Raw genomic sequence first — 140980 nt, 5'->3', positions numbered from 1 at the left:
TTTTCAAAATCAAATGTCAGCTTGCCTTTAGTGACTGCTGGCATCTGGTTCTGCATCCATCCCTGGAACAAAGGAGGAGCTGAAGCTCAGCCAAAAACCCCCAAGGACCTGTGGGTTTGGTGTGTGACTTGTATCCAGGGGTAGATAGAAGGCAGGGAACAGAACAAAAATATCTTAATGCTGTTCTTCTTTCTACTTACTAGTGCACATTTTGGGACAAATCTGGGGGGTGTTGGAGTTTTCTGGTTTTGTCTCCAGATTTTACTGCCATGTACATTTTTCAAGAAGAAAAGAAGGAAGGAACAGAGAGGGAGAGGGAGCAGACAAGGGGAGGGAGCAGACAGCAAGCGGGGCATGTGCTGTTTTTTCAGGGTATTCACTTTTGATATGGGTAAATGGTGAAAACATTGGTCTTTTAATGTGTGCTTGCAAAGTATATTTCTAAAGGGAAAACAAGAATTATGGCAAAGAGTTAAGAAGGAGAAATAACTCTTCAGAATTTCTGAACCAGCCTTTTGTGACCGCTGACGTATGAAGTGCTGGGAGGGCACTGTCAGAGCTCTCAGAGGAGGAATTGCACACACTGCTTGCTTAGAGCAAATTCAGAGTATTCCCTGTGTCCTGAACTCTCACAGTTCTGTCAGTTGAGTTCTGGGTGTGCAGTATTTACTGCCTCATCAAGATTTCAGTCACCTGGGGGACCACAGAAGAATCCATCTGCTCCATAGAGGGTTTCCACCATTCTCCGTGTCCTCGCTGCTTGTTCTCCCTGAGCAGCCTTCTGTCCTCTGCCAATGCCAAGGTCATCATAGCTAGCAAGAGGGCAGATTATTGTTAATAACTGTGATTATTAACAAGAGAGTGTCTGGCTGGGAGTTACATTCACTGACAAGGCTCTGGTGCCAGACACAGCAATAGGGAGCCTAAATCCATTGCAGACACAAGGACTTCAAACCCTCCAATGCCTCAGTTGCTTTTAAGCATAGGATGTATGGAATTCACATAAATATTTTGGAATATTGAATATGTGACTTTACAACCAACATGTTCCTCAAATCCCCCAAACCAAGCTCAAATACCTTTTCTTCTTGGCATAGGGAGAAAGGGAAAGAGTCTTCTTGTAGCCTGTATGGCTCTCGATATTCCTCCACACAATGAGCTTCCTGCCAATGTCAGTGTCCCGTGGCTCAAAACCCTGCACCAAGGAAAAGGGCTTTGTCACAGCTCAGCTGTCCTTAGGCCTCCTCCAGCACATGGAAACTGTAGGAGACTATTACTGCATCTTGGAGAGACACACAAATTGAACTTTCCCTGGAAATACTGCATCCCAGAGATAAGAGAAAATATATGAACCTTTTCCCTTTCCCTTTCCCTTTCCCTTTCCCTTTCCCTTTCCCTTTCCCTTTCCCTTTCTCTTTCTCTTTCCCCTTCTCTTTCCCTTCCTGTCAACAATGCCTGCAATTATCTCTCCCTGATCTCCTAAGAATTTCTCCTCCTTTTTAAGCGTAGTGGTCCCTTACAGAAATGGCACCAATTCTCCTTTTTGTGGACAAACTCTAGTGTATTCTTATTTTCTCAAGATTCCTCCATGAGCCAGAGGCAGGGATGATTTTAGGGAATGTGGCATTCCTCATGGAAAACATTCCATAGTGCTCAGAACAGGGCATGCTCTCCAAAAGCCTCATGCACAGACTGTAGGAGCCAAAGCCAGCTCCTATATCCGGTCTCTGCCAAGCCTAGCTATTCACTGTGGGCAATCCCAGCCTTCCAGCCTTGGAAAGGGAGCAAAGGGAGCAATCCCAGTTTGTGTTGGCATTGTTTCCACACTGGAGTGAGGGCACTGGTGGGAGTGCACAGCGTGGCTCAGGGATGAGCACGGGCTGTGTTCTCCCTGTGTGTCAGGGGCAGCTGTGCAGGACTGGCACATTCTGCTCATCTTGAAGGGATGATTGATATCACTGGTTGGGCGTGGATTTTCCTTACATTCCTATAGATCCCTGAGCTGTAGGCACTTACCATTAGGGGCTCTGAAAAGTCAGGCAGGTTCCCAAGCAGCAGCCCAGCCGCAGTGCAGATCGCCGCCGCCACGGAGCACAGCACCAGCACGGCCAGCGGCCACTCCGCCATCAGCTGCGAGTAACTGCACACAGCAGGAGGAGAGAAAATGCAGCTGGTAAGATGCTTCTGCTCTGAGCACAAAACCTGCTCTTGAGCCAATGAGCTGTGAGTAACTGGAAGGAAAAAATCAGGCTCTCTGGTTTGCACAGTTATTTACTGTGAAGCTTGGAGGCTCTGGTGCAGCTATTAATGAACATATTACACCTCTAACTGGATATTTGCAGGCAGCTCTAATTAACTCGGGTAATTACATTTTGCCTCTCTGCGTTTTCCAGCTTTTTCAATCAGAAATAATAAAAACCAGACTCTTGAGTCCTCAAGCAAAATGAAGCTTTAAACATTTAAGTTCAAAGATTGCATTTAGAAAGAGCCTCTTAATTTCCCCCAGATTGTGCAATGTCAGCTGGTGGCTGCAACAGTTTAGGCTACAGATTTCCAAACTGGACCCTGAGAAATCTTTGGATAATTCTGAAGAGTCTTTGAAGGTAACTGATCCAAGCAAGCCCACTGTCATTGGTCTAAATTAGTGTATTTAGACACTGCTTTAAATTCATACATATTCACTAGAATGCATTCAATTTTAATGATGTATCACAAAATTTTGATGACATCAAAACCCTTCCAGGGAAGCAGCTTACTCTGGCCCAAGTATTGTTTGTCAGTTACTTTTGTTCTTAAGGAGCTTGTATAAATTTTTCTCTCCAAGGTCTGTTTTTCCTTTGGGACAAACTGTGTCACATATAGGATGATCTATGAAAGTTACTCTCCCACATTTTTTACCAGTGCAAGTTTTACTGTGTCAAGATTTTTGTCTTCCTCAGAAATATCAGTTGAGATGTAAGATAGCAGAATGGGTTCCTGCTCTGGTTTGGCAGGCTAGTTCTTTTGTGTTCTGATGTACTTCTGAAATATAAGAAATTCTTTGTTCAAAAATAGCTGACAAATATTTGTGAAGGCAAGTGGAATAGTTATGAACTTTATTTGAGATGGAATGTTTCTCCTTGCCTGCTCTTTTCCTCCTTTTGCCTGGGACTCCACCACAGCTATTTCATAATTAGAAGTCATCACAAGCACTTCAAGCAGCTTTTCACATGACTTGATTTTTTTGTTATTTTGCCTTTTTTTGTTTCAATTTACAATTGCCTTATCAAGTTTGTTTTCATAGATGAAGTCTTTACTATAAAAATGACCAAAACTGCTCTTCACTCATTAGAGTACCTAATTTCTGGAGGCTATTTTGGATATTTCCTTGTCCAATTACCAGAAAAAAGCACAAAAAAAAAAAATCAGCTGCAGTCACTGATGACAGGAGGTGCTTATCCAAACCATCCAGAAGCAATAGTTTACAAAAATCAGATTTTAAACAGAAGTAGAAGGCAATCAAATTATTTTAATTTTGATAAATGTATTTAAAATTTTCTGTCTTTTGAAAAGATGAGTTTATTTCATGGATGGGCTCTTTTCCTTATTGCTCCTCTGATAAGACAAGCTGGATTAATCTTACACACACACACACACACACACACACACACATATATATATACACACACTATACACACACACACACACACACATATAGAGAATTTTTATATATATATATATATATATATATATATATATATAGCTACTGTATGGGTTAGAGCCAGGCACCTGCCCAAGAACAGCTACTGAGACAGCGTTACTATTCATTAATGCAGGTTAAATTGATCTCACAAGCAAATGGAGATTTTTCCAAGCAGTGGAAAGCCCCAGGAGCGCTGACCTCGCCTCTGGAGCCGGGCCTGCTGGGATGTCACCAGCAGTAGCACTCTGCTTCTCCTAATAGCAGGACAGGAGAGCACTGATCAGAGGGTACAAGGACAAGAAGCTTTTGCTGTTAAACATACCTTTTTGGCATCCTGAAAGCTTTGTCATGTCTGCAGACAGAAAGGAAAAAAGATGTGTTCATTTATTATTTTCCTGAGAAGCCCAGTGCTGGGCTGATCCCTGAGCAGATTAACCCTTACAGCACTGTAAGCACCAAGGTGAGCCAGTGCTGACACAGTTCTGTCACTGTGTGAATTAGTTTAATGAATAATAGAGCCATTTCCTCTCCCATTTTAACCAAACAGGATGGGAAGCCATGTAGTCACTCCTTTAGTCCCTCTCAGAAAACCTTCCAGAGAGTACTGGACATTAGCAATGCAGGTCTATAGAAATTCATTAAAATCTGTCTGGTTTAAGTGCTTTTCCTGCACTTCCTAAAGTGTTTTTTGACAAAAGCAAACCTCTTTTTCAAGTCTCATGAGCTGGGCTAGCAACAACTATAGTTAGTTTTTATTTTCTCTTTAGCTCAGCTCACCAAAATGGTGACTCATTTGTTTCCTGGGTCCCTCCAAGGACTGTCTTTTCAGGCTATACGAGCAGAAAGCCAGTGGAGCTGCTAAAAATATTTGATTTGGATTTTCTTCACAGAGGAGCATTTGTTACTCCTACTTGAAGGGCTCTAAGAGGGGGAATAAAGAAGCCTTCCCCAGGGGATCCAAAGTTTGTTAATGAATCTCTGAGGACAAGCCTTCCACCAGCATTCTGGCAGAAAAGCTGCATCTTGTTGGGTCAGGTATCTCCAGGACCTTTTGTTCTGCTCTCTCTGCACTGAAATGTCCCCTTGAAACATGCCCCAGTCTGGCACGGCCTTGGCTTGGTCACAGCTTCCAGAGAACTGCTCCCACCTCCTTCCACAGCTGTGCCAGGCTCTGCTCAGCCAGTGCTCCCTCCTCCTCTCACCCTCCTACACTCCTGCTTAGCCTGGGAGAAGGTCCTGCTGCACTCCAATATCTGTGTTGGGCAGATGGTCCCCCCCTCCTTGCAGCAGCCAACCTCGAGGCAGCTCATCCTTCCTAGCCTTGTTATGAGTGGGAGAAATGGAGAAGCAGTGGAGGAGAGCTCCCCATGGCAGAGTCACTCCAGGTGGCTCATGTAATAAATGATTCTGTGTTTTGCTCGTCACGCTAATGCTCTGTAGATTCGGGACAGAGAGGAGCAGAGCAAAAGCCTCCCCAGATTATCAAAGCGAGGTCTCTCTCCAGCAGTACACTGCCCATCCTGTGCTAATTCCCTCACAATAGCTCTTCAAGCAGATTTGCTTGGATTAAAAACCTCATTCTGGCATTATTATGTTATCACTTTTCTGACTGCTGGTGCTGCACACTCTGCCAGGGATTTACAGTCCAGTTGTGCTTCCTGCTTAAATAACCTGTTACAGAGGATGTGGTTGGCAATTTTGTTGATAGCACATGAGTGAAAAAGGATCCAGGAAAAGGATCCAGGAAAACGATTCATAAAAAGGACTCAGGCTCCTTTGACTGCAGTTCCTCTACACAAACACAAGCAAATTAAATCCTGTGTAAATGGCTGGAAAATGAGACTCTAAAGGGCCTTTGTGCCTAACACTGCAATGCTGTACACAGGCAAGAAAGGAATCCTGTGCCATCTTTTATCAGGATTCAGTGGCTATGGCTACAGCAGTGAAGGGATCATGATCTCTTGTGCCAGGAGTGGACCCTAAAAGGCACACTCAGGAGGAAGGATGGTGCTGGCTGGAAGGAGCAGAGGTTGTAGCTCAGGCTCTTGTTACCCAGGCACTGCACACAAATGGATCCTGTCATGGACAACAAAGAATTCATACACGTTGCTGCCCAACCTGGAAAGCCAAATAATGTTCCCCCCTTTTGTATCTCTCACTGCTCAGCTGTAGCCAGCGCTTATTACCCTCTGCTGCCACTCCCTCCCAGCACTGGCAGCAGCTTTCTGTGGGGGCAGGAAAAGAACAAACTCTATTCCCACCACTGAGAACTCTGCCAAGATAAAGGACTGGCAGCTGGGTGGCTTGGAGTGCAAAGGGAGAAAATACAGAGGTAAAGGAAGATGGGCCTATTCACAGCTGCATGACCTAGGAGTGACTGAGTGACCTTGGCTTTAGCCAGCCACTCCCTTGAGAAGGAAATCCCACCTCTCCCTGGCATGGGAATGGCTGCTCTCTGTACACCCACACAGAGGTAGAGAGCCAACTGGATCCTTCCGTGTGTTTTGGAGCAGCTACTGCGCCAAGCTGAAGAGCAAACCCACGTTTCATCCATCACAGCTCAGACCCTGCTCATCCCTCCCACTTGCCCCCACCGAGTCTGGAAGATGCTCTCTTGAGCCGCCCTCCCTGTGCCTCTTACCTGACTGTGACAACGTGATGTTGCACCGGCCGCCGCTGCCCGGGGGACCACTGCTTCCAGGGCGTTTCCGAGGCCTCGGGGTGGGAGGCTGGCACAAGATCACCACTGGAGAGGTGGGAACACAGCACGGGCCTCTTGCCATGCCCAGGGAGCGAGGGCAGGCTGTAGCTGCCTCGGGACTCCTCCTGGCTGCAGGGGTGGTACGGGTGGTGCTGCTGTGAGTCCTGGCAGCTGGCTGGCACCTGGCCATTGGACTGGGTGGAGACTGGCCCAAGCGTGTGGCTGGAGGAGGGCAGGTTGTCTTCTCCCAGCCCAGGGGATGCAGGAATGGGGCAGTGATGGACTGGGCAGATTTTTTCCCAGGAAGTGCCACTGTAGCTGAGCTCAACATTCCCAATCTCTGGCATGGCAAGGCAGGTCTGGCAAGGTCCTGCATTTTGTTTTTCCCTATGAGAGAAATGAAGGGAAAGGTAAAATGGGAGAGGTTGAAAGGCTGCGCTGGGGAGTTGCATCCCAAAAACTGGAGATGCTTACAGACCTCCCACATAACACAAATGTCAAACCTCACCCACTGTATCCTCTACCAGGAGTCTGCCTAAGGGCTGAACTGGATTATGCTTTTTATAAAGACATCCATGACTCATTCAGGGATCCCAAGCGATGGAGAATTCTGTAATCCATCCTTTGCGTGTGTTGCTTCAAAAGTTTGAAAAATTGGGTAATATCCCACCCCAAAATTCTCTGGGATATTTCACTGTGCCAGGAGCATCCTAACTGAGGACCCAGAGAAATTACAGAAGTCTGGACAAACAGAAATTAAAGGAATCTGCATATGAAGAAGCCACTCAATTATCTGCACTCCTTGGGAGGATTAATTAGTGTGATTGCTCTGCAGGAGGACTGGCACTGCTCCATGTTGGGTCAGCAGGAGAGTGAGTCATCCCTGGCACTGACACAGCTGAGCAGTGAACCTGAGGGCTGTAACATCTAACAGGGCCTTCAGCCTCCAGCCTGGCACATTCCTTAATGGCTCCCATGTCTGCATGCTCCACTGGGCTCTTCAGGAACTTTTTAGACACACATCTCCCAAGGATGACAGCAACAAATTTTATTGGTCTTACCTTGTAGGAAGGGAATGGACTGGGATCTCTATAGATCCTTTGAAACTTGACTATCCTTTGGCTGCTGAATTTACTTAGACAAAACATTTGCAGACTCTAGTTCCCAAGTAATGAGGTTTCTGCAGGATACACTTTCTTCCCTCCAAGGAATGTAAAACATTATTTCATTCCTATAGCTCTTGATTTATGGAGCCTGAGAGGTTTTGCTAGCTTTGAGAAAGTTTGAATAATACTTTGAGGGATTGCTTAGTATGTGTGACACCAAAAACCCCTTCACACACCATAGACTGAGGTCCTTACGACCCCAAAAACGCTTTAGGAATTACTGTCCCAAGAGATGCAAACACCAGCAGTTTCTGGTCCTTGTTCAGAGCACGTGCCATGGTCTCTTACAGCTGAATGATGTGTCTTGCTGCAGTGCCTGGCGTCCAGGATTGAAAAGGACAAACAGTTCAGGCCAGCCAGAATCACAAAATGTCTCAAGTCATCAAAGAATTATGAGTGTTGGAACAAGACTGCAGTGAGATGAACTTTAGCCTAAGGCACCTGGTGTGATGTGGGAAAAAATGAAGGTAAAAAGTTGGGGAAAGGATATCTTTTATATTTTTCTTACAGCCTTGGAAAAGGGCAGAATTTTAGTGATTACATGTCTCTAGAATTGCACCCAAAGTTAACTGGCATGAGATTTTTAAAGACAAAAGAATCTGGAAAATACTATTAGCTCAGTATTGCTTGAAAATTGCTATTTTTTCCAGAAAGCAGGACATATTGGCCTTGGCAGTCTGTGCTGTGTACTTTCCAACATCAGCTGAGTTTATCAACATTGATAAACTATATTTCATGATTGTACCAAATGGGCTTATTTCATTAAAATCATTACAGCAGGCTCATGTTTGTGGTAGCAGCTACACCACTGCCAATGTGGACACTCATGGCACAGGCATCACACGTAGCTTCACTTGCACATTGTACAAGTCCAGGGAGCAGTAACAGAGAAATCTTGCCTGATTAACCACCATCCAATGCTACATGTAGTTTCTAAGCCTAATGAAAGCTGCAGCAGTTACAGACACAGATAGCACATTCCTGGGTCCTGACTTCAGAAGCCATAATTGATGTGGTGTCTGTGCTGAAGCAGGTGTCAGAAAACCAGCAGACAGGTGTGTGCACACACCTTATCTCACCTCAGTGAGATAAGGTTGGATAAGGTTGTCCCCACCAGTTTCAGTGCTCATTTGCCTCTAAGCTGCAATCAAGGTACTGAGCTGGTTCAAAACAGCAAGAGGGAGAGCAGCTGGCAAAGCAGAAGCTCCTGAACTGTGACAATGATATCCCAGTCACCCACAGAACTTGTCAAATGACATCAACAATAGGCTTGAAGTCCTTGCTGTCCTGTCCCAAGTGGATTAGTGACAGGATTACCTGGCCTTTCAAGCGTGTGATTTGTGTTAGAGCTCTGTGTAAAGGTAGTTGACAACAGGAGATTCCACACTTGTCATATATGAGATTACAAATGCAGAGCCAGCAAAGCTGCTCAGGAGATGCAATCTGAAATCTTGTTTGGGGTTCTTACAGCCCCATCAGAGCCTGGGGAGGGATTCAGGTGCAGCACGGGGCAGGAGCGCTGCAGACAGAGCAGGGAAAGATCAGAGTCTGTGACAGTCAACACATAAAATTACACCTTCAATTAGTCATTGCACTTCTCTACTAATTATAGTGGCAGCCTGAGGGGACGATGCTAAACCACCATGTCCCCTACAGTGCTGGTGAGCTGCAGGGGCAGAGGTTGTTTGGGACAGCTGACCCGGAGGGTCCCTTAAGCCACGCTCTCAAGCTTTAAGTGTAAATCATCCCACTCCTCCCATGTGTCCAGTGACTTTGCGGTTTGTAGTTTTGTACTGCAGAGAATTTTCATCAGAGCTGAGGTCATGGTAGTGTTATGCTTTGACAAGGTCTAGACCTTTTCTGACTGCCTTTTTGTTGCCTCTAAGTTCTTTTTCCTTGACCTTGATCCTGTTGTTTTCCCTAGCTGCACGCTTTATATAGGTGATGTTCTACAGTGCATAATAATTCATAAAGACACTGCTGCACTGACATCTTGTGTTTTGGTGTTCCTACACCTGTACTATATTTCAGATTTTTTTTTTCAAAGGAAAAGCAAAATTCTTATCCCTTTAAACTACTGTATCTGCACAGTAATCTGGGACCAGAGGCTTTTCATGACTTAATTAGCCTGTCTGCCTCATCTGAGGGTGAGTACGTGACACTGGACAGAACAAAAGGGCTTTTACAAAATACACTTTGAATGTGGTCAGGGAGAGGCAGGAGACCATGCAATGACAAATTCTTCCTCCACAAACCCCTTGGCTACAAAACCTCCTGGTGGGGAAAGCAGATGCCAAACTCTTGGATATTGCAGATTGCCTCCGGGTTTTCTGCACATACGTTGGTAACGTTGAGTCTAATATTTCACACAAAATCACACTCTCCTTGTTTACCATCTTTGCTGTGAAATGCTGTCAAGTTCTGCTCTTCTCCCACATGTCGTTTCCTAACTCAATCCCTGACCTGCTCAGTGACTTCAGATTCTGGAATAACTTTGGCAAGTTTGGATCATTCACTCGTGACTTCTCTCCATTATCTCTTTCTCAGACTAAACAATTACAGCTCTGTCAATCACCCTCTGGATATGAGTTCCCTTATGCTCACCCTTCTCCAACTCCATGACGATGTGACCTTGGCTATCCACAATCTCCAGGGAAACCTGGAGCTTGCAAATAATGATGGGTTTGGATAATCACTGCAGGCAGCTCGGCAGAGTTCGAGTCTCCACTTGCTGCTCTCCCAATTAGCTGCAGTGCTGGTGAGCTTAACCTTTGGTCTGCTGAGGTCTGCACCAGACACGTAGGCTGCTCCTTCTTTGCCTGAAACCATGTCACTATTACTTTTTTGGGCCCTCAGGACCCTGAACTATGTTAGAACAATGTTTCTGGGGATTTTTGATGTCTGTTTGCTGTCAGGCATGAGGAGAAAAGGGCAGAGCACCACACTGGACTCTGCTTGCCACACTGACACTGACAAAGACTTCTATTTTTAAGATTCATTCCCACTCTGGGCTGTGTCAGATATTTGATGTCTTTGGGATTAAACAGCCAGAAATGGTGTCTTGGCTGCAGAAAAGCCTACAGAAGCAGCTGACAGCCTCCATTTTCTTTTCCAGGCTCAGATGGATGCAACCAGAGAGATGCTGGGAAAGGAGAAAAGAAGGGGTATAAGGGAAAGGATGGACTAGGGTTAACTGCTCCTGTTACCCACACTAGTGAGCTGTCTTGCTCTCATTGTTTGCTTCCCTGCCTCTTGCCCTGAGATGTCTAGACAGAATAATAATCCAATTTGTGGACCTGCCCAAGCCACTCTGAGTGCAGCAGTGCTTCTCTGAGATGAGTACCAGAGCATAAACACCCCACATTATGTGGGGGACCCAGCAAAAGAACTGGAACTTCTTCCCACAAGGAAACAGGAAAGAGAAGGTCAGGATTTCTAAGGAGACAGTTTCTGCCATTCCAGGTCTGCAGGGATGTGGAGCAGTGGGGGGATACAGGGTTTGTGGCAGGAGCCAAGGGCTGTATGCTGTCAGTCCACCCCCCTGGCAGGGATTATGTCCCTCTTCCAGAGACCAGCATCCTTCTGCCCACAGAGAATGGCTGCAGGACCTGGATTTAGGCTTTAGCTGCTCACTCGGCCCTAGCAGGGTGCTTTACTGGAAACATGCCATGTTGGCTTCTTGCTCCCAGCACATTCCCCTCAGGATGGTTTCGTTCTGCAGCACACAGAGCCGAGCTGGGCTGGAGGAAGCTTTGCAGGCAGGGAAATAGTAGCATATGATCACCTTCCTTTTCCTAAGCAACTCCAGTTTTTGGGTCTCCCTGGTCTTGCTGTCCCCTCTAAGCCAGAGCAGCAGGAGAGGTTCTGAGAGGGTAATGGACCAAAAATATTCGGCCTTTTGCAGGAATGGCCCCTTTCTCTGCCTAATTCCACCCTCGTCACCAAACCCATTTCTATAAGCGCTGCTTTTTTTTAATAGATCATTTCCCCCTTTGCATACTAAAGAGAGGATCAAGAAAGAAGCACTTTGCATATGAAAGATGGGAAACACCTACCGAGTGAATGGAGCTGTCTGATGCCTGACTTAAACTACAACTTCTCCTGTTGCCAGAGGAATCTCAAGGGGGAATAAAAACAAGTAGAAAAATGGCAGAAGTCTGTGCCTTGCCTACAACCAGAGCCCTTTTTCATCAAGAACCTTTGCTCAATTAGACATTAAGTGCCACAAAATTTCATTCAGCAAAAAAAAAAAAAAAAAAAAAGCTAGTTTGTTTCTCTTTCCCCTTTTTTTCCTTCCTCTAGCGGAGTTTTGTTTGCATATCAGCTGTGCAAGTGTTCCCCAATGAAAAAGAAATATGAATTCTTTCTGGATTAAATCCATGTGCTATAGGTCAGCTTCCATCTAGACTAATAGCTTTTTCCTGGAGAGCTGTAAATGACTTTTTAAGAATGTGCTTTTATAATGGAATTTAAATTTCTCTTTGAACATACCACCAGCAAAACTGCAGTGGAGCTCTTGAGAAAAAGAGCTTTTTTCCTTGTATTTTCTAAGGAGATAAGAATGCCCTTTCTCTGGGATTAGGGAAGGGTTCATTGCCTTTCACTGTCACCTCGTTATCTAGCTCCCTGTCTCCCTGACAGGGAGAGACAGGCACTCCTGAGCAATCCATCTCCTCCTCTGGCTGCAGCAAATCCTTGTGCACTGAACAATTCCTGCAGAGTTCTTTTGTTTTGCTTTTTCAGTCTAGCAGCAGGATCGTGCGTACCCTTGAGAAGACCTACAGTTTTTTTGTTAGTGAGACTCCTGAGTATGTTAAATCATCATGAAAAATTAATGAGACTGCAAAACTCTGCTTCCCACGTAGTCTGCCAGGAAAAGTTTAGTTTTATAAACCTTTCAATTGACTCGTGCAAACAGCCTTACCTTTACGCCAGGCAGCTGCTGCTGCTGCTGTGGGTACAGGTGTTTGTGCTGGGATAGAGCCAGAGACAGAGGGCTCAAGGTTCCCACCCAGCCTTCAGTGCCAGAACAGCTCTGTCTGCACTGGGAAAATCATATTTGCTAAGCCTTGTTTTGAAGGAAAAAAAAGGAGTGAAATGGAAAGGGAAAGGAAAAGAAAATCCCCACCTTAGTGTCCCAGGCTGAAAGAGGCCAGGAGGAAAGTGGTGTTTTCTGACATCTGTGGTTTTTTGCTGATGCAGTGAGCATTGATGATGAAGAGCCACCTTGGCTAGGGCAGAAGATGGAGACCACAGAGCTAAGACTGAGTGAGCAGCATGGGTGAAATTTGAAATGCATCTGTGTCAGGTGGCTTAACTCTCTCTATCTTACCTCTTGCAGGCTGTACTGTTCATTTCAAGACCTGTCTGAATGGCCAAGGAGTACTCAGACAAGCAAAGGAAATGGCTCCAGTGACAGCTTTGCCCCCACTGAATGAGCAAGGTCTAAACCAGTGCTGGACTGTGTGAGAGTTGCAGGAGACTGAGACCCCCTGGCACGGCAGCCTCTGGCCGGGGACACCAGAGCTGTCTGATGAGCAGTGAGTGCCCTGCCAGTGCTCCTGGGCGGGTGGGGCTCCCTCAGCGTGAATATCCTGCACCAGGCAGAAATTGAACCCTTGGGCATTCAGAAAGGATTTGTGTGCTGCTGACTTCAGGGTGTGCTCTGTCAAGCAGAACCTGAAGAGCTTAGGTCTTCAGATTGCCCTGGTCTAACAAATGCCAATGTACTTGTGAATATGGGATGGCTCCTTGCCCATGATTATGGGCTTGTTGATGTTTCCAGAAAATGTTGATGATTGTGGCTGCTAATCTGGCTTATGACACCAGGTAAGGGAGCATATGGCACAGGGGGATGAGGGATGTGGGGGTTTATGGAGGAGATCTTTGGACTGAAACCCATGTTTGCCCACAGCTGATTGCAATAAGGCTCTGTCTGAAACATGCTGAGCTTCCCAACAATAGCTCTCCCGTTGCTGCAGAAGGGAGAGCACACCATGTTGCAGGATCGAAACCTGCCCGCGGGGCCAAACCAGGAAGCCCCCCTGGCATGAATAGCTATGCGTGGTCGTCCTGGCCCCAGGGCAGGAGCAACCAGGACCCGGGCTGGGCAGCACACGTCGCCAGAGCCCGAATCGCGGGTGGGCAGCTGGACAGGCTACGAGGGACTCTGTCCGCATCTCCGGTGGGACACACCTCGGCAAGACTGGGGGGCCCTGGTCCCAGAAAAACCCGGTGGCACCGACCACTTCCACACACAGAACCGGTGGTGGCGGCAGTTCCCACCCGCCGAGGCACCGGCTCTGCGCCCCTCTCCCGATCCCGCAGCTCCTACCTGGGCGAGGCGGGGTCGCGACCGCGGCGCGTCCCCTCGGGCCGCGGCTCCCGGGGCGGCGGGGCGGGCGCGGCCTCCATGGCCGGCGGCGGGCGCTGTCCGTGCCCGCGGTGCTGAACACTCCGGAGCGGTGGTGGCGGTAGCGCCCCGGCGCGTCCCGGCTCTGCCCGGCTCGGCTCGACTCGGTGCGGCGCGGCTCTGCCCGATTCGGCGCCGCTCTACCTGCCCCGCCTCGGCTCGGCGCGGCGCGGCTCGGCTCGGCTCGGCTCGGTCCGGCTTTGCCTGGCTGGGCTCTGCCCGGCTCGGCGCGGCGCTTGCGCGGCCGCGGAGGCGGAGGCGGGCCCGGCGCGGGGGCGCAGCCGCCGGCACCAGGAGAGCTGCGGGGGGAACTGTAACCCCCGGGCCAGCCTGGCTGTCGGGGATGGGGCTGAGCTTAAGGGCGCGGAACAGGAGCTCGGGGCACCAGGCATCCTTTGGACAAAAATATTCCCTCATCCCTGCAGTTAGTTGTGCTCCTGCTTGGCACGGGCTGGGAATGCTCCCAGAAGTGCTCCTGGCTCTGTGTGGCAGGTGCAGGGCAGCGTTTTGAATTGTTGGCTTTTAGAAGCATTAAATAGGATTAAATAGGTAAATGATCTTTTGACATAGATGGTAGGTTTGAAACAACTGAGTTGAAAGCATGGAGAATACAAGGAGGTCAGGCATGTCCACCTCCTTGCAGGATCCTTCAGTCCTTGTCTATCCATACTATGACATTGCTCTGAGCTGGGTGGTAGCCACACGTGTCTCCTTGTGCATGGGGACAACTTCCCACAGAGCTGGTGGAAAGTGGCTGCTCCTTCTGTAGCTGCTCTCATGCCAATAACCATGCCAATGACTCGTGTAGGAAGGGTTTGGGGCTTTCTCGTGGCTGTGTGTATGGCCATGGGAGTGACAGCGATCTTCTCTGCCTTGTCATCATCCTTTGTGTGGCTGTAGGGACGGCTGTGACCTTCTCCTTCCTCATAGCCATGGCTGTGGACCTCACAGTGGCAGTGACCTTCTTTCTTATGAGAGTAGCATCCTTTTTGCTTCACACATACAGAACAGCTGAAGCAAAAAGGGAAAGTATTAGAGTGGAGAGTATCCTATAACTTCCACTAATCCTCTAGCTGCTTAGAGTAAGCCCTTCCTGCCTTAATGACTTAAATGCCCGAGGCAGTTTAAAGAACAAAAAGCTTTTCCTAATGCCAGGGTGGGTGACTCTCCCACGGAAGGCTGACACTTCTCTGAACCCAGCAGGAGGGAGTTTTGAGGACAACCTTCGGGCAGTGCTGCTGGCCCAGCATGGTGCTCTTCTGGGCAGGGCCACAGGGGAAAAGCCTGCTGTTCTGAGCCTTAGCCACAGAAATGTCACTTGCCTGGTAGGACCAGATCCACTGCGAGGAGCAGCTCCAGAGCAGCTTGTATTGGTGTGGCCCAGCAGGAAAGACTGAAACCTGGTATCTGCTGAAAAGGTTAGCTAGCATTAAAGTGGTGACAAGGACATAGGTGATATTTCCTTTTCATTTTTCCCGATGCTAAATAAAAATTCTTGCAACAGTAATGATATTAATAGAGCCATGGGAGCCGCAAGGATGGTGGGAATCAGCTGGATTCCAAACATCCCACTGCTTCTGACAGACAGGCATATCTTACAGCTTTAGTTTGGCTCAGCCCGAGGTGCGAACTCCTTGTCTGGTAAGTGGGGGTGATCACGCTTCCTCACTCCCACAGCTTGGCAGGTTTCCTGTGTACTGCTGCAAGGTATTCAACACATGGACTAATTATTTTTCATTGCCCTTAGCCAGGGGCTACAGCAAGGCTTGTGCTCCCAGCTGGCTGCAAAGCACTGCCCCCCAGACAGCAGCAGTGTTGCCCACATCCCTCCTGGGGCTGCTGCAGCTGCACTGCCAGGGCTGGGGGGACTGGCTGTGGTGGCCAAATCCAGGAATCCAGGAGTCCCTTACTTCAAACCTGCTTGGCTCCTCCCCTGCAGTGCAGCAGAGGAGGAGCTCCCTCTCCCATCAGCCAGAAGCTGATGCTCTCCTTAATGTGTTGTGTCATTTGGAATATTGCCACTCTGTCACCTCCCTGTGCTTGGCCAGCCTGAGACTGGTGGGGCAGATCTCAGTGTCATTCTAGGGGAGGCATGTGCTGATCCCAAGATTTCCTCTCCTTACAGGAACAACCTAAGGGTGAGCAGGAAGGACATGTAAATGGGGGTCCCAAACTATTTTAGGAACTAGGAACATAAATGCTTCCCACAAGACAATTGCATCAAGATATGAACATCCTTCACCCAGAGGAACTCTTTCTTTCACAGTGCCTGGCAAACCATGATGGGTAGGTCAGCAGGATGGAGGCTAAGTGGTCCGGAGGAGTCTCTTTGGATTGGGATGCATCCCTGCCTCTTTTTCTGCAGGCAACGCTACTCCGAATCTCAGGGAAACCATGCTCAAAGCTGACAGCTTGAAGTGGTGACACCACGATGGTGTTTTGCACAGTGCAAAAACACTCATGTCATGAGTTTCATGGACACCCAAGCCCTTGAAGTCATCGTGACCAAAGCAAGGCTGGGGATCATTGCGCAGCTGCCTCGGATTGCAGCAGACTGCTGGTTTCCAGGCAATGTGCAATGGCTCATGGATCTGCAGCCAGCTTATGAACCCTGGTTTGTCACTGCTCACTGGAGCAATGAAATAGCCAGGGTATTTCTGCTGCTTGAAGCCAGTGACAGTGTGCCAGACACCTCCCGTGCTGGAAGATCTCCATGGGTACAGCAGCAGTTCTGGCTGTTCCTGCTGCATAAACCTCCCATTGTCTCAGCCACTGAAATTGCTTCCTTAGCCAGAGAACAGCTCTCTGGCGGGGGCAGCACTGCATTAGCCAACTGAGCCCCAGTCATTTCACTGTGCAGAGCTTATTTTACAGGTGAATGTACCTGCCCACCTCCTGAAACTTCAGGAGGGATTAATTTAGAGATATAAAGTACTTTAGTCATGGTTTCAGTGCCAGGACCTGAGACAGAGCTGTTTGACTTAACGTTTACATTTTACACCAAAGCCATTGGTGCTGGGTGCCTGAAGAGAAAGGCCCGGACGGATGCTGGGTCTCCTCTACAGAGCCAGTTTGATTTGCTGCTGTCCCAGCAGCACAGCACAAGCACTGTCATTGTGCACAGAAGGACATGTCTCTGTAGGTGTTTGCACTCCACAGAGCCCACCTTTTTCCTCCTTTCTACTGGTCCGTTATGGCCTTTTCCTTGTTCATAGGTGCAATAAAATTTTGAGTTCTTAGGAGTATAACTACCTAAAAGAATAAGATTTAGTGCCTATTTGTTCAGTGCTGTTTGTGACTACTCTGTACTGGGATGGGCTTGGAGGAACCATCACCTTCCAAAATCTGTGCAGTTGTCTGTGTTGATAAGAAGCATCTTCCCCAGTACACACCATTTTAAGGCATGAGGTTGAAAAGGGCTCAGGAATTAGGTTCACAGGTCGTTTTGGGTTGTCAGTCATCATTTTTGCCCAGGGTGTGTGCTGGAGCATGGCCCACATGCTGCACACAGAGGAGAGATCCATGCAGGGCCCTTCTCTCTTTCTCAGGCTTCTGCAAGGCTCCTGCAGTGCTGGAAAGCTCTGAATAGTTGTTGACCCAGTACCAGGGCTGAGAAGGTTGCAGGCATATGGCAGTTTTGTTTCTGGGCACTGGTACATTGCAAACTGAAGCAAATAAGAGATGTGCTGAATTTGCAGTGTGTTTGAAGGGGCAGGAGGCCCATGGAGACCCAAGACCACTTTGTCTTGGCAGGGGAAGTCTCACTGTGGCAATATTGTCCCATTTTTCCTGGTGCTGTGTGCTGGGAGTGCAGCCACATTCGCTCTGAAGCCGCCCATATGTTCACACCATTTCCAAGCGTGACTGACAGTGAGCCAGTTCCCTCCAAGCATCCTGAGATATCCCAGACTAATTCATCCTTTGTACATAAATATTCTTCCTGTGACATTTGGGACATAAATTCTCAGCCTGGGGAAAGCCAGAGAAGGCACTGGGGTATGTGACACACCTTGACTAACTGCCTGTTACAATAGTTACAATACCTTCACAGCCTAAACAAGGTCCCAATGGCACCAGTGCTAGCCTGTCAGTGTCATCCAGAGATGGCCCAGTTGACATTTTGCCAAGGAAATTGGCCAAAACGGCTCATTTCAGGAGGATCAGAGCCTTGGGGGGGATGAAAACCAGTTCTTTTGGCTCAAGAGCAGATATATGAGCAGAGTGGAAAGCTTACACTTCTCATATTTGTTGAAATGTTTCTGCTTTTTTTTTTTTTTTTGTTAGTAACTGCACTTCAGAAATGCTCCAAGTATTTCATCTGTTGCTTCCAGAAAAAGGCATCTTTAAATGTTTGTTCCAAACCTTTCTTATCAAAAGGTTTCAATAACAACAGGGCAAAGGAAGAGTGTTTTTAATCAATTCCTTCTGAAAGTACTGAAGGGAACAAAATATTCCAGGGAGAAAGGAAATGGAACTTTTCCTTTTTACAAACCCAGTTCTGAACCCTAATTGTATTGTAGCCCACCCTAATCCCATATGTTTGGACTGCACAGTGTCCCTAGGCCTGGCAAGCCCTCAGCCTTTTCTGCAGAGATCAAGTCAGAAGGGCCAACAAAATATCCACATTCCCAAAGGAGAATCACCTGGCTCAGGATCTCACTCAGGGACCCAAAATGGTTGCCCAGAGAAAGGTATCACCCTCTTGAATTATGATTTCCATCCTGTTGGAGCAGGGATTATTTGCACTTTCAGAAGTTTTCTGCCACTTGAGTGAAGCTCTCAGCAGCCAGGCACAGCCCAGCAAGTCTGCAAGTGCTTCAAGTGATGCCTAAGATTTTAAGCTTTTAATATTTTTAATATATTTGTAGCTTTGTAGATTGCTAAAGCATGGCTGTAGCTTCTAGTAGTTTTCCTCACTTTCTTCCCTACATTTAGGAACAATAGGCTAACTTTATAAACCTAAATATTGTGTAGTCTTATTTCAAGAAGAGAACAAACTACAAGGACGTTCTGTTTTCCAACCAGAATCTGGACCAGACAAAAGTGGGGCAAAAGAAAGCTCTGGACTGCTTCCAGTGGACACCCCAGGAATTATTACCTAATCAACTAACCTTTTAAATGGACAGTATATGATAAGTATACTAATTGACTAACCTTATAAAAATTGTACAATTACTATACCATGTGTGATTTTTGCCATATAGTGTACTTGCAAGCTTTCAAGTAAAGGTTTGCTTTTATATTCACTCTAACATTATTGGAAAGATCTCTTCTATTTTCCAGGCACCTCCACCCCTTCCCTTCACACAGGTACTAATTATTGTTGAACTAGTCCTTTAATATTTAATTGCCACCTCGACTCCCCTTTTCATCTCCTCCCTTCCCAGGCACCTCTGAGCCTCGTGCAGGCTGGTCCTTCCTGTGTTTGTGCTCCCAATCAGCTGCACACCTTGACCCTCTGCACAAGCAAAGCCAGTCTTCCTGCTGAGCCCAGTCAGAATCCATGCAGCATCCGTGTGAAGTGGCGCCGCTGGAGCCCAGGGAGATTCTTCAGTCCAGCTCAAACCCTGGAGCCAAGGTTGGTCTCTGGAGCTTGCTTTTGAGTTCTGCTGGCAAAGGGAAATGAGATGGTTTGTTAGGCTTTAATGGAGTTTGGCTGGGATGAGAGGCCCCGAATTTGCCACTTTTTTCTTCATGCATCAGACTCAAAGTGGGTCACTATAATTCATGTAGCCCCAAAGCAGCCATAGATAGAATAATTGTGAGATTTGGAGTTCACAAAGGGCATGTGACCACGTCAAGAGCAAGCTGGCTCCTGGCTGCTCATTTGCAGCTTGTGAGCCTAGGCCACTGGGCTGTCCGTGTCCTCCTGGATCTGGGCTGAAGCCATGGGCTGGAATGGGCAGCCTCCCTGGGCCCCTGCTGATGACAGGGCAAACAAGTTGCTGTCTGCAGCATTCCATGCTGTCCCCAAGGACTACATTTCCATAAAAGATGAAAAAACCTGCCTGACTGGCTGTCCCGGCCACTTTCCACATCCTCACACCCTCCCAAGGCTGGGTCCTGTGTCCTACATCTGAAGGCTGGGTAGTGAACAAGGTCAGCAAACCTGTATTTGTCCCTGCTAAGTGTGTCTGCCAGTGAGAAAAACTAAGTGGACAGATTAATTTTTCATTTGCTCAGCCTATGACCACTTCAGAGGTCTTATACTGGAATGACAAGTTTTCAGGAACAGAAAATATTGGGAGAGCTGACAAGATCATGGGTTTTTCACGGTGTCATTAAACACAGGTATGCACAGAACTCACCCACAGGACTTGAGGCAGGACCCTGCAGGCTGCAATGATGCACAGGGAAGGGGAAAAGAGGGGATGTCTTGTTCCAAATGGGAAGAGGGCTGCTCTGCACACCCTGAGATGTTTCTGTGCTGTGCCGTGATTGGTATGCCTGTGGAAGTACCAACAGGCAGCTATGATCCTTACTGCTTTTAAGCAGGACCAAGCTGCCATTACATCCTTTAACTGTCTTTGGTAGTTTTAATTTTGATTCATTTCAAAACAAATGTCTCAGCAGCTCTTTGATCCCCATGAGTCTCTCCAGCTAAAGCCCATTTAAGGTTCCTGCCTTCTTCCCAGTCTAGGAAATATGCTGACCTTTCTCCTGGCTGGAGGAAAGACCTCAACCCCTTTTTAATCCTGCAGTGCAGCTGCTTGAAGGACCAGAGCTGGGGGAGGCAAGGGAGGCAAGAGGAATTGCCTTATTGTGTGTTTGGTAGGAAGTATGCCTCCAGGCCTCCCGGAACTCTTCTTTGATACACTGTGTTCCCATCCCTGCCTCTGTCCAAGGCCTGGAGAAGGATTGCTAGTTCAGCTCAGGAGCCTCGGGCAGCACATCGCTGCACACAGCCGTGCCTTGAGACTCGGCCCTGTGCCTTATCTGCAGTCCTGACACATAATACAGAAACAGCCTCCCACAGCATCCAGACTTCAGCTCCTTCAGTGGGCTTTTGGCAGCTGCCTCCCAGATCCTCCCAGCAGTTCCCGAGTGCCATCTGTTGACTCGATAGCGGTCATGCAAAAAATGGAGAGGAGCCAGGATAAGGCTGGGTGAAGTGCACTTGGGAAAAGTGGCAGCATGGGACTGAGTGGCTCTGGAGGAGTTTCACAGAGAGCAAAAGGAAAAGGAGAGAGGATTTCAAGCTAAAGGAGTTCCTGCTGGTGGAAGGGCTGATGAAGGGATGCCAGGAATACTTCTCAGGGCAGGCAAGTTTGCATTTTTTGGAGAATCAGATTCTTTCCTTCAGTCTTTGTGTAAGGCAGAGAGACAGAGTCTTACCGATAAAATGTGGGGCAAAACTTTGTGCCAGATGCTGAGTGCTGTCCTGGAGCAGGGAGATGGCAGACTCCTGCCAGGGATGGTTCTTTGTGCCAAAACTGAAAGGCCTTGCAGCACACAATAAGAGAAAGGGACTATTTCACTGTCACAAGCACAAAATGGAGAGGTCATTGCCCTGCTTTCCTTCCTTGGCCCCAGAAAAATCTCCAGCAAACTTGGGCCCAAGTGGAGAGTGAGGGCTCCAAGGAGGCAGCTGGAGGCTGTGCTTAAGGACAGTCAGCTGAGCCCCTGTGCAAAGCAGCCACAGCAGGGCAATGCAGAAAAGACCCCTTTATATCCTTTTGATTCCTCCAGCTTCCAGGCTTTCCTGAAGGAAGCTGCTGTCCACCCCAGCGACTTCTTCAGGGGCAGCCTAAGATTAGCAAGAGCTGACAGATCCATGAAGCAGAAACCACAGAGCCAACCTGGGTACACTTCATGTGCCCACTGTGCTGAGCAGTTTCAGAGATGGCACCAGCCAGAGCACAAGAGAGCCCAGAATTAGACCATCCCAGCAGGTCTTCTGGGATTTGAAAGAATAAAGAGATTAACTCTAGGTGTGGTGTACAAATTGCTGAGTGAGCAATGAGGCTGGTTTCTCCAGATGTCCTTCCTGTTGCACATGGATGCAGGATACACTTGCTGTCTGAAGGACTCTGTCAAGCTGCTGCATGGGGGAAGCACTGCCACCAACGGCTGGAGAGAGCCGGATTGGTGTCCTGCAGCCACCCAGGTGGGAGTGTTGGTGTGAACAGGATTCAGTGTGTCCTGAAGTCCTGCAGGGCTCCGAAAATGTCATGCATCCAGCACACCCCGCTCACTAGAGCAGGAGAATAGGAACCTTCTCTGGTTCCTCTCCTTCCCAAAAGCAAACCTCTGGGTATTGGAATCCCTGGTGCCTGGATGATGGTCCAGAAGGATTGGCCATAGCTTGATGTAGGCACAGACCTCATTGGAAGGCAGTGCCAGTTTTGGGATTGACACTGCACTTTAGAGAAATTCAGGGGTTTTGACAGCTTTTTACTGGGGACAGCTGTGGTGTTACTGCAGCCCTTTCTGACCACAGTGCTGGGAATAATTAAATGTACATGCATATTCATAATCCCATAAATCTTGGCACATTCATAGGATTCTGTTTTCTCCTCTGACTGTCCCAAGGGCACCGGCAGGTCCCCAAACCAGCCTGTTTTGCCTCACTGCTGCAGCTGTAGAAGCTGCTTCCTTGACTGGGCCCTTTTGCCCATGGGTTTCTGTGTCTGCAGTGTTTACTGAGGATTCCCATTGATCTTGGATGATGATGCAGAAGTAGGTGCCTGTCATTTATACCACTCAGACATGGTAAAGGACAGCTGAGACATGCCAGCTCTTTGTATTGAGGTCAGGAGCAGCTGAGACTGCCCTGGAGGGAAATGCAGCTCTCCAGCGACATCAGCAAAGGCAAAGGTATTTTAGGGATCTTCACCCCTGGTTCATGGCACTGCTCATTGCTGGAAGAGCTTTGTCACACGGCCAGGAATGGCAGGAACATAGGATGCCATGGCTGTGAGGTCTGGGGAAGTCTGGAGAAACTCCTTGTGAGCCGTTGGCTTAAGCCTTGATAATTTGAGCATGACATGGGCAGCACAACAGACCCAGCTGCATGTGGTGTTCACCCAGCACTGCACACAGAACCTGGCCTTGAAGATTGGTGTAATGGTTTCTGTTTTAACCTGAACCTCAGCATCAACATAACCTGCAGTGTCCTTGAGGCAAGAGACATGACCACCTCACAAAGAGGATAATGCACAGGATAATGCACTGGGGTCCCTCACCCCAAAAGGCCACACAAGGACTTGCACTTCCTTCAGGGTGGCCTTTCAGTGGCTGTCACTTTGTTTTCTTACCTTTCCTGGCTGCCAGCAGGCACAGGGAGCAAATAAACCATACTGCACTGCAGGAGGGGTGCTGGGGGGACACATTTTTGGTGCTGGGCTTCACATCCCTGGCCAGGGCAAGTTGTGATGGCTGGTCAGGACAAGGTGCCTCCCAGGAGGCAGATAACAAACAGAAACGCAGGCAGTGCTGGATGGTGCCTATGCTGATGAGGGCTTCAGTGTTTCCATGAACACTGACTCCCTGACTCAACCCAGTCCTGGGTGATCTTGTCCCTGTGGCCTCCAGCCCAGCTAAAAATGGGCTATCACTCTGCCCTCAAAAGAGAGTGTGCCAGCTTGGAAAACCAAGGCAGTGCCGTCCCACAGCTCCCCTCCGTTCCCAGGTCAAGGTAAAGCTCCACATGACTCTGCATCTCCTGCACAGCTGTGTCCACTACAAACGTCTTGACGAGCACTTGGGCTCCAGCAAAGCTCTTTTTCCCGATTTTCTGCCCAAGGCTGAGTCTTCATTTCCTTCATCAAGCCTGAATCCAGAAACACTGCCTTGGAAATGGTTTCAATTTCCTTTCATCATTGAGTACCTACTAATTAATATAGGTCAGTTTGTCCCTCCAAGAGCTTTTACTAAGCTGTGCTTCCAGCTCCTCAGTGCCTTAGCTGTGATGTCCAAGTCGTGTGCAAAGAAGGGACCAAATTCTGAGTTCTGCAAAGTCTTTGGCAGATTTCCCTTCAACTACTCCAGGTTTCAGGTCGGTTTTCTCAGATTTTGTGAGGAGTTGAACTGCTTAAACGTTTAGAGTGGACAGTGGGCAGCAGTGGACCAGCTTGGTTTTTTTAACATATGAACATAGAAGGGCCCACATTAATGGGGGGCTGTGCATCAGTCCTTGGGCAACAAAACATTCCCTGGTGTACTTCCATCTCCTGTTTGCTTCACACTCGATCTGTATCCCTCAGGATGGAGGGAGAGGGCAGCCAATCTGTGCTGAGGGAGAATGTAGCACATGGCCAGGACACATGGCTGAGGTTTGTTCAGCCTGGAGGAGACTCATTGGGGTCTGCAGCTTCCTCACAAGGGGCAGTGGGGGGCAGCTCCAATCTCTGATCTCTGTGACCAGGAGCAGGAGCCAAGGGAACAGCTGGAGCTGTGTCATGGGAGGGTTAGGCTAGATACCAGGAAAAGTTTCTTTCCCCCGGAGGGTGGTCAGGCACTGAGCAAGCTCCCCAGGGAGTGGGCACAGCCCCAAAGCTGCCAGAACTCCAGAAGGGTTTGAACAATGCTCTCAAACACAGGGTGGGATTGTTGTAGTGTCTGGGCAGAGGCAGGAGTTGGGCTGGATGATCCTGTGGGTTCCTTCCAACTCAGGATATCCTATGGTGAGGTAAGGGTTCATGTGGTGACTCAAGATGCAGCAGCTGAATGCTGTTCCCTCAAAGCCCCGTTGCTACTTGTGACTCTCCTGAGGCTTGTTTTGGCAGCTTTCAGACAGGGACTTATAGGAGTCCCTCTGCTTTGGCTGTGTGCTTCCTGCTAGTCCTGCTGCCAGCTGGTGATGCCCACCCCACAGCACTCTTCTGTTCCTTCCTGAAAGAAAGGCCCACTTTAACAGTGGGGAAATCATTCCCAGAGAATACTGAAATTAAACAGAAAAAGGCAAATCTGCCCCATGTTTTCCCAGGCAGGCTCGTGCACACACTCACACTCACAAGACATGCAGGACCCCAGATATTTCCCGGCCCCGCCAGGCGTGGAGCCAGCCATGCATAACAAACAACACGACCCCGTGAATGGCCACGCAGCGAAGCCAAGCTGTTTGCCTGATCCATCCGTCATTGTTCAGCCGGCTTTTCCCACTTTGAACGAGGGTTTGTGGCATCAGGAAGTTAAAAGGAGTCAGGAGGGGGGAAAAGGGGGAGTGTTTCTTTTAAAAAGAGAGTGAGATTGGAGAGGAGGACACAGGCACTCCAAACCCTGTCTGTGCTTGGTATATTAGGCAGCCAGTGCTCTTGGCTGGGAGCCCAGACGAGGCTTTTGTAATCAAAACATGATCTTGTATGCTGTGCAACCAGTGCTGAGAAAGGCCGTCTGATGGCTCTCCTCTTTTAGCTCTGCTCTGGAATCCGCCGGGCTCCGCCGCCGATGTCCAACATGCACCGAGCTGTGAGTGCTGCCTGCGCGGGGCCTGGGAGGGGCGGGGGCGCTGGGGTCCCTCACCCCAAAAGGCCACGCAAGGACTTGCACTCGCTTCCTTCAGGGTGGCCTTTCGGCGGCTGTCGCTTTGTTTTCTCGCCTCGCCTGTCTGCCAGCAGGCACGGGGAGCAAACAAGCCGTACCGCACCGCGGGAGGGGTGCTGGGGGGAGCGCATTTCGGGTGCCGGGGTTTACATCCCTGGCCGGGGCAGGTTGTGGTGGCTGGCTCAGAATAAGGTGTCTCCCGGGAGGCAGATAGCAAACAGAAACGCAGGCAAGCGCTGGATGGTGCCTGTGCTGGTGAGGGCTTCAGCTGCAGCTGTCAAGGAAGAGGATATTTCTTAAAAAGAGCGGATACATTTTCCTAAGCATAAGACCATTAGTACGGCCGCTCCTGTCCCCTTTCCCTCGCCCCTACCCCCCCCCCCCCCCCCGCCATTCACACTTTCCCAACCCTGCTGTCTCCGAGGTCTGGCTGTAGAAGCAGGCAATCGTAGAAGTGTATGGGAAAACACTGCACGCAGAGACAGTCTGGGGCGAGGTGTCCCTCCAGCCCCCAAGGAGCTGCGTAGCCAGTGTGTGTGCCACTTAGGAGAGGGGCTGTGACACAACGGGATGTCGTCATTTAACTGAAGCCTAAAGCCGATAGCTTTCAATTTTCTCCTTTTGTGACATTTTAATTTGCAATAGAATGAGGCCTCTCGTTCCGTGGCTATGCCCTGCTCTCGGGGAGGCTTTGGGTTCAGCTGATTGCTGATTCAAAGCCATCGCACGTTTGTTCTGCCAAAGCCATTTATAACTCTCTGTCGCGGTGACATACGGGCACCTTGGCTCCCCGGAAGAGCTTTACTCTGGGGAGGGCACGGTGGAGCCACTTTCCATCCTGAGCATCAGCTCCAGCACGGGCTGGGGCAGCGGGTTCGTTCCAGAAAGGGAGGACAGGGCCCGGCCCCCTGTTATCGGCTGGCTCGGAGCGGCAGCTGACGAGCAAACGCTGACTGGGCTGAAGTGTACAATGGGTGAGCCCCTGGGAGCTGAGCGTGGGCTCCACACGCTGCCCAGCGCTTCGGCCGCGGGGCCCGGGTGTGCGGGTGAGCGACCCCTCCCGCCCACAGCTTCCCAGCATTTGCTGAAACAGGTTGTGCACAGAGAAACACCATAATGGCTTCGTTAATAAAGGGAAGGAGAAGTGCTGAACACCAGCAAACTTTCCTTCCAGTGACTTGTTTCCAGCTGGAAATGGAAGGACTCCCTCCCCCCCCGATACCAGCCGTCTTGCAGTGTAGACAAAATGCTGACAAATGGGCAGAGGGAGGACAGCCTGACAGGCCTTTTCCATTTTTTTTTCTTAAAAATAGAAGAGCATGAATAAAACCTCTGCAGGAATTTTAAATTTTTTCTCAAGCCGGCAGCTCTGCCAGTTCTCCTTCAAAAGAATCTGAAGATGAAAGGGGAGTGTTTGAGGGCATGCACCACTTTGATCCCACCCTCAGCAGCCAACACCCCAGAGCTCAGTAAACAGCGAACCTGCCAATTTAGTGCTCCCAGAACAGCTTCTGTTCAGGTAAACACCGAATTTGGCTTTAATCAGTCTTGCAAAATGCCCATGGAACTGTATCCACCCACAAAGGCAATCTGCTCACCTGTCGCATATCCGATGATGAATGGCAATGGAAAAGCCATTTGTTTCCCATAGATCTTGACAAAATCCCATTGTCCAGCAGAAGAATGTGTGGAGGCAGTTTAAATGTTCTTGTTGTCCCACCAGGACAGAGATGTGTGCCTGTGTCCCTGTGTCCTGGTGAAGCAGCCCTTGGCAGGGGCTGTTAGATCAGATACCCCTCACAGAGGAAGCCAATGGAGATGGGCTGGTGCAGAAGCTGCAGTCTTTGTCATGAGCAGGTTCTGCTGCTTTTCCCTCACTGGTTCCTGATAACACGTGAAGGTGAGGGTCATGTACTGCATGCAGATAAGCAGGGTGTTAATTCTAGTGCCCACTGACAGCCATCAAAGTGGGGCAGCAGCACTTTGCTCAAACTACCTCATTGCTGAACAAAAATTGTAAGAAAAGGAAAGGTGAATTCTGTCAGGAAAAGTCAGGGAGAAGTGATGGGAAAGACTCTTTCACTTCCTACCTTGTCCAGACAGAAGGAGCAGGTTTCATCCTGTTGGTAAAATGACTGAGAAGAGCTTTGCTCCTTGTGTTTCCAGGATGCTGCTGTGGATGATGCTGTGTTAAGGAAGAAAGAGCAGAAGGATGTTGAACTCGATAAGAAAATCTTGGCTTTGCGGAAAAAAAATGAAGCACTGATACGAAGGTACCAGGTGAGTCTGCAAGTCCTTACCTTCCCCAGCTCTGATCTGGGGTCCTCAACTCACAGTGTAAAGAAGATTGTCAGCACAGTCAGAATGACTGTGTTACACAGATAGCCTGTTTGCATTGGAAACACTCAGAGCAGGGGGGTAGAGCTCTGCCTTTAGCTTAGGCTTTACCTTAGCCTTTAACTACAACTCTTGAGGTGCTTCAGAGAACAGACACTGACACTTGCCTCACTGCTGCAGCATCTCCTCGCCCACTGCCACCTTCCTCTGTCTGCATCCCATAACTGGGACACAAGTTGGTCCACTCCCTCTTAGAGGTGGAGGTGGGTCCATTTAGCAGAATTAAACAGGAAAATTAACAACATCCAGGTACAGGCTTGTGATAAGGAGTATCTGTGTTTCAGGAAATAGAAGAGGACAAAAAGCGAGCGGAACAGGAGGGAATGGCTGTTACCTCCAGGAGGCCCAAGCAGGATGGACTCACTATTACCATCACCAAAGCTCACAACGTAAGTGGTGCCTCTCCTTCACCACGGGCCAGCTCTCACTCCAGTCCTGCTCCTGCAAAATGGCATTTCTGAGAGACACCATCCACAACAAAGTTCTTTGAGCACAGGAAATACATCCTAAGCCCTGAAAAGTGTGTGTGAATTCTGCAGAGATGTGTGATGAGAGTGATTTTAGGTGCTGCACATACATTTCCAGCCATGTCCAGGCACCCCTACCCATGTACTAAGAGATAACTGGCAGATGACTGGGTGTGTGAACAGGCACACTTGGCCCTCAACAGGTTCCAGGTGTCAGCATCACTGCAAATATGCAGGCAGAGTATATCAGGTGTATGTGTGTGTGTCACTTGAGGCATCAGGAGTGCCTCTGAGAATGCCATAGGCTGGGAAAACTTATGGTCTCCTTAGGCTTTGGGAGTGAGCAAAGCAAGTGGCCCTGGGCCAGAGACTGAGTCCCAGGTTTCCTTCCTAATTGGATCAAATCTGATAAGCTCTGTCCACCCATCCTGGCAGCATGGGGCTTGGGAAGCCAGTCCTGCCTTAACCCCTTGGTGAACTTCTCTGCCTGAGCTTATGCAGAGCCTGCTGAGCCAGCCCACCCTGCTTTCAGCACTCTGGGTTGTTGGATCCAGGCCAGTACATTTCTCCCCTCCCACCCTGGCCACGGCCCTCGCCTCTCTCGGGGTGCGCTGCTGCACACATTTTTCTCTCATACAGGACCTGAAAGATGCAATTACCCAGACTGAACACTATGGACAAGATAGCCCAGCCCTCTCGATGGTGAGCACCACCCTCAGCCATCCACTTGGCTTCCAAGGCCACCTTCAGCAGGACTTAGGCTTTCCCAAGCTAACTCAGTGTGCTGCAGAAAGAGATGAGGATGGCATTTCTTTCCCATAACTCTGGCATTTTAGTCTGAAATGTCAGATTTGTAAGTGCAAAGGATTTTTCAGCCCTGCTGTCTTTGTGGGTTTTGCTGCTGAGCGGACAACAAGCCCCTTGTTCCCCAGGAATGTCACAGCAGTGTGCTGGGCACAGAGAACTTCCTGGGGGCAAGGGCTGTTCTGTAGCTGCCTTCCCGCTTGTGTGCAGGTGTGTTTGGGGAAGGGAATCACAGCCCTGAGTCAAGGGTCTGGATTTGCTAATGGAAGTGGTTCATTTTCCAGGACAAAAGGGTGGTGAGTGAGAAAAGGGGAAGCCCCTGTCCTACAAGCCCTGGGTTTGGCATTGGCAGTGAGGAAGAAGAGGAGGAGGAGGAAGCAGATCATATGTTCACATTCAGGATGGGGAAGAGGATGCAGCTGGCTGTTACCATGGACAACAAAGCAAAGGTGAGTAGGGAAGAGGATTGCTCTCACACTGCGGCCTCTTGGCTTACAAAGGAGCTTCTGTTCTGCCTCTCACTTGAGCTTTCTGTCCAGCGTGTCACATCCAAAGGGAACAGTTCCCTTGCTGCTTGTTTCCTCTCATTTCACAGTTCTTCAGCACAACCTCAGAGCTACCACATGCTTCCCTCTCTGTATTTGATTCCCAGGAATCAGCCCTCAGGCCTTGCTAGTGCCCTCAGCAACACCCTCCACCCAGCCAGGTGGAACCAGTTCCCTTTCTAAGGGATCAGTCAACTTCTTGCCCTCCTGGGCCACTCTGGTGTTAAACTGTATTGCTGTGCCTGGAAAGAGGGGCTTGCTTGGTGACACTGGTGTGACTGAATGAGGCACCACCATCCTTCTTGTGACCACTGCAAGGTCCCAGCACCAGAGATCCTCGGCTGTGCAGAAAACCACTCACATACAATCATCAATAACCTAAATCATAGTCAAGCAAGATGCCCCAAAGGAAAGCCAGCTGGAAAGTTTCACAAAATGGACATAAGTCCGGGAGTTTCCTTTGTTCCCCTGTTCTTTTTCCTGGCACACCTCGGATGAGTATTTTTAACCCTGCCTCTGCAATCTGGGGCATGCCTCAGGCATGAGATGGGCACATCTCACCTTACAGTGACTCTGTATGGAGAGTGGTGTAGTTCTGACTAAGCTAAAGAGCTGGTGCCAGAGTCCCAGATCTCTGTCAGGCAGGGAATGACCCAGGACAAGCCCTGTGGAGGGGAGGAGTTGGCTCTGCCAGGCGCTGTGGCTGTAGACCTGCTCTCTGTCCCTCTTGGCTCTGCATGGATGCTCTCCTCATATGACATCTCTTACTCTGGGAGCTGGGGCACCAAGGACCAGGATTTCCCAATGTGGGACCAGCAAGCTGAGAGATCACCCAGACTGTTAAAACAGGAAACAAGGAAAGAAGACACATGTCAGCAGACACATTGAGCAGAATGTGCCTTCAGGCGAGGCAGCTTAGCCAGAAGCAAAATGGGGAGGGAGGGAGGGAGGGAGGGAAGAAAGGAGGGAAGGAGTGGTAAAAGGGAGGGAGAGCAAAGGGTATTGCACAGAAAATCTGGTGGTCTCCCAGCCTGGATGTGTCTAGCTGCCACATCTATGTTAAATAGCTGTTTCCTGTATTTCCTTTGAGTCTTCCTTGCCATCTGCTCAATAAATGCAGGGTTAAAGGCTTTGCCAACACACTAGCCTTCACACCATGCCTTTTAACATCCAGTAGCCCAGGGATGGTGTCACCTCCCTGTAATCCAGTGATGTTCTTTGAGGCATCTGTTGTGCTCGAGGTGTTTGGGCACAAGGTTCTTTGTGTTGGGTCTCATGAGGGACTTTCTCAGACAGCAAGTGATGAAGTCACCTTCAAATATCCTCCAGGTGCCAGACCTCCCTGGCAAGAGGTATCTGTGACCCTGTTACATGTCTAAAGGATGAGCCATCAACACCTAAACACTGAAGAGCTCTAGGGAACAGCTGTTGACTTAAGATGAATAAATGCTTGATGTACAACTTGTGGATTAATAGCTTGCTGTTGCCTTCTAAACCATCTCTTGGCTTACTTTCTTAATAAAAAAATTATGTTAAGTAGAATTCCAAACACCTCATACAAGTGCTCTGGGTAGGGCAGAGCCAGGCCAGTCTCCAGTTCAGGCTCTCACCTCAGCAGTACAGCCTAGAATTACTGAACCCAAAAGCAGAGCTAGAAATCCCCAAGGGAATAGGTAACAAGGTTCCCACCATGTCTGTTCATCTGGGGCTGACAGGACAGGCAGAGCCAGACCACTCCTCTCCCCTGCATCAGGCTGACTCAAGAACCATCTCTGCTGAAACAGCAAAATCACACAAATGTGAAAGATTAATAAACAGGAGACTGAGGTTCTGCTGCTGGAAATACTCCAGTGTTTCCTAAAACATTTATCATGTGCTAGGAAGCCCGATGACTGAGAAGCTGTAAAAAAGGTCATGCTGATGGAGGCTGTGAACAGGAAGGCTCTCTCCTCGCTAACATCTGCACTCCTGGCAGAGCCGAGGGAAAATGAGGTTAATGTGAGGCTTCTTGGTATCACATGTCATGGCAAAGGCCCTGATTGCATGTCTTCCCTACAAATCAGAGGTCTGGGTGTGCTTTTTGTTTTTAAAAACAATTTCGTAGCAACAAAGAGTTCCCAAGTTTCACTAAAGTTTCCTTGGAGATTTTGAGTACCTTTTAAATCAAGACTCCAGTAAATGTGAAAGCCCAGTGTGGAAAACAGAGTAAAATGCACCATCCTTTAGAGAGGGAAGCTGCTGAGGTTCCTTCATCCCTGGTGAAGTTGAGCAGACTTCATATGGATGACAAGAAAAGAAAAAGATCAGAGATAACGATGGATATGACTTATTAAGCCTCTCATTTCCTTGTAAGGCAAAAATAAAAAGGCACATGACTGGCCTGAAAGATGATACTTTTAAATGAGAAAAAGAATGAGTATCCCATTGTACAAAAGATGTGCTCATTTTGTGGAATTGATGGCTGAGGGCACTGGCAGGACATCAGCCAGCAACAAAGATCATTAACAAAATAAGAAACAGATGTAAATCCATGTAGTGAAGTCATGACACTAATACAGACAGCTGTAAATAATATCTGAGAGGGGTAAACTGCCCTTGCTCAAGGAGCTTATATATCAGGTTTCTCAAGTATTCCACTGTTGAATAAAAAATTCCAGAAATACAAACACACAATGACTATGAATCAATGAATTATCAAATGCTAATACACTTCAGGGGAGTAACTGCTATGTGGACAAGGTTGAAGAGAAGGAACCCCACTGTTCCCCTTCTCCTCCACCTTCTAGGCTTATGCTCTAAGGTAGCCTCACATTTTATTGGGACATGTTGTATGGGGAGGGGACAATCTCACATTTGTTTTTAAGACACAGACACAAGCTTAAAATAAAACCATCCTTCAGTGTTCATGCTGCAGATTATCCAAGCAGGGTAAATCCCACCATGCTGGTGTTGTGCTCAGCTAAACACACCTCTGTAATATCACAGATCCCTTACAGTGGGGTGGCAGCTTTATGAGCCAAGGGGTCTGACTGTTCTGCTCATTTTCTGTTCTGCCAGCCCAAAATCCTTTGCAGTTTGGGATGGCCACTCTCCTAGGAGGGCTAATGGGGGTGTCCTTAACTGAGCCTGTGCCTTCCAGGGCAAGAGGATCGTCAGCGAGAAACGCGCCGAGAGCTTCCCTGGCCCGGGCCGAGTGCCGGACCTGAGCGAGGAGGAGATGGACCATTTGGTGGCTTTCCGACGGGGCAGGAGGATGCAGATTGCCATCACCATGGACAACAAGGAAAAGGTAAATACAGTGCTAGTGACTGGCCTGTAACCTATCCATGGCATCCACTTCTGCTGGCATGAGGAGAGCCTAGCCACAGGATGCTGGGAGACTATGTTAATAGTGCAGCTTATCTCCATATCTCTGCTTTCCATCCCTGTGAAAGAAGAAAGCTGTGATCTTTTCCCTCCCCTGTGATCCTAGCTAAAGCTAGAAGCCTCCTAAACACACTGAGTTCATCAACAGATGCTGCTTTGGAAGGATTGATGAAAGCACTGCCAGATATGGGGCATGAATCTCATCTTGTCTCTTACCAGCTTTTCTTTGAAGCCACACAGCAGACTGGGACAGGAGCAGTGTCCTCCTGACTCACTGCACGACTTAAACGTTAACAGAGCTGGGCTATATCTGCCTCTGAACCACACCCTGCTGTGCCTGGCCATCACCTGCTGAGTGAGCTGGCTGAACTTTGTTAATCTTTGAAACATAATTCAAATACTTCTTTACAAATACCTTTCTCTTTACACACACAGAGGCATGTGCTATTTTCCTCTTTGGAAGCTTTCACAGATAAGAAAGAATGCCTGCAGCAAACATGGTCAGAGCCTGTGTAGGAAAACAACACACTTGGTGTAGCTACCAACCACCCAGGAATGCTGGGGGACATCTGCAGCCCCTCTCTGGAATAGTGCCAACCATTTGCTGCTACTACCCACGCTTATCTTCAGCTTCTCCTCCTCCCCAGGGCTTACCTAGGCTCCAGGAGCTCAGGTGCTCCTTTCTTGTGGCTGCCAAGCTGTGTTTTGAATGCCATAAACCTCAAATGAACTGCTTGATTGAGCCACTGGTAACCCCAGAAGTCCCCATGACAGACATCACCAACATTCCTGGATGTAATGGGATTGACCTGACTGTGCTGTTTCTGCCCTTAAGCTTGTCAAACGTACTTCTGTAATGTGGCAGGCAAGTGTCTTCTTCTGCTCTCTGCTGGGCCTGTTTAAACATTTGTCTCTGAGGTCATCAGAGACAGGCTGGGGCTGTACTAGGAGAGAGCAGCAGGAGGAGTGCCTGGATCTTGGCTTTAGATCCTGTGGTCTCTTAAGAGTATGGACTACCCTGGAAGCTCATCTCTTATCTGGTTTTATTATGGAATGTGAAATTTGAAGCTGAGCATCCATCTATGTGGTTTTGGCAATGCCTTGCTCATACTGGCCTCAAAGCATCCGGATTCAGAGCATATGAGGGCAGGCCTAAGGCTGCACTGGCTAAAGCCATAGACTCATGGAAGCTTAGAATCCCAGACTTGTTCAGCCATGTTCCCTGACAGCTCCATTTGCTGTTCCTGCATCAGGGAATGTAGTGAATAGATCATTCCCAGGTCACTTCCCAAAGCACAAATGATTTTATTGACCTGTTTCACGTCTCCCTTCAGCTATCTCATGTAACTTAAGAGATTGCCCCTATTTAGACTTGTCTGCTGAGGACTGTTCTTTATTTCTGATCATTCTCATTGTCCCCATTTGTGCTTTTGTTATTTTTACCATATTCTTTCAGTACAAGCAGACCAGAACTGCACATGGTATTCCAGCTGCGGGCTCTCCAGGATGTACTCAGTGACATAACAATGTTCTGGTTTGTTCTCTATTCTTCTCCCAACAAGTTTGCATTTTCTTCGCTTTTTTTCCCCTAAATAATTGAGCTAACATTTTTAGAGAACTAGTCACAGTAACACCAAAATTTCATTCCTGACTGTTAATCATAGCTCAGGACTCATTACTGTGTGTGTGTATACAAGAAGGGACATTTTTCTCTGTGTGAGTTATTTTGTATTACTGATATTGAATTTCAGCTGTAATTTTATGATGCAGGCATTCAATGTCAAGAGATCTTTCGCAGCTCTTTCCGGGCAAATTACATTCTTTGCCCTGGATGATTTAGTATCATCAGCAAACTGTCATCGCTCTCTTCAGCTCCTTTTCCAGACCATTTATGAGCATGTTGAGCAGCACATGCTCCAGTGGCACACTCCTGCTAATCTTCTGCCATGGAAACCACCATTTTCTTGCCACTTTTTCTTTTCTATCCTTTAATCAGTTGTTAAAAGAGAAACTTCATTTTCATCCCCAAATCGATCAGCTGCTGGAGAGCCCGGTGGGGTGTCAGTGGCTGGGTAGCTCTGTGTTAGGACCTGAGCTGGGACCCCGGATTCAAGGATTAACTTTCAGTCCCTCATTAACCACAGCATGGTTCATCCTTTGGGCCTTTTTACTTTGTGCCCCAGCTGGTTCCCTGCTCTTTTGGGGTTCCCACAAAGAACTAGGAGAAAGAATCACATCCATCACTCCCCCTCCAGTAGCCTGGCCACTGTCAAATTTGCTTCCTCCTCTGTGCACGTGTCATATTTATCCAATTAAAGTACTTGATGGGTGTCCTCATTACCACACATTTTCTCTATTTTTATTCGTGATGAAATTCAATAAAGAAAAAAAGCCCAAACTAACAAAACAAAACAAAAAAAAAATCCCCAAAGAGGAAAACTGCTCCCATTCTTGCTGCCCATGGTGCTTCTGGCTAACCCACACTGTCAGTCCCAGACTGCAGCAGAGCTGAGATAGGAGCTACCAAAGGAAATGCAAGGGAAAAAAGATGCTTTCATATCTCCTTCTCTGAGACAGCTCCAGTGCCATAAGCAGAAAGACTCTTTCACTCTCTGTTAGCCCACAGGGCTGAAGGGACCAAATTATCCTGTCTCCTTGCAGAGTCCATCACTCTACTGCTGCAGCTTCATGACCTCCAGTGCTGCTGCTGGCTTGGAAGTGCCACATCTGGGACCCATCTCTGCCTGGCTGCCCCTAAACCTGCCTCTGGGCTCTCCTGTATGTAGGGCTGGAGACAATCCTTCATTTTTAGCCCTAAAAGCCACTCCATGCTTTGGCAGTGTTTCAGGCTCATTAGTACATTAGAGCTGGGAGCCAGCAGCCCAGGACCAGTGGAGCACAATGGTTAATTAACAGGTTACAAATCATCTTTTAAATGGGCAGTTGATAGAGCTTCAGGGCTTTTAAATTGTCCTTTTATTAACAGAGTTTCCCAGGATGGTGTATCAGAAATGACTGTAATCAAGAGACACAAAAGCTGCTTTCAGGGACTAACACAGAGGAGTCAGACTTGGTGCTTTCAGAGGAGAGGAACCAAACCTGTGGCAGGAGAAACACTTGCTTTTACATTGCAGATGGGAGGGGGAAATAGGCAGAGAGGGTGGCTGAAAAGTCTTTAGCTCCCTTCAGGCAGCACAATTAAGGAGGCAGATTTTTCAAAAGAGTTATAAAAAAATCCTCTCATGTACTAGTTTCAAAAATCCTGCCCAGTGGGGAATCTGAGCACTAGAAAAACGGCTTTAAGCTTCTACAAAAATCTCCTCATTTCTTCAAGAAGAAATGCCAGTTGTGGTGCTGACACGTGCCTGGAGAGGTGGGTACCAAAAGGTTTGTTTAACTCCTCTGATAGTCCTTATTTTTAAAAAAAGGAGGCGTTGAACTAGCCCAGAGATGTGGAAGCCTGTCAAAGATTCTGGAGAACTGTTAGTACAAACCAGTGTTTGGCTGGATAATGGCATCAGTACTGTCACCACTGCACGCTGACATTAGCTGGGAATATGTGTGCCAGGGAGTCAGAAAGACCCACTGGCAGAAGGCATTTGGGATCCCAGGGCTGGTTTGGAGCAGGCTCTGCCCCACCTTGGGCCCCACCCTGGGCCATTCTGGACTGAGAAACTGAGAAATCTTGGCAGGAACCTCAGGATAAACAATCATAATCTTCCTTGACTGCTCCAGGCTTTTGTGTCCTCCTCCTGCTCTGCAGGAACAGTTACACTAGGAATGATAATGTCCATGTCATTTTTCTTTATTTTGGGGGCAGAGAGGAGAAGGAAAAGAAAAACATGTTTTGCTCCCTCTTGGCCTGGGTGTGTGGTAACAGGAGGAGCAGTTCTGGGACAGCAGGACAACAGGAATTCTGCTTCTGAGCCAGTGCAAGAGCCAAGCTGACTGGTCTCTGCACAGCTCAGACCTGCTGTCCTGGTACAAAAGAACTACATTTTTGTGGTCTTCTCCATTTTCCACAGTGCCCTCTGAGAAGCAAAAATAGAAGCAGACTAAGGCAAAAGGCAGCTGGCTTGCAGTGAGGGTGTAAAAGGATGAAGGGTTGTGCAGTGTCTCTGTGACCCAGGTTTGTGGTGGGCACTGATGAGCAACCATTCCAAATGGGACAGCCACTGGGATGTAGGGTCCTGGAGAGCAAAGTTTCCAGATTTCTGCTGTTTAATCTCTTAGTAAATGCTCAGTTTGGGACTGCAGAGAGTTATTCAATCTCTCAGGTTCTTCAAACAGGGCTGCCAGAGCAGGTGATTTTGAGTCCAGAGGGAGCATTTTTTGGTTATATAAGTTTTCACAGCATTTTGAAATAAATCCCCAGTGTCATCTTTCACCATATCCCCTTTTGCAACAGGCAGGATGTAGTGAGGGGCAGCTTCTCTGAGCACAGACCCCTCTGTATTTTTCCTAAATCTTTGCAGAGAAATCCCAGGACAATATAGCTAAAATTTTCCTTGTTATTTCCAAGGATCTGTTTGAACAAACCTCCATCTGTACTGGAGCTATGAGTCAGACCAGTGAAGCTGTCATGCACCAAGTGCAGTGACAGTCCATGAACTATATGCCCACATTTCCCACCTGCCTCAGACTTAGCATGTGTGGGCAATCCCCCAAAAATGTGTCCCCAGCTCATTCCCTGCATGATTCCATGGGATACATGAGAACAAGCTGCAGCAGCATTTGTTGCCTTAGGAGATTGGGCAGAACTGCAGGTATCAAGACTGATATCCCAAGTTTCCCTGTAAAACTAAAGCTGTGTCTGGTGAATGCATGGAATAAAAGTCCTGTTTCCAGCCTGGGCTGGACTTCACCACGCTGCTGCTTTCTGGAAGGGCTGAGCTGGCAGTTCGTGCTGCCACGTTCCTCTTTGTGTTTCAGTTCTGCTTGGCACTGCAAAATGGCAGCAGGACAAACTCAGCCCCCCACAGCCCCAGCCCTGTAGCTGTCCAGCCAGGCAGGAAGCCTTTCCTAAAAGATCTTTATGCTCTGCAGACTGTTTTGTTAAGACCCACTGCAATCTCACCCTGGCCTCTGACATGGCTCTGTCTCCTCAATTATTCATCATGTGTGGGGACAGAGAACCCCTGGCTTGGCCCGTGTTTGGTGCCTGTAGCTCACTAAGAAACAGAGGCTGATTGTCACCTCCTGCCAGGCTGGGGAATATCAACACCAGAGCAGAGCTTGCCAATCTGGTGGCAGCACGGGTAAACCCCATGGGAGCAGGGATGGCCCGTGGTAGAAGGATGCCATGTTTGCCAGGGACTGAAATCACTCCTAGTTTGACCATGCTGGGTTGTAGCTGCACCAGATAGCTGCTGTTTGTAGCTATCCAGATCTTGTACAATGGAATTCTAAAATGGCCCAAATCTGTAAAGGTACCTGGAACTTGGTCTGCCTTGGAAAGAAACAGGACCATGCAGGACACCACTCTGCTTCCAGCCTGGGAGAAGGAGTGACCTCTGGGAATGCTTTTCTCATGCACCCCTTGCTTTCTGACTTCTTTTTTTTCTACATCAGTTTGATTTGGGGCCCCAGAAAAAATCCTTCCTCTTTTGCTGATCTTTTCTGAGAAGTTCTTACATGTCCTGGTCAGCATAGGTTCAGGTGCTGATTCCCCTGCGAGGAATCCTTGTTTAATCCTGTGTCCGTTCTCTTGCAGGGAGAAGAGCGGAGAACAGCAGAGAAGAGGAGATCAGACAGTGACAGAGGCCCAGAAAGTGAGCACAGCCGGAAGGTGAGTGGGAACCAGGTCCCTTTGTGGGGACCTTTGTCTAGGAAGAGGAAACCAGTAGAATGTGCCTTCCCACCATAATCCTAAAGGAAGATGACCTTTGAGGTCTCTTGAGACCAAACCATCCTGTAATTCTGTGAAGCAGCCTTGTGCTCTGATGTGGCTCCCGCTGTTCATCACTCTCATCATACAAAGCTTTGCTGAGCAGCTGACACACCTGGAGCAAGCAGCACTGGAAAGGTGACAAGGACCTGCCTCCACACCTTGTCATGGCTGCTCAAGCCCTTCACACATAGGGACGTTAGGAAGGGTAACATGCTCACCTCTGTGGCAGCACAGTTTTGGCTGTTTCCTCTCTCAAAACCATTTCCTTGTGGATTGAAAAGCTCAGGCTGTATTAGCTACAGCTCCTCACTTCAGCAGGAGCTGAGTAGGATGGAGGTAAATTAAAGCACAGGCCTTCCCACTGACTGTTTAATGCAAAGCCTGGAGACATGCTGGCTCCCTCGAGCCTGCAGATGCTTTAATTAATGGAGCACAAATAGAATAACCCCACCTCAGTGTGATTCATTAGGAGGACACAGATGGGCTCTTAGACACTAATTCCAGCTGAGCCCCCCAGAGCAGGAAGGGGGAGCATGATAGCCTGTGGTCCAGCTAACCCCAGCTACGCTGTAATGAGGTGAGGGACCGACTCCTCCTGCTCCATAGGCCCCCAGCCATTTCTGCCTCTCCCCAAAAGAGAGCACAGGCATCAGCCTCAGTCCTTCCCTTGCTTTTGGCTTAATGGATGCATCAGGACCCATCCTGGCAGGACCCCCTCATCTCTTCCTTCTTGGGGACACGGTGTCAGGTCCCCAGCTCCTGCCAGCTGAGGAATGGAGGAGCAATTGGTACCACCCCAGCTCCGGCCCACGCAGGTGAGTCACCTTGGTAACAGGGCTTTCAGTCCCTTCTCCCTGCTGCTTCTCTTACCCGCAGTGCAAGGCTGAGGAGTTAATTCCTCTTTGGGGAAGGTGTGAGGGTGGCTGGCATGGAAGGACATGTGTATGAGGTGATGAATTATCTGCTGGTAATTAGCACCCCAGGACTCAGCTCTGCACTAAGCTATTCCCTACACACTGTTGCTTGACAACACACCACAGCCTGTCGGCTCCTGCTTCCACCTCATCCATTAACCTGACAGCTGGGCTACTTCCCCCCCACATGCTCCATCAGCTCTGAATTGTCTTTCCATTAAGCTTTAAATTTTTGAGCAGTGTCAGCCCTTAACCAGTCTGTCATGAGGAGTGATAAACCAGGAGCCTGACAGCAGTGAAGGTAAAGAGCCCCTTTGCTCTGGGAATGCTGCTCTTGAGCACAGGGCTGCCCGCAGCTCTGTGACTGTGGGCTCCCGTGGATGCCTGGTGGTCACACAAGGCTGGCTTCCTTCCCTGCCTTCTCACTGTGAAGGACTTCACAGGCATAACTTCAACTTATGTATCCCAAAGCCTTCAGGTTGGGGGACTCATCATTCAAACCCTGTTAAGAGATGTTGCAAGCATTCCAGGAACTGACTCTATGCCATAAGTAAACCTTAGCAAAGGTTCCTGCCTCAGTTTTCCCTTCTGTAGAGCCAAAAAGCCCCAGTGTATTTAGGCTTTGGGTAAAGCAGAGTCCTGGTGTGCACAGAGCACTTCAGAGAAAGGAGCTGACCTTGTCCAAAGTTGTTTTCAAATATTCCTGAGTATTTATGGTGGTGACAGTACAAAGTACCCTGAATGCAGCTGTTTCAGACAGTTTTATTAACCAGAAGCTCTTTTCCCTCCACTAGGATGGTGGGAAGCCAGTCCAGAAGAGCCCTGGAGACCCGAGTTTCCCCATGAGTGGCCGGGAGCGCTCGGAGTACATCCGCTGGAAGAGGGAGCGAGACCAGATTGACCTGGAGCGCCTGGCACGTCACAAGAATGCCAAGGGCGAGTGGCGACGGGCTTGGGATGTGGAGAAGTCGGAGCACATGTAGGTCCTTCCCTGTCCCAGGGTGCTTTGCCTGCAGCAGGCCTAAAGCCAGTGGTGGAATCTTGTGCAGATACTTAGGAATCCCATGCTGTCATGTGCCTGACCAAATCCACACTGCTGCCTCTTCCTCCCCAGACCATGCCCATAAGTGGGATCTGGTATCAGAGTGATTCTCATGTTTTCTTCCTAGTATGAGCTCTCCTGAGAGGGGATACCATGTGCTGACAAAGATTGCCTGCCTTTGGTCCAACCAGGATATAGACTGTAGGAGGGAGGGGAGCATGAATCAAGGTTCAGTCTGCATTTGGAGGATCCTCTCCATTTCCACACAAACAAATCCAATGGCAGGAGGGTACAGGTGCTCTTCCAGAAACCTGGATGGACAAACTTGCATTGCTAGTCCACAGGTTCTCTAACTGCCCCCACTTCTTTGTCCTTTTTAAGCACAGGAGAGCCCAACATGCCTAAATCCTCCCCATTCCACAAAGTGAGCCTGTTCGGACACTGCAGGGCAAGGGGGTCACTTCAAAAGGCCACCTGTGTCATACAGGGGCAATGCTGAGAACAGCAATGTGGGACAGCTGGGAATGGGGCTGAACACATCCCTGCCTTAATCACTGTCCCTCTGACTGTGCTGGTTCAGCTAGGTCACACCAGCTAGAGAGCTTTGGAGGATGACTTGGCTCCTGTAGCAGGAAAAGCTTCTGGTAGGGTGAGGAGTTAGAGACTGTTACAAAAGTTTGGTGATAGAACAGTTTGCACAGGACAGGTAGGTGGGACAATCCTTTGGCTGAGGAATGGAACCAAACACATCAATTTTCAGTCGCTGAGACCCCAGTAATTAGGGGTGAATTGACTGAAGTGGCTGCTGAGTGTTGATGTCAAGACAGCCCTGAGCCCTACTGTTTTTCCAAAAATCCATTTTTAAGAGAAAAGACGTAATATAAAACAAGCAGGGCTAGAAGCCAACCAAATGGTCTGATTTGAGATGGCAAATCCTGAAGCTACTTCAGATTGTATTTGGAAGCTTGGGAAGCTGCATTTTAGTACAGCTACATCTATACATCTATAGATTGTAGTATACCCTACATCTATAGGAGGTTCATAACATTTAATTTATACATATGGGTACTGATGTAAAGATTTTAGAGGTTCTTCTTTGGGGTAGAACTACCTCACAGCCTCAGTTAGTACGTGCTGCTTCAGCTGCTGCTGAGAAACCTGCACAGGTTTGCCTGTGGGCAGCTGCAGAAGGGCCAAAGGCCGGAGCTTGCATCGTGCCAAGGGCTCCTGCCCACGCTTTGCACACTGGAGGAGGATGGTCAGGTCTGACAATGCCTGTTTTTAACCTGCAGGTTTGAAGAGGACTTTGTTAAGGATGGGGAGCCAGCCTTGGATAATCCCAGCAGTAAGAAAGGTTGGCAAGGGACACCTAGACTCTGTCCTGACGCTAGTGAACGCTGATCGTGCGCATCCCAGTGCCACAGCAGCTGTCATGGCTGTCAGCTGTGAAGCTCTGCTTTCCTGGGCAAATGCCTCTGAGCTGGGGGCTCAGCCCTCCCTGCTGGGCAGAGGGCTCGGGGGATGGGATTTGAGCAGCTGGGTGCTAGAGCTTTGGACCTTCCCAGGGAGAGCAGTGGCTTCTGTAAGCTGGTATGACACAGTGTGGAGGCGCAGCCCTGCCTCCTTTCCCACATACTCCTTTAAGAGGCAGTCCTATTCCAGAGCACATCATCTCTGATCCCTATGGCACATGCTGGCTTCTTTATGAGCATAAGTCCATCCTGATTCCTGTTTCTCAGGAGATGGACTGGCAAAACAAAGCTTTCCCTCATGACACCCTACTTGAACATCAGGTTTTTTCTGCCCGTTCATTACAGACCCTCACTCACTTTGGTGCATCCTTTGTTGTGTCCTTGCAGGGGGAAGGAATGCAAGAAAATTCCAGCACAGGTCCTTTACTGCGGATGGGAGAGGTGAGTAAACCACAGGATTGTGTTGTGTCACCCCACTAAATGCCAGCACCTCTGATATCCCTCAGGGAGAGTGTTCTCTCTAGACACTTGCAGATTTGGAGAGCCTTTTGGAACGCACCACATGGTTGCTCTCATAGCTGTGTGCAGGGGAGAAGTTTTCCAAGAACAGCACAAGTAAGACTGTATCCAAGGAATAAGATTTAAAGTTAGAATTGGGATTTGGAATTAAAAAAAAAAAAAAACAAAAAAGAAACACCCTAAATTCTTGATTTGTCTTCATTACTTTAGAAAATATATGTGCATTATGCACACAGCTTCAAAGGCTTCCCACCTCAGAGGTCCTTTCCAAGATTACAAGGGTGTTGGTCTGTTCAGTGGTCCATCAGCTGCTTCTGCCTGCTTTTGCATGGCATTCCTGCCTGTTTTCTAGGTGGAGGACATCATGGAGTGAATGTGAGCGACCCTGGGCCGAAAGCAGTGCCTGCTGTGAGCAGCCGAGCCAAGGGGAAGGACAGACTGACAGGCAGAGCCAGAAGGTGAGAAGCTGGCAGCACTGCCATGGTGTGCACGTCCACGCCTCACTCCCTGCCTAGTCATGAAGAGGCAATCTGTGCCAGGGCCTCACCACACTCACATGGAAGCATATCCCACCTAACACTTCCCTATGTCAGTGGAAGCCATTGGCCCTTGTCCTGTCACTGCAAGCCCTTGTAAATAGTCTCTCTGACTTCCAAGCTACTTCAAAGTAATTTTAGCCTTCAGTATCTGCCTCTGTGATTGCTGTCGTGGAGATCTGGCACACTTGGGCACTGTCAGGAAAGCAGGCCCAAACTGTGGCAGGCATTAGCACAAGCAAACTCTTATCTTCTTAGTCTGACTCAACTGTCAGTTCTGGCAATTGGAGTTCATTACAATTAAAATTACAACAACCAGTTCATTAAGATTCAGTGGTCTCAAATGAGTGTCTCTGGATAGGCCTGGACAAGGGGCTCAGACAAGGAATACATGGCCCTGGAAGGAATCCCTGTCTGGGTGTAAGGCAAGGGAGACTGGCTTTGTAAGAACTTCAAAGCCTAAATTCTGATTACTTTTTCTTGACAGATGGGATGCAAAAGAAGGCGAGGACATGTCTCTTGTGAAGGATGACCTTGATGGCCAGGTGAGTTCCTGAGCTGCAGGCTGGCAGCTGAGTTTTCTAAACACATGCACTATCAGAAATATTGGAATCTCTAATCTATTCCAGAGCTGGGAGACTTCTGTTAGTGGTGAGACTGTACTCACCACTAACACTCCTCACATCCTCACCTGGCCTGGTGTGACAGCAGCTTCACTGCTTACCCTGATCCTCTGTCAGCACAACCACCTCGCCTATTCTGGTCCCTGAACACTTCTCCACCTACATCCTTTTACATCCTTTTTCCTCAGGTTTTCAGAACCACCACAGACTAGAAATACAATATACTGGTATTTTAATAAGCTGAACTTAATACGTCCTTTGTTTCTCAGAGGAGCCTTGGTATGGACAAGCGAAATTGCAGAGGTGACGAGGGGGTGGAAGAGAACTGCACAGCTGAGCTGGAGGAAAAGGGGAAGCAGCCAAGCCTCCAGGATCACGGGGCCTCCTCCTCACAGCGGCTGCGAAGTGGGAAGGTCCAGCCTGCCCAGAATGGCCAGAAGGAGGAGCGGAGGGGAGTGAGGGGCTGCAGCACAGAGGTGTCTGTGGCCAGCGCTGGGGACTCAGAGCCAGGGCCCAAGCCAACCAAGGAAAGGGTTGGGGAAGATGCCAATGGGAAGCCTGGCACTGCCAACGTCTCCCAGGAGAAGGAGAGCGCTGACAGCACTGCTTCACAGAGCAGCCTTCAGAACACTCTGCAAGGCACCAGCCCTGGCAGCGAGGAGACCGTGTCACTGCCTGTGGGAGCGAATGTAGATGGAGCTGGGTTGGAGAAGCAGCCAGCTTCAGAACAGGAGTCCTCTGAGAACTCTTCCAACAGCCACGGAGGAAAGCTCGACACAGAAGCAGGAGACAGACTGGATGCAGACCAAGGACAGCTGGTGAGCAAAGGAGGGGAAGAAGTGACCCAAACTACTGCTCTTGAGGGACAGGCACTTGCACTGAAAGGAAGTGAAGATGCTGAAGGCACTGAACATCACGAGCCTTTGCCCCCAGGGAAAGCCAGCTCTGACAAGGCTGTTGTGCCTGAGCAGGACATGGCAAAATCCCAGTCTGGGGAAGGGGACCAGCCTGAGGACTGCAAGGACAAGGACAGTGGGGACACTCACAACTAGCAGATTGCCCGGCTTGCCTGACACATAAGGTGAGTCATCTCATTAATGCTCTCAGCCATAGTACAGGGCCACAACTCCATTTTCTGTGATACAAAGTCATCGTACCAGATAACTGTTTAGAAATGTTCGTTAGCAGTGCTATGGATCTCTAAGGTAATTAAATCTGTGGATCTCAAAGGCCTGTCCTGCAGTGGGTGGAGAAGGAATGCAAAGTCAGACAGAAAAATTTAGACAGAAAACTGGGCTGCTGAAGTTGGTTGATGACACACATTAGTTAGGGCACACACTGATCTATTCCTGGGAAACTATGACCTTAGAAAGGATGGGAGGAATAACTTCACTGGGATGAATTTATTTCTGTCTCTGGGGTGATCACAACTCGAGGTCATTGTGGTCCTTCCCCAAAACACTTGCAAAGCCATAGGGGTCCACCTCGTGGGCAGAGCTCAGGAGAAGGCTGATTGTATGTGAGATTCTCTTCCAGTAGAAGGTCTGTGAGTGCTACACTTTAAATTACACATGGTAACACTGATGTGCAGGGCAGCGTATAAATACACAGGGTGAGATGATTCGTGGTGTAAAGGTCCATGAACCAAACAGAAGGGAGGGAGAACAGAGCCAGTTATGGAGCAATGCTCCAGGTTTTACACAAACAATTTTTCTTCCATCAAGGCAAATGCAAACCCAGGAGAAGGAACAAAGGATGACAAGTACAAAGTTAAGGTAGAAATTAGGAGGAAGGGGAAAGGAGAGAGGGTAGGGGCTCTTTGCAAGCTGTGTTTTTTCCAGGCAATGTCCCACAGAGCAGAACATCACACTAAACAGAGATGAGTATTCCCAGAACACAATCCAGCTTGCCTAACATGGGAGTGGCTCTCAGGATACTCGTGCCTCTCTCCTTCACAGAGGCAGCAGCTCTGTTCCATAAGTAGGCACTGGAGGCAATGAGCTGCTCAGAGCCAGGCAGGCAGATCCCCCCACCAAGTGCCTTTCCCAGATTCCAGAAGCTTTTCTGCAGACCCTACACAGCAATGTGTCCCCCGGTGTTGCTCAGTATTCCTCCCAGAGGTACAAATGAGATTAGGGATGAAGTGGCTAAGCTGCTAACAAAGACTTCCCCTATAATCCAATCCATATAAAAGGCAGGGAGAAGTGCAAGCGTCATAGTCATTTCAAAAAGACAAAACATCAAGAACCAGCAGGAGCTGGTTCTATGTTTGAACTAAAATTCCTTCAAGTGAGGGAAATTATTTCCAACAGCATTTAGGAGTATGTTATGAAATACCTGGATGGACATAATGGGAGATTACTGTCCAGCCACGCCTCTCCAATCTACCAAAATTCCCACCAAATTAGAGGATGGAGGAATTAATGACTACTTTGCTCGCTCAGGATAACTTTAATTAGACACCAACTAAGAGGAAACAATAAATTAGAGTAGTCCATTTTCATCTCAGCAATGGAGATTCCCATGGTTTGGTAATAGGGCCCTGAGTCCACTTCAGAGCTCAGCAGGTATATGTAACAGCTGGAAACATCTGTACTCAGTGATAACGATGTGCTGGCCCCCTGCCCGGCTCATGGGGCCTGTGTCCTACTCACATTAAATGCAGATCTCACATCCCTTCCTGCACAACTGAAGCCCTGTGCAGCCACCACGTGGGTTTCACAGCTCCCCCTCCCAATGTCTATTTATGGCACTAAAAATCTCCAGCACCTTCAAATCAGTGGGAGATGCTGTGCAGAGAGTGTGGTGGGGCTTTCATCCTTCGCTTCAAATAACAAGGAATAAATATTTACTCGAAGTGCAGGACTGGAATCCCTGGAGAACGTCCAACAAGTCCCAGAGAAGTAAACGATACACAAAAACCACAGAAGCTTTTCCCTGAATTCTCTTGAGAAAATTAATCTTAACATCTTTAGAGAAAATGCAGCTGGGGGTAGATTTCCAGAGCAGCTCCAGGGATCTGACCTTGCAGCACTGGCTGACGTAAACAGGAGTGGGGCAGGCAGGGCCTGAGTGCTGCAGGACCGAGGAGGTCAGCAGAGGTCGGCTCTGATGCAAACCAGCGCCCAAGGTTGGTGCAGGAAACAGCACAAGCAGAAACCAGCACTTCCCAAAACAGCTGTGGAGCTGCCGAAGGACAACCAGCTTCCTTGAGGTTCAGGAGACAGGAAGGTACCATCTGCTGGTATGTTTGGGGAGTTGGCCTAGGATTGGCAGGGTCAAGGGCTTGTCTTGAATAGCATTGGCTTCCCTGGTCCTTCCTGCAGCCCGCACCACCCTCCGGAGCCCATCCTCATGCCATGGGCATTTTAAATTCCCAGAGCACCTCTGAGTACCACCTAAGTGGAAAGCTTGGTCTTTATGCAGTCAGGGAGTGGGACTCGACATAGTTGTCTCCATATCTCTGGAGTGATGGCACAACATGGGAGGACAGTGTTAACATTGGAAAACATAGGGATTCTGTGAGAATGGTGCAAGAGACTAGGGACACACAGGGAAGGCTCCAGGGCTGTTGAGGGAATGTTGTTTAGTCTAGGAAAATGAAGGCAGAAAGCAGTGGAATTGTGATCTCTGTAGATATGTGGGTAGTGAACATCAGCAAAGGAGAAGAAACATCGAAGCCAGAACACAATGCTGGGGCAGGGACCAATGTATTGGAGAAGCTCAGGAATAAATATGGGAAAATAAGGAAAAGGTGGCTTCCAGAGCACTTGGAAGCTTGCCATGGCTGAATCCTGAGAGCCACTTACTGGAGCTTAACACGTCTAAACATAACTCAGGGCTCTGATGGGCGAGCTGCTGCCATTCCAAACACCAGGAATGGAGCTGTTCTCATATCCCACTGTTGTTCCTGCTATCCCAGACCTTCATCAGCTATGTTCAGCTGCAGCTTCAGGGAGTTCTGCACATCCCTCCATCACATGGGGCCTGACCAGTAGGTCCCACAAGGACCTGCTGTTGGCTTGGCTGTGAAGGCCATCCCAGTGACAGCGCCCAGCCAGCCAGGCTGGGAGGTGTGAGACAGACAGCAGTGATCTGTGACAGTCTTTTCCTGTGACACTGACACACAGAGGGAATTCTGCCACCACACAATTCCCACTCTGGTGGCAGAGCCCAGGCCGCACAAGGTGGCATTGCTGCCCTGAGCCCCAGCTCACAGCCAGCCCACAGCTGCTCCATCTCCCATTGGCCCTGGAGTTATGTATGGGAAAGAGGATACAGTGGGAAATGTGAGAAAGGCTAATCACTCTGGCTAATTACCAAGAGAAGTAATGACTTTAAAGCCCACCAGTGTCTTGGCTGTAAAGACTCACTCATGCATGGGAAGAAGGTGTCTGTATTGAAAGGATAGTACTGCAAAGCAGGAAAGGGAATTGTCTCCCAGCACTGAAACACAGTCAGAGCCTTCTGAAAGCATCAGTGATCAAATAGATCCACAATAGAAGAACTCGTGCTGGAGTCAGCTCAGACTCATAAACCACATTACTTTACAATATCTGGACCACCAAGTGTGACTGTCTGCTTCTGGCCCTTCCCAGTCTCATTAAATCCCAGTGTGCTGCCACAGCAACTGAGCAGCCCTCGGCAGCAGGACACAGCCAGCCCTCACTGCTGCACACAGACAGGAGAAGGAATTAAGTCTCCAGCAACAATCTCATATCAGCTGTACACAGCATCAGTTGTGTCAGCACCTCGGGTCTGATTTCAGTGCACTTCCTTATTAAATATATGTGGCTGTGTCTTTAGATGGTTCCTTGAGAAGTTTCTTTTTTATGCAAGCCAAGTTTCCTGTGACCTCTCCTGTCTTTGGATGATTTAATCTCTTCTTTTTTATATCCCTCTCCCTGACCTTTCTTGGGAGCTTTGGGTGCTGAAATCTGCATCAGCAAAAGGCAGATCTACGGATTTAAACATGGATGCAGGAAAATGCCAGCTCAGCAATTCTGAGCAGCACCCAAGCATCTGGCAACTAGAAAAGAATAAAAATTCTGCTTTTCCCAATTAAATTCAGCATGTCGGGGTCTAGAAGCAGCTCTAGGACAGCAGGTTCCACTCACAGCATAGTTTTTCATTAGGAAAAGCTGATTCAGCCTCTGCCCTTGGGGTTCACAAGTGCTGCACACCCAGGCCAGGTTCACCAGGAAGGATCACAAAGCCCTACCTGAAATCAGCCTCTTCTCTTGGTGCTCCAGGTGCTGAACCAGCACACACAAGAACACATTAAGATTGCTGTTCCTGAGATATAAGGAAAGAGTAAAGTTGATGTATCCCAGAGGAGGACTGAGAGTGTTTAATCCAAACTGGTACAGTCAGCTCGTCCCCTGGGCTGCAGAGCCTCCACTGCTCCTGTTCTGATTTGGCAGCAGGTATCTGGGTTATGCCCCAGTGGTGCCTCCCAAGCAGCCCCAGCCGTGCAAGAAGGGCAGGGTGGAACTCAGCAGACATTTTAATTTACAGCTCAGCAGTTCCCTGGAGACTGATAATCCTGCGGCTGTCTCTGCTCTTGTTTCACAGGATAACGTGCTGGAGGCAGTGGAGGAGAAGAGGAGCACAAGCTTGTCCTCACTCTTTTACCTTCTATGAAATCAGCTTTCAGCACCTGTGCAGTGCCCTACAGCACCATTCACAACGTGGGGTCCCCATCACCACCCACTCACAGTCCTGGCATCCCCCTTCCCTATCCGTGTGTCAAAGGGCAGGGAAGGGTGCACACACTCCCACCCTACAGAGAAAACACCATCACTTAGCTATTTGTTTGGCATATATTGCAGCTGTGTGGCAAGCCAAGGAAATGTCTACTGGATGCACTTTATTTTATTTAATGACTAATTCTTTTTAAACTTATGGCTTGGGTTTCTGGGCACACATGCTGTTTTTTCCCCAAAGGCTGGAGGCACGTGCCAGGGGCTGTACCAGCAACTGGAACAGCAGGAAGAGGTGACTGGCAAAGCAGAGGGGTGAGGTGTTAGGGTGTAGTTCAGTAGGTGGGTGAAGAAGTTGTGTTCAGAGCTCTTGTATTAGAGGTTTGCACGTGGTTGAAGTGTTGGCAGAGGTGTATGGTAGTGGCAGGGGCTGCGGGGCATGAGCAGGATGGATGGATGGATGGATGGAGCGCTTCTGACAAGCACAGATCAAGCCAGCACCTCCTCTTTGAAGAGCCTCCAGCTGTCCTCCCCTTTGAGAGGCTGAGGAGCACATCAGGACAGTGCTTTGTGCCAAGGAAGGTGCCTGCTCGGGTGAGCAGGTGTGTGCATAACCCAGCAAACTCCGTGCCCCCTTCCCAAGTGTAACTGGGCATCCCTGCAGCACGGCAAGGAGGGGGATAGCACAATAATCTTCCTCCCCCACCACACTGCCCAAAGCAGTTGGCAGCAGGACCCAGGCCAAACTGGAGCTGGAGGTCCAAGACTTTGTATGAAACATTTTCACCTTCCTGGTTGTGCCTTGCATAGCCTTGTGTTTCATTAAGAGAGCAGGAATCCTCTCTAAGCTGCTCTGCAGACCTTCTGACCTGGCCTTAAAGATACCTTTCAAATGGAGGATCTGGAGGAGCTTTACAAGCACAAACATGCAGGAATTCTAGCTGCTTGGCTTTTCAGTTACAGCAAGCTAGGACCCAGCTGGAATACAGCTATCAGTTAAGGAGAAGGCACAAGGAATAACACAACATAATTTCTGACTTCTGAATGACAGGGCAGAGTCGGCATCACCCTCACTTCAAGGCTGCTCTAAAATTTGATGCCAGAGTAAGCGTCCCTGGGACAGGTATATGTGGAGACTGCCTGGAATGTCCTGCAGGATGTTGGCTGACCAGGCTGGCAGACTGCCCTGGAGATCAGGTTGGCATGTGTGGACTGAAATACTCTATGCTGCTTTAATAAACTAATATTTGCACAGACAAACATTTGTTTTCCCACGTGACTTAGATCCGTGACACCTACCATGAAGCACAAGCCTGGGAATTTCCTCCATGTGCCAAATTCAGGAGACTTTACTGGAATCATACCAGGTATTATCAAGAAACAGAGCATGCAGCTTTTGTGTTTTATCAGTAGAAACATCTCCACCCCACCAAAGCCCAGACTGGGTTTATTTGGACTTATCCAACAGATAAAACAGATAAATAGAAGATTGTAAAACTGCTCCAGGTCCTGGAGCTTCTCCATCACTGTTAAAGGCTGGTTTTCCTTATCTGACTGGCTCAAAAACCTGCTTGCAATTGTTTAGTTTTTAAATTCATTATTATTTTGTACATCAGGTCTCTGACCTGGCTCTTGGTCCAGTCAGACTGAGTCATTACCAGCATTTCCCAGGAGCCAGCTTGCCTCATGGTCCATGGAACACACAGTCTCAGCTCAAAAGCTGTTTTCCCCAGGAACAGTTGGACACATGGCCAGGCAGGAATTTTACATTGCCCTGGTCCAGGACTGTGTTAAAGAGATAAAAAACCTTACTGCCCTAGACTCCATTCTGAAAGGAAAAACCATCACTGGTCCTCCATTCCCTCTTTTTTTTCCTTTCTTCCAAGTGACTTTGCAGGTAATGATGCCCAGGAAGGATTGAGTCTGATCCAGGCTCTGAGAATGGGACTGGACAGCTTGTGCCTGTTCTAAGTGTATTTTTTCCTGCTCATTAACACTTTGCTCAATGCACTTTGTTTGGTGCCTGGGTTGTGATTTTTCAGACAACTGTGGCTTAGCTGTTTCTTCTTTATGGTGAGAGAAAAAACTGAAAAGTTGACAAATCTGATGTAGAGGGATTATTTATATGAAATAAAAGTTGGAATGAGGAAAAACCTCCTGTGTCTTACTATTTCTCAGTTCCACATGTAGAGATTTCCAAACAGAATCAGTAATCTCTGCCTTTTAGAGCAACAGCTCCGGTTCAGAGCACTGATTCCTTTGGGAAGCACTGAATTCCTGGGCTAGCTCAGCTTCCTCACCACAAAAGCTCCCTGCAACAATGCCAGGAAGATGAGGATCACTTTTTCATTGAGGCATCAGAGCCACCACCTCATCACCACTGGACTTTTCCTGCAAGCAAATTCAAGGACAGCTCACAGAGTTCAGAGTCACCTGCCTGCACAAGACCTGTTCCTGCCCAGCAGTGGCTGGTAGCTCAGGGATTTCGTGGAAGTTGTTCCAGCTTTTCCAGACACAAGGGAAGCAGCAGCACTCCCAGGCAGAATGCTTTTTCCTTCAAACCAAAGGATCAGCTGGCCATCAGAATGCCACAGACAGCATTCTTTTCCTTAAAAATTTGGAAATCAATTTCAACACAGCCACTCTGTAGCTAAAACTATCAGAATTGATCCCAGACTGGTGAGTCAGCTCTTGCATAAAGAAGGTAATTTAACAAACTTCAAGCCAAGGACAAAAATACATTTGGATAAAGTTGGAGACACTTGTTTCCAAAGTAATTACTGAAGGAGGCAATAACACAAAATCCTGACAGCAGTTCAGCTCTCCATTCCTACCTCAACAAGTCCAATACCTGCAGCAGGAGCATACACACAGACCACTAACCAGTAAAGCCCAATACAGAGTCTCTAGATATAAAAATAACAGAAAATTTCACTGGTTTTCCACAACGATCTCCCTCCAGATAAACTGGTTGCAAGTCGCAGAGGACACTGAGGACACTGGCACTTAGCTATCAATTTTATATTTTAAGTGCATAATACAGTAGTTAGTGCTTTTTAAGTCAATGGGAGGCCCAGAGCAACAGAAGGATACAGCACTGCTGGGAAGTTAAGGAAGTTCAGGCAGCCTGCTGCCTTCCCTGGAAAGGTTGTACAGCAGCAGCTCAACCAGCTCCCAGGCTCTGCAGCACTGGCAGGCAACACTGGAAGTCCATGGCTGATTCCTGCTCACACCATCCCAGTGCAGTGACACAGCACCTGGCCAGTTTTCCCAAAACTGCCTCTGAACATGTGTGGAACAGCCACAAGCCAAGCTTCATCCCCTTAGCTTCATGCTCCAGCTCGCTATGACTGTTTCTTATGCCATTCCCCTCTCTGTGTGCTCCAGCAGCTCCAGGACTCAAGAGCCAGCCGTCGGTAACACCCCCCCGAGCAGCCCACTGAGATCAGCTTTGACTTCTCTGGGGGAAATCCCCGATGGCCAGAAGCAGCCACTGGTTTTGTTATCATCCCTACACCACACAACTGCTTTTCAGCTACGCTCAGGGATTAAGCCAAGATTCCCTGTCAGAAATACTGCACAGGAATCTGGGATTAAGATGATGTGCATTGCATCAGATGAGCCCGCAAGAGAACACGCACAGGGAAAAAAGAGCTTTTAGAGATGGAAACGTGAGCCAGCTGCTGGAGCACATTACATGCTCCAGTAACTCTTCCTGCTATTTCCCTTCTTTCTGGTCCCTCTGCATGCGAGTTACACTAAATGCTCTCCTTGCACAAACTGGACTCATTTGGACAAGACCAGTCTGCACAGGCAGAGGGCAGGTATTAGATGTCTACCACAAAAGCAAAAAGCTTTAAGGTATTTCACTCACATTTGAGTATTTCCTTCATCCAACTGACTTCCAGATGTCTTCCTTCCTCACCGACATGCACACATGGGAACATGGCACAGCTCTGTTGGTAGGTGACGTGTAGGACAGCAGCTGTGTGAAGGGAATAACCTTCCCCAGCAATTCCAAGGAATCAACATCTTGAATCACAATGTTACAGTAATTTCTACCTGGGAAGCAACACACAACCCCGTGCCTTGTCATGCCTGATACAATCACACTAAGTGAACCTGAATTTTATTATTTTTTTGAGGAGCAATGAAGGGAAAGGGTGAACTGGAGCTGAAGTAACACAACAGACGACACAACCATCTGCCTTTTAAACCTCAGCTTTACCCCAGACTGGTGACTGCACCATTTCAGGGCACTAAAGCAATTCTGCTGAGATGCAGATGACTGTCTCAGTACAATGACAGCAACATAATGCAAAAATTCCCAGTCCAAGTATCTGTTGCAGCCAATCTACTCCCCAAGAAATCCCTAGTGCCCTGAATTTTAAGTTAGCTTACATCTAGAAACCAGTCCAGATGAGCCATTTTTGTTACTAGAGTATTTGCAAAGTACACTTAGTCACCAATTTCTTCGACAGTCTGTCATGACAAGAGTAAGAAGCACAGCAACGGGCTCATCACAGGCTGACAACAGCATCCCAATGGGAACACATCTGCCTCCAGAGGGCTATGACTCCTGGCTAGGAAAAGGATGGGGAAATGATTATAGCTGAAGAATATAGGTCCAGAAGATTTGGAAAACCAGGCTGCTGCAATCACCAAAGCTCCCTGGCCATTAGGCTGGCAGCACACAACCCTTCTGCATCTTCCCCAGGCAGCTTCTCCTCCCTTGCACACTCAGTACAACCGGAGTGAAGCCCCAGGATGCTCCAAAGCCAGTTGTAATAGGTACAGAAATAGCAGCTTTTCACTGAAATCTGTTTGTCAGCAGAGGAGAAGATGCAAAAACACAGTCTGGGAACTCACCAAGCCTGCACTTTCCTACAGGAATGCAGACAGCCACAACCATCCTTGTACTGGCTCATCAACTATTTTTAGCACCAGAAGGGGAGGCAGCCATCAGTGAAGGGCCTGTTCCCTTTGATCCAGTGGATCTGTGCACTGTCTCTGTCCCAGAGATCCTTTGCTACCAAAACCACAAACCAGGTAAAGAACTTTAGGTTGTTCCTGCTCCTGAGTACAAGGCATCTCTCAGCAGTTACACGACAGGTTGGAAGACGGCCACGCAGCCCATTTAATTCCATTCACTTCCTCTCCCCTCTGCACCACGCAGCCAGGCTCTATTCGTCTTCTGAGAGCAACTGTAGTTAAAGTGAAGGATGCCAGGAGGCCCTGGGCACTCAGCACACAGAGTCACCAGCTCCAAGCTGCAGGCCAGCAGCAGAGAAATCCCAGCATCCATGTCATTGCACGCAGCTTTATTTATCTCCAAGGTTTTACATGTTAAACACAAGCTCCTTCTCAGAGACACTTCCCAATGGGTTCTGCATTACCACCTGAGCTGAGAAGCAGACTAAACTCAGCTGGCACCACAATGAGCTTGGTTTCTCTGTCATTCATTTCTCCCTTGGGAAGCTGCAGGAACTTTGCCCCACAATCAAAGGTGTGCCCTAAGGCCAGCAAAAGGCATTGATGTCACCAGGACCAGAACTGCCGTGGGTGTGAGCAGCCCCACAGAGGGATCAACACGCTGCAGGCAGAACCACCAAAGGAACACAATCCCCCACTCACAGAACAGACACCCGTGGGGCCTGGAGCCAGTGCTGCTCCGGGACACCCAGCCTTCTCCCTGCAGATGAACAGAGAGCAGAGAAGCACCTCAGGAGGTGACAGCTGCAGGGCACCTGTCTGCTGACACAGTGCTTCCAGCTCTTCCACCTGCCCCGCAGGAGGGTGGCAGCGATCCCATGATTTTGGCTTAAGTGACTAAGCGGGATCGTTTTGTCCTTCCCACCAGCTTTTTGTTCCAACAACACAAAGCATTCCCTGCATGCTCCCCAGAAAACTGGAAAAGAGGGTGAAAAGAAGATCACAAACCACTCTCCGTTCACCTCATTTCTCCCTGCAAACCCTCTGCTCCTGGTTCTACCTTTCACAGATGGTGTACAGGCCATGCCCAGCTGATGATGCAGCCTTAACAAGCCACCACAGTCCCAAACTCCAATTTTGATATGAAACAGCTCTTTTCAAGCAGCCAAATGCTGTATTTTATAATACCTTTGTGATCTGCACAACTCAAATACGTACGCCACGTTACACCACATTTGCATCCCTCAGCAGAAGGAATCTGAACTGCTGTGATTCTTTCATAGGGATGCAGCACAGCCTGGCAGCCTCACAGATTCAGCTGAATCCATCCATCTGGAAAGCAGCAGCTTGGAACAACATGGCTCTTACGATTTCCTAGTTTATATCCCACATCCCAGAGTCATTAAAGGCCATTTTTTCACCCTGCTGATCAAGGAATAGAAGATTTCTGAGGACCACAGGGCAGGAAACCATGGAGCTGGGAGGACAGCCTTTCCAGGACTCACCAGGAGCTGCCTGGGCCAGACCTACCCTGGTTCTGCATGCCCCAGAGGTGCGGGGACGATCCGTAAGCGCTGCCATCCCTTGCAGGCAGCAGCACGAGGGTACAACCGCGGGTACAACCGCACCACAGCTCAGAGCCCACCAGCACCCACTGCCACAGCTCCGCCTGCTCTGCCAGCACAGATCAAACCTTTCCAGCACCACTGCTTCGTTGCCACAATTAGCCACGTACAGAGGTTTCTCCAGCCTCACCTACAGAGACCAATAACAAATGAATCAACACCATGTACCATAACTGCCCATTGCAGTGGCCAAATTTTTGCTACTCAGACCCCTTCCAGTTCAGCACTCTTCCTCCCACCACCGAAGAGAACATACTTTGTTACAGAGACTTTCATATTGGGAAAATATTTTAATATAGTAAACAAGTCAATTTACCTTCCACATATTTTAAATAAGTTTATGCTCATCGTTAAACAAAACTGTTTTTACTTCAACAATGGATTACAGCCTCTAAATTCGTATTGTTCCCAGCTGATCCTGTAAATAGCGAGGAATTTTGGACACCGATATCCTTGTATAGGTAACAGACTGGCATAAACAGCGCAGGAATTCAATGCGGGTTCAAAGGGAGAGAAGCTAGCCCTGGTGAGGAAGAAAACGAAGCCACAAAATTCCCTTTTGAGGAAAAATCGGGGGGAAAAGAAGATACCGCAGTTCCACCGAGTCCAAACGGGGCCGAGTCAGTCTCCAGGTCAGTCTCCAGGTCAGTCTCCAGTCAGTCTCCACGGGCGCTGCACGGTGCCGCAGGGACGGGCGAGCCATCGGTCTCCATCCTCGGCCGAGCCCCGCGGCCGCATCCCCGGCGGCGCGCGGCCTCCCGCGGCCCGCCCGGCTCAGGGGCTGCCGGCTCCCGGCCCGTTCCCGGCCGCGGGCGAGGGGGACGCGGCCGGCGGGGCGGTGGCGGCGGGGCCGGGGCCGGTGCGCGGCGGCGCGGGCGGAGGCCCCGCCGTGGGTCCGGCGGGCGCGGCGCGGAGCTGCGCGGGGGTGGCGGCGGCGCCGGGGCCGGGGCTGGAGGAGCCGCCGCTGCCGCGCACCGGCTGCCAGATGAGGCTGTAGTAGACGGCGAGCACGATGGCGGCCAGCGAGACGGAGAGCACGTAGGCCAGCACGGTGGCCAGGCGCACCCACTTCTTGTTGGTCTTGGCCGCCATGCGCGCCTTCTTGTCCCCGGTGTAAGTGGCGGGCTTGCCCCGCTCCGCGCCCGCCTCCTTCTCCTTCATGGGGGCCCGGCCCTTGGCCCGCTGCTCCACCGAGCCCTCCGTGCTGGCTCCGGCCCGGATCGGCCGCCGCCGCCGCTCAGGACATGCCGGTACCGCCCGTGCTGCCACCGGTGCCGCTGCCCGCGCTGCCCCGCCGGGGGCGAGGGGCGGAGCGTAGGGGGCAACCCCGCCCTGAGGGGTGGGAACGACAGGAGGGGAGGAGGGCAGGGGAGGAGAGGAAAGGGGCGGGCAGGAGGAGGAGCCTGGGCCACCTTTAAACCGAGCCCCCTCCCCCGGTGCCCGTGTCACCGCACCCCTTACCCGCCCCGGAGTGAGGGGTGGGCGCGGAGCGGTGGCTCAGGGACATGGGCAGCGCTCGCTGAGCCGCAGGAAGGCTTCTGGCACGGCTTCCTGGAACGTGCCCAGCGCTGGAGGAGGTCACAAGTCTCCTCTCTACCTTGGCTTCCCGACGGAGTTACTTTTTGCGCTCTCCCTGATGCAGGTATATGCTGCCTGCGCCTCTGTGAGGCTGCAAGGGTGCCCGAGCCAAGCGGCACTTTTTTAGAGGGAAAGACTGCCTTCGTTTTGTTCAAATTGGGCTCTTCCCGAGTCCGTTATTGATACACTCTAAACCTTCTCTGAAGTTATAGCTTCACCTTACTCCACAGGTGTTAGTTCCCTGCGAAATTGTTCTATTGTCTTGTTCAAAAGGCAACTAAAATGGTGATTTGGGACGTAAATTAGTTTTTTCTTTATGGTGCAAGAAAATCACTTTTTGGAATGATGTAGTTGTGCCTTCTGCAATCGTTTTCTCCCTCCCCTCAATCTGAGGTCAGTCAGGTGTAGTGGTTGCAGCAAAAACCTCTTGTAAACCAGGACTTGTAGATCTGGAGGCGCCTACAGCAACTGGAGAACTGACTGTAACCCAGAGGCTTCCCCAAGAAAACATGTTATGGAATAAATGGAGTAGCTGCAAAATAATTGTAATTCTTGGAAAGTGAATTTATAGCACTTCCTACAAAATGGACTTTCTAGTAATTTTTCAATGCGTTTTCCCTCAGTGATGGGTTTGCTCCGGCTCCTCCTCTTTTTTGGTTCAGCAGGTGAAATGATGATGAGTTATTACCTCCCACAAGTCCCTTCCCTATGCTCTTGCTTAATTCCAGTTAAGAGGCAGAGGATTGACATGTACTGAGAATGCCTCTGGGGCTGAGTCAGGTCTCGACAGTTTTTGCCTGGTGCTTGTTGGGTTGAAGTACTGAGGCCTGAACAACAGGCCTTGAGCCACAGCTGACCTCTTGCTGAACCTTCCAACCAGATGTTGTATGTGTCCACTCATATCAACCAATACCATTAGCAATATGATAGATGTATCTGTTTATTCTCAAAACATGTATTTGCCTTTCCCTGTTTAGGAACTGGAGAAGGCTGGATGTGCAGGGGAACTGTTGGAACATTCTCAGCAAATGTACGGAGTGTGATGGGCTTGCGATGTTCTGCCTTCAGCCCAACAGCCTCACCTCCCTGTTGCATTTATTTCTGACTCACTCATGCTGCAGTGGAGACTCGCCCTTCCTAAAACACACAATTCCATGGTAATATTCAAGAAATTCAGTATTCTTAAGGCTCTCTTCTCCCTGACAACCCTTTGCTCTCAGGGCTTTGAGTAGGAGCAGGCTTCTGTTCATTAAGTGTGAAGTCTTGGCTTTTGCCAAGGTCAGGTGAAGGCTTTTCATTTTATTGTGGACAAGTAACTGCGTGTGAGCTTCTCTGCAGGCAGCTGTGAGCAGGTCTGTGCCCTCTTTCCTAAAGAGAGCTCCTTGCTAACAACCATCCCTAAAGGAACTGCAGGAATGGTGCTTGCTTTATCCTTGGGGTTTTAGGGTTTTAGCAAAAACACCAAGCTGTGCTCTGTGTGGATTCCTGTGGTACAAAACTGGAGCTCTGGGGTCTTGTAAAGTCGGTGACTATGTTTGACACTAGACACAGCTTGCAAATTATCCCTCTCTAGGATTCTTCCTAAAGAGCATAAAAGAGATCACTTGGAGACAGAGTCAGGGGTACATGATGCCTCAGGGACTCCTCCAAGGAAGTAGAGCTGCAGAGTCCCTAAACAGCCTTCCTCCCACCACTCCAAAAACTGCTCTGCAGGCTCCTGTTCTTTATAAGCTCCTTTAATTTTGACTTCTCATGTCTGAGGGTCCACTAGAGAGCTTGAATTCTGCTGCTACCTCTTGCAGTGGGATGTTTGTTTTCTCTCCAAGGGCTCACGAAGGATGTAGCTAAATGAACCTGTGTTATTGATTTCCCACAATCACAGTCAGTGAATAGCTTCCCAGTGCTGCAGGATAGGGAAAACTTAATTAAGGGAAGATTGCTGGCCTGAGATAGATTCTCTCCATGCTTCTGAGACTAGCAGAATACTGGATGGGATGCCTGGGACATCTGTCTGAGCTGTGCAAAGGCCTTTGCAGGGAGGAGGAGAATGCTCTAGGTTGAGGCTGGATATTACAGAAATGAGAGCTTTGGGCTAGCATGTGGAGAAGTGAAGGGAAGACTATGGCTGACACCTGTTCAGTTTCATGAACCAAGTAGGCAAACAGAGTAAGTTGGGCTGGTGCAGTGGGAAGTAAATGTGGATGAGCTTAAGAGCACAATGGGGCTTTGTCCCCCAGCATCCCGATTTCCTCTGCAGTGTGTTGTACTGGAGATGAATACAGGCGGGAACAGGCTGCATTCACCTCCAGGTGTGGTACAAGTTGCTTTCCTCTTCTTGTTACTCTGCTACTGAAGTGTACCGTGAGATGGGCATGTTGTTTGTGTGCCACTGCTCCTCATGCTTCCTTTCCTGTTAATGACCTGTCTTGGAAAGTCTTGTTTTTTTCCCAGCAGTCAGGAATGGCTGGTTCAGCCAGCTCTGGGCAGCAGTGACCTGGCACTGCAGGAATGTATGGGATGTTTAAATGTGATCCTGCTTGCAGCCCCACTGTGCTTCTTGGAAACATGCTGAAAGCTGTCAGTGCTGTCAACACAACACACTGCCCAGTGAGCAGTTAATTACAGGCCTAACCATGTCTTGGTGGTTGGACAGATAGTTTCTTGGGATTTGGGGTTTTTTTGCACAAGACCTCACTGCTTTTATGGTTTTGTGGCATCTGTGGCCACTTCTTTGTGCCATAGTCCACTGTCCTCTGACTTTTGCAGATCAAGCTGAAGAGTCATGCTGAGAGCTGTCAGGAGTCCTTGGCCTTGTGGTTTCGGCTCAAAATGGGACACAAGATATGTCGCTGTACACACACTCAGCAATTCTGCTCTCCAGGGTGGTAAGAAAATACTGTCTTTGTGGTCTTAATGGTATTGTTAATCCTTTCCGGATTGCCAGCGCTCTGAGGGCAGAGCAGCCACAGGAGCAGTGGGATGGGCTGGCATTTGCAGAGCTGGGAGTTCATTGCTGATGTGCAGTGTCACAGCTCTTCACTAGAGGACAGCATTACACATGGCAAAGTAATTCTCCTGCAACAATGCTGGGAGAGATTTCTTACAGATTTCTGTGCCAGGAGTGAGCTGGGGTGGAGGTTACAGTAATTTGCTGGAAGTCAGGAGGGAGGTTTAACGTGTGGCTTAAATGAGTGTCTGGAAACCTTGTCCCCTAAACCTTGTCTGAAGGGTGATCCTGCCTGCCTTGCTGCTGCATGCACCCTGTTGGGGGGGGGGGGGGTAGAGGCTGCTGGATAGGTAGCACAGGGAGAGAAGGAAGAATATTAAATTTAAAAAAGGGAAATGTTTGCATATCAAAACTATTGTAGCAAGTGGTGGGTAGCCTGGCAGGGAAGGTATGGGAGGAAAGCAAGGAGACAGGGATGTGGGACAAGTGTGCACTAGGTGATGTGCCTTACAGGAGAGAGAGAATAAAGGATGCTTTGAATAAACAAATACTGCTCCAAGTGCTGCTGTTCGTGCCTGCTCTGATGTTGCAGCTCTCTGCAGAGGGCAGGACTGCTGCTCTGTCCTATCAGGGCTCCATCAGCCATCTCTGCATGCAAGGGACAGAGGCTCCTACAGAGCAAGGAGTGTGAAGTGGAAGATAAGGAGGCTGGGTTGGGCAAGAGGAAGGGAGCTGCAGCTTTTGTGACAACCTTTGTGCAAGTGGGGGTTTGGCCCTTGCTGTTGGGCATCATGTGGCCTTGCAGGGCAGCCACCAACTTGGGCACTGATCTTCATGCTGCTTGTGTTTAGTTGAGTCTCAAATATGATTTCATTATTCATTGAATTAAGGTTTTATTCCTTAGGGGAAGCTGACCTTGAGTGACATGTAGAGTTAAACTGTGGCAGGATTCTTGCTTACTTTGTTCATGAGGCAGAGAAAGCTGATGAATATCCGGGTGTGAGAGAAGGACAGAAGCAGCCTCGCAGTGAGGCCCTGGCAGGAAGCACACTTGGTTCACAAAGCTGTGATAATTGACAGTACCAGTCAAGCCATGGGATCCAGTAGCTATGACTGATCTCACCTGCTCTTGGCAGTACCAGGTGGCAAAGCTCATCCCACCTCTCACTGCTTTGCAGCTGTGACCTCCAGGGCCTTCCTGCAGTGCTGTTAGTGTTCCAGAGGCTGGGAGGACTGCAGCACCTCTGAGCAAGATTAATGCTCTCTATTCTCTCCATTGCTGCTCCCTAATTTAAAGGGAAGCAAACCTGAAGCTGCTCTGGCCTTGCAGAAGAGATCAGGTGAGTGTAGAGAACTTTCACTGCACTCTTTATCATCTTCTGTTTCTCTCCTTGGGAGTAACCACTTTTCCTGAGTGTGGGATCCTGGTGACACTGGCTTGGCTGGGCCTGGAATATCCCAGAGACCCTAAGGAAAGAGAGCCAACTGCCTTCTGTTGGAGAGGCAATTCCTGTAAGGGCAAGATTGATAAGTGCAGAAAATGCCATGGTAGCTGGAAATGCGGAAGCTCTCTTATTCCCAGGGGTTTTTTTGGCAGACCCCTTGAAAGACAAAGGATGTTGTGTTTGCTCAGGGCTCTCTTTTCCTGCAGCAGGGAGCTCTGATTCCTGCTTTTATTGTTTTACAGTTGGAGCACTTGCTGAAGTTCCACTTTATCTCTCCTGCCTCATGCCAGTAGCACCTGAGAATGCCCTTAGGATTCCTTCAGTGACCATTCCCCCAGCTGTCCAGGCTGCTCCAAAGTGCCAGACTCATCACATCAGGGCTGGGAAGAAAGGAAAGAATAAAACATGCAGCTGGCTCCTCTTACAGAGTTGGGGGGGGGGGGGGGGGTTTGTTCTCCACCTTTTCTGTGCTACTTTTGCCAGCAGCTTGTCCCTTTTGAGCCATGGCAATCTTGGCCTTGATAGGAGGTGAGGAGGACATCCCACTGTGTGCCTGGGAATCCACAGCAATCATAGCACAGTCATTTCCACTTGTAATTAGTTGTGGGGCTCTGCCTCTGACTAAAATTGATCTTGGCCATGTCAGGCCTTTTCATAAGCTGCTCTCTAGGTTAGCCAGTGCCCATGAGCCAGTGGAGCTCTTTTCCTCCTCTGCTGCCCACATGGAATTCCTTTGTTCCAAGGTCAGAAGCAGAGACTTGTTTTGGCCCTGTTTGCCTCTAAGCTGCTTTTGGTCCCTTCCCTGCTGCTTTGTCACTATAATCCCCATCTTGCCCACCTCTCCTGTTCTGTGTCCCATGTATCTGCCACAGAGCCAAGTGAGTGTGTGGAGTAGTGCGGTTCCTGGGACTCTGGGAATGTTTCATTTCATCTGGGGAATTTCCAGCTGCCCCGCTGGTCTGTCTCACTTTGAGGCTGACATTCAGAAGAGCCCATAAGAGAAAGGAAAACTGTTTAAGACTGGACAGTGCAGTGAGTGGCCTCAGAAATGGCATCTGTCCAGAGCAAGGAAGGAGTTTGTTTCCTGGGACATCTGGCCTCTTGCATGAAGGGGGCAGTCTGCTTGTAGCCAGAGCTGAGCTGCTCCGTAACCACAGCTGCTGAAGCAGTTGGAGCATTTCTGGCAATGCCTGTACTTCGTCAAGAGAGCATTTAAGGAAGTTGAGTTGCGGAAGTTCACCGAGCCGGGTGCCTCACCAGCACAGCTCCAAGGAGTGGATCCCTCCCGGAGGGACGGTGGGTGTTTGTGCCCACCAGCACCCCAGCCATTGCCAGCCTTCTTCTGGGTGACCTTGGGTGAGGCTCTGCTTGCCTGGAGAGCTGTTGATTTACAATGCAGATTCATCGCTCCTCGCCTGCCTGTCCCTGCCCCTCCTAAATTGGGCTGGGATATAAGAGGTTGTTTGCTCTCTGATGCCAACAGAGGCCATGGCAGAACGCCCTGCCACGTGAGAGGCAGAGATAGAGGAGAGGGGGCTAAGGAGGAGTGAGCTGTGCAGTTGCTCTTGCTTGTGGTAGCTGAGCAGCACATCTGCAGGACCATGTCTGTGCTGAACCCTGTCCTGCAGCCCACGGAGGTGAAGGACTACCTGTGCAAGGGCGACCGCTTCATCAAATGGGATGATGTGAGTACTGGGGTGTTCCTTCCCTGGGCTGTGCCTGCGGTGGCAGGGAGACACTGGTTGGGTCATGGTTTGTGGGGAGGCCGGGAGCCTGTGTTCAGTGTGGTATCCCACCTGACAGCAGAGGTCTCTAGATGGGGAGAGGGAACTGGGAAGAACAGGAAAGCTGAGGACTGAAGTTAAGGGGATGTTGTGTGTCTGTGTGTGTGTAAGGGGCTGGGGATATGTTTTCTACATCTCTTATAGTGGAGGATGGAAACAAATGGACTGAGTGTACTCTGGGTCTGTGTGTGCAGCCCCTGGTAAAGGACACAAGGTCCAGCCCTCAGGAAGGTGGTCGCTGCTGGGAGTGTCTGTGTGGTGATATGCAAATGCCACATTTGGACTTTCTGGGGGAGCATAAGGGGTAGGGTAGGATCTACTCCAGAGCAAAAAGCACGCATTGCACTTTCCAGATAAAGATGAAATCAGGCTCCAAGTTGCTTCCTCTTATGGCCCTGTTGCCTGAGTGGATCGGGGGTGAGCCATGGCCTCCCACGCCTGCCCGGCCCCTGGGTCTGGGAATGACTGAACAGCAAAGGGCCTGTGCTTTAGCAGGGCTGAAGCCTCAGGGTGCTGCAGCAAGCTGCTGCTCTCTCCAGCTCATTGTCCTCTATACCTTCAAAACAGCTGCTTTGCAGTCACTGCCTTTCTGTGTGAGGGGAAGAAAGTGTGGAGGAGCAGCAGTTCATTGGAATGTAAGAGCTCCCCTCCTCACTTTCTAAGGAGGCGAAGGAGTGCTTACCCCAGCACCCACAAACCTGAGCAGGAGGAGAGCAGCTGCCCATCTGTGCTGTCTGGAGATGGACTGTCTGCTGTTGGGCATGGATGTTGATAAAAGGGGGAAAGCCCAGATTATTCGTTATTCACAGGGGTCTGGGGAGATGGTTCATGTGGTGTTGCAAATGAGATGATCAGAAGGAGCCTGCAGCAGCAGTGCAGGAGGGATTAGCACTTTTGTGAGTAGGAAGCTGGAATAGAGTGTTAAGTCCCAAAGGAGCATGTGGAGGAGTGGATCACCTGTGCTCAACATCAGTGGGGTGGTCCAGCAGCACTGAGAATGAGAGCAGTGTACTGTGCAGCTGGCAGGAAGGATGGATGTGAGGAATAGGAGTTGGAATATGGCTGCCGGTTCCCCTGTGAGCAGTACATAAACAGGAGGATGACACCGGGGTACAGTGAAAAGCACAGCCTTCCTCTTTCCTGTGGGCCTACTCCCTGCAGAGTGCACTTAGGGCTTCTCAGAATTTGAAATCTGCTTTCTCAGAATAACAGTAGCCAAACTTGTCTAAAATTGCTGATGACTTTGTGTTCAGTCCTTGGGGGCCATTCTCCCAAGAATTGGAAGCTGTTAAGTACATCACTGGGTATTCCTGGGTTAGGGTCCCCTGAAAACCACCGTGAGTCAGTTGGGCTTCCAAGACCCACCAAGTGTTTATTTCCTGCTGTAGCTGTTGATTAGTGAGCTCAATTCCCATCTGGATCTTTCCTTAAGGTTTATATATTTGTAAACGTTTCTAAGTGGTTGCCTCAACTAAGTAGTTTACACGCTTCATCTCCACCAATAAAGAAAGGCTTCTCCATGAGTGGGCTGTTCTGGTCACATTGCTCCATCACATTGGGCTTTCCCAATCCATGGTTAGAATAGGCTGCAGAGGATGATGGTGAGAGCTCCAGATTGCAGGATTGCTGCACTTTAGAATTCATGAGTGTTAAGTTTTTTGTATCTCTTTCAATTGACACGACTGTACTGTGGGTAACAGTTTTGAACTCCCTCCAGGATAAGTGAGGCAAAGGAGTTCAGGAAGATCAGGCTGGCCTCTTAAATCACTGTTCAGCTTGGGACTGAACTAGGGCCTTCCAGCAAAAAAGCAGACCCACACTTTTTCTACAGAGCCCTCACCTTGTCCAGCTTTGGTAAGGCACTGTCTAGAGGAGAGAGCAATGGGTCCCTGACAGGCAGGACTGTTCCGACCTGTCCCATGGAGTTACTTGCAGGACCTTGGGGTAAGGAGCAGCTCTGCAGTGCTTTGGTCAGCATCCAGCAAGCTGGGGCTCCTAAACAGACTGAAGAGGTGAAGTTGTGCTATATGGGTGGTAGCTGAGTTAAAGAACCACTGGGAACTCTGTCAGAAGCCCAGGCAGGGCACAAGGCAGTAGCTGACCTCTTGAGCAGGGCAGATGGGTATGGGTATGGCTCTGTGCTGCCTCTGAGTCCTCATAGTAGAGTCAAAACTGTTCCTATCTCTGAAAGATTATGGATTACAGGATTTTAGCAGACAGTGCTTGCTTTTTGCCCCACAGAGTGAGAAGCAACCAGGTTGGCTGCCAGACCATCTCCTGTAGGATTGCCCATTTTCTTTGCTGCCAGCAGCTGCCCCATTGAAGAGGCTGCCTGCACCCCCTGTCAGGCCTGGCCCTGCCTAGGAGTCTGGCTGGCAGCAGCTTCCTTGCAGCCTCAGCTTGCCCTCCAGAAAGCTGCTTTGTGGGAGATAAGGGTAATCTAGAACATGGCACAATCCTCTGTGGTGGTCCCGTGGGGCCTGTTCTGCTCTCCACAGCCATGTGTGCAGGGAGCAGCCAAGAGCTCTGAGAACGTGGACATGGTGCTGGGCAGGCTGGTGCTGGTGCTGGCCCTGGCACAGCAGGGGAAGACAAGAGGCAGTAAAAGGACCACACACAATGTGCTGTGCAATGAGCACTTTACTGCAAATATTGTGTATGGAAATGGAGGTCCCTGAAAACATAGATACACTCTAGAGTGAAGTATGAGTTGAGTAAAAAACTGAAGAATCTGAGGCCAACAGACAAGTACAACTTCCAGATTTCATTACTGGTTTCATATTAGCAGTGATGTGTTTCAGCTTCCTGAATTGAATCTGGAGCCTTCCCAGAAATGGCTGTGTGGGATTCAGGATCAGCCCCAAATGATTTCATCTTGTTGCAGCCTCTGGTGTGGGTGTTTGTGTAGCTGCTTCTTTCTATAGTCAGTGTAGAGACTGAGTGTATAGTCTGTGGAGTTTCAGAATGCCCATCTAAAGCAGCATAATGATGCTGCATTGATGTATCCCCTCCTTGAAGCCTTCCTGACCAGGAGCCCAGATAATCTGCACCAACACCTGGATGGGAGATGCCATGGATGAATGCTTTCTCTGCTTGGCCTGGGTTACTCCTGAGCTTGTAGAATGGAGCAGGTCAAAGAATACTTATCAAATGAAAAAATTAATTGAATCTCCAGATACTTTATCTCAGTTCTTTATGTAGAAAACTCCAAGACAGCTCTTCTTGTTAAATGCACAGGTTAGGTGAGACTCAGGATTCAGCTTCCAGAGCATCACAGGTGTCACCATGGAGACATCCTAAAATCCTTGGGTTCATTTTCATAAATCCCAGAGGGTGTTCACCTGCTGGGTCTGTATTTGAACTGGGAACCTTGTGTCCCAGGATGTTTTCTCCAAGTCACCCAAGGTACCAACATTCTTTTGCTGTTTTTTTTCTGTCAGGAAACATCAAATGCCTCTCCTGTGATTCTCCGAGTGGATCCCCGGGGCTTTTATGTGTACTGGACCTATCAGAGCATGGTAAGTGCTGAGGCTGCACAGGTCAGGCTCCAACCAGCCAGCTCAGGTTTGTGTGAGATGACAACACTGCAAGTGCTCGAGTCCTGCCCTTGGGAGCAAACTGCCACACTTATTCCTCTTAGTAGGGATGCCCCACCAAGGAGTGAGAGCTGCTCAGTGGCAGGTTGGTCTTCACAGCACTAGGAAAGTGCAAGAACTGAAGGTGTGAGTGTGGCCTTTCTGTGCCTTTCATGCTTTCACCTTTTTTGACTCCTGCAAAGCTTGTTATGTGTCCTTCAAAGGACTTCATGAAGAACAGTTTTACTGATATCACTGATATCAGTAAAAAAACAGTGCTGATATACCTGTCACCCAGCAAGATACAGGATTCTCCTAACCTGTGCAGTGGGGCCATTAACTGACTCATTGGGCTTTTGGACCATTTAATTTAAAAAGTAGTGACCGTAGTGATGTAGGGCCTACATGGAGTCTGGAGAGCAAGTTGTGCTCAGGGTGATGTTTGCGGGCTGCTGGAGGAGAGGGGGAGATAACACATGGAGGAAAGAGAATTCAGTTCCTCACTGATGAGTACATCAAATGATGGAGAGGGAGGTGGAAGGCTGGCCTTACTTCTGCTTTCCAGAGCAGGCTGTGGTTCAGCTCTGCTTCCTCCGCCTGACCTACATGCCATGGCAGTCAGACAGTCCTGCCCAGGCCCTGGCCAGGGACCTGGTGGGTTTGGGTGGGCTCTGCCTTTCCAGAGATTGTGCCCAGTGCCAGCTGGGACCGGGCGCTGCCACAGCCACATCCCCTAAGAACAGTGTCACAATGCTGGGGACTGTCATGCCCCTTGATGTCTCTGTCACTCCTGTTCTGCTTTCAAAGTCCACTCGGGCAGTAGAATATCTGCTCTAAGGGTGCCAGCAGGATGAAGTGGAGTACAAAGTGAGGCAAGGGGAGCTGGTGACACCATGGAAAGGGAGATACTTCATTGGGATACCTGGGAAAGGGGCTGGTGGAGGGGAGCATAGCTGCAACAAGGAAAGCCAGACTGGAAGGGGTCTCGCATTCCTGGAAAATGCTGTTGGTTAGCAGCTAAAGTGAACTGAACTGCTTTTGTACTAGAGATTCACAAAGGAGTGGGATTAGGAGTAAAATTACTTCCTGCTTAACAATAAAATGGGGATACAGCCAGAAGACGTGGCATCCACATTGTCATGTAATGTGATCTCGGAAAATAATATTATCTGCTGCAACAAGTATAATTTGTTCTCCAGATCCATGGTGAGAAGAAAAATTAGCAACAGAGGAAGGAAATTCAGGTTGGATATTAAAAGAACAAACAAGACAGCAAGCCAGTAGTGAGGACATGGAGGGGCTGCCTGGGAAAGGCTGTGCAGTGTCCTCTGTGGGAATGGCTTCCCTCCCTGCCTTGTTCCTGCTGGGAGAGCTCTTCCACAGGGAAAGACACTAAGCCATGGAGTGCTTTCCTTCCTCCTATGATCCTCATTTTTTTTGGTCCTTATTCTGTTTGTAGGAAAGAGAAATTCTGGATATCACCAGCATCCGAGACACCCGAGCAGGGCGATTTGCCAAAATGCCCAAGGTGAGGCCACAGCTTCTTTCTGTCCTGTGTTTCAGTGGGAAGGCAGGGCTGCCTGAGGTTTTGGTGGGCTCAGGCAGCTTGTCCTGGATTTCTGTAGGAAGAAGCTAGAGAGGATCTCATCTCCTTACATCAAAGCTATGTAAATACAGAAAACCCATCTTGACTCTTGTCCCTGACCTCCCAGGGGCCCTCTGTGCTCCCAAAAGCAGCACTTCCAGACTATGGTAGATGGGCTCATTGGAAGGAATATGTCAGAAAGCCAGGAGTACCAATTCCCCTTCCAAGTGCCCTGCTGCACGGCTAAGTCCTGCTGGAGACTCTGATGTTCCTGCACTGAGACACTGGAGCTGCTCTTGTGTAAGGATACACAGGGTACCCACAAACCTGGAGTTACAATGCCACTCCAACAGTGTGTGCTGGGATCTTCCCTTTAAAGGGAAGAAAATGCATTTTCAGAAAAAGTGGTTTGTTTCTTTTCCTCCCCGTATATTTTTACATTTGCACGTGATCAGGGCTTTGTCCTCAATTTCAGTTATAATTGAAGATTCTTGCAGCCCTTGTTAGGACTTTGCTTCTGGGACTTTGTTTTTAACTTTTCCATGTATGGAAAAGGCAAGCAGAAAACTGCAGTAAAGCACAAAGGTGGAAAAGGGACCAAAGAAGTAAAGCTGATGCATCATGTGGTGACATAGGTGACTCTCTAAGGCAAAAGGGAAAGGTTTTGCAATATCTCCGGAGCCTCAAGAAGCCTTTTGCATAAGTTGTGGGGCTGTTTTCTCAATCTGCTCTGAAAATGTCTAGTCAGAGCTCCCCAAGACCAGTATTTTTCAAAATACCATAAAAAGGTGGGTGCTAAAGGCACAGCAGAGCTCAAGAACAATGACCATCATAAAAATCATCTTTCCTTCAGAGAAACTGCCTTTCTCCTTAGAAGCTCACTAGATGGGAACATACTTCAGTTTTCAATGAGCCTAAAACTTTGTCAGCAACTTGTTTTGTGGGAACTGTGCTTTAAAAATGCTGTCAGAGGTTGGATTTTCATTTGAGAGAATAAAATATTTGGGGCTGTTTGAGTTGGTGCTGCCCTCCAGATGGGACACACTAAGAGGCTGACTTAAAGGAGATACTCTTTTCTAGGGTGTTAAACTTTGAGAAATGACCTGTTGACAAAATGAATTGATCTTTGATATAGATAATAAATTGCTGGGGGAAACACTGAGGCCATGGCTGGATGTCCTGGTGGTAACAGAAGGCTGGAGATGTCCTAGATTTTAAGAATTAGTTAAGGAAGACTAATTGGAGAGTACCAAGAGAAGACAGTTTGCCAATGTGCCAAATGTGTTATTTGGCGTAATAAAATCAGGCTGGTTTGTAGGAAGACCTTGAATTGCTGATTGAATGCATGATCTAATGAGTGATACATTTTATACAGATAAAAATCAGGCAATGCATACAGAAAAAATCCCTCATCCTTCTGTAATAATAGGCCCTGAGTTGACTGTTGCTACTCAGAAAACATCGTGGGTGTATGGTAAAATATCAATGTAGTGTTCAGCAGTATTTGCCTCCTAAAAGTAAAGTGTATCTTAGAGATTATAAGGAAATCATTACCAAGTTGTGCTATTGTGTACACCCCAAATTGATCCATATTTATGTGCAATTCTAGTGTACTCTCAAATTTAGTGAGGACTGGAAAAGGTATGGAAGAGCAGCAGGATTAACAAAGGAAAGAAGTGGCTGCTGGGGGCAGAGCATCTGAGTAGGAGGGACTGTGTTCTGGCAGAAGGAGTAAGGTGAATGTGATGTGGAGTGCTGTAATATCAGCAGCTGAATGGAGAAGGGGAGCACGAAGGGCTTACTCAGAGTTTGAAGCAATTACTCAGGGTTTCTTCCAGTGCAGGATCTCCATATAAGGTGGAATTTTCCAGAGGTAGGAGTGGCACAAGCAGGAGGTGCTGCTGCTGTCCCACCTCAGATCACCATGCCATTGGTAATGCTTCCTGCCCAGTCATGGAAATGTGAGTATAAAAAGTCAGTATAAGAAGGAAATGCTCTTAGGGAGTTATTAAATGTGAGATAATGCCTCTGGGTTAGGAAGCTGCTGAATCCCAGATTGCTGGGAGCTGCAGGAATGTGTCAAAGAAGTGCCAGTGTGTATGCCCTGTTCCAGTGCTTTTCTCTAGGCACCTGGATGGAGCTATTCTGTTCTAGTTGTTGTAATAGGCCAGGGATGGGATTTTAGAGTCATGGGAATTGGCTGCAGCTCATTTTTGAAGAACAACGAAGCAAGGGTCAAGCACTGACTGATTTATTAAGTATTCTCAGTGGGCAGAAGTGATGCACTTGATGACAACCTTTGCTGTGAAAATCCCAAGTGTTCTTTGAATTCTGCATTTTACAGAGACTCATTTGAAATAAGTCCCCTTTTTATTTCAGGGAGTTTTCTGGAATTCTGTGATAACATGTAGTAAAATGCACTAGATTGGCTCCTTATCCATCTTTTCCTTGTGGATCCTGGGAGGCCTTATGTGGGCACTGAAGGGGTGTTGAACCAAGATGTGCCATCTGGGTCTGGAAGATTGTTACTTACACATAGCTCTGCTATCCTTGATGCCTCTGGCTTAAAGCCCTCAGGGTCATGTTCATTTGGCTGTCCTGAGAGCAGAAGTTCACAAAGGAATGCAGAAAGCAGGGAAAAATTCTTCACATGAACCACCACACCCTCCACATGGGGCAGCTGTGTTCAGGGCGTTGTTACAAAAGGCATTAATATAAAAAACTGGTGTGGTGAAGCAAATAAAAATCTGTTTAGATGTGGAAGAATGAACATGGGTGCTCTTCTGCTCTGTCACAAAATAGTGGCTTGTAATGGTTGTAGAATGGAACTGTTGGAATTAATACCAAGAGTTAACTTGTTTCACTGCCTGAAGGTGAAGAAGAAATGAGCCATCGGCCTCTTTTAGGACAAGGATTAGGACAAGAAGAGCAGGATCACAGCTGTAGGAAGAACTGTGGATGGCACCAGCAATAAAAGGAACATCCTTTCCCCTTCTCTGCAAGTGATGCCCCAGTCAATTTGCAGCTGCTCTGAGGCAAAGCTTGTGGCCTGGTTTTCCTGCTGGCTGGTTACTGAAAGAAGTCCAGAGGAAGGAGAGTGCTGTATGGAGAGCATCTGTGCCCCTGCTTTCCACAGCAAGGGGCTGTGCAGGTTTGGGCTGTGGCTCAAGGGTTGTAACCTGCCCCATGGGTTTTCCAGTCCCATGGCGTGGAGAAGTCTCCCTGGGAGGGGGTGGGTCACTGTGGGTGTCGGGAGTTCCCTGCTTTCAGTAGCACTTTGCCACCACTGCCTGCTCAGAGGTTTGGGGTTTTTCTTTGTAACCCCTACACGCAGCACGAATAATAACACCAAAGCAGCCACGTGAGAAACCACTTGAGAAGAGACCTGCTGCCGTAGTACTGCCAGCACAGGTCACAGCTGGAACCTCATCCATGGTTAGGGATGCCTAGGGAGCAGGTGAAGCGTGAAAAGGGACTCACCAAGGGCTGCCAGCCGTAGGAGCAACCTCCACATGGAAATGGCCCTTGCCTGCCTTCCCCAGTCCTTGCCTCACCACAGAGCAGAATCTTCCCCGGCCCCTCCTACGCAGGGCTCCCCTGCGAGGCTCTTGGAGAGCGGCTGCGCGTTTCTGCTGTGACTTTTCTTCGCAGATTTTTTTTTTTTTTTTTTTTTTTTTTTTTTTTTTTTTTTTTTTTTTTTTACGTGGGGCAGAGCGAACTTTGGTGTGTGTTCAAGAGAATAATAAAGATAAGAAGGAGCAGTGCCTTTGAACAGCAAAGAGACAAGATTAAAAAGCTATTGACTGTAGTTCAGCAGTGTGCTGATACAGATTGGGCTGTTATTTACAATCAGGTCTGTGTCTCTTTTCAGTAATGAGGAACAATAAGGGCTGCTCTATTTGTGGGGCTTCTTGTGGTTTCTTTTTTAAGGCACCAAGACCCTGGAATGCTGACAGAGAATCTAATAACTAAGGCCAAAATACATGATGTTTTAGCCCAGACTTCTGGCCTATTGGCTGTGTCTTGGGGTTTGTTTAGATGTTTCAGGCGCCATTGGCTTTGAGACAGACATATTTTTTAATAAAAACAAAAGTTGTACTTTCTGATTGTCATGATTATAAACCAGCTTCATGGTCTATCCTCATTCTGTTGGTGTTGAACCTGGAGCTACAGCCTGAACTGCACATGTACAGGAAGAAAACAACACCAAGGTATTTCACTCATCATGTTTTGAGACAATAAAGTTGAAGCCAGTGGGAATGTTCAGGAACCCTGCAGGACAATCACAGTGCCCTCGGAGCTGAGCTGTCGCTGTGAGCCACAGGCTCTAAACACTGTGGGTGGTCAGTGGTTCTGCAGCACAGGGACTGACCAGCTCTGGCATTGGGATTGAGCAACTTGTGAGCCCAGGATGGAGCTGAACTAAGTCTAACTCCATCCCTCCAACTGGAGAGCAATCATATGGAGTTGTAAGGAGGCACCAATCTGTGAGTGTGCAAGAGAGAGGCAGGTACCAGCCTGTGTCTGGCAAAGGATTTATGAGTGGTGGAGCAGGAGCTGAGCAAGGAAATGGGCACGTGTGAGTGATGACCTTTGTCATGCTGGGCCCTCCTGCTTCTGCCATTGTTGTGCAGTGAGTTCTGGGGCCACACATTCTCCTGTCCCTGGCAGGATGTCCTGCTGGATTGCAGAACACCATGGGCTATTCTGTGCCTGGGACTCTGAGCTGCTGATTTTCCAGTTCCTTTAGGTAAAACACTGAGGGCTGAGAGTGCTTCACTGTGGATTTTTGTCTGCCTGTGTCCCTAAAATGCTTGGCCCAGGGACAAGTTGGCCCTCCCCATTCTAGAGCCAATATCTCCAGCATGGAGCAGCAAGCCTAAAAGGGACAGGAGTGTTACCTTCAGAGTTAAAGGCATCCCCCAAATACCTTGGGGCTTCCTTTTTTCTTTCTGGCAACCAAACAAGAGCTCCCTTCTCCAAAAGAGAAGATTTGTTGTCCTTGTGCCACAAGACACAGCTCCGTCAGGGCACAGTGACACAACAGGTCCTGCAGTCAGTCGGCTCTGCCCCCTCTCAAGCAGAGAAAGGACTGTCCCTCTCTGTCCTGTGTCTGTCTCTGACTCTTTGTTTATATTTGCATGAGAATTTGCTTCTCTCTGGACTATGGATCTCTGTACAACGGAGGACTTTAGGGAAATCAGGAGGGTGGGACATGAAACTCCAGCTGACTCCATATTTAACCACTCTGCTAGTAGGTTGTTTTCTGCTTATCTAGCTTTTTAAAGGGGATTTGCTAAGAGTGTTTCCCTTCTGATTTGCGTGGCTAATATGCGTGTCCTGCTTTTCATGCAGCAATTCCTATTTTTCCTTTATGGCTACCTGCAAGGCAACAGTGAGTAATCCCAGAGTGAAGCTGTGGCACAAGGCACTTAAGGAGTGCAGGTTGTGAAAGAGCCACGATGTGGCATCAGGTTCAGAGCTCCTGCACACAGTCTCTGGTCTTCTCTCCACATCTTCCTTGGGTGCTGGATGCATCACTGCCTGGATAAGAGAAAAACTGCTTGGTTTGCTGGGGATATGGCCTGGACAGAGAGGTGTGGAGAGAGCCAGGTGACAAATGTCTGCTAGAGCGTACCGAGAGTAGCGTGCAGAGAAGGAAGGGGTGGGCGGAGCCCCGGATAACAAATACAGGAAATGAGTTCAGCACAACCACAATTGTTTTGGGCCTCCTCTCCTGTACAGCCCTGGAGCTGAACAAATGCTGGTGCATTTGCAAGATGAAGTCAAGTTTGGAGTTAAAATCCCAACATTTTGCTGCTGGCACTGGAAAGTTGAGCTCCAACAAGGAGTTGCCACGAGCATGGGAAGGAGATGTGGGTGTTTGGTGGTGCTCAGTTCTGTGAAAGAAAATGGCTCACAAGCAAGAAGGAGCCATTTTAGAAATTCCCTTGTAGAAAATAGGCAAATCATATTCCTTCCCTTCCCTCCCTCCAAATGCTCTGGGATTAAACAGGTTTCAGAGTTACCCCCTTGGAGAGGTTATTTTCCAAAATAAGAGACAGCAGTCAGATGATCCAGAGTTACAACCCACCCTGTCCTGTTTTTCTTAAAGATGCCTGTTTGCTACAGCTGTGACAAAATTGCAAGTGCTTCAGAAATTAGGAAAATTGAAGTAAAAAAATTCTGCAGTTCCTTATAAAATGTGTATTCAGCTCTGTGTGTGACGTGGTGCTGAAACCTGAAAGAGCTGAAACCTAAAGGTGCTCTCAGATTCCAGCTCCAGTTTAACTTCCAAGTCTGATCTGCTCTAACAATTCTAGATTGTGGATTTGCCCTATTTCTAAAGGAGAGCAGGTGCTCTGACAGCTCCCTGTTTGCTTCGACAGGGATTTGTCCTGCACTTTAGATAAGGGATTCCTGTGCTTTATTCTAGGAATGGAAATTTTTATCTTCCCATTATAAATAGCACCATCAGTAAAACTCTAGGATACCTCGGATACCTTGGCTTAGTGACACCATGCATAGGAATGCAGAAAATGATGAATAATTTAAAGCATCCTATAAATACTTTCATATGGTGCTGCAATCCAAGTACCACTAATCGGATGAGCTTACACTTAACAAAACAAGTCTCTGGTGAGCTATTGCTGTAGGGTACTGGAATTGCTATGGAAAAAAACACTACTACCAACTGACAGCAGCAGAAGATGGGGCTTGGAGGGGAAGAAGCCAACTCTGAAGTGACAGGAGGTCCCAAAAACTGGGTGTCACACTAATACACTTTCTAGTGTGTGTGTTTTGATAAAATCAACTGGTTACACACCTCTGGCACAAGCAGGCCAAACCCTCGCCTGCTTGTTTGCAAGTCCAGCCTGAAGTTTCAGAAGAAATTTCTTTAAGAGCAGTCTCCAGCTTTGACTTCTTCAGGCTTGTGCAGGGACGTTAGTTATGGTGATTTTTCCCATGGAGGATCCAGTAATGCAGACTCCAGAATAAAGATAAAAAATAAGGAAAGCCAAGGAAAGGAAGATTGCACTAAGCACTTTTGCAACCCTTGAGATGCTTTCTGTGAATCTGAACTAATGTGTGTACTGGGGTCTGGTTTTTTTGGGTACAGTTTTTCCTCATTCTCCAGTTACTCCCATGTGTTCTGTTTCTTTTGCAGTCCCTGAAGGTCCGAGATGTTTTTGACTTGGATCACCCTTCCAGCACCTTCCTGCTGAAGAACCTCACAATTGTATCTGGTTCTGATATGGTTGACCTCACTTTCCATAACTTTGTGTCCTACAAGGAGAATATTTGCAAGGTATCAGGGCCTGAGGTCTTGGAAGTACTGGGAACCTCTAAGGATTGGGGCATTCAGTGGGGACCAGGAAAGGAGAGGAGGAGACATGATAATGTAAGATAAGAGTTTAAACATAATGCTGAGCTCTTTCAGCATTACTGACAAGGTTATAAACAAGCAGGTTTATGTTCCAGTCAGGTGTGGTATCTCCAAAGTTCTAGAAGCTTCTGCCCTGCACAGAGAAGGACCAGTAGAAGACTGGTCATTGTTGTGTTTTGTATGGATAAATAGGCAGCTGAGAAGTAGAAAAGTTTCAGCACTTAGTGTTTATAGGCAGGAGGAAGGTGATGGAGTCAAGCCCACAAATCTCAGACAGAATAAGGGGTAAGAGTTTTAAACTGGAAGACAGTAGATTTTAATTTGGTGTGAGAAGAATTTCTTCCCTGTGAGGGTGGGGGGCCCTGGCACAGGTTGCTCAGAGAAGCTGTGGCTGTCCCATTCCTGGAAGTGTTGAAGGTCACATGGGGCTTGGAGCACCCTGGGATAATGGAAGGTGTCCCTGCCCATGGCAGGATGTGGCACTGGATGGGCTTTAAGGTCCCTTCCAACCCAATGATTCCAGGATTCTGTGCCCTTTCCATGTTTGCTGTGTACTTCTTGGAGCAGTTCAGTAGTGCCCAACTGCCTCTGCCCTATTTGTTCCAGGACTGGGCTGAGGACATCATGGCCATTGCCCGGAATCCCCTCATGTACAACGCTCCCCGCTTCACCTTCCTAGAGAAAATGTAAGTCCTTTCTGAGTAACTTTTTTCTCTGAAAGAAAAAGTTTCCATCTCCTGCTCTTTCTGACAGTACTTGAAAAAAAAAAAAGACTTCAAAGCATCCAGGTCTCTTGGCAGCCTCCAGACCAAGGCCTGGGTCATGCCTTGGCTAAGCTGATGGTCTGTAGGACCCCGATTTTCAGTTCAGACTGAAACTGTTAGACTGTTTTCCCAATTAAATGTTTTTCCTTTCCTCTCACTTAGTAGGATCTCTTAAGATGGTACAAATGCATTTTTGTAATCTTGTTTGGGTTTTTTTTTTTCACAGTCTAGTGAAGCTGAAGTTGCAGCTGAATGAAGAGGGAAAGATTCCTGTCAGGAAGTGAGTGTGGATATTTGTTTCATTGTGTGTTCAGACTACAGGCAGAGCAGCTGGTGAGAGGATGGTTGCTCAGTGGCTCCAGCTGTCTGCTCTTCCTGCACCTAAGAGGAGGAGAACATTCCCTCTGTGTCCAGGCCATGGAAGTGCTCCTGCTGCATTGCCATAGATGACACATAATTTGAGTCTGGAAAAGAGACTTTGTGGCCTTCATCTACAGCAAGAAATGGCTTAAATAGCACAGATATAATTTCCTGCTTGTTGCCAAGAAAAAACCAACAAAACAAAGTAACTTTGGTAAAATTCTGATCACAGATGATTTCGCAAACCTGAGCAGATAGGTGGATGAGGTGTAGGATTGTTTCACTTTCCTGTAAGGAGTTCTCCATCTGGAGAGCTCTTTGCTGGACTCCCCAGTTCACCTGCAGCAGGGCTCCCTTGCTTTTCTTGTCTCCTTTCTCCCTGTGTGAGCACTCCAGTCCTTCCCCACTTCCTCCATCCCTCAGCCTTTGCTCTGGATGTGCATGAGAGTGAAGCAGCCTCTGGGCCAGTGTTAGTGCTGGTTTAGGAGCAGAACAGATGGAGATTTGTCCTTCCCTGTCCCCAGCTTGGCCTTGTGAATCAGGTAGGGCTCCCATTAGAATGGGAAACAAAGCCCAGCCTGTCCCTTCTCCCCTGCACTATGTGGCATGAATCTGGAATTGATTTTGTGCCATTTAGTGTCTTCCCAAGAAAAATTGCTCCAGGGCTGGTCCTGTGGTTCCTCTGTGTTGATTGAGCTCATAGAATGACAAAAGGCAGCACTGCCATGTTGAATTCCCTTTTGGGTCCATAAATTACCTTTTGTTTTAAGAATAAGAAGCTGCAGACAGTGCATTTGGGAAGTTCTGAACCACTCTGCTCTTGGTCTGTGCTGTGTTACAGCATCACAAGAGGTGAGCACTAATTACCCCAAATAAATACAGACTCCAGGGTGTCTTGTAAAGCAGAGCTGTGCTGGATTAGGGCTGTGCTGACTAAATGGGCTCCTGGAAGGCTGAGCTTTATTCAACACTAAACATTTTTTGTTATTTGTTTTCTAAACCACCAACCAGCAGAATTTCATTGTCAGAAACCAGAATATTCATCAAAAGGCTGTTAAAAATGTGTAGGTCTATAATGAATAGCACACTAGGGAAGAATGCTTTGAATTAATCTTTAAAATGCAAGCAAGGTAGCATTGCTGCAGGAAGAAACCAGCTTATTCCTCTGGAACAAGCCAGAAAAAAATATCTGATACAGGTTGTACCTCTCATCAGTGCCCATTTCTTGCAGAATGGTAAAAATGCAGACCATTAAATAGTCCACATTAAGAGCAAGGTTTATAAAAGTACTCAGTACTGTAGGGTAAAAAAATTCTAGTAAAGGCTATAGGTAAACATAAGGCTTTCAAAACTCCTAAAATCCTGAAAATTCCACAAGCATTTGCCTTTCCTTTAAATATGTAAATCCCTCTGGAATCATACCAAGGCTGCTGCAGTTTTGCCTTGCAAAGGGCAGTGTTTGCATGAGCTGCTGCAGTCCCCACCAGGCACTCCCACCTGGCAGCACAGAGCACTCCTTGTTCCCCTGTTTGCTGTGAGCACCTGTGACTCCAGGAACTTAACAGAACTGAGGCTGTTAAGTGCCTCCGTGCACTTATAAATCCACGTGGATTTATCCATGGTGGAGACCATGGTGCTGTTGTCAGGGATGTTCTGAAAGGAGGGGAAGTTCAGTTATTGTTACTTCTCCACAGTACCATAGGAAGCACCTCCAAGAGGGGCAGAAAAGGACAGGAGAGGGATTTTGAGTGACATGGCTCTTACAGAGTCCATTGCAGAAATACAGGACTTCTGCTTTAAATCACTAGTCAAAAAATGCTGTGTAGGTTTATCAAAGTCAATCCCTCAGTTACTGCCCTGGAAAAACACTGTCTTTGCTGGTTCATGCTTACAGTTGTTTTGCCTGTCTCCCTTGCTGTGTATGTGAAGTGTCGTGCACTGCCTGCAGTTCCAGCCCCCCAACCTCTGTCCTGCCCCATGGTGATGTTTGTTTTCCTGTCTGGTCAGTATTTTTCAGATGTTCCCTGCAGACAAGAAGAGGGTGGAAGAAGCATTAAGAGCTTGTCATCTGCCAAATGGCAAGGTAGGGGTTTCTCTGGGTATCCAGAAGTCTCATGAGCTTGTGAAAGATCTTTTTCCCTGCCCTGACTGGGATGCCTTTGGCTGTGAAAAACCATCAGCCAAGATGGTCACAGTTGTTTACCTTACCCTACCACTGCCAGGCTTTAACTCTGGCCTGCTGGCATCAGCTCTTAAGTGTTTTCCAGTAACACTTGTGACTCCAGCACGTGCACTGTGTGGCACAAAGAGCAGCAACACCTGGCCAGATGTTCCAGTCATTACTGGGGTTGTCACAGCCAAGTGCTGAGCTGTGGGTGTTCATGACAAGTAAGAGCTGTCCTGGGTTTGTGGTCCTGACACATCTCCATTGCATTCTCAGAATGATGCCATCAACCCCGAGGACTTCCCCGAGCCGGTGTACAAGACGTTCCTCATGAATCTGTGTCCACGGCCTGAGATTGATGAGATATTTACCTCACAGTAAGTTTCCCTCGAGCCACAGCCCAGAACTTGGTCTCTTGTGGCAAAAGATAGACAGGAAGGAGGGGATTTAGTGTCATGGGGTTTGTCTGGCCTTAGGCCTTAGAAGGGCAGGATCCCAGGTCACTTAATGCCTTCACTCATGGCCTGAATAAAAAGGATGAGACCTCAATGTGCTATAGGACCCTGAAATATATGGGCCCAGAGGGAGGATCAACCTGAGGAAGGATCAACTCTCCTATGTGAAAAGATTTCTGGGGTAATTCCCAAGTCTTACCTCTGCCCCTCTGTGATTCTCTCACTGCAGCCATCTAAAAGCAAAGCCCTACATGACCAAAGATCACCTGGCAAAGTTCATCAACAAGAAGCAGCGTGACACCCGCCTCAATGACATCCTCTTCCCACCAGCCAAACCTGAGCAGGTGCAGAGCCTGATAGAGAAGTATGAGCCCAGTGGGTTTAATGTCCAGAGAGGTGAGTCTTGTTCAGCCCAAAGCTCTTGGTGTACAGGTGGGATGACAGAGCAGAAGATCTTGTGCCCTCTGCCATCCTTCTTCCCAGGGGAGCAGTCAGCCTGCTTCCCACAACTCCCTGTTGTTCCCACAACTCTCTTTCCACCTCCAAAGAGGGGCCAGAACCGTTCTATTTGGCGGCCCTGAACAGCTCTGTTTGCCATGCAGGGCAGCTGTCTCCAGAGGGGATGGTCTGGTTCCTCTGTGGCCCCGAGAACAACCTGATTGTGCTGGAGAAGCTGATGCTGTACCAGGACATGACCCAGCCACTCTCGCACTACTACATCAATTCCTCACACAACACCTACCTGACAGGTAGGGCTGTGCCAGGGCAGGCACAACCAGGGACAGGGGAGGGACACAACCAGCCTGGCAGATGTGTGTGCCCTGGGGGATTTGGGGGCTGGGCTGACTCTAAATGCTGTGTGACATGAAGCAGTGTCACCCTGCAACCGAAAACATCTTGTCAGTCTGCTGCATCCACCTGCTGAAGGCTGGCAGAGACTCCTGTTGCCCCTATGTGTGCAGGAGCTGTCCTGTGTGAGTAGCTAACACTGAGCCTCTCTCCTGCAGCTGGGCAGTTTTCTGGGACGTCCTCTCCTGAAATGTACCGGCAGACACTGCTGGCCGGCTGCCGCTGCGTGGAGCTGGACTGCTGGAAGGGCCGGCCCCCGGATGAGGAGCCCATCATCACCCACGGCTTCACCATGACAACTGAGATCCTCTTCAAGGTAGTGAAGAGCTTTCTCCATGGATGCTTTCCCCTGCCTGCTTTTAGACTGATTGCTGAGGGAGCCAGATGGCTGAGGATGTTTGAGAGGAAAAGATTGATGGCGAGGTGACAAGTGAATGAATGTGTGGGTAGAAGGAAAAGTGAACAGATAAGCACTAGGTTGAGTTTGTACAAATTTGGAATGGGAGGAGTAGGAGACAGGTTGATAGCTAGATGAAGATGGATGGATGGATGGATGGATGGATGGATGGATGGATGGATGGATGGATGGATGGATGGATGGATGGATGGATGGATGGATGAGGGAGATGTGAGAAGTCAGGCAGAAGCCATGGAGAGATGGCTGAGCAGACGTGTGTGTGTACACAGGCTGTGTCACAGGATGGATGCACAGAACGTGGCAGGAGGCTGGGGGGTTTATAGACAGAGGCACATCAGAGGAGTGAACAGGATGCCTTTTAGAAAACACAGTCAAATGAGTTAATCTTCTGGTCTGCAGCAGGTTTCTATGGCTGACTGCCTCAAGTGGAGGCTTTTGGAAGAACAGGGTTCAGTTTCTTCCTAATGACCTGAGTGTTGGAATGTATTTTGTGGAGCAGCTGGCTTCCCTGAGGATTCAGCTCCCAGCCTTTGGAAGCACAGCACAAAGCCAGGCAGTACAGGGCATTTATCCACAGCTTGCAAGTTACAAATAAAGGCATCACGTTGACTTTTTTTCTGCACTTCTTTACACAGCTGCTGCCAACAGGTGGAGGCGCTTTAGATGTTTTTTGCAAGCTCTTTATTTTTCTTCTGTATCTTCCCCCCAATTCCCACACTTCACTATTACTAAAATATTTATGTGTGAAGAGGAAAAAACAACAAACCAAAGCAGTCCTTAAGGTCAGAGGTATTGTCCTCAGACGCAGTTATTTCCAAAGCCCTGTGGTATCACTGCTGCTTTTTGCACAGCAGTTCACTGCAGATGGAACAGAAATAATGGCATTTGTAGCTGCTGTAATTGCAGAGTGCTGCTGAAGCCTGGGACTGTTCCTCAAGGAAATTATAACCTGCTAACACAGCATGTGCTGGGTTTTGGTTTTACATAACACATAGTCCTTCCTTCCACTACAACTCCTGTGGCCTTTTAGTAGCATTGTCTGAGGCTTTTCCTGAGAGCCTTGAGGCTTCTGTGACAGACTCCCAGTGGTCCATGGAGGAGCAGCTGTGGCAGCCTCCCTCCTTGCTGAGGTCATGGCTGATCCAGGATTTGGGATGATCAGGGGACTCTAATTGCAAAGGAGCAAATGGCACTTCTTTACCAATTAGCAGGACCAGAAAGGAAAATAGTGGAAAGTTTGTGGCAGTTTAACAGGGGCTTGGGGAAAATATTATTTTTTCTTACATCATTAATGCTGAAAAGGTTTCCATGGTATTTGCATTTGAAATGTCAGCACAGCTGGTAACTGAACACTCCAGCTCTCTTTGCTGCCAGGCAAAAGGATTTTATAAGCAGCAGAAATGATAGAAAATTGGGCAGGTTCAGAGGTAAGTATGGATAGAGTTTGCAGTGGTTTAATGTAGTGCTGCACACACCTTTCAAGGTGCTTGGGGCAGGGGTTTGTCCCTCTGGCCACATGCTCTCATGTGCAGTGATGTGTACACTGACCTGTGCAGCAAAACCAAAATCTCACCTTGTTGCATCTTCAACTTCATTTTGGTGCAAGCTGTTGAGTTTAGCTCAGTGTGGATCCTCTGGAGCTGGAAATCTGGGCGGGTGTGAAAAAGATGACACTTCTCACCTTCTTACTGGGAGAAGTTTAGTGACTTTGAAAGGAGCTCCTGAGAGACAGTTATGGAGTCTGTTCAGTGGGAGGTCAGCTGTGTCTCTGTTATTAATGGCTGCTGAGCTTCTCTCTGACCATGGCCTCTCCCTCAGGATGCCATCGAGGCCATTGCAGAAAGTGCTTTTAAAACATCTCCGTACCCTGTGATCCTGTCCTTCGAGAACCACGTGGACTCGTGAGTATTTGGTGATTGGGAGAATTGGCTGCTGTGTCCAGAGCAGAAAATACACAGGCAAGGGCTGCTGGGTTTTAAGTGAGTGCTGAGCTGAAATTAAGTATTAATTGAGGTTTCTGAAGCAACTGAAGGTGGGTCAGAGCTGAAAGGTGAGCCTTAAAACTGCACAGTGAGGTGATCACAGTTGTGCAGCCTTTTACCTTAGGATTACAGAGTATGAACATAGGAGTTGGCTTGGGAATGGGACCTTAACATCTGCATAGCTGAGATGGTTTTCTGGGTAGAGGACATGGACATCTTTTGTTCATGCCAAACTCTGATTTTGGGCATTTGCTTTCCTCTTCACTCCTGCCTAATCTCTCTTAGGCCAAAGCAGCAGGCAAAGATGGCCGAGTACTGCCGAACAATTTTTGGAGACATGCTGCTGACAGAGCCACTGGAGAAATACCCGGTATGAGGGAGCTGGGGCAGGAGGCCACTGGTGAGGCCTTTCTGGAAAACTTGGTCACTCCTGGTGCTGGGAGGTGCCACAACAACAGATACAATGCCATGGACATGGATCCTGGTTCATAGATACAGGTGGAAAACTCTTGTTTAGTACTCTGTCACCTGAGGGGCTCTGGGCACTGAGCTCTGGGTGGCCAAGGATGTACCAAGGGTACCAGGTGTGTTCTCTATGTGACACTGATCCAGCTCTGTCTGCCAGCACTTGGAAACAGGAGCAAAGGCCTAATCCTGCTTCTAGCCTGGAAATATTCCCTTCCAGGCATAGGTGGGCAGGTCAGTGTCATGTGCTTGCAATAGCTGAGGAAAGCTCCCCCTCTGCCTGACCTCAGTCTTCATCTTACCTGTACAACAGGTATTTCTGTGGCCCCAGTGACACCTTTGGTGACACAACTGCCCTTCCAGGAGACATGGTTTTAAACATCTGAGCAGGATCTGTGTTCTGCAGGGCACGAGGCAGATCCTTGGGGTGCACAGAGGAGGGATAGCTGAGGCACCTGGCCCAAGCATCTGTTAGAAAGCACTGAGACCCAAAGAAGAGCTGGAAAGAAGCAGTGAGCCAGCAGCAACTGCCCACTGTCCAGCCCCATGTCCAGGCAATAGGAACAGAGGGATGAGGGGGGGAACAGTTCAAGAGATCAGCTAAGCTATTTACAGGCCTTTGTTGTCTGTCACATGTCCTTGTCTTGAGCCACCTCCTCTGAGATCTTTTTTAAATATGCTGCAGGCAGTGTTTAAATCTGGCCTGAGTACTGAGGAGGGACTGAGGATCTGGGATATAATGAGAGAAGTAGGTGGAATGGGAAGCCAGGGGTATGTGGATGCCTTCAGGCCATCTAGGTGGTTTTTTTAGCAGGATGGGTGGCTAGGCAGCATGGCAGAGCCTGAGAGGTGCAAAATGCTGGTCTGAAACCACAGGTGAAATCTGCATTAATTTAGCTGGCAGATGGAGGAAGTTAGGAGTATAGTGGGTGAGAGATGTGTCTGTGCACTGGCAATTGGCCAGGGGGACAGGAGAGGTGAGTGTTTGAATTCTGTGATGAGGTTTATCTGTTACAGCTGAAGCCAGGAGTTCCTCTCCCAAGTCCTAAGGACCTCTTAAGGAAAATCTTGATTAAAAACAAAAAGAACCAATCTATGTCTGAGAAGAGGCAGAACTCTTTGAAGAAAGGGAGGAACGCAGAACCAGAAACCACTGAGCAGCCAACCTCTGTGGATGCTGAAGATACTGGTATGTCCGAAGGGAAGGGGGAATAATAAAACTGATGGGCAAAGCCTTCTAAATCACTCAATACTTGGTAAGCTTGGGACAAGCCAGCACTAGTCATTAAATCAGTTATTCCAAGCAGCAGCAGAAAATTGGAAGAGAAATTAAATCTTCAGAATGCTTTGAACACTTAGTCCAACCAAAAGAGAAGAACATTTACCTGCCCATCATCCCTTAGTGATCCACTGATACACTCTGGCTTTTGGGTTGAGGGAAGGGGAATAATTTGTTACTGCTTGTAGCTCTCTGATAACCACAAATTCACCACAGCCTAGTTCTTCACCATGAGGGCCTTGGAGGTTCATAAAACCTTCAGCCCCTTTCTCCTCCCTTCCTGTCACCTCCTGGGCTCAGGGCCCCTGTGGTAGAACAGTCCTAGTCATGGTAAGAACACATGATGTCATGTGAGGACAAGGTGAACAGCAGAACACCTGGAAATGGGCATTTGTTCCTGAAAATATATGTGACCTAGGAGGGGAAACAGCCCAGTGATTGTTGCTCCTGAGTGTGAGGGGAGCCTGCAGCAGGAATGGTTTGGTCTCTTGGGTGTGCTCATCCTCAGTGTACCAGTTCATGTTTGGATTTGGCCAGTAAAATTGTGGGATTCTTCCCCTCAGTGTTCCAGCATTACTTGGTGGTGAGGTTTGGCAGAGCTCTCCACTGCCAGCAGCCTGCAGGGTCCTGTCTGTGTCCTCCTGATCCATACCATTGATAAGGGCCTGTGTGCTTAGTCTGGGCAGGTGATGTGGCTGAAGAGGAGCCAGAGGAAGAGGATGAACAGCTCAGAAATCTGGATGAAGAGGAAATTAAAAAGATGCAGTCAGATGAGGTACTGTCACTGTTGGTTCTTTTCCTTTTCTGTTTTGATTTTTGCTGGCTTCCACTTTTCTCTGGGGCCTCACCCTATTGAATAGAGATGAACCCGAAGTGCAAAGGGGAATGAATCTGTGGGGGACTTTCCATCCCCCACAGGGCAAGACCTTTGCAGTAAAAACTGAAAAAGAAAAATTTTGTTGCAAGCATAAAGAATGTGGCAGAGGAGTTACTGCTGACTGTGCATGATTTGGAGATAACTGTTTGCCTGGGGGTGTTGGAGAGGCTTAGCCTTGGTCTGAGAAATTGTTACTGAAAGTGCTGCTGCTGAAGGAGGGGGGAGAAGATCAGCATTCCCTTGAATAAAAGGTCTGTTTCCCATTTCCATCTCCCTGGTGTCCTTTGGAGAGGAGGAAAAGCAACATCCTTGTTTATCCCAGACTCCATGTTCTGAGGGGTCAAAGAGATCCTGGGCTTCGTATATCCTCCCTGGAACCCCTCCATGTGCCTTAATTCCATTTTTGCCCAGCCACATGGAGATCCTGTGCCCCTGCCCCACCATGGAGCTGTAGGACTGGGGAGCCAAAGAAACTGGAGCACTCTGGTCAGGGCAGCCACCAGAGCTCTTTGACTGGGAGGCCCTGGTGCAGTTTGTTTCATCTCCAGGGAAGGTCTCTTCATTGTTCCCTTTTGAATTGTTCTCTGCTCAGGGCACGGCTGGTCTGGAAGTGACGGCGTACGAGGAGATGTCCAGCCTGGTTAACTACATACAGCCCATCAAATTCAACTCCTTCGAGGTCTCTGCCAGTAAGTCAGCCTCAGTCCCTTTGGAATGCAGGCCAAGTGCTTCCTGCCTCTGTCAGTCCCCTGTGCAGAACGGGGGCTGGGCGTGCCTTGCTCCTGAATGCAATCTCCTGTTTCTAGAGAAGAACCGGAGTTACGTCATCTCTTCCTTCACCGAGACCAAGGCTTATGATCTTGTGAGCAAGTTCCCCGTGCAGTTTGTTGAGTATCCTTTTGGCAGCCCTTTCCCAGTGCCACTGGGTGCTTGGAGTGTGAGGGAGATTCTTGACAGGATGCATCCTACTGTAGCCAATGTCAAGGCTGCCAGATGCTTGTCCTTAAGTGAAAAGTGTATGGACAAGAAGCCTGAGCCTCCCTGGGGTCTTGTCTGGAAGGCTCTGAGTATTTGGCAGCAGAGCTCCAACAGTTTTTATAATGGGAATATGCGGGCTGGCCTCAGGGCACAACAGGAACAGTGTTTCCTATAGAGCCTGTAGATACAACAAATGGCAGATGAGCCGCATTTACCCCAAAGGCACCCGGATGGACTCCTCCAATTACCAGCCCCAGATGTTCTGGAATGTCGGCTGTCAGATGGTGGCACTCAACTTCCAGACCATGGGTGAGTGTCAGGGTGTGCTCCAGCCTCCGAGGAGGTGAAGTCAGGCACCGCTGATCCCCAGGTGCTCCTGGTCTCTGTCTCTTCCTTTTCTGCCATTTCCCTGGTCATTGTTCCAGGTGCCTTTTCCCAAAGTGCTGTTCTCCTCTGATTTGATCTCCCACAGACCAACAGCACTTTTCCATGCCCAGCACAGACCTGGCATACACACATGCACTCATATGGACTGCTGTCACCTTGTGTCCGGGCACTGTCCCTGGCTGTCCTTTTCCACGATGTCACACTGAATCATATCCATGAGGGCACCTGCAGCTTCCATCCCCCAAGTTGCTACCTCTACAAGGAAGAGGCAGAGCTCCATCTGGCCACAGCACTGACCTGTCTGTGCCATTGTTTCCACGATTTTGACCTGACCAGGGAGGAAAGGCCTTTCTTTGCTGCACAACCAGCATAAGAAGGAAAGAAAAGCCTTGCGAGAAAGCTGTACCTTACCCCTCTTCCTTCCTCAGAGGGCTGTGTTATGTATAGGGCATAGGAGACAAAAGGGAGTGAGTGCAAGGTTGGTTCTGAAGAGGATGACAGTGCAGGCAGGTGCAGCAACCACCAGGCAGTGTCCTCAGTAGTGTCAGACAGAAGATGGCCTCAGAGGAGGCCCAAAATGAAATGGGGAAGGAGCAGAGGAGCTTAGACAGTTACTTATTCCCACCCAAAAATAGCAGGTGCTCCTTAAAGCAGGTTTTAATTTAGTTCTGCCCATGACTTAAGGTGCAAGCACAAGCAAACCACTTCCCTTCCTTACAACAGCTGCTGTAATACTTTTCCCTGTAGGGTGCTGAGAGGCTTAATTAGTTTTCAAGATGGCTTTGCAAGCCCTGGGCTGGCAGGGGCTGGGAGCTTCCGGCAGCTTTCAGCTCCCTCCCAGCGCACAGGCTGCCTGTCCCCCCCAGCCCTGTCTCACTGTGTTGCTCTGCTCTCAGATGTCCCCATGCAGCAGAACATGGCCCTGTTTGAGTTCAACGGGCAGTGTGGGTACCTGCTCAAGCACGAGTTCATGCGGCGCCCCGACAAGCAGCTGGACCCATTCTCCGTGGACCGCATCGATGGGCTGGTGGCCACTACTGTCTGTGTCACGGCAAGTACAGCCTGGGCACCCTGTCCTGTGTCACCCAGGGGGACTCTTAGTGCCACATGAACCCATGGAGTCCTGTGAGAAAGCGTTACTGTGGCAACTCCCAGGCTTGCCACTATTTTAAATTAATCATAATCACATGAAAATGGAAAATGAGCATCTGCCGTGCAGAGGGAGCCAAGGCTGTGCTGGTAGGGAGAGAGGAAGTGCTGAAGCAAGAAATAGTGGTGAAGGTAAAAGAAGAGCTGGAGCAGAAAAGCTGTTTTGGAGTGGGAGAGTGACTTTAGGGTGAAGGAATGGGGGGGTCCCTCCGTTTTATTCTTCCCAGCAGTTGCTAACTTGGTTTGTGTTGTTCATAGGTACTCTCTGGTCAGTTCCTCTCAGACCGCAGCGTGAAGACCTACGTGGAAGTGGAGCTCCTTGGGCTGCCAAGGGATGCCAAACGCAAACACAGAACCAAACTGACCTCCACAGCCAACTCCATTAACCCTGTGTGGAAGGAGGAGGCTTTTGTTTTTGAAAAGGTGAGAACATTTGATAGTAATTTAGGCAGAGAATCCTTAAAGCTCCTGATGGCCATGAGCACTGCCTTGGCAGAGGTCAGTGCCAGCAGAAGGGACTCCCCTCTGGAGACCTCAGGCCTGGCTTTGGACACTCTCAGGTAACATCCAAACAACAATATCCAAAATGACTCTGCATCAGAATTTCCCAGAACAGACAAGGGGTAGCTGGGAATGGTTCTGGAGATAACAGGCATCCAAAGTCTCCCCTCTATGATGCCCTCTTCAGACCAATCAGTTTGGAAAACTTCCAGCATCAGAAAGGAACTGAATTTCTGTGGTTTAACTGTCAATGAGAAACAGCCAAGCTGGAGCAGTAATGGGACCAGTTTTCAGTTGTGCCAGAACATGGAAAGCTGCCCTGTCTCTCCCCAGGAATTCAGAGATCACCAATCCAGATGCAGGGCACAGGAAAGATAAGTCAAGTATACATTATACAATTCATCTGTCAGGCACAGTATGAAGATACAGATATTTTCAGCCTACTTGGCTAAAATATCTTCCTTTCAGAAACACTCTGAGGCTTCACTCCTGCCAGAATAATTTTGAATTCATTTTATGGCGCAAGAATACAGGGAAGGAGGGAGTCAAAAGCCTTTATTAACAATGTTCCCATGTTTGCTAAATTATCCTTCCAGTTCATTCCAGTGATTTCTTCCTGGAAGCAGTGGTTTGGAGGGTTTGTTGGCCTGTTTTTGTCTTTAGGTAACCTGTGACCCTGGGCAGGCTGAGAAGACTGTTTGGTGGAGTTTCTGGGCATTCAGCTATGATGTCTATGATAAACTGTGTCCTTAAATTACAAGGATTACAATTTCCAGAATGGCAATGCCATCCTGGAAGAGATGGAATTGTTAGGTTGGAAGGAGGATGCTGCTATCAGGAGTGAGGTGAGGACACTGGTGCCTTACTCTGCTTTTCCCTTAGATCATGATGCCTGAGTTGGCGTCTCTCAAAATTGTGGCTTGGGAAGAAGGAGGAAAGTTCATTGGCCAGCGTATCATTCCCATCATCGCAATGCACCCAGGTAAATCAGTGGAAATTTCTTCAGCTTTTGTGCCCTTCAGACCTGTCCAGTGGGAGCCATAAAGACTGTATAAGCAGCTGCATACTTTGCTCCTTAATCTCCATGCTCATAGGCAGAGGAACCCTGAAATCCATCTTGTTACAGCTTTGGCTTTATCCCATGATATACAGGCTCCTCCTGTATAGAGGAGCCTTGGGCTGCTGGAGCAGACAGGGAGGGACAGGATGCCACCAGCTCCACTCCCTCCCCTCTGTGCCCCAGGCTACCACCACGTGTGCCTGCGCAGCGAGAGCAACATGCCGCTCACCATGCCCGCCCTCTTCGTGTTCCTGGAGATCAAGGACTACGTGCCAGATGCTTGGGCAGGTAGGGAGTGCTGGAATGTGGGGGGAGTGCTTCTGGCCTCTTCCAAACTCTGATTCAGAAGTATTTTTCCAGCATGGGAAGTGCTTTCCTGCTGCACCCTCAATTCCTTGTCAGGGTGGGACTTGAGTGCATGCCAGCATCCTGTCACAGCCTTGCTGCCTTGGGAAGAGCGTGGAGGCTTCCAGCTGTGCCTGGTTCCCACCTGAGGTGCAGTGCAGGTGGAGCAGGCTCCAGTGTGGAATGGCTCAGCCCTACCCTTGTTCAGAGGCAGGGAGAGGTTTCCTTGAGGGAATAGGTGACATCTCTCAGGGGTTGCAGAGATCAGGGGCTTTAGGGAGGTTTTAGGAGTGATGCTCTTCCCTATTGGAAGAGAAGGGAGGTTCTTGCTGGTACTGAGAAATGGGGACCTTCCTTTGAGAAGGGTCAGAGCTGGATGTGACAGCAGCCTCACCAGAGGGATGAACTGTCATGACCAAACCAGAGTGCAACAGCATCAGCCACAGGAGCTCTTGTGAATACTTTTCATGTTTGCTCTCTCCCCCTCTGTGTTCATACAAATGAACCTTATTCACTGGGGAAATCCTGAGAAACTTGATTTATCACATTTTTATTAAAAAGATGAGGTTTATACAATGTTGGGCTGGAATTGGAGTAAGCAGCTGTGCAGGTGGGAAAAACCTTAACCTGGCCCTGGCTTTTGGGAGCAGCGTTCCCAAAATCACTTCACAGAGCTACCCTGAACATCAGTTGTGAGCCATGGCCTTGGACTGGAATTGAGGGGAAGGAGGTTCCCTTCCTCCCTCCCTTGTGCTGTCAGGGAGACTTTGGTTACAAGAAGAGAACACAAACTATTCCTTCTTCACAGTGTCCTGCACTGGGCAGGGAAACGAGTCCATGAGTTGTTTGCTATCCAAGCCAAGCCCTGCTCTCTGTTTCCAGATCTCACTATTGCCCTCTCCAACCCCATCAAGTTCTTCAACCTGCAGGACAAACGCTTGATGAAGCTCAAGGATACCTCAGGGGAGGTGAGTTTTTCCAGGTTCTGTTCTCTAGAGCACCTTGCATGGATTCAGCTTGAAATGATGGAGTTTTCATTTACCTCTGATCTTTGTTTTAGAAGCCTGGCACACAGACAAACCTCTCAACTGCTGAGACTAATGGGGTGACAGGCTCCACTAGGAAACCCAGCATTCCTCTCTCTAACAGGTCCACAGGTAAGTTTCCAAGAGTTTCCAAGCATTTAAGCATCTTGGCAGTTTAATTAATTCTTCTGTACTGACACCAACATCCTTCACACGGGCTGTGTTCTGGTGAGCTCTCCTCTGTCCATTTCCAACCTGGACATCCAAGATGGGACATTAACAGGAACTTCTTTTGGGATTTCAGGAGCAGCAGTGTTCGCCAAGGATGAAGCCATGTTGGAAGTAATGCAGATGGCAGGTAACTCCTCATGCTGGTCACCTGGGCTGAGGCCCTGCCTGTCATCTTATATTTCCACATTAAAAAGACTTGTCCCAACCCTTCTTGGTGTAGCCAGCACTAAAGATAAATCCCAGAAATCTTGGGGATCCAGGACAGGTTTCCTTCAGCACAGCTACACTCCCTGTGCAACATGTTGTTCACCTGCTTCTGGGTACCTGAATGCAGTGTGATGCCAATTCCTTCAAACACGAGGCCTAATTGTGCCTCAAAACTGAACTGAAGGCACAAGAGGAAACCTGTTTCACTCAGGATATATTGGCAAATTACTGTTATGTACATTGCTTTCTTAGAAGTTATTCCTAAAGAAAAGGGTTTGCCAGGACAGAATATGTACCTGGGGAGAGGCATCCCAAGGTGTGGAGCAGAGGGGGCTCTGGTTTGGATGTCATAATCCAGGCACTTGTATTGGAGCTGTATGCTCCAGTTTCCCCACTCCAAGCCTTGGGAAGGAGCTGGCACTGTTCAGCCTTTTTATTTTGTGTTTCAGAGCCTGAGACAATCACCCTTGCTGAGCTGCAGCAGAAGAAGCGCTTCCTGAAGCTGCTGAAGAGGCAGGAGAAGGAGCTGAGGGAGCTGGAGTGGAAGGGAAGCAAACAGAGGGAGGAGCTGCTGCAGAAATACTCCGTGCTCTTTTCGGAGCTGGCCTGCCCTGGGGGCAAGAAAAGGACAGTACGCACAAGGAAAACGCAGAAGAAGAGGTAACCGCAGTCTGGGGTCACCTTCCCAAACCAAAACAAGGATCCCCAGGGAAACATGGCCTTCCCTTCTCTGCAGGAAGATGGAGCAGTGCAGGCATGTGCATGTCCCTGGGTTGCTCTCACTGAGGGTGGGTAGGAAGGTTGGGATTGTATTGGTGTGGCAAGAAGCAGCATGGCCCCTGTTCCTGTTCTGCAGGAGCGTGACCCCAAGTGATGCTGGTACCAGTGCAAATCCTGTCAGAGCAGCAGAGAGCATCGATTGCCACTGGCTCGTGGAGCTGAGGGAGAGGCTGGAGAGGGACCTCATCCACCTTGGGGAGGAGCACCACAATCGCATCCTAAGGAAGAAAGAGCAGCACGCTACCGAGGTGAGGGCTGCGAGTGTCACCTGAAAACGTGTCCTGGGACAGCCCCAAAAATCCCAAGTTACTCATTAAACTGAGCTTGGGAATGTGGGCCCAGAACATACCTGACACATGCACATACCAGGTAACTGAGAATGAAGACGTGAAGCTTATTATATGTCTGCTATTTTTTAAAACAAGAGTAGCATTGCCCTGGAGAACATCATGCTCCATGTGCTCCAGCTCTTCTGATGCCTTAGCATGGAGTTAATGTGGTGTTTAGTGGTTTCACACCTTGCCAGGTGCTACCTCTCCGGGAGCCCAGGAGCTGGGGTGATGTGGGGGTGGGCTGAGGGCTCACCAGTGGCACCATCAGAGTATGTTCTGCTGTTTGACTTGGTGGAAGTCAGAGTCCAGGTGAGGGGAGTCCTGCAGGCTGAGCTCAGCCAAAGCCAGAAGGAGCCACAGTGGTGCCTGGGGACAGAGTGCAGGCCATGGGATGGTGGTGATGGTAAATCCAGCATATGCTATCTGTTCCGATGAAAGGGGAGCAATTCCAGGCTCGGGAGGCATTTTCCCATTAGTGTTTTCTGAAGGAATTTGCACTGATATATCTTAAATCTTCAGTTCCCTGGTGCAACTTAGGCTTGACAGGCCTCTTGCAAGCTGTGTAACACTTGGGCACTGGCTCACCTGGGAATCAGGTTTCTTACCTGGGAGAGGAGCCAGGGATGAAACCTTCCTGTCTCACAAGTGCAGCCCACTGGCACAGTGGGGCCTGCATGTACAGCTGAGCTCACTCCTGTGCCAGTGTTTGCACTGAGCCTCGGGGTTTCAGAATTTGTTGCTCCTGGAATTCAGTGCAGGGAGGTGTACAGCTGGCTTGGGTGCAAGTGGATACAGATGAGGTGCAGTGTCTCATCCTGCTTTGTTCCCTTTTGGTCTTGTGTTCATCCCTTAAACAGCAAGTTGCCAGGATCCTGGAGCTGGCCAGGGAGAAGCAGGCAGCTGAGCTGCGGGTGCTGAGGGACACATCAGAAAGGTAAATATGGCAGTGGAATCACAAACAATGCCAGGTTCTGCTCCAGGCAGCACTTTCTGCTGGATCTCACAGCTCTTCTCTGCAGCCAGGGAGGGAGGATGGTGAGAAATTGAGGCAGGGGGTGTGACAGGGAATCTCACACAGTGGTATGGGAGAAGATGCCTCTTGTGATCCCCAGAAGAGTGTTCCTGCCATGAGGCACCAAGCAGGATACAGTGTTCCATCTGCTGTGAGCAGCCTGGAGCCACTGACAGGGAAGGATAGGAAATACACTGCTGGTCCCTGGCTGCCACCTCTGTCTCTTACAGTCAAGACCTCACATTAATCCCTTCCAGGGATCTGCTCTATCTTCTAAGTGAATTGAGCATCTTGGCTCCAGTATTTAAACAAACTAGCAGAATCAATTGACCAGTTTCTAGCCAGCCATGTATCCATTTGTTCTTACAAGAACTTTGTCCTGAAGCTGGAATCCTCACTCATTCCTACTTCCCATTAAATGCTGTCTCAGTCTTTAGTTGCAAATTCATATAAAACTGACTCTTTTTGTGTCCTGTACCAAGTCAGAGTCTCTTTACTCAGCTATTCAGCATATTCAGGCAAGTCTAAGGAAACAGGTGAGTAGCCAGGTAATGGTTTGCTGACAGTGGGATGTCATTAGTACAGTCACATCTCCCTGGCTGGGAGAAGCTCCAGAAAGATTTCAAGATCTGCAGCAACAGGCAGTGAAATGGCAGTTCAGCAGGAATAAATATACAATGATGTGAATGGAAAACCCTGGCCACAGCCCATCAGTGCACTGGTTTTGGCACCCAGGTAAGAGATCTTCAGCTGCCATGGATGTTCTTCATTCCCAGCTCTGCAGTGGCCAAAGTGGCAAACAGGATTTTGGGAATTGTACAAGGAAACAAAAAAAAAATTGCGTCAGCCTTGTGCCACTGGATCCATCTGCATAGAGCTGTCCCCTTCTCAGTGTGCCATCTCAAACAAATAAAGTCTTTGAAAGGACAAGAAGAACAGCCAGCACTGGGGAGGAATTTGTGCACAAAAAGGAATTAAATGGGACAGCTAGGAGAACAGATGTTTGAGGGAATGTGACAGGAATGTGTAAATCATGAATGGTCTGGAAGAGGGAAGTGATTGCTCACTGTTTCTCAGTGGAAAGAAGGATGGGACATCCAGTGAATGTCTCAGGTGTGTCTGTCACATTGTGTGTAAATTAAGTGCTATTTCTCTCACAGCAAAGAGCGGTGAAATCCAAAAGGGAAGGTAAACTCTAAAGTACAAGTGACATCATGGAACATGATACCTGCATAGATACTGGAGGATAGACTGGAAACTGGGAAGGTGGAGGAGGGAAAATTTCCTGTACATTTGTTCTTTCTTACACTTGCCTTTAGCATGTGCTGCCTCCACTGCTGGGCCAGGACATATCCTGACTCAGGACTTAAAATATCCTTGGAGACTCCAGGCCTCCTGCTGCACAGTCTCCCACATTTGGTGTTTCTGGACAGTGGAACATTCCAGAGGGCTGTGGATGGAGGACTGCTCTGCTGTCTGGGGCTGGTAACCAGGCTGTATCTCCTCTCTTCTCTCCACAGCAACATTAAAGACATTAAGAAGCGGATGGAGGCAAAGAGAGTGGAGCGGGTCCAGGCCATGCTGAGGAATACCAGTGACAAGGCTGCTCAGGAGAGGTGGGGGAGTGGATGTTCCTGGGCTCTGCCCATGCAGGGTGTCCTGCTGACTTGGAAGATGAGAAAGTAGAATTTTGCATCCAGTTATTTGCCTTATGGCTCAGCCAACTCTGAGTGGTGTTTTATTTGTCCTTTGTAGAAGTACAGCAGCTTCTCTCTGTGGTAGGACAGGGTGGGGATGTAACACACCTGTTGATCACTATAGAACTGATCAATCCTGACAACTGTGCTTTATGGAAGGAGAAGAGCTGGATTTTACAGGGTTTTATAATTTTCTTTAAAGGTTGAAGAAAGAAATTAACAATTCCCACATTCAGGAAGTGGTGCAGACAGTCAAACGGGTGAGTTCAGGGGGGTCAGGCTGCCCCAGCAGCTCTGGGTTCTGCAGGGGAGGGGGTGGCCAGGGGAACTCAGTGTCCAGGGCATTTGTAACCCACGACTCGGGAACAATGGGAAAGCCCGGTGGGAGGAAAGACACCTCAAAGACCCCAGCTGCTCTGCCCTTTGAAGACCCAGTGCCAGTCCATGTCTGTCTGTGAGTGTTAGCATTTGAGTCCATTTGTCCCCATGTATGTGTGTCTGAGTGGCCATGTGTCCAGCTGTGTCTGTGTCCACCTGTGTGTCTGTCCATGTGTAGCTGTGCCTGATTGTCTGTGTGTGAGTACAGGTATCCCTGTGTGTGTCCAGGTGTCTGTCCTTATGCAAGTGTGTGTATCCATGTATCTCTGTGTATCCCCCTGTATGTCTGCATCCCTGTCCCTGTGTCCCACATGCCCATGTGCACTCAACCTGCCAGGCTGTCGTGGTGTCCCTAAATCCAGGCTGCTGCTCCTGGCCCACACCCTGCTAGGCTGAGCCTGGGACATCCAAAGCCCTTGCTTATAAAACTGGAACTTGAGGGGGAATAATTTATTCTTTTTAAAGATGACAGAGAAGACTGGCAGGTTGCAGCAGAAACTGGAGGAGAAGCAGGCAGCAAATCTTCAGTCCATCAAGGAGAGAGAAAACCAGGTAAGAATAATGTTTAGGGTCAGGGCTGTTTCTTGGCACAAGAAGTCCAAACCCCAGAGAATCAGTCTTGATGGCCGCTCTCAGCCCACCCATTCCCAGGGGGTGAGAAAGTGGATGAGAGAACCCACACAGACCCCAGAAGGACCAACAGCTCATCCCAGAGCTCCTGCTCTCTCTGCTTGACTGCAGTGTGTGGGAATGACCTGATTCTCCATTTACAGCTCCAGCAGCAAGTACGGGTAGAATATGAGGAGAAGTTGAGAGCTCTGAACATGGAGGTTCAGGAGATGGTGAAGAACTACACCAAAACCAGCTTTCCAGGAGAGCCACAGACTGGGAAGGAAGCAGGTCAGAGCATTCCTGAGGGAGAACAAGGCTCTACAGATCAACTGGAAGCAAATATCCCAGTGGCAGAGGTGTCCAGGCTTACACTGGCAATGACTGAGCCCTCGGGAGCTGCAATGGATGTGGAGATAGAAGAGAGCATATTCTGAGATGAGGCCCTTCCTTACTGTTCATTGCAAGAAGTTATATGGTGAAGTAACAACCAGCTTCACAAACTATTGCCATCCCTTTCCATTCTGGGGAGCTCCTGAAATCCTTCAGGAATGTACCACATTATTCCAGATATCTGGAAGCAGTCTGAAGAGCTCACCCTTCAGAGTACTGCACCTTCTGTGTTCCCCAGCCTGAGCTCTGAGGTATTTCAGCAGTGGGAAAGGGCCTGTGCCTGCAGACCAACTCCCTGTTGGCATCACAGCAGCAGCTACAGGAATATTTACTTTGCATTCAGAACAGTTCTTAGAGACAGTTCCCTCATCATTCTTCACATGCATCTCTTCACATCAGTCCAACTCCTCCTAACATCTTCCACACGGTTCAATGAAACAGCAATAAACAAACCTAAACACTGATACAAAGAGACACCACAGGTGGGGATAGGGGTGGGAAGTGGGCTCAGTCACAGCAAACCACACCATGCTGTGTGTCCTACAGGAGAACAGTTACATCTGAAGCTGCATTAATAAACAATTACAAATGCTGCTATAAAACAAACCAAACCCCAGGTCAAGCAGGTATGAGACAGCATGTTCCACACCTAGTCTGAACACCCAACAAGAGTCCACCTCTCCCCTGTGGTGTCACCAGAGTACTGGAATTATGGATTGTACATTTCTGAGCTATTTATTTTCTAAAAAATTAAAACATAGCAGTTCTTAAACAACGGGGTCACTTGTTACTTAGCTGCAGTTAGTGTGTGTGTGTGTGTGTCCATCTCCATGTCTGTGTCCAGGTGTCTGTGTAGCTGTAACCATGTCCCTGTGTTCATGTGTGTGTCTACGTGTCTAGGTATGCATGTGTCCATGTTTGTGTGTCTGGTGTCTGTCCATTTGTGTCTGTATGTCCACGTGTGTGTGTGTGATCCATGTCTCAGTGTGGGACTGTGTGTGTGTCCACATGTCTGTCTGTGTCCATCTATCCAGCTGTGTCCCTGTGTATTTCTCTGTGCCTGAGTGTATGTTCATGTCTGTCATTGTATCCATGCATCTCTCTGTGTCCATGTCTGTCTGTCTGTCCGTCCATGTCTGCAAGCCTGTGTGTGTGTCTGCATGTCTGTGTCTCTGTAGCCAGGTATGTGTGTCAATCTTTGCGTCTGTCTTCTGTGTGTCTGTCCATGTCCCCGTGTCTCACACCTGTCTATTCATGTCAATGTCACAGTGTCTGGGCCTGTGTGGCTGTGTCCATGTGTGTGTGTCCCTGTGTGCCCATGTGGGTGTGTATCTCTGTTCCATGTCTGTCTGTGTGCACGTATCTGTGAGTCTGTGTGTCCGCATTCCTGTGTGGTTGTCTGTCCACCTCTCTCTGTCCCTGTGGTATTTGAGGCCCTTCCTCATCAGAGAACAAACATCTCAGCAAGGTCCAGCTGCAGCCAGGGAGCAGTTGGAGATTTTACCTTAAATCCAGAGAGGCGGCACTGGCAGTTCCAAAGCTGAGTACAGGAGCACTGTGCCCCGCATTCTACACCAGTGTGTCACCAGCTTTGACCACTCAAACCCCTCCAGAGGAGCTTTTTAGAGGTTATTTTAAAGGAAAATTTGTCTCATCTCTTCCCAGAGGGAACCCAGAAACCAGTGTTAGACCAGAACATGGGCACAGGGTGGCCTCTTTTCCACACACTGCCAAAGTTCCAGGGCTGTTTTCTTCCCCTCAAAGCCTCTCTGGAAATGAATCCTGCAGAATAAACCTGAGTCAGAGAGAGACGCGTGGAAAGCCAGGACACAGCAGCAGGGCCAGGATTTGCAGGAGTTTTCCTTCCTCCTGGGCCACACCCTAAAGATTCCGTTGCACAGGGACAGTGGCAGGCAGGACATGCTCTGTCCCTTCACACAGCACATGACAGAATAAACACTCCAAGTCAGGCTGGCCAGGTTCAATCTCACAGGCTGCTCCTACCAACAGCACCAGCACAAGCTGTGACACTGGACAGCACCACTACAGTCTCCTTCCCTCCATCCTGCCACAATTCTCAAACAGCTTCACTTTCCAGCCTGGAGACCTCTAATTCCTGCCTAGCTTCAACTGCTCCCCCAGGAGCCATCTGAGAGCCAGCAGAACCCATTGCTCTGCCCTCCTCAAGCTGAGCTCCTCTGTCCCTTCCCCATGCAGAGCATCAGTGCCCCCACAGCTCTGAACAGCACAAACCCAGAGGCCAAAGCAAGGCCTGACATGGCACTGAAGCAAAATGCTCTGCAGGGGGCTCCTTGAGGCATGGGCATTTCAAAATTGACCAGAGCTGAGCTGGACTATGACACAGGGAACTTTAGCATGTAGAATTCGTAGCATTAATGACCACTGATGTTTGAAACCTGAGCAAGGAAACCCACCATAACAACTTGTGCCCTTACAACCTTCTCACAGTTTCTGCACTGCAACCCTTCTGTTATGGAACCCAACACTAGCACAGGGGTTAATGCCAAATTTCATGAAAAACAGCTGTAATCTTTCACACAGATTTCACCTCAGTGCTAAAAAACACCTTCTAAATGTACTTTTCAGCATGCACACAGAAGCATCACTAAAAGCAAAGCCAGGGCTCCCATGAAGCACAGACCATACTCTGCATCACCCCCTTTCTCCCCAGGGTGCCTCTGAGCCCATGTGCCGCGGTGCCTCCAACACCTCCCTGTCTGTCTGCACAAAATGGGGGAAAGTTCTGCAAGATGGGAAATGGACAAACAAATAAATAATAAAGCATAATAAATAAAGGCACTAAACCAAATGTTACTGCAAGGGTTCCCGAGCACATCTTGAACCCAACCATCCCTCCAGCAGCACAATTCAGTCACACAATGGTTTGGTTACTCACAGACTCCAGAGGGGAGAGGCCATCTGATTTTCCAGCACTATTTCTTCCCACGGGATTGAGATATCCTTGAGGATTCCTTCCTGTGCAGCCCTGCCTGTGTATTCACTTACCTGCCAAGCACAGGGCAATGTGCTATTTTGCTCAGACAGGCCTCTCATCAGGCCTGTCATTACACACAGAACTCCAGTTCAATGGCAATTGAGACAATAACATCTAGTAAGATACTGAACAGCAGCAGATTCAGGTACAATCTCTGATCCTTTCCAAATTTTCATCTTTTAAATGGCATATTTTAGATCTCATCCTGCGCCCAAAATATTTAAGTAAGGCCAACCTTTGTACTAGATAATTAAAAATTAGATAATGGGGATGTCTAAAGCAGAGGAGGACTCCAACCCCAGCAAGGGACACAAACAGGAGACACTGTACCTAAATGACCCCAGTCCTTTTTACCTCCGTGGCAAAGGTACTGCTGATGTGCCTAAGGCACTCAGAGAAGGAGCTGCTGCACAGTATCTATTGCATTTTAGAGATACTCTCACTGCCCCACATATATCTCACATGTCAAGATTCCCCAAGATTATCTAGATTATTACTTGTTATCCCATTTATAACCTGGTCAGGGCATAGCCAGCAGCTCTCCCCAGTCTGCAGGGAAGGGTGGCACTTGTCTCAAACCAAACTGAACAATGTCAAATTCAGGAACCTCATTTGAACCAGGGTCCTTCTGTTGCCACTGGTTAAAAAACAGGGGCCTCTACACAAAGATTTGTTCGGTTCCAAAAGAAATGGGATAATAAGCTGCTGCATCCAACATCAGAGGCCTGTTGGAGGGAGACAGGCACCATTATAGATAAACCAGTGCAATTGGGATGCGACAGCCCTGACAGACTCCCTGTTTGATTCAGCAAGTTGTTCATATAAATACCATGTGCCATCTTCAAAGGCCTCCTGGATGCTGATTGCCAGAGCTATGCCAGCAAGGAAAAAGGCTCTATACCAGCAAAGCTGACAGGAAGGAAAATAAAAGGGAAGGATTCAGGGGAAACATGACATAGAACAGCAGCAAACCCTGAGACACGAGTGTACCCTTGTAGAAAAGGAAAGATACTCAGAGAAAACAGCATCTCTGAGCATAATTACCCACTGAGTAGGCTCTGAGCTTGTCGGAGAAGAGGCTACACCTTGCTGTACAATCAGATGTCACCAAGCATACATGAAATCCCGACCTGAACACTACTGCAATACAAATTCCAAACCTGCTCTGCATCCTCATTCTCCTGCCTGGCTGCCTGGTTCCTGGGGAAGGAGCTGTCAGCTCTGGAGACGGAGCTTCAATCTCTCAGCTAATCTAGGTTTATCTTAGGATTTATGTTTGATTCCACATTCATCTAAGTAATGGAGCAGTTAATTGGTGCTGGGCCGTGCATGAACTGCAAAGAGAGAAACATAATAAGCAGGAATTTAATTCTACACTGCACAGGAAGATGGATCCTTTCTGCATTCCTCAGAAATATGGTAATGAGATTTTAAAATTTTATAAGATACTTGAAGGCAATTTTTCCAGGACCTTCCCTCACTGTGTTTAGTTAGATTTGGGCTAAAGTATAAAATGGCGTTAAATGCTAAACCTGTCATCCCTGTCTCCCAGAAGCCTTTGTTTCAGGACTCAGGATCCAGGCTCCTGCCCCAGTCTCCTCTTGTTTTAGAAGCCATATAGCCACAGAACAGGGAAGTTAGAGCAGACTCCAAGGTTCACACTTGGATCTCTGAACTATAGACACATTTTTAAGCATCTCAACACTTTAACAGGTTTATGAATAAATCAAGAACTACTTTAATTTAAAACACAAGTGCAAAGGATTCACAACTAAAGACGAGCAGGACTGTTTGTTTCAAATTATAAATCTTTTCCAAGCCCTGCTTTTTTTGCATTAAAAAAGCAATATATCTGGAATACAGAAACATTTTACATCAAAAATTTTCCAGTGCAGCTAAGGAGGAGCTTAATGAATTAATTTCAACCAACTCCATTGGCCCAAACTTAGACATCCAGTTTACAGAAACCCCCTATGACCTCTCTACCTGCCATGGGTGAGAGAGAGAGAGTGATTTTGTCCTTCAGCAGATGTCTGAACCAAGGGGATGAACCACCTCTGGAGTTGTTCCCCCAGGGGTGTTCCTCTCCCCATGGGCTACAGAGCCAACCTACACATTCTGCAGACTGGGTGCCCACCCTCTGATGGCTGGCAGCAGTACAGATGAATTCCATCCCAAATTACTTCAAGTAATCAACCATGGCTTCAATTTTGAAGCAGGATCTGTAGCTGGAGCAAATAGCAGAGGACAGAGGTTATGAACATCTTCTGAAGAAAATGCAGTTCTGAGGTCAGTTTCTGAGACAGCAGGACTGTCCTGAGAATAACTAAAAGTCCAAAATCTTGGTATCTGGAGTTTCAAAACAAGATCCCAGCTCCACATCTACAAATATATTCTTGAGACCTCACAACAACACACACCATCACTGTACAATGTTAATCCCAAGCTAGAGTCCAATTACCTTGAGGATCTCACTGATCAGAGAGTGCAGCATACAAAATACCTAAAACTACGTCAAAATAACTGAAAGAGCTGTTTAGACAACCAGAAACCTTCCAGATTAAAGGGCTGACAGGGAAGGGCAGACCAATAGCCAGACAGCAGCACACAAACACAAAAATCAATCCTGGGATGTGCAGGATAGCTCAAATATTTACATTTGGTCTCCTACCGCATCCCCAAAATGCTACCCAGTAACTGCCCCAGGGCAGCACTTCTCAGCCTCTCCAGAGAGAGAGGACTGGGAAAGCAAGCCACAGGAGCATGCTGTTCACATTCCAACCAGCACACAAGGTGTTGCAAATGGTGAATTTTTAACCATAAGATCCTGGTGATAAGAGCACCTGGTCTTCATAGAGTCCACTTTGAGGACCATATCCAAGGGTTTCCCCCTCCAAAAGTTTAAAATCATGAAATGGATTCAAGATTGACCACTAAACCATACACATTCTGCAGCAAAAGAGAAGCATGTTGATGCAAGAGAGCCACTTAGAAACAAATATATACATATCACATCTGCTCCCTAAGGAAGTGTGTGCAGGTTTCTAGGTCCATATTTAACCAAGGGAAATTAAAATAATCTGTGAAAAGGTCTCAGAGGAAAAAAAAAAAAAGTCTTTGTGCATTGACAGTTTAAAGGGGTCTGTGCCCCAAAGTGAGTCAGCTCATGGCTCCAGTGCACAATGAAGGAAACAAAGATCACATTTCTAAGTGGGAAATATTGTTCCAGCTCAGTAGTCAGCAGCCTGGGTGTGCAGAAACCCACAGACATTCAGAAACACAACTTCAGACTCCGCTTTCGAACGCCATCCTTCAGCAGCAGTGATCCGCAAGCCATGGAATACCCGCTTTATCCTTGAGACAGACTTGGTCTCACTCAGATCCAGTCTGTATTGATTGTCTTCAGCAAAGAAGCCACAGGAGGCTGAGGATGCATGGACAGGATTCACATTTGTCCTCCAAAACAATCACTGGCAAGTTCCAAGCACCATTCACAGGTTGAGACTGCCTGGGCTCTTAATTTTTTCTATATATTTCTTTTATAAACATTCCTTTTCCCTAGAGTTTCCCCTCATATAAAGTCAGCAGGTGGAGGTGCGCTTCCTGTACTGTTGGATAAGGGGCACCAAGCACTCTGGAAGTCCTGTCTGGAGCAAAAAGGGGTGATCCAGAAGTTCTTGTGCTGTTGCTCTTTCCAATGGATCCCGTGTCAACATCCTCTCCAAGAAGTCTCTCAGAACTGGGGAGGTCTGTGAAAAAGCAACCAACTGAGTCAACCCTGCAAAGGGACCAGGCACAGCTCATGCAACACCAGGCTGCCAAGGTGGGTGTGGCTGAAAGGATCCTGCACATTCCCAGTCTGTATCCCTGTTTTTCCAGCAATGTGATGCAGGTCACATGCTTTTTATGCTATGGACATAACTTTCTGTCACTGCTAGGCACAACACTTGGGCTGTTTTCTTTTGAATGGGATACAGTCAATTAAACTAAGACTACCTGCCACATCCTTCCATTTGAATTACTTCTGCTTCCCATTTTGTTACTTAAACTTTCCTGGATTTTAGCTCAAAAACTCTGCAGGACTCCTGCTACCTGGGCACAGCACATGAGTGGGAAGGGGGCATCAATCCATTCTTTTACTGGTCACAGATTATGGAAAGGTAGTTAAATAGAGCTCTCTGTCGCCCTGATTTTTTTAAGATTTTTCAAGCCTTCTAGTGTTGACATTTTTGTAGCAAACTTTCTCACACACTTTCTGTAGATAGTTCATTGTTTTGCATTCCTTTATAGAAGAGGAGAAAGTTCATAGACGGTTAGTTTGTCCAGTGTCATTGGAGAGGTGGCACTGTCACCCTCCAATCCACTGTCACTTTTGGAAAACTATAAATGTTAGAGTCAGAAAATAAACTTCCCTTTTATCTTCACCTTGAGCACAGCGGCGTGTGCTTGTGTTCTTTCGTGTCCTATAGCGACACTTCTCCCCTAGGTTCTGAGAGCCTGAAAAACCCTCATGCTAATGGTACAAGAAGATGAAGAAGCTGCAGCACCAGTACCAAAAAGCTGAATGACCTCACAGGTTTGTCCTTTGGAAGAGGTGTAAAAGCCTGGTAGTAGGCAGCCCCAGGCATCACTTCATGACCCTGCACATCTCTGACTGGTTTTAATCCTCTGCATCATTAAAATGGAATTAAAAAATTATCTTGGCATATATTTATTTATTGTAAAACTGATAATTAGATCCAATTTAGACTGGGGGCATTTTCCCAGCTCTGGTTCCTTTAGTAGATCCTGAAATACTGTTTACATTGAGATATTGCTCATCTCAGGAGTGCTTTGGATGACTTCACTTGACATTGCTGGAGAAGGCACCACACAGCTCAGGACGAGTACCAGGGTCCAGCCTGTATCCCTGTCTATAAATCTGCCCATGCTTTAGCAATGCAGCAGGGATTATCCTAGGTCACATCCCTTTAACCTGCTGCCCCCAGAACTGCAGTCACCGACCACAGTGAGCCATGAATGGGCACCAGAATGGAAGGCTGGATCCACAGCTGGAGCTGTACTCCAGCAGGACACTGGGGAGGATGCCCACCAGCCTGTAAATTGGTCTGCTGGAAGCCTGTCTGCTTCCCAGTACAAAGTGGAGCAGAGCAAAACCGTAACCAGCTCTGGCTGTCACAGCCTGTGGCATGCCCATGTCATCAAGCAAGGTGTGACCCAGACCAGGATGGCTTTACACTGCCAAGGAGAACAAGCACCAGGTCCAGAATGTGACCGTGAAATTTTCATTAGTGTTGCTAAGGCAAAAAGGAAAGAACAGCTGTTGATGTTGGAATGTGTGCTGTTAGTTCAGCAGTCTACTCTCTTAAATAATTCAGTTTTAGCAGCTGCAGATTCTCTGATTAATTGGAAAGGCTGGGTAGCTCAGGATGCTGCAGAAGCTGTTTGATCTCAGAGGCTGGGCATGGAATGAAAGGAAGACTTCTTTAAGCGGGCACGGAAAGGTGATCACTATTTCTTATGTCACTGCTACTTTTTCCTAAGAAACCATGGAGCCAAGTTCATCTTCGGAGCTGCTGCAGTGTCTCCATGAGTTTGCATCTGTCCTGAGCTCACCTGCTCTGACCATAATGCATCCTTTGTAGTCCTGAAGGCCACAAAGCTGAAAACTCTCATGAGCAGGGATCCTCCTGCTCCCTTCCCTGGAAGATAAGCTACTCAATCAACATCAGTAAGCTAGGAACTGCTGGGTCCACCTGAAGCAGCTCTGACCTGCACTCTCCATTTATGCCCAGGTGCCTTCACACTGCCAGGGCTGTTTCCTAAAGCAGCCACCAGCTGTCAGCAGCAGCTTGCAGCCACTAAGACCCCGAGGCCAAAGCTGTTCCCCAAGAAACATGTCCTAGCAAGACCATTTCCACAGCCAGCTGTACTGGGAACAGCTGATATGGATATTTGCCCATGATAACCATCAGGCTTACAAGTGTTTGGCAGCATGCTCACCCTGTGGAAGTTTTTCAGTTTGGGAGGAGGGCTGTCACGGAGTCTCTTCATTGCCTGGACTGGAGAATCACTGAAGTAGGGGGGTTCTCCATCTACCATCTCTATGACCATGATCCCCAGGGACCAGATATCCACCTGTGGGAGACAATGTCATATCAATACACACACTCCAGAGGAGCAGGTCTTTGTTTTGCTGCTTTCACAAAGACCACAACACCCCTCCCATGACAAATGGTACTGAGAGTCCCCCACATTGATGTCCTTAATGCTTTTGGGCTCCTTACAGAAGTTTAACAAAGTCAATTTTGCACCCAGAACTGAGCCATGCTGGTGTTGCAACATGTAAAGGTGTGCAAGTAACTGCTTGAACCTGCCTGGTTGGTAAACAAAACTAATCAGTCTGCTGCCACCTGCCCAGAACTCCAGAGTTCCCATGTCTGCTTCCCCTGAGGTGAGCCTCTCAGAGCTCACATCTCCCCCCCTCCACCACCTTTATGGAATTGATTTACTGATCCCTATAATGTCACAGGCTGCTCCTTGCTCGCATTGGTCCACAGCAGACACAAGTCTAGGCCAAGCTTTAGGTGTAAAAATAGAAGAAGTTGATGCCTTGTTCCTAGAAGCAGAACAATCTGGTTTTCTACTGATTTAGGAAATATTGATGTTATCACCATCAAAGCTGTAGTCATAGTTGGGTTTATCTTCTAAATAGAATCTAGAGACTTCCTAGAAAAGCCAATAGTTATTTTCCTGTGACACTTCAGACTATTACTTGCTCTCCTGCTATTAGGGAGGTGGTCCCTTACCTCCGTGGTGTATGGTATCCTTGCAATGACTTCTGGAGCCATCCAATAAGGAGTACCCACCAGGGATTTTCTTTTAGGTACATCTTTACTGATCTGAGCACAGAAGCCAAAATCAGAGAGCTTGACCTGTACAAAGAGAAAAGCACCCAACCTTAAAAATAAGCCTTAAACAACACAGAGGGAAATGCCCCAGATAAAGATGACAAAGAGAGTAAAAGGGGAAAACAAGGGATGGGGAACAGAAAGGAATTAAGAGACAGAAGCTGCTGCAGCAGCAGAAGACAGCAAACAATTTGTCTGAGGAAACACACCCTGCCATCCAACGTCAGAAGAATGGAGTCGCTCTTGATGTCTCGGTGAATGACCCCCTGAGAGTGGAGATAGGACAGAGCCTGCAGCACCGACTCACACACTGTGGCAATCTGCTCCTCGTTCAGCCTGCAATCACAGACAGGGCACTTAAAATGTGCAGAGCACAGTGCTCCTTCACAGGGACACAGGGGTTTAAACGTAGACACTTTGGTTCCCTCTGACAATCACCATCTCACTTCCACCATTCTTCCATGTCTGTTACTGAGGAAAACATTTTTTACTTAATGGTTGACAATTTTCAAGTTTTCATAGGTTTAATACCAAGAAATTGCACTTGGAGTTCTGTACCTAAATTCATTCTGCAAGATGCTGTTTCAAGCAGTTCTGACAGGCAGCAGTGCTGCTTGATGCCAAGGTGCTGCAGTAACTGGTGAGACAGCTTTTTTTAAGCAAACACAGTAAAGACATTATTCACAAAGCTTATTGTGCAACTGTATCCACAAAACATCCAAATGCATAATTTGACGGCGAATACAGGGATCCTTTAGGTGTTTGCAGACACTTGGGGTACACTCACACCTAACTAAAGATAGCACAGGCTAGAAGCAGGGAAGGCACTACTGATTTCTACCACTGTTAGCACATGGAATATGAGCCCCAAGAAGCTCCTCTTTAGAAGCTGCTGCTGTTTAGAATAGCAATATAGAAACCTTCACAATCAAGTGAAAATGGTAGAAATGAAAGTTCTCTCCTGTACCTGGGGACAGTGACAGCTCTGCATGTTTACACTGACTAATGCTAGAAGTAAATTATTGCAAAGAATAGCTGAAGTACCAATTTGAGTACTGTGGATTCTCAGCCTGTTTCTAGCAGTTGTTCTGAACAACCCCTGGTTGAGGACAGAAATGAAACCTCCTGAAATTTGGATCTGCAAGTGAGCCTAAGGAGAAGAGACCACTCAGAAGGCAGAACTGTGCAGTGAACAGTACCATCTAAACCTGTAACAATTCCTATACCATCAGCTGAGAAATCTACACTTGTGCTGCTTGTTTGGCATCCTACACCTTATTCTTCCTAACCAGGACAGCTACAAGGTTGTAGCTGCACTGTGCTACACTGATGGCAACCAAATCTGAGAGATGTCAGGGGGCTACTTCTGCCTTTAAGATTTAATCTGAAAAGGGAGAGGGACAAAGGCTACCTGTGGCACTTCCCAGCACAGAACCCAATGCCTTTAGGAACAGTGCTTTTCCTTTCACAGTGCCTGAGCTAACCCACCTGAAAGCCCTGGGGTTCCCAAAGATCACAAGAAGTGCACTTTCCCCCTGTCATGTATGGAATTTGGTTTCAGTCAAGTGACTGCATAGTGTAAAACAGATTACTGGAGGATTACCTCACTCCTGGAGATGTAAATCATTCATTCCCCTCAGCAAAAGTTTAATGACTGCAATGATGGCATTTTCCTTCCTGGGAAAAACCGATAAAGGTTTGCAGCTTACTTCTGATAAATGTTATGGTTGTAACAGATCCTTCTTCCATCATGAGGTAAAAAAAAAAAAGCATTCACTAACAGGTTTAAAGGAAGCTTCTTTAAACAAATCTGGGCTGAGGTCTCACTGGTGGATATAAATACACAGACTCTTCATAAACCTCTTCATCGCTTTTTATCTGCAATTCAGTACTAGCCAAGAGCTACAAGAGTTTCATTGGCCCTGTAAGCTGTAACTGAGCACTCCTCAGAATTAAATGTTGGCTTGCAGACCCTGAGATGCCTCTGAACTCAATTCTGGAAGGGCTTGCCCAGGTAAGTGTCTCCAGGGCACTCCTTCCAAGTGGGGTTGTGGAGGCTACAGAGGACAATGTGGCTCTGGATGCCTCTCAAAATTGTACTTCCAAAACTCAGAACCCAACAGAGCAAGATACATGCCTTAAATCCACCAAGCAGAGTAAGATACATGCCTTAACCCCACCACAGGACCTAGGCCAAGCACATATGTGAACTAAAGGTATACTATGGTTTTTTAAAAACTGAATACAATTAGTGCTATCAATACTGCCTAACTGTAATCCAGTTAAGATCCTGAATCTTCCAAAAAGAAACTCTCATCCTACGGACCTTCTTGGTCAGTCATTCCACTGGCATTCCCTGTCCCAACTTCCAGCCTTGCAGGACCGCTCTGAAGCAGGAGGAGGGTGCTCCAGAGTCATGGGTAAGACACAATCACCATAACTGCATCAGCAGAACACCTTCTGAGAGGGACCAGAGGCCATCTGAGAACAACTTATTTGCCCTACAGAAATGCTTTGGGTACTATTGAATATGAAGCAGTATAGATAAGGAAACAAATTTAGGAGAGTGTCCAGTAGTTGCTATCTTTAGGCAATGAAATTTGGGAAGGAGTCCAGATCTCAAGGCTCTGCTGCACTTCTCCAGAGGAGTTAGTGAGGTTGAATTTGTGGCTAAGGTTGCACCACTGAAAACTATTTCTTTAATACTTATTCAATGAAGTCCCTGGCCAGGATTCCACAGATATAGTAAACACTTTATGTAAGTACTGTGTTTTACAGGGAAGGTCATCATGGAGATGACTAGTGGGTATCTAAAGGGCTCAGTACTTTAAATTAGTCCCTTCTACATCAGAAGTATTACCACATATTCAAAATTGATAACAGTTATAAACTGCAGTAGTTTCAGGGCACTGCAAACACAAGATCTCTGAGGGAACCAATTTGTCCCAGAAATCTCCACTCTGCTGTCCTTGCTCTCCCATATCGATGTCTGGGAGTTTGCTTTATACCTGATCTGAGACACGATGTCTGTGAGGGCTCCTCCCTGCAGGAACTCCATCAGCACCCAGAGCTCTTCTCCCACAAGGTAGCTCTTGTACATCTCCACGACGTTGACATGTTGATAGTCCCTCATTATCACCACCTGTAAAACCACAGTGGACAAGTGACCACCACAAAATCACTCACCACACTTCATCTTATCCAGCCAAGTGAGCACACACAATCCTGCAACAACAGTGCAGAGCCTCCATGCCCCAGCAACAGCTGTTCTTGGTATGAGCATAACACTACTAAAAAGGAAGATGATCCTGCTCTTCCCTTCCTTTTGCCACACTGATGGTTCCAATGAGGACAGCAGAATCCCACTGTCTCCAGCACTCTCACCTCATTGAAGAGGAGCTCCCGGCGCTGCTGCTTCCTCAGGTCCATCATTTTCACAGCCACCTGGCGCCCCGAGTGCTTCTCCCGAGCGATGCACACAATTCCTGTCGAGCCTTCCCCAATCTTGATGTAATTTTCCAGCAGTGCCCTGGGATCTCCCTGGTCCACAACCATCCTGAGGGCAGCTTTGAACTGCTCATGAGTCACAACCACAGGGTCCTCACTGGCTGGCTGCCCCTTCCCAGCAGAGTCCTGGGGCAGGTGGAGGTTGCTGGAACTGGTCTGGGTCTGCCTGTTCCTGGGGGACCCTGCTGGGGAGGGCCGGCCTGGTGGCACTGCCACAGCCTTCTCTGCTGTTGGGGACTTCTGGGGGGTCCCAGCTTCGGAGATCATCCTGGGGAACTCGGAGGCAGGTTGGTCCGGGGGGAGAGACTGGGCTTTGGCTGCAGGGCTGTGGGGGGAACCCCACTGCTGGGGCTTGAAGAAAGCATTAGGCTTCAAGAAGAACAAAGAGGAAAAACAAAGTGATGGTTGGATTAACAATCAGAGAGGTGAGAAATCAGTTCTGTGTCATCCCACTCTGACCTAGCACACCTTGGAGCAGACTGGAGTCAAGAGCTTCAGGTTCTTGTCTCCAGGTCTGTCCAACACATGGCTTGGATGAAGATCTCCTTAGATGCAAGATCTTCAAGAATCCCTTCGGGAATGGGTGCTACGCTTTAGCAGCCTCCAAACTGAGGCAGTTTTAAGGGAACATGCTTAAAAAAACCACCAAGGCACAAAACCCACAGAAAAAAAACTCCAGCTGCTAAAAAGCATTCCAACCTTGCCACCAAAAATCAGGGGCAACCTGTGCTGCAGAGAATTTGAAAATCCTTTATCCCTCCATGCCTCTGATCTTCCTTTGTATAAAAGGAAAGGGGATTCATGCCAAGGCTGTAAATCACTTTGAAGTCTTGGCCTAATTCCCTTTGGGTAATTACACTCTGCCGACTGAAAACACTCTCTGCACTTTCCACTGGTACCTGCAGAGCATTCCTGTCGATCAAGCATGGAATTAGCTCTCCACTTGGGAAAAGCACCAGGCACCAGGACAGCTGGAGGCAGCCAACATAAGACTCCTGCTACACAGAGCCACCTGCCCCCTTGCTGGCTTAAAACTGACCTGCAGTGAATTTGGATTAGCAATGCTCAAGGTTTTTGGAGACCTCCCACTCAAATGACAAGCAGGCCCAACCCTATTTAGTGTAGGAGATGTAGTAAGATCACAGCCTGTGGGAATGTGGCTTCAGGATATGCATTCCCATGCCAGGAAGGATAAACATTGTCGTGCTAATACTCACCCTGGAAATGTTGATTAATTAAAATCAACATTTAGCAGGTGAGGTACAAAATACATTATATACGTACATATGTATATGTAAAATATACATAGTATATGTATATAAATATATGCAAAATAATAGTAGATCTGTCAAAGAAGCAACTTCAGAAAGAGCAAACCCATCATTTATATTATAGGGCAAAACAGAAACTTCAAAGCAAAAAGCTTTCTCTCTCTCACAATTCAGAGAGATTATTAATAAAGTTAATAATATGGGCATGGGAACTGAAAACTGCCAATCGAGAATTTTTTACAAGAGCACTCATTTTCCCTGTCTCAGACAGGGAATAATTGTGTAGGATTTAATTCTATGCACTTTGGGTTTTAATCAAGGATTTTTGTCAAGAGCAGAATCTGCATAAGCCTCACACACAGAGAGGCCCTGGAAAACACGATTTAGCAGCATCAGGGCACAGCACAAACACAACTGCCTGTCAGGAGCTCCTTCCTCCCCGTACACCAGCTCCACCCCTGCAGTCCTGTGCTGACACGCTCACAGCAACACAGAATTTACTTCCCAAATCTTGTTTTGTCTCAGGAGAGAGGAAAAAAACCACGTTTTACATAACCCAGAGCATGCAGAAGGGCACACAACATGCATGCAAGCTCACACATGTTTGCTTGAGCACACATAAGTCTTATTTCCTGCTCCTGTAATCTGACAGTCCCCATGTACATCTTCTCTGTCTTGGGACATTTTGAGGTGTCACTGGTTCTACCACTCCTTCCCCTCATAAGGAAGGTGCATTCAAACTTACCATGGTGCTTTTCAAGGCACCACCTTTTCATTTCAGCCAGCTACCCAGCCAAGTGGTGGGTGCTCCATCTCTGGAAGTGTTCAAGACCAGGCTGGAGCAGCCTGGTCTAGTGGAAGGTGTCCCTGCCCATGGCAGGGGGTGGAACCCGATGGACACTGAGGTCTCTTCCAGCCCAAACCAGTCTGGAATTCCATGATTCAGTTATATTACTGTTCCTTTAATCTGCAATTACACATTTCTTACACATCATCAGCTCCATTTGAGCAGGAGACCCAGGTTTTCATCATCAGAGGCTGGTAAGAACATCTTAGATAAAAAACAATGGCACAGATCCCTCACTGGAGTAGGGAGATAGATTAGTCCTAAAGGTCTTCCCTATTCCTCTCCTCTGACAAACAGCTGGAGTTCACACACTCCCAAGCACATTCACTTGGCTGGCAACTTCTGATCCTGCTCCTGGAAGTGCTGAACATGGCAAAGGTACTCTGGGGAAGAGAGAAGTAGCCAGTTCTAGGTACTCAGGGGACAGGCCTCGAAGCAGTTTAAATCAGCCCAGAGTCACTGAGACAGCAATAAGTGCAGTTTGTGTTACACAAGGACTGCAATCTTTCAAAATCCTCTCCCTTGGAAAGGAAACCCACTGTGCCCAAAGCCTTGAGCCTGGATCCTTACACAAACTGCAAGAAACTGGACTGGAGACATCTCCTCCCTGCAACACCCTTCAGAACAGTCAGGTCGGTTTGGACAGTGGTTCCTGTCATCATCCTCCCAGTTCACAGCTGTTGGGAATCATCCAGGCCCAGCATCAGTTTTGAAGCCATGCACAGAAGACAGATGCTGGGTCAGCCCAGAACGGAAAAGAAGCAATGGCTGCATTTCCTATCCACTACCAGGAACCAGAGATTTTCAGTTTAACAAGAAATGAGTCATCCATTCAGGACAGCTTTCCTGGGGGAGCTGTAGCTATGAGCTGTCCCACCCTTAACAAAATCCAACAGTCTGACTTCCTGTGTGACAGCACCGTGGGTGCTGCTGCAAACCCTGCTGCTATAGTGGCCTGGCAGATAGAGCTATAACCAACACACTCCCCCCAAGTTAGTTCTGGTTTACACAGGCAGAAGAATACACTGCTAATGCAAATCGTGGCAATTTCCCAAATGGCAAAGGCTTTTTGGGGCCAGCAGAATGGCATTGCAGTTATGCCTTTACCTCACAGAAGGTAGTGACTAAGACCCCTCGTCCTTCCCAGCCCACGCTCCTGCAGCTCCGCCAAACCTTCTGCTGGAGATCTGGCTGCCATCCTGAGCTGTGCCTTGCAGCATCTCGTGGAGCTCAGGCGGACCACACATTTCCTCTGTTCAGGACTATTTTGATTCCAACATTAATCATAACAAGAACAGATGGTTACCCGATGTTTGCAATTAAATTGGCTGCATATGTAACCTCTGGAACTGTAAAGTCAACACTGCAGTCCAGTGAATAACTCTTACCTTGATCTGCAGGGGAGGGCCCGGCTTGTTTGAGGTGCTGGACGAGGGGAACACGCTGCGCAAGAGCCTCCTCTTCAGGCTGTTCTCCCGTGACTTGGAGTTGGGGCTGCCCTCCCCCGAGGGTCTGGCGCTGGGCTGGCGCTGAAGCCAGCCCTCTTCTGGGCTCTTCATGGCCGTGTCGCTCTCCCCTGGCACAGTGGGCACGTGCTGCAGCCCAGAGGAGCGCTGCAGACAGCTGCCATCGGCGCCCTGGAACTCCGAGGGCCCCAGGGAGTGGGCTTTTGTCACCATGCCGTTGGGATGAGACTGCCCTTCCAGGCGGGGTTTGTAATCCGGCCACATGGTCTGCCTCCGGGCCACCTTGGACCCACCATTGCAGTTGAGGTAGTTCCCATACTTTTCTGCCCAGTCTCCTTCAGGACTCTGAAGGTACATGTCTGGGGGTCTCTCATCTCCCAGGAGCCCGAGGGACTGGGCTCTCCTCCTGCTGGTGGGGCTTCTGCCTCTCAGAGTGTTCGAGCTGATGGCAGAAAGCTTCTGGATGTCGTTGAGCAACCCAGAGATGTAGCCTTCCACTTCCACAGTGCTGCCCCGCACCACGGTCTGGGAAACACAGGGAAGGTGAGAAACAAGTCAGAGTTGTAAGAATCAAGGCTCAATTTGTCTTGTCAAAGGTTAGATTTTGTACATATAGCCAAAGAAAACTCAAGGAACTCAGGAAAAATTACCAATTTTTGTCTTTTGTTTCAATGTCCTTTACTGAGGGAAAATAAAAGTCCTTGGGTTACATCCCGCTGTCAGAGCAGCAGTGCTGTCAGCCAGAACAGTCAATTCTGCTGTTGTACTCACATTCTAAAAGACTATGTTAGAGCAAAACCGGGATATTTCAACACTCCTGGCTTTCTTGTGCTGAAACTGTGTGACACTACATACATCACTAATGCACTCACCAAGCTCCTGAAATATTAGTTCTCAGAAGATCCAGCATGCTGCAAGCTCCATTTGCAAAACTCACCTTTGCTGTGCCAACACAAGGTTCATCTCTCCCCTGAAGCACTCTCAATAGCATTGTAATCAGCGTCCCTCAGTCTGCTTCTCTACAATTTCTGCTAATACATCCCAATCCTGACCACTGCAGACTGTGCTGTTCCAACTCTGCCTCCCTGCTCTACTCTGCCAAGCTATTATAATTAAAAATGATGAACAAAGGGTCACAGCAGCTCACAACTGCCTTGTAAGCAAACACTGAAGAACAAGGCTTCCATCCAAACAGGCACCAGCTCTGTACAGTAGGACACTTGAAGCTGTTGGTATATTAGGTAGTGTTCTACCTTGTTTTTTTCTGGAACTGAAAAGCTTACAGAAGCTTTTCTAGTGCTGGGAACCAAAATGTTTCATTTCTCCACAGAAATTCGCAGCACAGGATCACTCCTACACTTTCCTGAACCTCTGCTTGAGGAAAGTCCTTCCCTGGAGTGACAGCAATCTTCTGTTTGCTAACTGAGCTCCAGGGATCTTCTAAACATGCTGAATTAATTACATTGAGACTAATACTTAGCTGGTGCAACACAGTAGCTCCAGTAATTTCAACAGAACACCACCACAGTGCACAAACGAGCACCTGGTTTGCTCAGCATCTGAGAACGAAAGGCAGAACATTTTTGTTCAACAGGGTGAAGAAAGGACAACTCAACTCACTCCATGGCACACACACCAGCTGCAGCTGGAAATTCTGGTCTTCACTCCTACTCTCTCACCACACACACCCCCCTTCCTCCACAGCCCAGCTGCTGTCACAGAACAATCTGCTGGGGACATGAACTTTTTGTCCAAAATGGACAAAAGTAATTCCAGAAAGACATGGGTATTCTCAAAATAAGAAGCCTCCAACAACATGCTATGGCCTCTCCAGAAAATCCCCTGCAGTGCTCTTCTCCCCTTCTAGCTAAAACTCCCTAGAATTAGACTCAGGGCACTCCCATGAAGTCAGACCTAGCCCCAGCAGACAGGGAAGATGTGAGTTAATCTTGCTTTGCTGCTGTGTTTAAGCATTGCATCAGATTAATGAGGAAACATCCAAATTTGAGCCAAATGGATATGGAGTGCTCTTACATAGCTCATGCCTTACTGACCAAAACTGAGAAATTCTAATAAGAAAAGCACCTTTTTATAAGCTACACACAAACCCAGGAACTACTATGATAATTTAATCCAGGACTATATACAAGGGCTTGGCCAACTAGCACTTGAAAAAAAAAAAATCTAATTGATTGGTATCATCAAATCAGAGTTAATTCAAATGGAGTTTACCAGAAACAGTCAGCTTTGTTATGCAGTCCATGAGAGTGCTTGCATTTGGAATTACTGGGAAAAACAGTGTTAGTTTAAGATGATTCTTTAGTTTTTTAAAGCCTGTTGGGTATTCTGTCCTTGTTCTCTAAAGGATTTGCACCTCCTTTCAGCTTTTACCATCCTCGGGTTTAGTAAGTCAGACATGAAAGTCCTGACCAGAATAAGGCTCAGGGCAAACTGCAGGAAATCTCTTCACACACATTTCTGTTTCAACAGTGATGCCTCGCTATTTTTTGAGTATCCATGGCCTAATACTTGAGGAAACTTGGCTTGCTCTGGAAACACCATCGGCGCAGTGCCCAGAGGCTCCCTGAAGTCAAGATACAGGGGAGTGCTATCACTTCTCCCTGACCCAAAGCCCCCTACCCTGTGATTAATGAAAATTGGGTTGCTTGACGTGATTCTTTTCTTGATAAATCCATACTGGCTGCCAGCTATTACCCTGCTATCTCCTTGGAAGTGGTTGCAAATAGATTACTTGCTTATTTGTTCCAGTCTCTTTCTGGGGATAGAAATTATTCTGACTGATCTGCAATTCCTTGAATTTCATTAGGCCCAGCTGACTTGAAAATATGCAACTTCTTAGCTAAGTCTCATTTCTGTTCCTGTTCTTTTCTTATTCTGGTCTGCATTCTCATCCCTTCATCCTCATGCTAATTGTCAGCCCACTGATCACACTTAATGAAGACCAGAGAAAAATCATTAAACACTTAGGAATTCTCGGTATCATCTGTTAACTTTCTTCCAAAACCCGCAGTGAACAAATTCTTTCCTTCATCCTTCTTCTCCTCCTCATTGCCCTCATGACGTGTCCTCAGTGCCCTTTATGTTCTTTGAGAATAACATCTCTTTTTGTGCATTGCCCTTCCAGTTTTGCTCCTACATGAATTTCTTTTCTCTTTGCCCTTTATAACTTGACCTAGTTTCCACCCTTCTGAGCAATCCTCCCGCAGTTTAAGCTCATTACAGAGCTCCTGATCTAACCAAGTTGGTCTCTTATTACACATTTTATCTCTCCTCTGGATTGTGCTCCTATCCTCTACTATATTTTGAACCTCAAAGCACATTCAGGACACCAGGCAATACCTCCTGTCTTTTTTTTCCCCACCTATTCTTCCTAAGCAAGTTTTTCCTTTATAAACCAGCATTCTGCTCCAAGATCCTGATGAGCCATTTCATTTGTAGGTTTGATTATGTACCAAAGCTTACATTATACCAAATATAGTCCTCTTTATTCCCCATGCTTTAAGCACCTGTACACAAAAAGCTAAATATATTCATCAGATAGTCAACTCTTTTTTATATCCCTCCTAAAACCCAAGTAGCAACATCTCGGTTTTACAGCACACCTTCCAGTTTTTAGGCCCCTGCAGGGTTTTTTGTTTTGGTTTTTTTTTTTTTTTTTTAACTGGGAACAAAAACTTCTCCCAAGCAAGCAAGATTTTAAGCACAATATTTCTGTCACCATCTTTCATTTCCTTTCCTGAGAGGTCACCATGAAGTTGCCTTTTCCCACAGCATGTTCCTGCTGTCACTTACGCAGTCTCCAGATGCCAGTACCAGTAGCCATCTAAACCCACCCATCTACAGGAATCACTTCTTTTTCCTTACTGAAGGACATGGTTCCATTACTATGTCCCACTTTCCATTAAAATGCTGGTTTATTAACCCTTTTAGCCCATACCCTAGTTTAGTCCTTGTGTTCCTCACTTGTCCATGAACAGCAAGGCAGTGCTACATTGCTCTCTCTCCCACTTAGGCTTCCCTGGTAACTTAATTACCAGCCAAATTTGCTCACCCACAAGAATGACAAGCCTTCTAAAACTGGTCTCTCCACAAATTCTTCTCTTGGCTTCCCTGTACAACAGCTGAATGCATCCTGGGTCCTGTCAGCTACCATAGGAGCTTTCACAGGTCCCCATCACTGTGACAGGCAGCCAGCTGGTTATTTCAACAGCAACAGGTCAAGATCCTACTGACCTTATTCCTGATGAAGTTACTATCACCTTGGGCTATCAAAGCCTGCTATCCACTGAATTCCATACAGATACCACCCTTAGTCCCATTTATGGGGCACCAGAAGAAGTGCCTCAACTTGGAGGCAGCTCCCTGAGTAACAGGAAAGAACTGTCTGCCTCCCTCACCTTCATAGGCTGGAGCTGCATCCTTGTGATTCTTGAAGGGTCTACCACTGGCTTGGGGCGCCTCAGCGTGTCCAGAATATTCTGCCATTGAGGTGGCAGGCCCACAAATTTGCCCTCCTTTGGGTCAAATGAGGTGTGGACACGGTGCTCAAAGTTCTGCGGGGCCGAGATCTCCGGGCGTTTCTTCTTCTTCTTCCGGAACATGATGCCTGAGGGGGAGAAGGCAACACAGTCAGTGCCTGTCTAGGGCTGAAGTGCCCAAGCAGTAAAATCAGGTATCAATTCTATGAGTTAATTATGTTGTATTGAGAACATTTTCCAGTGAAAAGCACTTTATCAGGAGTTGATCACCTGCTTTTATAGATGAGGAAACAGGCACTAAGAGAGCAATGATTTTGCCCAAGGCCATCTTGCAGGTTCGTGGCTCAGATGGGATTTCTAGTGACTTCCCTTATTTCTACAAATTCATATTGCCTGATAAAACTATTTAAAAAGTAATTAAGAGATACATATTTATATTTTACCTGCTTATACCTACATTAAATGGCTTTGAAATCCACCCAGTTAAACAGCATTGATTCCACCACAAGCCTGAAATTTAAGGTGGCTGTGAACAGGGTTCAGGTTGTCTTCCCACTTACTTACTCCAACTAAGTAATAGCTACTTGGTTCCCATTTAAAGACAGCAGAGCTGTTGCCAAAGGAAGAGCTGCCAGAGACTGACTCTGGATCTCAGTTTTTCTTGCTTAGACAGAGGGCTCGGGAGGGAGGGAGGGAGGAGGTGGTAGGTGGAAATCAAACTCTGTCAGCAGGTAGCTGAAGAAGCTAAAATTAAAAACTAAGATTCTTTTCCCTTGGGGGCTTGAGAGAGACAGCTTGTGTGAACAGCCAGTGCAAGTGCAACAAGCCAAAAGCACCTAACACTGAAATATACCCAAACACAGGAGACTTCAAAATCTGAATTAAGAATTTATAAACAAATTTATAACCAAAAAAGATACTTGGACAGAAAGCTCAGAGATTGGACCTTTCTGAAATTGGGAAGATATGAAAGAAAAGGAAGAACCAGAGTTGTGCATGCAGACAAGACGTGGCAAAGCTGAAGGACTGCAGTGGATTGACACAACCTCTTCACAAAAACCAGATAGGGAAGATAGGGTGAGGTAAGGAGATTTTTTATGGAGAGCCAGGTTTTTCACAGTGGGGACTGGTGGGAGTGAGAGACAGACAGGCATAAATCAAAACAGGAGTGGTCCCAACAGCATAGAAGGAAAAGCTTTCCTGTGACCAGGAGAGTCCAACATTGGAGCAGCAGCCTGCCCAGACAGGCTGGGCAGGCTCCATCCTCAGGGGTTTGCTCTCAAAGCCGAAGCCCTGAGTAATCCAGCCTGACCCTCCAAGCTGACCCTGCCTTGAGCAGGGGGGTTGGGCTGCACCTTTCAAGGTCCCTTTTCCCCTGAAATGTTCTTTGACTCTATTTACTGCTTTAGGAAAAAGCTGCACAGGTTTTTTAAAGCAATTAACATCTGCCAATAAACAAAAATAACAATATTTATATGCTCTTCCTTTCCCAAAGACAACATTTCTATTGGCATTTGCCTCTCACTAACACTGCTTACAGCCATGGATGCCCTCTCTTCCCTGACATCAGGCTTAGGATTTTTGCCACTTAATCTTCAACTTTGCAGCAGTCACTCTTCCCCTGTACAGGACCTCAGCTTCCAACTATTTGTGCTGAGTAAATATTTACAAGGGTCAGAGAGACAGACCGCATAGAGAGATAACCCACTGCAGTGTAGACATGAACACACTTCTGGAGGACACCAGTCTCCAAAATCAGCACATCCCAGTGAAATCTATGTCAAACATTTCCCAGATTGTCCCACTCTAAACTTGTTTAGGGAGCAAAGTGCAGCCACCACCTGAACAATGACTTGGCTCCCTGGTGCTAGACTGGGATTGGATTGAAAATCCAATACACAATGGCTCCCAGTTTGGTTACAATGACCCTGCAGTCACAGGGATAGGAAGTGTTTGTATGGCAGAGAAGGACTTTGTTCCATCTAATCCCCCATTCATGCAATCCATCCTTGGTGAAACACCAACTTCACACACACTGTCCATTTCAACAGCCTACTAAAGATACCTCACAGGTGAAGAAGAAAACAAAAGGTTAGGAAAGAAAAGAAAAAAACCAAAAAGCTTACAAAAGAGGCTGGAAGCAACTGCTCTGCCCATAAGAGATTTTCAGCCAGAATAATCTTTGCTTAGAACAAGCTCCAATGAAAACCCAAATAGATCTTAATGGAGAGCTTATGGGAAGGGTGTCTGTGCTCCAGGTCTGTATTGCAGCTCCTCAAACAAAGTGATTCATCTCTCAGGCCCCTTAGGTGCTGCTTATTAACTAATAATCAAGACTAAAGTCAGAGGGCAATTCTTTAAGGAAAAAAAAAGTGCAGACAATCCCAGAAAGGAAAGATACTCTAATAGCTCATGGTGTTAGTAGCGCTCAAATCAACAGCTGGAGCTGCTGAGGAGCTTGAGAGCCTCCAAGGAAAGCAGGGTGCATCTCTGTAGTATCACAGCAAGTGGTTCAGTTCTGAATCCTTGACTATATGTGAGTTATGACAGCTCCTTGATCCACCTTAAACCCAGCCACAGCAACCCCAGGGATCTTACTATTTCAACTAGTACCTCTTCTGCTCCTACTCTCACAGCTTCACAATGAGAGGATACCCAGGGCACAGCAGACAGTCTTAAGTTTGCCTTTTAGTGCTTCATGTGGCAAAGGGTCCTGTAAAACAGGGTGTTACAAATGCCACAATCATTAGCACTTGTAGCATCAATGGTTTTCTGAACCATTTCCTGATTTCCTCATAACAAGAATGATTCTGGCTTAAGTATTTCAAAATGCAAAATTTTAAAGCCCAGGTGATATTTTGGCCCCAACCAGAACAGTGGCTCTACTTCACCATCTCTGCTTGCAGAAGCATAAACACAACACTACATTTGTATATTTACATAAAATCCCTATCCCTGACAATCAACATGTGGACTACAGCTGGATCCCATAGCCAAAAGCATGTTTCCAAAACCCAGAAAGGAGCACTTACTGAGTTCCTGGTCAGTTTTAAGTGACTGGCTGGCATGGCCTGCATCTGCCTTATTGGCTTAAAACAGACAGCTTAAAAACAACAAAATGTAATCAGCTCCAAATACAACACACCCCTGGGCATCCAGTGGCATTTGCTCTACATGGTCAGCATCAATCCCTGATTATAAAGAGATCAGACAGGTGGTTTAAAGGTAAACTGCATTAGGATCAAATGAAATACATGCACTAAAAATAGTTATTTGAAATCCAATGAATTCTAATAATCTTGGTAGGTTTTGCATCTCATTGAGGAGGTCTGTATTTAACCAGTCTCCTTTCACTTTGTGGTTTTCATGCAAGACCTATTTACTTGCATTTCCAATGCCCAGCTAAAGAATATTTATTGTTAAATAAAACACATAAACCAGGCCTTTTCTAAGTCAGTAAAAAATTCATAAGAACATTTTATGCATATAAGATTTTGTAAATCAAGCCAAACCTGTATTTAAACATAGACAGCATCCCTTTAATACAACAACACAAATACTGTGACACTGATTTTATAATAATCTACTAGACTTTAGTCTTTCATTCAGTGCTGACAACTGTACTGTAAGAAATGTCACAAACATAAATAATAAAAGTCACTACCACAAGACAAAAGCAGTCGGAGATTGAAATTCTCTCAGCGATCCATTCCTGCTGCCTGGGAAACCACGTTAGGTTTTTCAACTCCAGATATAGCTGTTCCTGGATGATACAGTTCCAAAAGCTGTCACATCTGCCAGTGAGCACGAGAAAAAATCCCACAGCCAGCAGATCCAGAGCAGGGGGAGGGATCAGCTGGGAAGGAGGGGCAAGAAGAGAGAGGGGTCAGCCTCAGATGAGAGGAGGGGGTGGGAAGATTAAGGATGGAAGGGGAATGAGTGTTAGTAAGGGAGAGAGAAATGGTTGGGAGACAGGCAACCCGAGGAGGAGGGCACAGAAAAGAAGCAACATCACCCGGAGGGGGAAGAAAAAAAAAAAAAAGAAGTAGATAAATGTTATCAGGAGTGGCTCGTTCCAACGCCCAGACAAAGGCAGCAGCATGCACTGCCTTTTCACCCGACCTGCCTCCACCCTGCTCATGTCCAGCCACACGTTCCACTAGGACACCGCGCCGTACGGAGCCGTGCTCATACCCTCCCTCACTCACACATGCACTTGATGATAGCACGGCAGCACAGAGCTACTTCAGTCTCACTTGTGCAGTTTCCAGTTAAAAATAAGCTCTCCCTCCCCCTCCTTGCTGCAGCACTGAACTCGCTCATCAGCTCATTGCGTCGCTATCGCAGATCTCGATGCAGTTCCCTACATTCCTCCTGCCCCGGACGAGAGATAACGCTTGGTCCCTGGGCTCAAGAAAGCCATTCCCATCATTTCCAAGTCCTCCCACAGCTGATCTGCCAAACTGCTCTGGCCAGCTCCAAGAGGAGAGAGAGAGACGGAGAACTCTTCCTACAGGACCTGAGGAACTGCAATATGCAGATTGTGTTTGCAGTGAGAAGATGAAGATCCCAGAGAACACACCAATTAAAAGGAAAAATGTATTTCCATACTCTGCTACTCAGGTCACTGTCATGTGCTGCATTTGAAATGGATTACAAGTTAACTAGGCCATTATCCATGCATGTCATATGCATGTGTTCACACAAATGTATGTGTGAATATGCACACATGGAATTTCACTGCATCCCATACCTTCTAAAATACTCATGTTTGCCTTCCTGAGGTTTCCAACACTCTTAGTATTTATAACAAGCCATAAACTATCACAGCAGTTTGCAAATAAAGGGAAATGACAAGTTAGGTCCCTGAAGAGCTGACAAACTCGAACGTGACTTCACACAGCGGGGAATGGCAACAAGGGTCAGTGAAAGGGAAAAAGAAAAGCCAAACGGTCCAAAATCTGAAATGGGATCTAAGAGCACTGCCCTGATACCTTCTACATTTTTCTGCAATTCTAGTTTTAGAAATATTGGTTGAAGTATTTTTTTCCTCCTAAAGGAAGAGTGAATATTTCCTAGCTGTGCTATCCCTTTCCTCATTGCAAGTCCTTTCCTTCTATTCCTTTCTCCCTCACCAGCCCCCCATGGCAAAGCTGCATGTTGGAGCAAAGCAACAGCACAGCAAACTGATGTAATGCTCTAAATCCTGCCCAAACACACACGAGAGCACAGATTAATATTACATTAGAAATAAGCTTAGGGAAAGACATATTTGTTATATTGGTGGGTTTATTTCTGAGGAATGAGAAGAACAGCACAACTGGCTTGACATTTTTGGCCATGCCTCCACTGAGCAGGGTCTGAAGGTGCTGCCTCTCTCTCCTCTGCTCCATTTCCTTGCTCATAAATTAGGACTAAATCCCAGTGAACGCCTATTTGCTCAGCTTGTTTGGGACGCTGCTGGGTTACATACTTTTAGATGTGTTTTAGTTATATTATACCAAATTCATTCTGAGACATATATAAAAGCACTTGCAAAGAAAAGACCTCTTGAACTTTACAAAACCAGCACAGGCATGTACCAAATGCTAATGGGCTTTATCCCTTAACAAATAACAAAGTTTTCCATTATTTACAGTCCCCTAGAAATCCCAGCTGAAGTCACCATCCCATTGTGCCTGTCTCTGAAGTCAGGCCCCACCCTCTAGAGGTTTCATCTAAACAGACTAAAGGTGAGGAAAGGGAATTATTATCCTCATTTGCAGATGAGACAAAAAACATTACTAGCCCTGTTTCTTCCCACCTATGTCTAGATGAGCAGATCTACAACATCTTCGAGGTATGTCTCCTGGCTGCTTTTTATATCAAGGCCAGATCCAGGCCCAACACACCCTGGCTTGGATGGAAAACATGGGTGCAGGGCCCCAGTGGAGGCCAAGACATGCTCTGACCACAGGTTTGATCTCAACATGTAGGTCCAGAAGCCTTGACAGAACTAAGCAGCACAGACAGAAATCACACCCAAACCTCAGCTGCAGTGCCTTCATTACCAGCCTCTCCCCCTTGAGCTCAGTGTGTGAGAGGGTACAGCCACCAAACGCTGCTGCAGCACCAGGGAAGGCAGATCACTCACCGTGTCCTTGGCACGCAGAGCCAGCAGGACGTGTGCTGCAGGTCACCAGGCTGAGACCAAAGCCACAACAATGCCAACCCTTCTCCCCCACCTCTTATGTGATTCATGTGGCTCATGTCCTGTTCTGGCTATACCAAGCCATGCTGTGCTGCGCCTCTGACACTCACCTCACACCCACATCCCCTCCCTGACCTCTGTCCAAAGAGCAGCTGCATTGTCCCACATGGACTTCCCCACATTATTTTGCTATGAAGGATGCATCAGGGTTAAAACCAGGTTGCTGTATTTTGCTGTTAATCCAAAGGACCACAGAGCTTCAAGACAGGGCTTGAAGGATTCAAGGGCTTCACTCTTCACTGTCTTGTGTGACAGATCCATTCAAAACCAGCATAAAAGTACTACTGAGATTAGAATAAGAACGTTTAAGGCCCTGTCTCCAAAAATCCACATGAATAGCAACATCTCGCATATCAGACAAGAGGTTACATTGGGACAAGCCAAGGGGCCACATCTGGCATGTGAGGTCACATGGCAGGGGAAGGAGCCAAGGCACTGGGCTGCAACACTGGGCACCACATCCTGCAGCTCCATGTGAGCCCTGGAAGCTCAGCGCGCTCTTGCACTGCTCACAGACCCAGCTGCCTCTGGCACACGGGGCTACAAGAGGGAAGCTGCAGCTCCATGTGTAAATGGGCACAGCACAGATTTTACTGTATGCAGGAAGAGTCACACACTCAGGGAGCAGGGCTGGGTTCTCACAAGCAGACCTGTCCCAGCAGAGGCACTGGTGACCACCATCCTGGATCACCATACACCATCACTCCAGTAGCACAGCAAAGGGCTGACAGAGACACCCTAGCAATTCCCCAGATGACCCAAGTATAGAGATGCAAGAGTTAAACTTCCTTCCAGCCAACATTTAACCATCTCAGTCCCTAGTTATGCTCATCATGTTCTCCCAAAGAGAGATACAAATATATTTAATTGCTGTCAGCAGCCTGCAAGACAGTTTGCTTGTGTTGTCCCCACAGGATAACTGATGGGAAAACTCCAGCCCAGGCAGTGCCCCCCAAAACATGGAAGGACCGATTTGCTTAACCCCACAGCCTGCCTGACTCTCAGTGCCTTCCTGCTCACTGCTGCCAACACTGAGATGCAAATTTAAATTACAACAGACAAGTCTTCTCCCAGGGAATATCAGTTATCCTGCTCTGTTTGCCACAACTGTGAGTGTTCACACAGCCCTCTGTATGTTAAACCTGAGGTGCACTCCTAACACGAGATAAATTACTGCTATTGGCTACAGCTACATTTCGTTCATCAATTAATTACAAAATAATCTAATTACTACCACTACAAGTTAAATGGCTGAGCCCTAGGGAAAGTGTACTTTCCTGAGACATTTTGAGGGAAACAGATTTCAACTTTTAGTCTCTGGGCACCCTCCATTCCCACTGTTCTTTTTTGCCAGACAAATGGAAGGTCAGTCTAAGAACAGCAGTACCATTGGTAAGACCAAATGGCAGTGCATTAGTCCTTGAATCACATGGTAATCCTGCAGCTTAAGAAACCATAATGAGGAATTCTTTAAAAACAAGACCTGTAGCAGCCAAGTGCTGATTTTGTGCTCCATTGCACTAAGTCTGTGACATTATAACTCAAAGTCAGCGAGACTGGTGCAGGAGCAGCATTGGTGCCACTGACAAGGAAGCTGCTCCCCAGTCCAGAACCCCCCCAACAAGGTGTCAGAGGTTGCTGGGCTCTCTGCAGCCCTCAGTGCTGAGCAGCACAACTCCTGGTGAGCCTTCAGCTACTCCTGCTCACTTGTGTCCTGTCCAGGTACAGTGCTCATGTGCTGCTCTGAACAGGATGGAACTTCAGTAGAGTACCCCTGTGGGTGCCCAAAAAACCCTCAAATGCAATACAGAGTTCAGAGCCTGGCTGTGTGTTTTTTACTTGCAGTTGGGCTAAGCTAGTCCAAGCTGCTTTAAGCAATTTTGTTTAAAGCAATTTACACAAATATTTAGCTCTTTTCTCTGCCTGTGAATTTCCCTAAGCATATTACAGAAGTAGGTTAAAAAGAGCTCTTCTTTTCAGATTGGAGGCAGGACAGCCAAACTTTAAAGAATTCTCCTTAATTTCATTCTTCTTGGGAATGAAAACCATTTTGTGGCCAAGCAAGTGTTGTTTCTCACTTTGCAAGCCTTGGCAGCAGGACCCAGGGTGGCCTTCCCAGGTACATCCATACTCACACCCAGCTAGACAGAAACAGCCCCTGTGCACAGAGCAGACTTTCCATCTGGGAGCACAGTTACTAATCCAGCAAGCTATTTGCTGATAGTGCTTTCCACTATTTGATCAGCTTTTCTTCTAGATTCATAAATCATTGTTCACACAGCATGCAGGATGTACATACCAAGACAGCACTGAATGTTAAAAGCAATATAAAACTTCATCACCTCATCAGGAATGAGATTTTTCCGTGGGACAGGGCTGGAGAGAGAGCAAGGCAGCAGCTTCCCTTCCCCAGCAGCTATGTTAGGGGCTGACAGCTTGTACCCAAACAGAGAACTCAGAAAAGCAGACAAAGAGTGGCCAAAGGTCTCTTACTCTCTGTACATCCCCCAGCTTCACCTGGGAGCTCACACTCACCAGACACAAATTGCTCTTCTGTTTTTTCAGTGCTCTGTCCCCAAATACATTAAAGCATTAATGCCCTGGCAAAGAAGAAAGCAAATATTAACAGACAGGACTGTTTTCTGTCACTGCAAATACCTGCCTGTATGTACTGGTTACCTGACAAAAATAATTAAATACAAATGCACAATAAATCTGTATATGGTAACTTAAATAGAACAAGATTAGACAGCTTTCAGCCAGCCAAAACACACATATCCAGCCCCACACAAGTACTCCAGCATAGCTTCAGGAGGTGTTCTGAAAGGATCCTGGCCAGCACAGCTGCCAGAAGGTTGGGAATACGCACAGGAAGGGTTTAACTAGACCTCACTGTAAGGTATGGTGAGGGTCCTTGCAGATAGAAGATACTTAAGAGCAGATATTGCTCCATCTCCTGTAAAGGCAATGAGTATGCATGTTCCTGACATGCTGTCTGCTCTCTCAAGCATCATCCCGAGTAATTTTTAACTCCTTCTTCACCCCAAGGTTTTAAGAGCATCACCCTGCGAGATTGAACAAGGCATTTTCCCTCCACATTCCCCATCCTCTTGAGTGTCAGTTGGCTAAACTGCCAGACCTCAGCCCCACACGTTGTCCCACCTCATAGACCCTGGAGAGTAAAAACCACAAGATCTTACTGGCAGTCCTGCTGCAACAATGCTGGTGGTGGACAGTTCCAAGGGAGAGGAGAAAGAAGGGTCTGGAAGTAAACTCTCCCACTGTCATGCAGCAAAGCCGATTGGAGGACGGTGTTGCTGGGCTATAGGAGTAAAGATGAAGCAAACTCCTTCCCAAAGGAATCCAGCTCCCAGTTTTTCTTCTCTTCCAGAAACATCCCTTGAGAGAAAAAAATTGTATGACCCCCTGAACTATTCCACTCTCACTTCACCCCAGGCGGGCACTGCCAACACACACTAATCCATGGCAGTGGCACAGCTTAGCTCCGAAGAGAAGGGGTTAAGCCGCGGCAGCACAGCCACTGGGAAGCAGAGACTTAGTTTAAACTGACAAACCCAGTCCTCCGTAAACACAGGGAACAAATCCCACGAAACAGCAGCCATTAGGACTGTTGTTCTGGCTTTAAAGCAAGCAAATCAATGTTGATCCCCCAAATCTGAGGGAGGGCGCTTACCCCTGACTCCTCATTGCTCCGTGACCAGAGATGAAGTGAGAATGCTCCGCCACTGGAATCCGCTGACACGTCGATAAACTTGAGAGAGAAAGACGGCAGGAGAAAGCGGGAGAAGAAAAAGGGGTGGAGGCAAGTCTGACATGTTTGTACAGTGCCTGATTCACCTAAGCTGCCGAGTTTGATTTCAGGGTGTGGTAGCAGATGGGACACAGGAGCACTCAGCGTAGAGAAGACTCAGATTCCTGTTCCACGGAAAACGACAGACGCCAACAGCAGAGTCTCTTGGGACCATCTTGCCTTCTTCTCATAGTCTCCTCTCTTGGTCCCTAGAGGGGATGAGAGAGAGAAAGAGCTCAGAGTAACACCTGGGCACCCCGATGTGCCACATCTCAGGCAAGAACTTTGGGGAGATCATCTCCTATTCCCCTCCTCCCTTTTTCACACCCCACTTCACTGTGACTTATTAAAGCTCCACTCGTCAGCTCTTCTCTCTCAGCTCCACAGCCTCGGGGCCGGGAGCTGCTGAAGCTTCTAACAAACCCAATATCTCTGCCTGTGTCGCCTAGCTGCACATTTCAGGACCTGCCACCAATCCCTTGTCATTCCAGGAAGGAAAGCTTTGATTGCTTGCTTTATGGCTCGCTGTAGAAGAATTCATCCTATTTATTTGCATTGCAGATGAGCAGCACATGACCTGGCGCTTTTACTTTTCCCCTGTCCTCGCCATGAGTCAGTGCTGCCAGGTCTGGAGTCTGGGATCACCCTCTAATTCAGTTGTGCTGCCTGTGCCTCAGGGTTTACTGACTACTGGAAATAGACTTTCCACAAGCAGCAGGACATCAGCTCCGGCAGTGCTGCCTGGGCTTGGTGACTGGGCCATCATCAGAGGACACTTTGGGGATTACAGCCTGAAGCATTTAGAGTTCATGGCAGTAAACTCATCAGCTGCCCTTGCTCCATTGCAAACAAGGAGGATTCTTGGCCTATCCAAACCACTGACAATGCTGGCTTAACCCTCAGATATTTTTAGGTCCAAAGAACAGAGATATAAACCATAAAAACCCACCCCTGTGACTTTTTAGGGCTTTTTTAATAACATTGGTTTTGCTAAGCCACCCTTAAATAAATGAGAGACATGCTACAAATAATCATTAGGTGGTCATTATTATTGCTGGGAGTGGCTTGTCCCACAGCGATGAGCCAGCCCAGTGACCTTTTAGCCCTGTTCCCCCCATTCCCATTTTCCTCCCTACCTGTCCATTCCAACTAAAAAAGCTGCAGTATCTTTGTACAACCACCTCAGTCTCAGCTGTAGTTGGAATTCATAAGCTCTACAGTACTATCATGGAGAAGGAACAGAACCAAGGTTTGTAGAGACAACCTTTTGGAGCTGATGGTCTGAGGTTCCTAATCCTCATTTCCCAACCTGCTGGCTACGTTGTGGAAGGCTGGTTCCTGAACATGCAGTCACTGCTTCTACATTACACTGCAGGTCCCTGCCTGCCACAGTGACCCAGGTTTCCTGCCTGCTCCCTCCCCAGGGTATAGGAAATAGAGCTAGCCAGGTTTCTTTCTGTCTGGGGATTAGCTTCTCCCTCCTAAGGGGCAGGCCCCATACACAAATGAAATCAAAAGAAGGAAAGTTCTCTTTAATAGTAAAAAATCATAGTAAATAACAAAGGGGGACAGCATTCTTTCCCAGTGCACTGGAATTCCCAGGACAGAGCAGTGTGGTGGAGGATCAGGGATGAGGAAGCAGAATGTGAACCTAGTAGGTGTGGATGGCAAACCATACCTGTCATCCGTGCACCTGGGCTTTGCTGCCGTGCCAGGCAGCATGGAGTCATCTGCACAACCATGGCGTGGGGAGCGTCACACACAAACAGCTTCTACAGTCTACAAGGAGTCATCCAGCCTTGGAGCTCCACATTTGCATGAGTATTGTATTTCCTGGCTTACATGCTAGCACAATCTTCTAGAACAAGACTTGAGTTCGTTATAAATGGCAGAGCCTGATTTTACTTGTCAAGGCACAAGCTTAGATGAAACCAAGGCAGTTCTGAATCAGTGTGAACCTCTGCTGCCTACAATCTTAATGAAAAATTAGGACACTTTCCAGTCTTTATAGTCACAAGTTTGGTCCCAGCAGTCCTGCACACTTTGAAAAAAAATTTCCCAGTAAAAGCGACATGTCTCCAATTTTCCCCTTCAGCAACTATCCCTTCATTAGACATTTTACTGCTCCTTGCCTGCCCACTGCTCTCTTCTTAGCTAGAGAATTGCACAAGACAATATAAATAATTATACTGGCGCATTTATATAAACACACGATACACGCCCCACTCCTCCTACAGCTGCTCTCTCAGGTCCCGTCGGTCTCCGGGACAGCCATTCCTGGCAGCAACAAGTGCTGCAGGGTACGTTGACTAAATGTCTGCATTGCAGCCTGCCTGATTTATCTTCCCAGCAAAGGCCATTCCATATTCCATGTCCCCTCCCCAGACACAAAGCAAAGCAAATTTCAGATCCAAAGTGCTGATCTCACCTCATTCCTCATCCTGCCCAGCCACATCACTGCGCTAGGAGAGCTCCAGGATCTCACATCCTGCACTGCTGCTGCAATAGGTTCCATTTAATCACCACTGGAGGAAGATTTGGTGATGAAAACCCCATTATTAAATGTTTTCCTATTCCAATAGGCAAAACTGGGGACTTTTAACTTAAAAAATAAAAAGTCCAAGACAGCCAGGCCAACTGTACCATATACAATGTCTGTCTTCTACCTCAGCCAGGAGAAACATACCTGCTCACCTGTCTGAAGCTTGTGGAAACTGAGCAAACTGCTAAGGAAAATGGATCTGAATTCAACAGAGCTTCCAGGAAAAACCTAACGCCAAGGAAATCTGATACATTCATGAAATCCCAGTTAGAACTACAGCAATTCCACCTATGAAGCCAGGCTGTGGCTCAGGACCAGACTTTCCATCAAGTCTTCCCTGTGCTCAGGGATCAGATAGGAAGCAGAAATCCTCTTCCACACAGAATCTCTTCCTTCTCTTTCATGGTTCTGTAAATCTAGAGAAGCTGGCCAGGGAAGTGAAAGAACACACTTAAGGATTGGGACAAAGGGGTCACTAGGAGAAAGGGTGTGTTGCACATCAGAACCAACCGGTGGGAGGAAGCACAAGATAGGAATCAAGTCTGGGAGTCTCATAATCAACACATGACCGTGAAACCAGGACTGCAGATAAGGAGGGAGCAATCCAGAGGCAGTTTCACTTTAAATAAGTACTTACAGTTTAGCCACCTTTCCTTAAGGGTATCCCATTTGGAGGTGGGCAGAACATTCCAAGAGCGCATTACCTGGATAGCCAGCTCCAGTGTTTGGGTTATCCTCCTGCTTACTATGCATCACTGCCATTATCCAGGTAGGATCCTGAGATGCCAGCAGGACAAAGCCCTGCTCGTACTCCAGCTGCATGAGCTCACCCAGTGTTTTTAATCAAGGTTTACAGTCTAAACCAGAAGAGGTTTTTTCCAATTCAAAACGAAACACAAATGCATGAGAGCTGAAGAACTGGAAGTTCATCGGGCAAGTCCATTGCTTCTGCCAGAACTCTGAGTGCTGTCAAAGATCTGGACACATCCCCACACTCCTATCTGGCAGGGCAGTGGGGAGCTGAGAGTCCCTCTTTACCCTATGCCAAACAATGCAGATTGGGGCACATGGAAGAAGGGAATTTGTCCTGCTTCAGGCTCACAATGGGTTACAGCCGGGCTCTCCTGGGCCAAACACCTCCTGTGGTGGAGCAAAGCGTGGCCAGCAAGGAAACAGCACAAGGACCTGCAAATGCTGCCAAATTTGCAGAATGCCAGAGGTAAGAAGCACAGAATCATTAAGGTTGGAAAAGACCTCTAAGATCATCAAGTCTGGCCTTGGACCCATCACCACCTTGTCAACCAGACTAGAGCACTGAGTGCCACGTCCAGTCCTTCTTTGAACACCTCAAGGATGATAACTCCACCACTGCCCTGGTGCAATGGCCCAGTGCCTGACAACTGTTTCAGTGAAGAAAGCAGGTAAGCTTAGAGAGGGTAAGAAAATATCAGACTCTTTGAAAATTTTAGCTCCCACTCTGATGAGAAACTGAAGTTAAAGCTCAAGATCACCTGAACACAGCACATGCTATTTTGCTACTGGTTAAATTCCTGTGGCTTGGTAGATGTTCCTGCAGATAATATCAATACAGCTTGGAACACAGCCACCTCACACGTCTTCCAGATCTTTTACTTGTAAAAATTCACAGACTTATTTGGTTGTAACAGAAGTAACATCATGGTCCACCTCACAAGCCTGTGCCACCCTCTACAGAAGGTGCTTCTTCTGCTTCCCACAGAAACCACGATGATCAGCCCTGCAATGGCGACATCACAGCAGAAAGCCAACATTACCTACAGATTCCCAGGTCACCTTGGGAAAGGCGTTCTGCATGCTGCTAAAATGACTGTGACAATGCTCTACTCCCCCAGAACAGAGGCGGCTTAATCTGTTGTTTTTCCAAGCATGCTGCGATCCTTAAGGATGCTATAGAAATGCAGATTGAAATCCCTTGCTGGCATCAGAGGAATACAGACCGCAGCCTCTGTTCTGAATAACTAGGTCAGTCAGCTATCACTGAAGTATTAGCCAGAATCCAGCGAATTCCTAGTGGCTAAAATAACGGCTGCAGAAGTCTAACACCATTTGCTGCCATTAGTCACTCTACCTCTGGGTACATTCAAACCCAACTCTGCAGAGCTTAGAATAATTTGAGGGTTGGAGCTTATGCTTGTCAAAATCCAAGCACGTGCCTCCGTGCAGCACAGGTTTCCCATCCCACTTGTAGCTGTGTGGAGGCAGGGAACAACTGTCCTTGCAGCCAACTCAGCCTTATCCTGAAAGCATTCAGCGCAGGAAAATCAGGAAGATGCACTGATAATCCCATGCCAGGGAACAGGTGTCACCTCCCAGCAGCAGCTTCCCTACAAGCAAGTATGGGAGAGGGCTTTGACCTATAGTGGTGAGTGGGTGACATTTTTGGGGGGGAAGGCTGATAGAGGCAGAGCAGCTATTCCTCTCTGTGGAAGAAAAGAAGGGAAGGGCTGACAGCTGCAATGGGAACAAGTATCCAAAATATATTTCAACCCCTTCCAGCTGCTGACACTGGATCAAGTATTTGGTTTCTTCTCCCTAGAAGTAGGAGGCAGTTGAAGGGTTAAACCTGGTTGGGTTTTTTCGGTGTGTTTTTTTTTTTTAACTATTATTTTATTTTCAAGCTCTGGTTGTCTCAGGAGCCTGGCCTATAGTTCAGCTGCACGAAGTCATGCCACAACACAGCAGCCACAACCTGCAATGCAGGAACTGGACCTTCTTGTTCTGCCACTGAGAGCAGCATGTCACAATACTGAACCCTCGGTTTCCCTTATCTCCACAAGCAGCGAATGCTCTGGAGTCCACAGGAGGGGTTGCAAAGGATTAAATGATTATAATCCCCACTTGGAGATTTATTGATATAACACAGAAAAATGGTAGCTGAGACATCCTTGTCTTGCATTCTAACTGCTACGACAGAGGAACAAGTTAATTCCTACCTCCCCTAAGAGTGAGTTTTGGTCTTTCCTGATAGTAGTTACACGAGTCTTACTTGCTCTATCCTCAGCAATCTCCTCCATCCTTCATTTAGGCTGGAATTTTTTATAGCCTGAATACTCCCCTAGCCAGAAGGAGGCGCTGGTTGTTCTGAGGTACAGGTTTCAGCACAGCACAGACTAGTGGGCAAACAGTAAAGTTCAACTACCACAGCATCCATTAAAAACAAGTTTCCAAACTACCCAAAACATGTGTGCAACTACTAAGGTTGTCAGATTCCACAATAAGGAACTAAAGCATGCACACAGTCAGGCAATGCACGTTACAAAGGACTGGAACACGCCAGCTGTCTCTGACACTGTAGGAACATTTTTCTACCACAGCCCTACCCTACAATTAAGGGAGGCCAAACTGAGCACAGGCACAGCCTGAGCACATGGACCTGCTGGCACTTGGCAGAGTGAATGCCTGTCCTTTGGAAGGAGTCTGGATCCTGCTGGCTGCTGAGAGAGGGGAACCATGGTGGAACAACTCAACCAGAATCCTCTTCAACGTGACACCAGAAACTAGTCCACTGATATACACAAATGTGTGTGTGTATATCTAAAGATTAAAGAAAATCTCCATCATCACCATCATCCTTAAAGAAGGGCAACATAAGACATAGCCATTTAAGTTGTAAATAAGATGTAATGTTTCCTGATCTGCACATTTAGAGATTCTGAGGCTAGTAAAAATAACTGAAAAACTTCAGTTGATCTTAGTTGATCTTCTACTTAATCACCATTCCTCAAACTACTAATCTAAAAAAACCCCTTTTCTTGTTCATGTGCTCTCTGAGGTGCCAATGAAATTCTGTAAATAAATTAATTTTTAAAAATACATTCCAACACGAAAAATATTAACTAGCTCGTCTCCATTCCACATGTGATCTTTGGGGGGAAAAAAGGCTTCTTAACACTTAAAATGACCATTTTTAAATTTAGTTCTTGAGAATTTTAATGAAAACTGAAAGCCTGGGTAACAGTTGTGCCCAAAGATGTCCTGCAGAAATACTTGAGTATTTATCTGGAAAATTCCTTCATTTTCTTCTTTCCACAAGTAGCAGTCCCAGTCCAAGCACAGCCACAGACCACTGAAGGTGATCCTAGACCACAGGTTAGGAGTAGCCAGAAAATTCAGGTGAGCCCAAGTTCTAACAGACTCTTTAAAAACGTGTCTTTAAATGAATAAAAGGTAATATTCCTTAAATAAGTTATTGGCTCAGCTTTATGTGACCCAGACTGCTGTTTTGAGATGCTTTGGGAGAACATATTTAGAACTTGGAAGAGAACACAAAAGCCCAAAGAGCTTTGCAAATTTCTGCTTCGGGAGCAAGCAGAATTATTATCTTTCCTTTAATACCAAACAGTACTCTGTAAGAAAGAGGCAGAAATCAGGAGGTTTTCTCAGCAGCAGTCACAGACAGGAGCATTTTGTCTATTGACATCATCTCATGGCTGATGAGGTGCCACAAGACTTTAAGCTATTTGTGCCATTATTAGTTAATACATTTAGGTTTCTAATGAAACAAACACAAGCAGGTATTTTTCCTTTTAGGCCCCAGTTACTCCATCCCAGTGCTAGGTTTGCAGTCTGACTTTTCTCCTTTCCCTGCACACTCAGGAGCTCTGATGGCTGCAGACTGTGAGTGTCCCCAGAGTGGACAGCTTGCTGCAGCATGACCAGCTCAGAGATGACTTGCCCAGAGAGACCTCTTCCCAAAGTCAGCTGTAACATCTGTTCTTTGGATGCAATCCAAAATCCCTTGAAACCAGAGCTTTTTCACTGACTTCCACAAGTGCTAGAAAGATTCTCACTCTAAGCTGGATGTTACAGGAAAGAAGTTAATTTCTAGCATTATTGTATGCAGTGATGTACTTTCTTGGCCAAGGCCCAAAGTACTCATTATGAAGTGTAACACCCTGCTTAATTCTTCCAGAAGCCAATCATAAGGCTACTATGAATTTTAATGAGCACTGAATCAAGACCCAGATGGTTTTTTAAGCCAAATTATCCTGTTCTTGGTTATTTTAAGATCTGTGTAGTGCCTTCTGGCCACTACATGTTAACTCCTCTGTTCCTGGCCCAGATTAAGGACAGACTTGCACCCTTCTTTTCCTCCTCTAAGCACAGCTTTCCAGCTGTGAAGACCCTCAGCTCCTTCTGTGCCTTGAAAAGTCACAGATTTAGAAGACTCAAATGTTGACACAGGTGGGGTAAAAAGGTTCCCACAATACTTGGCAGGGAAGAAAGTCAAAAACCTAGAAGGCTGTCAATAAGGGAACACTGACCCTACAGACAGTCAGCTCTATTTAACCAATTCTCAGGGGCAAACAATTGAGCTCAGAGCCATCAAGTTGACATTATCAGCTTATGGAGTCACTGTCCCTGCTCAAGTTGCTGAGTACCATTTGCTTTCTAGTTTGCAATGCCATGTGTCATTTTAACAATGACACAATCTTGTCTATACATTCTCTCCATGCCATATGAGCAGGTCACCTGCCCCTGGCCAGGGCATGCTGCTGCATTGCCTCAGCTGGGTCTACACCAAAAATCACACTGCTCAAAGCCACAGTTTAGCTAAATTGATTTTTCAGAGCAGGTTAAAAATTGCCTTCCACATCTACCACAAGCTACTATTATCCTACTGTGTCCTTTGACTAAACTTGGGGGTTCTGGGGGAGAGCTGAGGGTAGCTGGTTGTTGTTTTCACAGATGGGGTAAAAGGGAAAGGAAAGGAAGAAGAACACAAAAGGAAAAAGGTTCTACTACCTGCTTTCCTGGTCCCCAAGTATCCAGGATCTTCTCTCACTGCAACAGCAGTTCTCATTCCAGTGTCCCAATGCCTAAGTTCTTCATTATATACTTAGAGAATCACAGAATAGTTTGGGTTGGAAGAGACCTTAAAGATCATCTAGTTCCAGCCCCCTTCCATGGACAGGGAACCTTCCAATAGATCAGGCTCCTCCAAGCCCTAACCAGCCTCACTTGTATGGGTTTTTCTTTTTGTATTCTGGGATTATTTCCACCCCCCTCACTCTCTCCCCCCCCCTCCCCCCCCCCACCAAACCTTGTCTGGTAAACAGATGGATGTCACAGAAATGAAAAGCATGAAATGGAAGGAGTAACCAAAACTGAAACGCAGCATTATGCAAGGCCGTTATGGAGAAGAAACAATGTTATGTCACTGGCTGTTACTCAGTCAAGAGTGGTTAATGAGTTCACACTATTTAACCACCTCCCCAAAACAGGCATCACAGCTTGAGGAATACAGATAGAATTCTAAGATGATCGAAAATGAGGAGTGGGAGGGAAATAAGGAAACAAAAACTGCTTAATGTTCTTTCTTGCTTTCAGATGCATGACATGGGGCACAGTTGTCCTAAGTCTGGGTCTGAAATAATTGTTTTTAATTCACTGAAAACACCCTGACTGAGCAACAGGAGCGCAAGTGACACACAGAACTTGCCATCATTTCTTAAAGCAGAGAGGGAGCTCAGTCTCTGTGCTGGGATTGCCAAGTCCTGCAAGAACATCCAGCTCAGAAACTCAAGACAGCTCTGTCTTTGGAAGTGGCCTGAAGAGCGTGTGCTTTAACCAGCATCTGTCCCTTTTCACTTGAACCACATTTGAACTTCTTAGCAGTGAAAAATCATTCTGCCCTGTTTCTATTCCTCTGAGCAATTGCACACAGGCCCCTCTTATTACTACATTAGTGTAATTTTGTCTCTGACATTCCCCCTGAGAGGAATTACTCATGTCCTGCTATTATTTATTTTACCACTAAGAACCTGGGTTTTAGGAGTAGTTTTAATTAAATACCAATGCTCCTCCTCCTCAATTAGGATCACCTTTATCTAGGTTGCTGTGCTTTGCATTCTCTAGCAGCAACACATGTTTCCTCTTATTTATCCATCCTACCACGGTTCTCTCTGGAACTCAAAAAAGCCCCCCTCTATCACCAAGTCATTGTCAGCCAAAATACAAGGCTTTACCAGATATAAAGAACCATCCCATGAAAGATAACCTGGTGTTTAATACTGGCTATGCAGAATTCCAGTTTAAAATTATGTCAAGTGGCGCTGCCAAAAGCAACAGCAGCAGCTTCCCTAATCCCCCCAAAGGCTGCTGTGCTGGCCTGTCCACCAGTCCACAGCATGTGGCTACTGCTGTCCTTTTCTAATTTCCCTGCTCCTCTGGGGCCTTGCTTCCACTTCCTTTGCTCCCCCCACCCTCTCATGTCGAGATTTTCTTTGGGAGTTTGAAGTGCAGCACAGCCACCCCTGGGTGAACACCTCTTCAAAGTCTTTGCTGTCCCTGGATAATGAATCGGATCACAATGTATTCCAGACTTGGGTACACAGGATTCTTGGAAGCTGCCCTAGATTAATGATTTAAGAGTTATTCATTCATGCTCCCCAAGTGACAGAACTGATGACTCCTGACTTGGAAGCTGGCAGGAATATCCTCAACTATTTCTACAGAGTGGAATCAAGCTGCAGCAACTACATCCAAGTGCATGAGCTGATCCAGTGCCTGGCAGCGACAGCTGCGGACACAGCACAACGTTACACAACCACTGCTGGCACCAAGGCCCTCCTGGCCACCAGCCCCTGCCTCAACATTGGGCACAGGTGCCCTTCCCAAGGCAACCTCACCCAGCCATTCTGCAGCCTGCCCAGGGCACAAATTCCCTCAAGGCACTGTTTGGTTCCCACCTTCCCTAGGGAAAAGAAGAGGCAACAAATTATTTTGATTTCTCTCTTCACAGACTTGACAAGGCTTTTTTCCAGAAGTTTCCTGACTATAGTTATTTCCCTAACCAGAAGGTGGTTTTGTTTTATGAGCACATATTATTCCTTTTCCAAGAGCAAAATGGAACTGCATTCACGTATTAGCACCATTAGCATGCAAAGAGAAAGTGTGGATGCTCTGCCCTGCACTTCTGGGCTCAGCAAGTGCCTTCCCTCCATGGCTCCAGCAGCTCTGCCAAATCCATGCTCTGCTGTACTCTCATCAAGGACTGTCATTTATACCCATGACCTAAGCACACATTTCTCAGGCTGGAGGGTTCCGAGCTAGGAATCGTTTCAGTATAAGGAAGGGACACTGATGATCAAACATTTTCTAGGTTTGACCAGTTTTTTTCAGAGGCATCTCTGTACATTCAAGGTATTTTTCCCTACCTTTAACAGGCTTTTCCTGCAGCTAGGACAAGCTCTCTACTACTTTCTGGCCTCTCAACAAATAATTTTCAACAGCCATAAACTGATTGTTCAGGTATCATACAAATTTAAAAAAAAAATCTTATCTCCTTGCTCTAGGTTTCAACAGCATTTCTTCAAACCGTGCCAATTTAAAAACTTTAAGTCCAAATTCCCAAGGCAGGAACCATCTTCATTTCGCCTCCTACAGAACAACAAATAATCTAGCAATGTTGAAAATCACTAAATTAATAAACCATAAGCTGATATCTATCTACTAAATTTTACTTTCATTCATTTACTGTTCTTTCAATACCCATCATTCTGCTACTTAAATGTATGTTTTAGAGGCACAGTCCCTGGCATTTATTCACCACTAGAACACAGGCAGTGTTAAAAACATTGCCCACAGGCACAAGGCAGTGTTAAAAAAATTCTCTCCCACCCATTTTTATGGCTTCAGACCTCAGAAAATTAGCTCTTATTGGTTGATTTTTCAGCCTAAAAAGGGAGTACCAGAGACATAATATATTTATCTGAGTTCTACAGACCGGGAAGGTAACAAAAATGCAAGAAGTCATTTTAGTTTCAGTCTTCAGAATGCTGAGCCCTGTTGCCCCATCTACCTCCCACAAAAGCAGGCTTACCTTGGAAAAAAGATCCCAGAGAAATACTTCTGGAGTAAATTCAGTCCCTTCTTCCTTCTGACTGCAGGTTGCTGCTTGTCTTAAATACGGGAAACATCCCTTGCTTCAGGCAAAAATTCTCAGCAATTTAGTCTTAAAGCTTCTGCAGAAAACTCCTCATGCACATGCAAAACCCCCGGCTCCAGCTGCTTCCTCAGCAGCACTGCCCCTTGCCAGGTGCTGGGCAGTGATCCCAGTGCTCCCACCCCTGTTCCCGGCAGGCAGTACAGGTGGTAGCACAACTCAGGGAAGGTAAAACAGCCTCACAAACACCAATTCCATTGAAACCTTGCAGTTCCGGCTGAGGAGATCTCATTGCAGACACATAGCCCTGTCAGGATGCTGGGATGCAGTGAGTCAATGTTTTCTGGGACCTTTTTTTATCGTGGGCTGATGCTGTGAGCTCAGCAAAGAGGATGGCACAGTGCCTTGAGTGGCATTTTGCACAAAAGGCAAAAGCAAGATACTAATCAAGATTCTGGTGTGTAGAGACTCCATGCATTTTCCCCTCAACCAAGCCTGGAAAACAGGCTTAGCATCACACTGGGGTGGGGAGAGAGCTACAGACATAACAGCCTTACACTTTGAGAATCTGTGATTAAAGACTCTCATGCCCTGTAAACTACAGGCCACAAGTGGCAAATAAAGTGTCATTCCATCACAGACTTGTTTTTCTATGTG

General features: G+C 47.8%; 5 protein-coding genes across 9 annotated transcripts in view; 2 read left to right on the top strand and 3 right to left on the bottom strand.

Moving 5' to 3' along the window:
• The window catches only part of DISP2 (dispatched RND transporter family member 2), a 19716-nt gene extending 5498 nt beyond the window's left edge, over positions 1-14218 (bottom strand). The window contains exons 1-6 of the mRNA XM_054634295.2: positions 13884-14218; positions 6324-6770; positions 4005-4034; positions 2017-2140; positions 1080-1195; positions 694-812 (exon numbers count right to left, since the gene is read on the bottom strand). Coding sequence (XP_054490270.2) covers positions 694-812; positions 1080-1195; positions 2017-2140; positions 4005-4034; positions 6324-6770; positions 13884-13963 — 916 coding nt within the window. The 5' untranslated portion in view covers positions 13964-14218. The remainder of the gene's footprint in view (positions 1-693; positions 813-1079; positions 1196-2016; positions 2141-4004; positions 4035-6323; positions 6771-13883) is intronic.
• A 10795-nt stretch (positions 14219-25013) lies between these two features.
• Positions 25014-51875, top strand: CCDC9B (coiled-coil domain containing 9B). The gene is made up of 13 exons (XM_077179753.1): positions 25014-25370; positions 27612-27725; positions 28127-28231; positions 29398-29562; positions 32798-32947; positions 38738-38812; positions 40623-40807; positions 42163-42224; positions 42730-42783; positions 43214-43319; positions 43885-43942; positions 44290-45101; positions 49595-51875. The coding sequence occupies exons 1-12, from the start codon at positions 25350-25352 to the stop codon at positions 45070-45072; spliced, it is 1878 nt and encodes a 625-aa protein (XP_077035868.1). The 5' UTR covers positions 25014-25349; the 3' UTR covers positions 45073-45101; positions 49595-51875.
• Positions 51876-56549: 4674 nt separating this feature from the next.
• Positions 56550-57620, bottom strand: INAFM2 (InaF motif containing 2). Its single transcript, XM_054634329.2, has one exon. It carries the CDS (start codon positions 57438-57440, stop codon positions 57054-57056), a length of 387 nt encoding a protein of 128 aa, XP_054490304.1. The 5' UTR covers positions 57441-57620; the 3' UTR covers positions 56550-57053.
• A 5882-nt stretch (positions 57621-63502) lies between these two features.
• Positions 63503-97323, top strand: PLCB2 (phospholipase C beta 2). The gene is made up of 32 exons (XM_054634330.2): positions 63503-63934; positions 67474-67551; positions 69068-69136; positions 76362-76502; positions 77187-77266; positions 77571-77624; positions 79712-79787; positions 80145-80245; positions 80553-80719; positions 80926-81072; positions 81331-81488; positions 83409-83491; positions 83858-83942; positions 85055-85226; positions 85994-86091; positions 86786-86882; positions 87000-87084; positions 87356-87480; positions 88455-88609; positions 88966-89130; positions 90091-90190; positions 90452-90556; positions 91496-91581; positions 91674-91770; positions 91943-91996; positions 92526-92736; positions 92933-93104; positions 94046-94122; positions 95721-95816; positions 96100-96157; positions 96741-96827; positions 97049-97323. The coding sequence occupies exons 1-32, from the start codon at positions 63851-63853 to the stop codon at positions 97319-97321; spliced, it is 3636 nt and encodes a 1211-aa protein (XP_054490305.1). The 5' UTR covers positions 63503-63850; the 3' UTR covers positions 97322-97323.
• Positions 97324-102007: 4684 nt separating this feature from the next.
• On the bottom strand, positions 102008-140688 carry PAK6 (p21 (RAC1) activated kinase 6). 5 transcript variants are annotated; one of them, XM_077179747.1, is made up of 11 exons: positions 140261-140688; positions 128739-129064; positions 128245-128443; positions 118714-118922; positions 114218-114820; positions 110589-111080; positions 110213-110346; positions 107414-107540; positions 107103-107228; positions 106297-106431; positions 102008-104042 (listed from the first exon to the last, which is right to left on the bottom strand). In XM_077179747.1, the coding sequence occupies exons 3-11, from the start codon at positions 128330-128332 to the stop codon at positions 103875-103877; spliced, it is 2082 nt and encodes a 693-aa protein (XP_077035862.1). In that variant the 5' UTR covers positions 128333-128443; positions 128739-129064; positions 140261-140688; the 3' UTR covers positions 102008-103874. The 5 variants fall into 5 exon arrangements, with proteins under 5 accessions (XP_077035862.1, XP_077035863.1, XP_077035867.1 ...); XM_077179748.1 differs by lacking the exon at positions 140261-140688 and adding an exon at positions 137182-137340; XM_077179752.1 differs by lacking the exons at positions 128739-129064; positions 140261-140688 and adding exons at positions 122462-122650; positions 127580-127644 and having other exon boundaries at positions 128245-128419.
• Between the last annotated feature and the right edge of the window lie 292 nt (positions 140689-140980).

Source organism: Agelaius phoeniceus, chromosome 6 (genome assembly GCF_051311805.1).
Source record: "Agelaius phoeniceus isolate bAgePho1 chromosome 6, bAgePho1.hap1, whole genome shotgun sequence".
NCBI classification, from domain to species: Eukaryota; Metazoa; Chordata; class Aves; order Passeriformes; family Icteridae; genus Agelaius; species Agelaius phoeniceus.
The sequence above is the reverse complement of the archived record's forward strand: the minus strand, read 5'-3'. Positions and strand labels throughout refer to the sequence as shown.

Coding starts and splice junctions, on each gene's coding strand:
- PAK6 (XM_077179747.1), bottom strand. CDS start 128,332: ATGACAGTGGGAGAGTTTACTTCCAGACCCTTCTTTCTCCTCTCCCTT. Junction 111,081..114,217: donor GCCCTCCCCTGCAGATCAAG/GTAAGAGTTATT, acceptor TTCTTCTTGAAG/CCTAATGCTTTCTTCAAGCC. Junction 107,541..110,212: donor GACATCGTGTCTCAGATCAG/GTATAAAGCAAA, acceptor CTGTGATTGCAG/GCTGAACGAGGAGCAGATTG.
- PLCB2 (XM_054634330.2), top strand. CDS start 63,851: ATGTCTGTGCTGAACCCTGTCCTGCAGCCCACGGAGGTGAAGGACTAC. Junction 91,582..91,673: donor TCAAGGATACCTCAGGGGAG/GTGAGTTTTTCC, acceptor TCTTTGTTTTAG/AAGCCTGGCACACAGACAAA. Junction 92,737..92,932: donor AGGAAAACGCAGAAGAAGAG/GTAACCGCAGTC, acceptor CCTGTTCTGCAG/GAGCGTGACCCCAAGTGATG.
- CCDC9B (XM_077179753.1), top strand. CDS start 25,350: ATGTCCAACATGCACCGAGCT. Junction 25,371..27,611: donor TGTCCAACATGCACCGAGCT/GTGAGTGCTGCC, acceptor TTGTGTTTCCAG/GATGCTGCTGTGGATGATGC. Junction 27,726..28,126: donor CACTGATACGAAGGTACCAG/GTGAGTCTGCAA, acceptor TCTGTGTTTCAG/GAAATAGAAGAGGACAAAAA.
- INAFM2 (XM_054634329.2), bottom strand. CDS start 57,440: ATGAAGGAGAAGGAGGCGGGCGCGGAGCGGGGCAAGCCCGCCACTTAC.